Source organism: Ciconia boyciana, chromosome 10 (genome assembly GCF_034638445.1).
Source record: "Ciconia boyciana chromosome 10, ASM3463844v1, whole genome shotgun sequence".
Classification (NCBI taxonomy): Eukaryota; Metazoa; Chordata; class Aves; order Ciconiiformes; family Ciconiidae; genus Ciconia; species Ciconia boyciana.
The window spans coordinates 37,665,789-37,809,967 of record NC_132943.1 but is presented as its reverse complement, the minus strand read 5'-3'; positions in this window follow the sequence as shown (position 1 = coordinate 37,809,967).

Genomic DNA, 144,179 nt, shown 5'->3' with positions numbered 1-144,179 from the left:
AGCGGGAGTACCTTGTCAGGTTTGAAAATGTTAATGGACTAGCTGGCAAGCATGACTTGAATTAGAATTTGAAACTTCAATTTCGCTATGCTCATCTTTCCTTCCCCCCTGCCAAGTAACTTGCATAAATTGTCTGGTAAGCCGGACCAAGTGTTTCAGGATGCAGACTATGATACATAAACTAAGGTGAAGGCAATAAGTGAGAAAGGCAGGTAAACAACACGAAAAATACAGTGAATTCAAGTGGGCCTTAAATTTGTAATACCGTACATGCTTCTGTGCTGCTTTAGTGCTGCTTAATATTTATCAGCCTGGGGATTTTCCTTCAGACCTGTAGCAGTATTCATCCTCTCTGCCATGTAAGAGGGATGGCAAAATCAATGCATGTCTTAATACTCTGATACTGAAATGCTCAGTCTTGCTTTGATGTGCGCATTTTGGAAATAAAGGTAAAAAATCCAAGAACAAAAAAGACCCATGTTGACGTTTTCAAAGCTAAAGAACGTTCTTTATACGGATAAAATAAAGTAAGTCAATGTGTTTAATTTATCAAGACAACAACTGAGATGGAATTTGATTGCTGTTGTGTGAATAGTTTATCAAAACTATTCACAAGACAAAAAGGAGAGCTGGTGAAGGGGCCTCGAAGTTTTCAGGGAAGAGCATGACATATTTTGATTTACGGACAAATTCTGATGAGATACTCGGCCCAAATGTTTAATCTTTCAAAAATGATGAAACCACCAGAGCAGCCTGAAGAGGCAAAGGGCAAGTTTACTGTTTCTTGGTGCCTTCTTCTCATACCTAACTTCTGGAAACTATACTTTAGGGTATTGAAAGTGCAACTAAGTGCAAGAGAGGGTTCACTTCTTTATTTGTATTCCTCTCTGATAAATTTGACTGGAAAGTCTTTACCTTTAAAAAGAATAAAGGAACATGTAAACTTAAGGCGCCAGGCTACAAGTGTTTTTATTATCTGTAAATGTATACTAAGCTTGGCATGATGTTTAACTACAAACCAAAAGGTATTGCAACTGAATTTCTTGTTTCTTCCCGCTCTGTTGCAATTGGTTCTGGTGGCATTTAAAGTGACGCAATATTTGTATGTAAATGCAAAAGAACCTCAGTTATCAGAGAATCATCTAAAATTCATCAGAGATTTTTCAAATTTGGCTTCTACACAGAGAGTTCTTCTGTACAGAAGTCTTCAGAGCCATACAGATAGTGTTAAAAACTACAAAATATCTTTTTAATTTGGAAAATGAAAAATGTAAAGAAAAGCTTGGTAATGCGTTCAAACTTTAGAAAGTCACGAATATGCTTACTGTTAGGTCACTATTTACGTATATGGAAACCTGTTAGAGGGGAAAACCCTATTTATACACTCTGCTTGAGGGAAAAGTAAACTGCTGATAACTGTTGTTAAAATTTCATTAAAAGAAACTCTCACCAATTCATACTGTGGAGGAGAAAAATAATGAATTCTGAACAGCAGACAGCATTACTTTTTTTTTCCCTGAAGGTGTTAATTCATGCTCCCAAAGCCTACCAATACAAAACATGAATCACATTGTCACTTTTGGCTACTAGTTTTGACTCCCTGCCTTTGGAAAATTTATAGCCACTTTGTTCCTATTTTCCAGTCATGTCACTGAGAAACAAACCTTTTCCTTCATAGACGTTACCTCTTATTTGACTATCACAAAAGGCTCTTGCCAGATGAAATTTGTTACCATTGGATCAGCAATGTTTTACAACACAAGGAAAGAAAATACTGGAGGGGTTACCAAAAAAAACACCCAAACCCACCCAAACAAAAAATAAACAGAGCCTCTCAAAAAAAATCCAATGCCCCAAAACTCTAGAAATAAATGCAAACATACTAGGCTAGGAAGGCTATCGGTATCATATTTTTATGTATATATTTTTCAAACTTTTTGCATAAGTTTTGAAAAATTTTCTTGAAAAGGTTTATACACTGTGTCTCTTAGGGTCTAACCAGAACATCTTCCAAAATCACAAATAGGAGAAGAATACATGGGTGGTTCATCCCCATGGCTGTTTTTATTGGGTTGGATGGGAGAGGTGCTAATTTCTTGCCAATATTGTAGCCAAATCTCTTTTAATCTTACAGGAGCTTCTCCCAAGAAAAACTACCAACAGTACTATAGCGTCATAAATATCCCATCAACAGACATTCCCTGTTTCTCCAATTTACATTTTATGCTCAGCCTCCTTCTGAAGAGATTGCAGCCCATTGTAGTTCACTTAAAATTATCAAAAATGATTCGGTACATCATCTCTCCCCACTAACATAGCATTGACGCTTCACCACCAGTGGCATACGTCAACAGCTTTCCTGGATGCTTTCCTAGGAGGAGCTTTAAGTTCTTTGATTAGCATGCTATCGTAAAAAGGATTGTTCAGAAATGTATTTGCACTTTCGATTTTTGTGTGTGCGCCCGTTGACTATGCTTAGACTATGGCCAAATAAATAATTGTATTAATTTCAATGATATTTCCTATGAAGAAGCTCAGGTTTTACTAGAACACTGCACCCAAGTGGACTTATGCAAGCCACTTCTTTTCACATATCTTATCCCCTGATTATAGGAACTCAGTGACAGCACTATCTCAATAACCCTTCACCTGACTGTTCTGAGGAGGACTGCTTGTCTACAACATGCAGACTTCCTAAAATGAGTGGGCGGAAAAATTGTAAGGCTATCTGTTCTCTAAGGATAAGCTTTAAAGATGCCGAAATCATTCTCTTGTGGTGTTAACTGCAGAAAGTGTTTTGGAGACTGCGCCGAGGGTTCTTGGTTCCATAATAATTGGGGATCTTGTGACCTCATTCAGAAATGCCCAGTGACTGGAATAGTGCAGAGCCAGTTTTTAAAGTTTTTGGTGTGGTTTGGTTTTGGTTTGGTTTTTTGTTTTAGTGTTTCATCTGGAAATATTTATGCCTGGTGTTCTGCAAGGGCTTCATTTGGATTATCTTATTGCATGTTTCCTTAGTAAGGGAGTAGTATGCGTATCGGGAAAACATGCTTTTATTTAGATTAAGAATTGGTTTAATAAACAATACACAAAAATTGTTGTCAATTGGAGAATCACTACTTGAAGATGCTCTAATGAAGTCTTGAAACGGTCATCTTCTGCTTTCCTGAAATGGCATAAAAATCTCCCATATTTTAAAGAAAGGAGCGTAAGCATGCTAAAGAATACTTATATTTGTTATCCAAGCTTATATCCAAAACCTCTTACTTTTTTTTATTTCCCTTTTTTTTTTTTTTCCCCCTCCCCCTAAAGCAGCTTAAAACTTCCAATGAATGTAGAAAGCAGGTAAGCTGGTTGTGAGCTGGGACTGAAGGGGGCAGTCACTTTCTCTTTCCTTACTGAAGTCCGGGAAGTGGTTTTGTTTGGGGGTTTTTTTTGTTTTTTGAGTCTTCAGCTAAGTGAACTGGAAATGGGAAAAATATTGCCTGTTTCACCACTGCTGTATGTATTAAACCATTTTTTTTAATGTATGTCACTTAATTGCTAATGCTGAAAGGCTTCACAAAACTGCAGAAGACCTCTTGTTAACTGTAGTGAAAGCCATGGTGATAGTAATGCTGAGTAAAAAAAGATTCCTGATTTAATACCTCTTAAAGGAATTACTTTTACAAGTTGAATTAAAGAAACAGCAATGTCAAAAAAGCCTCTGTGCTTTGCAGCGTGGGAAATCAGAAATTCTGCTCTTGCTACCTAGCAGTGGTTGTCAAAAAGCAAAATACTTGCTTAGAATCATGAGTTCTGTTCAGAAATACAAAATGTTTTTCTTGACAGTCTCTTTGGTGGCTTCATGTCACCTTGAAATCAAAGCGTAGCTTTGCTCGATAGCTTGCTTTCATGTGTTCTCATAACCTAATGCTATCTATGCTGGCTGGGTGCAACATGTTCCAAAGTGCATGATAAAACTGGGGTGTTTATCAAACAGCTTCAGTTCTGGGTCTGCTAAATCAAATAAAACAACCTGGATGGGTACAAAACCTTTAATGGTTTTCCGTTAAAAGGGGCTATGCTATATCACTATGATTGCTGGGGACATAAAAGCAAACCAAAGGAACGCTTGCTGGTGTTCAAACGTCCGTCGTGGCAACACTTCTCAAAAATTAGCACAGAAAATTATGCGGCCGCAAAACTCACTTGCAGAGCATTCCAGCTCTGGCTCTGACATTGGCACTACTTTTCATTTCTGCTGAGGAATTTACTGTAATCCAGAGAGGATGGCCCGAAACCTGAATTCAGTCAGGAACCTCCCGCATGGTTTCCTTCTCTCTAAGGACATACCGTAACCTGACAGACGAGACCAGTGTTGTTGGTAACCGGTCTAGGCGTGACGGCACAGAACTCGGCGTGGCCCAATGTATTGAGCTTCGTTATGTTGCCATAACTTTTTAAACTGGTTTCATCTATTTTTGCACTACTCTGCCGATTAGATGCTGAAGACCTTTGCGAGAGGAAAGCCTCCCGGTTGGCGAACTGACGTGGCAGACCACCGTCTTCAGAGGAAGCTACGTGAAAAGGTCTGGGACTGCAAGTGCAGCCTGTCGCCTTGTTAAGCTGGTAAGTGGTGAAATGCTACGTTAACCTTCAGAAACTAGCAGGATGTTCCTGTTCACAAAGGAGAAAAGAATATTTTTTTTAAAAAAGATTTTTTTATTTAAGATTTTTTTTTTTTTTTAGGGGCTAAGTCGCAATCTCTTGAGGGAATTATAAGTTGGGCGTATGCTTTCAAACTAGATCTCCTTGGATCTTTCTTAGAACCAAATGGCATATATATGTCAGACAAATGCCCAAAATTTTATTACAGACCTCCCAGGGCAAGGTTTTTTAAAAATCTAAATTTTTGTCTGAAGTGATTTTTCTTGTAGCTGAACTAATTTTCCTACACTCAATTTTGTACAGAGAGGAAAGATAACCATTCCTTATGCTCGACAGTTCTGCTGGAGGGGCCATTTACAAAATTACTCGCCAAAAATCTGAACTCGCTTCCTCTAGGGCAGAAGGGAGCTCATGGCAATGGTCCCCAAGGAAGGCAGATCTCTGCCCCATACACTGTCAGGAGCGACAACGTGGCGTAGGAAAAACTAGGCACAAAGGCAGCTTGTTTCTTCCAGGCATCCTGTGCTTTAGTAGGGATCCCGGCACAGGATCAGAGCATCCTGCCTTCTCAGTGACGGGATCCACCGGAATCACGCACAGCAACACAGGCTGCAGAGGAATTTGGCATAAATAAACTCCTGCAATACATGTGACAGATCTCTAGTTGTATAGTGCAGGGGCATTTATAAATGCCTGGTAAACAAACAAAAGCATTTTACCAACATTTTAAAAAAGCAATTGAAATAACTCAGGGAGACGTTGGATGTTCAGACAATTAAAAAAAAAAAAGCCTCCTGGATGAAACAAAGTCTTGTAGTAGTGCCTGTAAAATCCCTGAGCACTACCAGGTTTTCAAGTGTTTCACTTCAATTTGCACTTACGCTAATGAACATTTGAATATTTCTGTTCTTTTGTTTTTATTTTTTTCAATCTGGCCCAATAGTATGCTTTTAAGATCTTATGCTCTGGGATAAAATCATGCTCTTTGCTTATGCTTAGAGCATGTTCCCCATGCTTCACTTTAAAGTGTCACTGGTGCCAAGCCCCCGTTTGCAACGAGGTGGGCTTTTCCCCACAGGTGGTGGGCGGCTGTTGTTCCAGACGTCTCTCAAATGTTCAGTAGCGTGATGAGACCAACACCTCTTTGTTTCCCCAGTCCGTATAATCTGTACCCTTTTCGCAGATGCTGCACGTTGAGGTACGTGCTAAATAGTCAAGAATGACTTGGAAGGAACGGTGGAAAAAATATAGAGATTAAAACTTCCGGCAGTTTCTGTTCCCATCAGATTTTTAAACCTGGTTGGGCAAGGGAGGGCACAGAAAGGGGAGGGGGAAAGGGAGGATTTCAAGACTGCAAATGTTCCTGGGCTGCTAACGTGCCATTTTTCAGCTATGGAAGAAGTCTTCTGTAATACAGAAATGAAGCGGTTTACCCAGCAGAAAATAAGTGTTGCCACTTTATTGTTTTTGGCAGGAGTTGGTGGTTCATCATTTGGACACATCGGGTACTTTCTTTGTGACTATTGTATAATTTAAGATGACAACGTTTCAAATGCTGACAAAATGATGAAGTACTGATCTGTGGTGGAAATCTAGCATGGTGAGAGAGATTCAGCCAGGCAACGCTGTCTTGAAAGGGAGTTGGAAGAGCATTTGGCTTTTAGTTTGCTTATTTACTGTGCTTTACCTTTGCTGATTCACTACAAGGGAATTAGGCACTGTGAGTGCTATCTTGAAATGTCTCTGGTTTGTGTTTGGGGTATTACGTTCATAGTGTTCTCTCTTCCAACATTTTGAGGACTTATTTATACAACGTTGTTCATCACTTTGGAAACGGAGCTAAAATCAAACCTAGCACATCTGCTGTGGTTGGAATATTTATGTCTGTCCACATAGTCAGGAAAAAAACCCTGCAGTTAAAACTCACTCGGCCAGATTAAATTGTCACAATTGCTTTTGTGACTCGCAAATAGCAGAGAATACAGCTTGCGTTCCAGAGATATGTGCTCCGCCGATCTTTCCCAGCCCCAGAAGCTCCTCGATGTGCACAGTAGTTGCACGATGACGGGAACGCAGGCCGAGCTGGTCGGCATTGATAGCTAATGGCAGGAAAGTGCCTACGGCTGGGGATTTACTGCTGCCCTGCCTGTGACGGGAGCCAGGGTGAAATCTCGACACAGCTCCAAAATCCCCTATGAATTTTCTCCTGAGGGATTGAGTGGGACTTCGAGGATGGGAGTGAAGACAGATTGTGTGGTAACAAAAAAGGATTTGTTTTCTGTAGGAAAATAGTGTATATTATTAATGTATTGATTAAATAAAGCCTAGCTAAAATGCCTTCTGTTCAGCAAGGACTAAAGTTAAATGAGCTTCTTGAAGTGTACAAACACACGTAGCAGACACGTGCTAGTGAATATTACTTACTATCTCAGAAACTGGCGTTATTTCTAAATGTAACACAGCTGTTTAGACTGAAATTAATAGTCAGGCATATTGTGACACTTTTTTTCTAAGTCATTTTTACTGCTGTTCCCATGAGAGGTTGTGAAAGCGGGATCGCTTTACAGGGAGGATGATGCCTGCAATCATCTTGCTCCCATCCTGCCAACAGGTTTCTTCTAGAAGGGTTTCCTATCCTCCTCCCCCCTTGCTTCCTCTTGGGTGGCAGGGGAGGCGCGCCGTTAGGGAAGCGGGGGGAAGGCATTCAAACCAGCCTCCCAGGGTTAGCTCAGCCAAGGAAATCCTGCACACGCCACCACTGTTAATCGCTATCGGAACCACAAATACACAGGTCCGGGAGGCCGTAGCTATCTCGAGTCAGCTAAGGAATGTGAATTCTGCGGCTGACTGGCTGGTCTATACTTTTGCCTTACAGGTTTGAACTATTCAGTGGCCATAACCAATTGTAAAATGCCATAAATGGAACAATAACTTGAATGAAGCTACATAGCGTCCTTCAGGTTAAGAACTGGTACTTTAAGTATGACTGTGTGAAATGGCAATTTTAAGAAGCTATGCTAACTCCTGGAGATGTTTATTTTGATGAGCAAATTACACGGTGTTAACAAAAGTGTTTCTCTGCCCAGGAGTTGTTCTATGGCTGTGTTCAGTTTGAACTTCTTTCGTTATTTTTCTGATTAACTTATATTTCTAAACAAACATAAACTAAAATGTCGGACCCCCAAACCTAAGGCGCATACATAATACTTTGAAACAAAGCATTAAAAAAAAAAAATCTGTGCTGCAAGAGACTCAGATTTTCCAACATTTCAAAGGCTGTTTCAAAAGTCAGGCTGGTGTGACTGGTTAGCGATGGACTTTTGAGATTTAAAGTCTGATTTCTTGCTTCTACCTTCCAGCCTATGGTTTTAATCTTCTGTGGCGGTGTGCTGAACAGAACAGCTGACCTATAATTGGGAGCGATTGCTGCAGACACTTATCTCTGTGGGTGTTACTCCTGTTCTTGGCATTATTGCAGTTAAAACGGTTATCATTTTCATCTAGTGTCTTTCTAAGACAAAAATAAGCATGTGCCACTTACTTTTTCAGTATTATTGAATCATTTCAGTGTATTGTACTGATTTACTCTTTTCTTTTCCTTCTTTTTTTTTTTTTTTTCCCTCTTTTCCCCTGCTGATCCTGGGTTTGGCTATAGCATAGTGGAAGTTGTACACTGTTATTGCTTACACGCTATTTAGCAGAAGCGAGCAGGATCTAAATGAGCTTAAAATTTGTGTTCTGCTGACCATGATTGGAGTGACAAAATCTTTTATCCTAACAATCAAGAAAAAATCCAAAGTATTTTATAACTGTGCTCCCAAATTCTACAGTAATTCCGCAGTTGATTCATCTCTTGTTACACTGGCTGCTTTTCATGCCGCACGTTACTGTTTTCTTATAACTCCGACTGCTCCTGGGCAGGTGCCCCGCTTGTCCAGTCAGTCATTTCCAAATTCTTACAAACTGGGAAGCCAAACTGGGGTGATCAGGCTTCACGTGAGTGTTGAAAGAGGGCTTGTACTAAGTAACAGATTGGGACTCTAGAAATCTGATTTCAGTTATTATCTTTAGCAAGTATTGCTAGTGTGATCACATTTAATCCATTAATCAGTCTGGGTGTGATCTGCATCCTACCAAGATTAATAAATGTATTTCTTTTGATTTCAGTGAACTCTAGTTTCCTCATCCACGAAGCATGGCCATCGCTTTCTTGTTTCTCATCTTTTTCTGTAAAACAGACAAAGCACAATGTAGATTTAGGCATCCGCAAAAAATAAAATACATGGCTCTGGTGGCATACAAGTAATGCTACTAATGATGGCAGAAAACAACCTTTTGAAGGTCAAATTACTGGACATCCAAAATCCAGAAAGCATTTGTCATGCCCTGAGAATTGATCCAAAATCTGATCAATCTTGGAGAATGAATCGCCACAGAAAGCACACATTAGAAGATCTCTTACTGAAATTCCCCGTGGAACTGATTTTCTGGAAGCAGACTTAAGTGTAGTATTAGTAATAGGACTAGCACGCTGGAAGGAGGCTTGCTATAATACAGGCGACTGAAAAACTGAAAAATTGCAGGCACGGCAGAAAGAGCGATAAACACACCAGTGCTTACAGATAGAGGGGCTAAAGCGCCTTTGTTCACCACTGTGGAAAGCTGGATCACTCTTTGGATGTGTAATTGTAAATATTAAATGTATGGACCTCATTTTGAAAGTTTTAATTTTACATTGGATAACTTGTAATAAACAAAAAAGACCAACTCCATGAAGACTTTAAAATAGGAAGGAAGGGGATGGCTAACTCCTGAGGGTTGCTACCATCTTGGAGCTCCTTGTATTGCAAACTCTACGTAAGTGAGACCATTTGACTGTTTCATAAAGCTAAGCACATTTGACAGTGCCATATCATAAAAACCCTGCCTCCTGAGAACCTGGGTGTAGTAGTTGTAAAAGTATTAGATTTATTCTAGGAACTTTCTGGGTCCATAATTTTTAATTGCTTTTATAACTTGTAGCTCAAGGCAAAGGGGCAAAGAAGCAATCAGTAATTTGTCCTCTAGCCCCATCATTTCATGCAATCAAGCCACTGTCCTATGTAAACAGAAAGAAAGCAAAACCCAAACATGAAAGCTTTGTCTGGTATTACCTAGGATTAACTAGTGAAAAGAAAAAAGCTATTAATAAAAAAAAATAATAGAGGGCTAGCACAGGTCTTCTCCCCTGAACAGAGAATAAGACGCAACCTTAAACCCTGGTGGGTCTGCTCTGTGCCTATTCAACCATTTTTGGCTTTCACAGTTTGTGCTAACATGGGCTGGAACAACTGTAATAGCTGTATGGGGAGGAAAAAAAAAATCCCCTGCTATAGTGTTCAGTTTGAAATTATTTTCAGACAGAAGAAAGCTGAATGTAACGCACAATAAAATTCCTGCTAAGGGAAGGGGCTGGCTTGGGAAAAAAGGGTGGCTGAAACTGAGAGCGACACAGCACAAGAGAAATCTGAAGTGCAGATTTATAAACCATGTATTTCTCCTGCTCCTTCAGTTTATCTATAATAGTCTGTCTTAAAAAAAAAACAACAAAAAGTGTCTGGATATTTTGTCCAGCTTTCTTTTGCTATTTGTCTACTTACCTTTATTCAAACTGACTGTTTTCAACAGCTCTTTGTCTTTCATCCATGGCAACAAAGAGCCGGCGCTCCTTTGCAAAATTCATACAGTCCGTTGCACAACATACTCTCCATGCCAAGGTGGGTACAAATCCACAGCAACTGTTACAAATGGGTATTTACCATGTGTCCAATAATGATGATGATGTGACAGTTCCTAGCAATGGGCTATTAAGATGGTGATGTTAGCCATGGCAAGAGGTGATCTGTAAGCTTTGTCACACCAAGGCAGCCTTAAAAATCTATACAGCTCTATCTCGCTTTCTCTCTTTTTTTAGTACCTATTATCTATCAGCCATTCTTCTTTTTCTTCCTCTTGCTTTCTCAGATGAGCAAAGATCTTTGATGCTTCCATTTGCGTGCTCTGTGACTGGATCAAACAAACCAAAACCCACAGGGCTTTGAAACAGGAGGAGCAGTGAAAGAGAAAGATAACAGTCAGATAGGAAAGACATACATCTGTCTGTCGGCTGATTGGTCTGGTTTTGATGTTGACATTTGCGAGTATAAAAGCATTAGGGAGAAGTAGCAGTGGCATTTTTAGCATTGTGCTGCAAAAAATAGCCAACCTGAACCTTCCTATTTGGCTTACGGCTATGCAATATTCCTTTTGACCCCTCGCTCTTTCACCTGTGCTCCCCTTCTGCTATCTGCTCAGTTACGGCCTCTGTGGTTCTCGCAGAAGCAATCACTGGAGCGGCAGAAAGCTGAACACTACTAGTGCTTCAGCTACTATTCGAGTACGTCGTGTTGCAGTTCATCGGGATTGTTGTTACATTTTTTTTGCTTATTTATTTTGAGCACGCTTTGGCTCTTCTTAGAGGAGATAACTTAGCCTTTTATGTACCATATCTTAATCTGCTAAAGTCCTATACAGCAATAAGAAAAATGCTAAGGTAACTTAGATGTAGCACTCCTTGTTCCTATTTAAAAATCAATTAACTGTTTGTTATGATTGCTTAGCTTACTGTGGCACAACTCTGCATATCGCTAGTTTGTTTAGCTTTGATGTACAGTAAAGCTAGCACAGTATCACAAGGAGAAGTACCTTAGAACACTTCTGCTAGACCATAACATACATGCGTACACATATATAAATGAAACTGTGACGCCTCTGAACACTTCTGCTCAGTTAGTAGATTTAAAATGTTATTTTTGTACTAAATATCATTGTAAGATACTGCCTTGCAGTAAATTTCTAGTTGTTATGAAGTGGTAATCAGTGCTGAGTAGGTTTCCTTGCCTTAAAAGGAGCCATAGTCTAAGGAGATTCTTGAGTGGCAGTCTAGATATGAGAAATGTTATTTGAATTAAGCACAGTTTATATTCGTATCCATTTTTATAGTACTTTCCAGAGGCTCTACTTAACTTTTAGGCTTTCTCTGTAAAAGCACATGCAATAAAAATGTTGCTGCCGCCAGCTTGTATGCCTGAAAGCTCCTTTTTTTTTTTTTTTTTGTCCTAACTTTATCAGTTTCTTTAATAAAAGGTATTAACTCTCTTCACAAACTTGTCTCGCAGAGAGAAGAAAAATATCCCCTGCTCCAAAGAAACTACCAGTTACTTATAATGATTAAAACAAATCAGCGTAAGAAAAGACATAAGGCAACTACAAGAAAATTCTAGGGAGTAGCAAGCTATAAAAGCCACAATTTTCTAGCCATTCCGAAAGTGGTCTTTGTTTTTCATAGTAGAATTGAGTTTTAAGGAAAAGAGGTAAGTGGCAAATGTATTGAATGTTAAACAGACTTCAGATCTTTTTCTACCAAATACCAAGTAACTACTAGACTCTGTGGTAAACAGTCCTCCGCTGAGGACTCTCGCGTCTTTCGGAGGCGCTGGTCACGGAAGCAAGGGGAGCTCAGCAAGCATCGGCAGCTTCTAGGCGGTCGTGAGATTGCAAGCGAAGTTACTGCATCCTGCTTGCTGCAGTGATCCTTCATTATCGTGGGTAAATGAGGACCACAAAATACAGCAAGAAATCTTCCAAGACAGTGGTTTTAAAAGTGCACGGGTAGGGCCACTTTTCAGTAAGTCAGGAAAATAAGATGGAGCGGTAGGAGATGTTGGCTTACCTTTACTGCAGAGCTCTGAAGCCAGTTCCTTCTGTACTTTGGGCTCTCCCATTAAAGAGAAGCTGCCACTCGTGTAACTTGTGCTCCTCAGGAAAAAAAGGGTTGTGTGTGTGTGACCAGGCCAAGATTCGGATTAGCTGTCCAGAGGATTAGTGCACTAGGCAAAAATAATACCCTTAAAGGTGGAAGGCTGTAAGGTTTTTAACCATACCTATTTATAAACTGGCTCAGAACAGTTTGGTTAACAAGATAAGCTGTCAGCAAGGGTCTCTTCCACCTAAGGTTATGTCTTTCCTAAAGAAAAAAAAATCTTACCAAAAAAAGCTGCACAGTCAAATTAAACTACACATTTTCAGCTTCAGTGATTGTATTTCACCATGTGTATGAAATAGGTTTTACTGGAGCATGTGAAAAATTCAAGTGGTCTTTTTTAATCATAAAAAAATAGTTACATTATTTTAAAATGTTTGGTCTAAATATACTAAATTATATTTAGTATAAATATATATATATATATATTTATATATATAAATAAAATAGGTATAAATAAAATAGGGTGAGAATGTATTTTTTTCTTGCAGCCCACACACCCATCTCCCCAGAAATACCTCTGCAACCTCCTGGCAGCCCAAGGTTTTAGCATCTAAAAACCTTTTCGCAGTGTCTGACTGGCTGAGGAGTGTCCAGAGAGGTCAGGTTTCCAACTCGGAGTTTCTCTGCCTTGCAAACAGAGGTAAGGATGTGAAAACCCGGGCCGCTTGCTCCCCAGGTACGAAGCTGTTGGGCGTCCCGCTGCCCAGGGCAGCCGGAGCTGTGCAGCCCCACCAAGTGCCACAGGGTGACGGGCCCAGGCTTCCCCTTTCAGGGAGAGTTTTGTGTATTTGACTGCGTTCTGGCTCAGAATCGCCCATTTTGAAACACTTGCTGTCCCAAGGGGCAGGGCAGGGGAAACGGAGGGAGCAAGGCGTTGCTCAACAGCCCGTGTTTGACTCGAGTTTTGTGAAAACTAACACACTCAAAACATTTCAGTTTTGACAAATCAGTATATTCTAATGAAAAGCTTTTCCTAGGAACTTCTGGATGGGCTGTTTTACACTTTCTTCTTGTTTGCAGCTGTAAATTGAAAAAAATTTAACCAGGTGGAACTCCTGCGATACCATGTCTTCCTTCTGCCCCACGTCCAGCCTGGCTGCCTTCCTCCTCCTCCAACTTCAACTGCTCCAAAGGCTGTTTGGAATGAAATCGACTTCAAGTGCTTTTACGGTAAACTGGTTTTTGGCAGACTGACAGAGCTGCTTCCTCTGGAAAACACAAGAGAGGTAGGAGATGAATTACACGGGACAACAAAAAGGCTCCTCCTTAACTGAAAAGGACTCGGTCTGGCATGTATCAAAGGTGACAATACCTTAATGAGAGCATTTCCAAGAAGAGCCATTTATAGCAGCATCTGTTAAGCAGCCAAACCATAATCACCACTCTCTCCTTTAACTAGTAGTGTATTTTGTGAAAATAATTTCACGTACATCCCATACAGCCATAACAACACTTGGGAATCTGCAGTTCAGGCAGTTTGGGTAGTAAATAAATTTTATGATCATACTGCAGAATAGAAATGCAAACATCAAGCATTTAGGACTAGAAAAATTAGCTTGCTGGTCAGCTATCGCTATGTCATTCAGCTTCCAGCTAGTGAAGTTTGAAATGAATATATTATTATTATTATTTTCCAAAGCAATTTAATATGTTCAAAATGACACTTTTATAGAAGTAATGATAGACATAACATCTTGCTGCATTATTAATAAGAAATATAATTACCATCAACAAAGCACAATTGTATAAAAAAACCCCTGCTGGCCCTACAGATTGGGCGCTCTGTCTTCTGTGTACTATTGACTGCCTAAATGAAAGAAACAGCTATGATGGGAAGGCTGCAGAATAAGCAGATACTCCGCTAATCCTGCATATGAAACTAGTAGCCATAGAGACGTGCCGCTCCAACCGTATGCAGCTCCTGTGCTTAGAGGGCATGTATAATGAGAAAGTTGTCAGTAAATTGAACGTGTTGTATCTGATCCGCGCAGAGGCCCACAAACCCTTAAAAACACAGTAATAGTTTAAAGTCTCCACTCGTGCCAGCTGGACTCCTTCTGGACTTTGCTCATTCGGTCCTTATATATTTGGCAGATGCTACCAATGGGACCTGCAGTAAGCACTGTATTTATCCACCCTGACTTCTGGATGCACTGATTCTATACACCGAGAAATACATAAACCAAACACATATCCCCATTTAGATTGTTGATAAACAGAATTTTGAACTGTATTTTTAATTCTTGGGATGACTGATTAGCACCACAACCAACAAAGAAATAGTAGCTCACCAAGGGAGTTCTAGCAAATAATAAAAAAACCCCAAACAACATATGGATTTATAAATCTGATTTGCATCAGCACAATTTCTGAACATGAAAAGAAGGTGTAAACGCAATGCCATCTTTACAATTAGGGCTCCTCTGAATATAGAAACCATGAAGGAGGATTACATCTGGTTTACTGCTACTGGTTTTCTGCAGGAGCCGAGGTAAATCCTGGACGCGTGCACGGACCAGCTGTGCCACGAGCGCGTGGTGGGGCTGGGGCGCCTCGGTCGAGCCCTTCCCAGGCAGCAGCTGCCCCGGGAGCTGTTTTCTGAACCGATCGCGTCCTCTGCGGGACCGCGTGGTGAGACCGACCGTTAGCTGTAGTCACTAGAGTTCAGCAATTATCCGGAGGTATTTCTCATCAATTTTTATGAACATTTTCTGTGAATGCTCCTTCTGCTTATATATTGTGAAAAGCTTAATGATGCGTTTTACTTCAGTTTCTCTTCTGCTGTCTGCCTCCATCTCTGCTCTCAACAGTTATAAAGGCGGGGTGGGGTTTTTTCCCTCCCTCACTTACTGTCAATAGCAATTTTTAGAGGAACAAGCTATTATACAAAGGTCAGGGAATTTTGTAAAGATCGTAATTGCCTAAAGGCTTCATTAACCTTTACAAAATAGTGGTTGCTGGATTACACAACGTACGATTAAATGACCATTAACATCCAGAGCAATTAATGAAAGTAACAACCTCAAGGTACCGCAAATCACATAGATGCTACCCAATATCATCTCCAAGCAGAAGTCTTATTCCAGCAAACAGACCTGAAATAAGATGTTCTACAAACGACAAAGACTAGTTTCTGTGGAGTGCACAAGCCAGGCAACATATCTACCTGTGTTTATTAGTGCTCGACAGAACAGTATGGTGAGATTGAGTGGACTATCCAGTGCCAATAGCGTTGTCCTCTTTCTGCAGGTATTCCAGAAATTAAGAGTCTCACAAATAATAACCACTTCAATTAAGGAGACCCTTTTGTGTGAAGAGATACCAGAGAATGGAAATCTCTATGTTCCCAAAAATCTTTTCAGGTGCTAAGCTGATGATCCATATTCTAGTAAACAGGGATACAGAAGTGAGGTTAAAACCTTTTTAATCTACCTCTACAAATAATCTGTTCAGCTTCAAAGAATGAAGCTTACCTTGTACTATTAACCTAAATGGAAAAGCTTATCCAGTCAGCATTGTTATTTCTGATGATGTTGAGTGTTTCTTTGTAACAAACCACCCGGCACTTTCCTAATAAAACTTAATAAAATAATGTCTTGAATTGGATAAATATATGCTTTATTAACTAGAATTGTGACACAGTTACAAACTAAAAAAAAAAATAATCAAACAACCCAACAACAAAAACCAACCAAAAACCACAAAACCTCCCAGATAAATATTGGTGCATATATTTACACAGAGGAAAACATAACCAAATAATGTTAAAGATAACAGATCATGAATTCAAGTTGGAAAAAAGCAGAATTATGGTTCTCTGTAATCTTAATTTAGTCCCTTCTTTCTTTGTACATAGGTATGGAAGGGTGCCAGCTGAGTGATTCCAGGCTTCATTTAGTGTACCCTATTCAAATTCTCACTCTGAAGGTGGAGCTATTAATTTTCTCATGCTTTCCCACTCTGTGGCACTCATTGCTGAAGTATCAAAGTACTTCTCAAACATGAATTAACTAACCTATGCGATACTATTTTATTGGTGTAGCGTTATACTCAGCTGAAGAACAGAGATAGTAACAGAGTAATGTAAGTGTTACCTACTAATTTTGGCTGTACCTTATGTCATGCCTTTTTTTTTTTTAAACAACTTAGAGTTTTAAATATGAATATTTAAAGATGTACATGCTGTTGCTTGTGACCTCATAAAAAGCTCTAAGTAGCAAGCACGGAAAGGGCGATTTTAGCTGGTGAAGTGTCTCAGCGCAACTGAAGAACAGTGCCTATAAGGAGCAGTGGGCATAAACTTTTTTTTCCATCCTGAGAGTATGCTGTAAGAAAGAAGAATCTGACCTAGTCTACATCCTTGTTCATTTGTATTAGACCTGAGTCAAGGTCAGTTATGGTGATCTGAACAGGAGGTGTGTAATCTGCGTTGCATTAAAAAAAATACAAATCTTTAGGATTTCATGGGCAATAATAATCTTTCATATTGCCTCATGGCCCTCCCCCTGCCAATCCTTCCTTTCCTGAGCGAAGGTGATAGTGCAAGAGGTGATGGAGAGGGCCCCGCAGCATGTCGCCTCAAAGACCTGGAGGCCGAGCTTACGAAACCAGTCAGAGATGGGAGCAGGCACAAGAAAGGTGAGGGTGAGGCAGAGAGCTAGAAAAGCATGGTACTGTGAAATGGATGAGTACTGATAATTAGTTACAGTTGTGGATTGCATTATTATTATTATTATGATGTACAAGGCAATGCAGCACCTGCTCTGTGTACACCATACAGTCTTGAAAAGAAAAAAGTCACATCCTAAACGGATACCATAGGATACTGCACATGAAGAACAAAGACTGTCCTTGCTCTGCAATACACTTCTGAAGTACAACAAAAGACTAGTGTGCGGGTTTTTTTGGTTGGGTTGGCATTTTTTTTGGTTGGTTCCCCCCCCCCCCCCCCAGTGCTTCAAATTGCAAGGCAAAACTAATAGAGGCAGCCTTGCTAAATACTCTCTATTACCATGACAGTAGAGCCAAAACCTGCATATGGATAGTTAACCATCGTCAAATACGTTTCTGCCATTTTATTAAATATAGGCATGTCTACCATCAGGTACTCTACCATTTGATATGGAAAAAAAATGCAGATCACACATCATATGGCCTTTCATTTATTGCCTTTATAATATATCCCTAATTTTTCTGTTGGGTTTTTTTTAATACTGTTATAATTGCATACATAGATGGTTTGCTGAAGAAAGATCTTTCAGTATCTCTCTCATAATGTCAGGTGGTGTATACATGTGAATGTGTTTTTCCTGGGATGAGCTCTTCTCTGTTCACCTTTGGGTTGGCTTCTCTGGGGTTTTTTTTGTAAAATTTTTACTTGGACTTCTTATTTTTTCATGGGGCTGTTCATCTAACAAAATGACACTTATCTGGAAAAAGGTTTAAAGTATTTAATGAGGACTTTATATTTTTAACAGGGCTTAAATTTAGCTGGAATATATTCATAACAATAAAAGCATTAGCAAAACAGCTTGCCTTTTTCTTTTTTTTTTTTTGGTTGTTTGCAAGTTTGGTTAAAAAATTTAGCAGGGAATTACTACCTGCTCATCTCTCAGAGCAAGACAGCAAGGTGAACTGGTTGCATAGCAACAGCACCTACAAATAAACAGCACTTGCAGATATTATACAACATTCTAAAGAAGACAGGAATGCAATTTGAGCCATGCTGAATATTTTATAGAAAACTTATTCTCGAGCCTACCACTAGAACAGCCGTTTCCCTAAGCATCTTCACAGCAAAGAAAGGAACCTCAAATTTGACTTCTCGATAGCTTTGAGATCCAAAATGTGGACTATATAGTGCTTTTTTTATTACCACAACTTGTTCTACAATGGGCCACCTGCAAACTTGCCTTCAGATGCGGTACTCTAGATTTCTATGAAAATCCCTGGAATGGAATCACTTCCAGAGAAAGCACATTTTATAACTTACTTTAACCTGTGTCTGGTTTTTATAGCTAACTAACAGCACCTAAGATTCAGACGGATCAGTAGTATCCTAAGTCCCTTGGATCAAGTTAGAATTAATATTTGATAAACCAAAAATGCCGTTTAGTCCTTTGTGTGCAGAACATCCAAAAATCTCCAGCAAGGTACACTGGTGCTAAGTCCAAGTATCATCAGACTCTTTCTGAAGTTAAACACTTAACAGTTGGTTTCTACATTGTATGTTTTTCTCTGTACTCTCCCATTTATCTCCCCCCTTCTCATTACTGTGGTGCTTACTGTATCTACTGGCATTTCAGATTTTTAGGGTGGCTGTTTCAGTTCCATTGTTAGTTGTCTTTTTCAGAGCAGCTACTTCTTTGTCTCTGCAGTTCTACAAGTTTGGGATGTCAGGAGTTAAATGACATGCTGTGTTTCTGATTTTTCATTGTCTTTCTGAAGAAGGTGGTCTCTAGTCCCACACTTTGAAACTGCACTCAGAAATTTTCAGTTAAGGTAAGGTTAATTCTGTATTTTCGCTGTTTCTGCTTCTTGTCTGCCAAGTCCTTAAATCCTCTGTCAAAATTCCTGGGCTGTTACAATATCCACTGTACTCATTTCAGACCATGGATGAACACGAGACAGTAATATTCATGCATTACTTTTATATGTTTGGATTTGAATTTCTAAGCTGCAAGCCATTCATGGTTTATTCCCTTCTTTCATTAAAGAAAATGAAGGTACCCAGAAATAATCAATGTTTTTATTCTGTTTTCTTTAATAAAAAGGATCACACTGCAAGTCAGACTTAAGCACTGAAGTTCAAGTAAGTATTATTACTTGTATTTATTTATTTTAAGGAGCCGTCATTTGGCATAGAGGGGACGATAGAAGCGTGAAAAAAAAAAGGAGAGAGAAAAAGACATTACTTTAGTACAAGAGTAAACGGTGTAACTCTGGCTTTTTTTTATGTTCCCTTCTGAGCTGTCCGTGAGGTTCACGTTAGCATGCTATGGTGACAAGCATTTTTAGTTTTCACAAAAGTTAATGTTGTCTTGAAGTAATTAATTGGCAAAGAAGCTACTTAGTGTTATCTGGGGTATTGTAGTTATATTGCAGTGATGTCTCTGATTTGATTTTGCTTAATATAATTTATTCCCATTTTCCTCTACCAATATAATGAGTCTTAACAAACAAATGCCCTCAACTTTCCTAGCATGAGACATTCTGATGGAAGGAGAGCGCTAAGCTAAAAATTAGTCTTTCCAAATTTCCAGAAATTCCCCTCTTCAAGCCAGTTTATCACCAGAGCTATCACAGTTCAGATTCTGAATTTCAACTCATCTTTAGCAGTAGCTTATAAAACAAGTTAAAGGCCATGACTATGTAACACAGAAAAAGTAGCTTCCAAGCTGCCTACAGGGATGGGAAGTGTCCAGCTCCCGCTGGCTGGTTCCTTTGCGGAGAGCCTGCAGTGAGCCCACATGTCCGGGCAGTGAGCCCACGTGTCTCCTGCTGACAAACCGGGTGGGCAGGGAGAGGAGGCAGGCTCCGAGGGCTGTCCCTCAGTCGCATCTCTGCAGGCTTGTGATCTGCCTAGCTATGAAGTCCACTCTTGGTGTGCATCCCAGATACCGTCAAAGAGACCGTTAATGGAGTAAGATACTGCTGATACCAACAGTGACTTGACTGTATCTTCTTAATCTCTACTGGTCCTGGTCTATTAGAAATACAGAGGTAAAAGGAAAGCACAGGGGTAAGTGTAGGAGTTCACACATAAAGGCTTGATAGGGTTTTTTTAAATCAGAACTCTTGAAAGCTTACTGTTTTTTCTAAACATCTGGGTGTTTAGACATCTAAACATCCCATCAACAAATTACAGGAAAATCTGTCATATTGAAATACTTTATTGGAAGCTCATTTTTTCCATAGTAAAAAAAAAAAATGGAAAAAAACCCCCACAAACCTTTATAAAAATTCTTATAAAAATCTGAGAAACAAATGTTTGTAGCCTACTGTAAAATACTGTTGCAATCATTATTGATATTTGCAGTCTAGGAGCTGTGACAGAGGATTAATTATGCCCCCAGTTTCTTGAGCTATAAATAAGCAAAGTAATTTAGCTGAACTTTCATTGACATCTTGCCAGTGTATGCGCTCGTTAAAGTGATTTGTCTGTTAGGCTCGTACTTTACTGGTTAATTTAATACTTAAATGCTAATAAAAATTACCTATATGGTAATCCTTAGAGTTAAGTTGCTATAGGAGGGAACATCTCAAAATTACATAATCCCTAAATGAAAGGGTCATAAGAAATACCTTCAATCAAAGGACGTCAGTCAATAGATACGATAATGTATTTCTAGAAAAGGCAGAGTCGGAAGTAGTTAAATCCATGGAGGACTAATGGAGGTTGAAATAGATGTGATTTACACGGCAAGGACCACATATATATCCACCTTTCCCAGTGTGAGGCTAGAATAAATAGACTGATGAAATTTTAAAAAAGGAAGCTTTTTAACTGCTCCAATAAGTGAATGTTCCTCAGTTACCCCCAGCTGCACAACAAATGCCTGAGGTAAGTTCCAGGTAAACTGTTCTGCAAATAATTTTATAAATTTGTATCTGTATCTTAAAAGACTTCAGCATAGAAACTTAGTGGCTGTAGGGTATTAGAGGTGGCTTTTGTCAATGTAACAATATAATATGAGATTGTAATATCTCAAAAAACAGCTCACATACATTCATTATATCAGTTGAAATTATTTTGGGGAGAATGTTTTGTAGAACTTTCTACTTTAAGATGAAATTTTCCCATGTTGGGTGTTTTAAAAAAATTGACTTTGCAAAGCAGAGTAGTCTATTTCTTTCATGCATCATGAAGAACCTCTTGGAGACGCTTAAAGCTGCATTTCTTTGGCCCCTTCTTCCCTCCCTCCATCATCAGGCTCTGCGTTCTCTAGAATAAGGAATCTGCAAACAGAAAGAAGGTTGAAATAAATAAATACAATAAGCTGCAGCAATAAATGCCAGCAAAACAACTTGAATGATGGCAATCCCTCTTTATAAAAGACAATGTTCAAAGTTTACAGTAGGCTACTTGTGGCCCCCGTCTTGCCAAAAGTCCCATGTTTCCTACAAAAGTACTCTATGATGAGTGACTAGAAACCAATCGGCATTAGGAATCTGTCCCTTTTTTCACAAAAATGTCTGCCTGTTAACCTATAAAGAGGGAAAAATCAGGCAGAGACTTAAAAAGATTACCTGAAGCTTCACACCATCCAGCTGACTTTTATCATGTTATGTATGTCCTGCATTGTTTAATTGCCTGTATTTATCCCTATGCAATCCACTTTTCTCTACCAAGTCCAAATGTTAATGCCCTCTCTCCTTCTAAGTTCACACTCGGATCATCTTATATTTGCAACCTGCCACTCAACAAACAGATTCCACAAGAAGTCTTTGTGCTTTTTGTTTTTATTTAATCAGCTGAAGGTCTGGAAAACAGGTCAGTTTCACAACTTAAAGATAAAAAAATTATTACAACACCACTAAAAAAAGTAACTATTGCACTAGAAACTGTTTTTCTTCTAATTATAGCACCCATGGTGCTTTCTATGCAGAGCACCCCATATAGCATGCATTTCAGTCCTCTATTCCTGCATAAAGGCACAGCATACCAACTGTTACAAAGCACTTGGAAACAGGTATCTTCCTATTTACTTCTTTGTAACACAAAATGCCTGTCCAATGGGATCAAGGGATTTAAAATTTGCCAGAAGCTGGGGCTCAGAAACACATATGTCAACCTAAACTCAGTTCTCTAGGCCGTTAGAACTGGTGAATCAAAAAGGTGCAGAGAAGGGGAAAAGTTCCTCTAATAACAGTGTGTAGACATTAGTCCCTCGGTCCCTACGGCGAGGGATACCTGTAAGACACATGACAGCAAACATGGGCTTATATCATGTTTGATAACATGTATATCATGTATATCATGTATATCATGATGTTATCACATCACCCCTGTTCCTAGATCAGCCCCTCGATCTGCTACTCGTACACAAGCTATTGTGCACAAGCCTGCATACAGTATTACCTGTTTTCCTTTTCAATTCCTAGGTTCTTTGCTTTCTCCTTAAGAGCTAGCAGTATCCACGTTGCCTAATTAAGTTACACAAAGTCCTTATGCTCGCTTTTAGAGAGAATCTTGGCGATAACGGTCACATGACAGGTTTGACAGTAGAAATAAACTAAATTCCCAACTTCTCGCACGGCTATGAGAGATGAGTATATTTGTAAGTCCGAGTGCAATTCCTGGCTCTTCAGTGTCACACTTTTGCAATGTAATCTACATCCAGGGTTTTTTTTCCAGAAGAGCCAGCTCACTTTCAGCTACACTTTTTATTGAATAAAATCAACACTTTCAGAATACTACTATTTTTCCTCTCCCAGAGGGTTCCCTGTTACATCTATGGGACCTGGTAAGTTATTTTTTTGGCTGACCACCCTTTAGTCAGGCTACAATAAAACCTGAAAGGAAAGAACATCTGTCAGTGTAGATACTCAACTGGCCAAATAAAGTGCTCTTTAGTGCTATGACACAGTCTTTCTGTTTTGTTCCCAATCCCTGACTGGCACATGAAGACCTGCAGAGGTACCTAAACTTGATTGTTTCAGACTACAGAAGACTATTAATTACTCCTTTCTGCTCACCCTAAAATGGTTTCATGATGTACATGTCTTAATTAATGTACATTTCTTTCTAAGAAGTGAGGAAAAAGAAAGAAACAGCAATTTAACAGAAGGCTGTGCTGAACTGATCTTCCTGGTATTCTCTTTCTGAAGGATATGATATTTAACAGTATCTTTTTTTACCAGAGGATAATTAATCTGCGTAGAAAAAAATGGAATAACAAACCAAATGAAGAAAAATAAGCAGCAGACAACTGAAAGGTCAAGCTACTATACCATGCGCCCATGACTGAAAAAAAAAGGCATTAAAATAACCATGCATCTTCTCTATGTGACCGTTTGTAAAGGGAGGAGAAAATGATACCACCTGTATCTATTATCATGATGACAGAAACAGTAATGAAAATGGAACGTATTACAAACTGTCCGATCTCATTTATGGCCTGTGTGCCTTAATTCAAATCATCACCCCTTCAGTTACACAACTGTACCTCAGTCTCTGCTCAGACAGGCAGAAAGGGACGCTGGGAACAGAATACTGTTCCACCAGAAACCCAGGAATATACAATGGTTTCAAAGCATCTGCACAGAATTTGGCTCGCCATCTACAGAATCACAGCTTTCAAATATTGGCTCGGGGAAGTCCTTAATTTTGACCAGGCTTAATGCATACTCAAAACCTTACACTTTATTTATCAACAGCGATGTGATCTCTACCATCAGTGCAGAGTAGAGAGAAACAGATTGGTTTCTTAGCACGCAAATAGCGTGGGAGGGCTCAACACGGTCTGCTCTGGCTGCTGCCAGTTCTCGCTGCTGCTGCCAGCTTCAATGGCTGCTGGCAGGCTGCGAGCACCCCACAGACTCTACTCCCCGCTCCTTCTAGCCATCAGCCTCACAGGACACATATGCTTGCTTCGTTACAACATTTTGACTTTTAGACGCTGTTAACGTGAAATAAACCACCATCAACCCTCCCCAAAAGATACGCGCGAGCATGAAGTGTACTACAGAGCAGCAAAACCCCCCCAAAGTATTACTGTGCTATCCTCTTGTCACTAAAAGCAGATAAAAGGGACTTCATTTTACATGAAAGGTTTATTCCAGCCCTTTGGAAATAAATGCAGTATACAGAATTTCTTTAAACCACCTCTATTTCAGTTATGAACCTCTAGGGCAAGACTGAAGAGCCCTGCAACACTCAGTTTATTCACCATTTGCCCACAGTGTCTGCTTTGTTTTGGGTTTTGTTTTGCCTTTTTTTTTTTAAACCTTCAGTGAACCTCACTTAGCATGAACTGTCAACATGAACAGTGTTTCTCTAGTAGCTTTATCATTTTTGTCATATCCTACTCAAGTAAAGTCAGAAAGTGTCAGTAACTTTGAAAGAACACAGTTCTGCCGGAAAAATTTTAAGATTTTTTTTTTTCTTTTACTATAATTAACCAAATGCCTATCTGGACACTGCACACTATATAGGAGAACAGTTAGTGTTGTGGTACAGTTAGGAATTGATAATTTTACGCTATTTTTTACTCACAATCATACGGCGTTTGTTTGTCCACGACAGAGCAGTACACTTTGCTTGTTTTTGCCAATTCCTTCTTCAGTTTGTGCAGCTGTTTCATCATACGTGTCCTGGGAGCTGTGGAAAAGACGGGTTTTGAGAGACAAGAAAGTTGGACACACACTGGACAATATTCACATGCATTTTTCATAAATCAGTTTTACAAGGTGCGTAGAGATCCATTCACTAGAGCTCCTAAATATGAAAGGCCAATCTGGGTAATGCAGTCAAAATTCTTAATAAAGTAATCAAATAGCAAGGAAAAAAAAAAAAAAGGCACTAAAACATACTGGCTGGTTTGTTTTGTTTTGTTTTTTTTTTAAGACCATTAGTCTCAGATACAGTACTAAATAGCTATCAAAGGAGATTGATCGTTACTTTGCTCAGAGCTAAAGGCTGGATGGAGAAATGCAGACTGACATCATAAAATCCAAGCATCACTCTGCACCATGTGGTGTGGAAGATGCTATCATGAGAATGTTATTTCTTGCCTATTTCTTCCTTTCTCTAACCACTAACAAAGAACAATGTGCATGTATGCATGAGTGAGAGACTCGTGTGAGGAAACAGCCACCTCAGAGGGCAGTCACGTGAAAGAGTCGAATGGAGATTGCTGAAAGCAGAGATCAGGCAGACAGGGGTCAAATTCTGAACTGTGTTAGCTAATAACTAGGTCTATGAATTTAGAAGAACTGTGTTGGAAAATACTAGCCACCTTACAGAAAGCAATGAGAATCTGGTCCACAAGTGGAAATACAGAGAAGAAAAAAACCCAACACCTTCAATTGACCTAAATTTTCTAGAGTTCTTCTGAGCTTTGTGAAGTTCCTTTGATTTATAATAGGAGAATAGTTGCCATTATATCAAGAGACCCATAAAGTTCTTTCTTCTAATCCTTTTCGGCATGGCAACATCCAGGGTGCAGAATTGATTCCTTGGATTAAGGGGATGCTGCTCTCCTAAGTAGTCCCACTGAAACCAATTGAGCTACATCGATAGGACAGCAAAGGACACTCACGGTACAGCCTTCAGATTTTACCGGACTTACTATTACTTGTAATGCTTCCCTCATTACATGACCTGGGATGACTGATTGACCTGTGCTATGAAGTACTACTGTATCAACGGGGGTGTGTGGCCTTCGGATACAGCCGCTTTCGCTCCCTGTTATCAGAACCAATTTCACTGACATTCAGATCAAAACGTAACTTAAGCAGACCCTTCCTCAATGCTTTTACATGTCCAGTCTGGATCCTATAAACATTTGAGGTGCTTCAATGTTTACAAATACCTGTATTTGCATAAGAACAAGTATATTAAGGCACGAACAAGAGCACTTCAGTTCATCGTGCACTAGCCTCTTGTTAAAAAAGCTGAAGATGTTCAGTCAGAGATGGGAAAGATCGCTTTGTGTCTTGAATCAGAGCTAACGGAGTCTGAGAGGAGTCCACTTAGAGATAAATCCATATACTGCAATTTCTGCAGGCAAATGATTTGAGGCACAGTTATGAATAACTAAGTAATTTAGAGAAGCTGAGAGTGGCCTGTAGACAAGAGGAAAAAAGCTACGCTTGATAACTACATTGCCCATTACGTAGCTCACAAAGCTCCATTATTTAATAATACAGTTGATATCAGTTTTTAAATGGTCAATGATACATGAGTTTTCTTGTATTACCGTGGTAAAATTTATAGAGTTCAAAGTAGAGCCAAGTATTCTCTTCTTTCTGTTCTGCTTCACTAAAGCAGAGGTATAGACACCTAGACGCTCGCAGAAGCACAGCAATTTCAATGTGGCTGTGATTTATCAGTACATCTATTTAACAATGAGGGAGTACCAGAGGGTACGAATAGACGATCCACTTGACAAAAAAAGTTTGTAAAGATCCTAACAGGATGAGTGTGAAGAAGTTTCAGTTTGATGTGTTTGCATATTTAAACTGGCAGAGGAAGATCTGGTAAGCAGGACTGAAGGTAATTCTTTCAGGTCACAAACTACATTCTCGGGCAGGGGGAAATAAGAGTTATCTATATGTGTAAACTAACAATAACTTCTTTGGACATCCTTCATAAAGGGAATACTTGATAGAGTACTTAACACAAGTGTTGCCCCAGAAGATGTAGCACCTACAGACATTAATAAGAACAGTGCTGTTCTCTAAAATCTGTGAAAATGCAGCATTTTGAAACCTTGGTAGCCTCTCTTGGGGGAGGCTTCCTTTGGGTTTGGTTTTTTTTTCCACATAGGAGGAAAAAAAATGTGCAAACTTCTGGGTACACACTTTTCTTGTGGTCTGCCAAACTATTCAATGACCTCAATACTACAATTCCTGGGTTACATTTAAAAGTGCATTTGCACTCTGAAATGCTTCCCCTGAAAGCTGGAAAATTAGAAGACATCCAGGAAACAAAGTGACACTTTTAACAGTGCAATTTTGAATCTCCATAATCTGTCAGTAATAAAAGTTCCGAGGGCTTGGGGTTGCCAGTTTCGTAATCTTCACAACATACTCTAAAGATAACTTTTCCACTTACCTGTCCTATTGCTGTCTTGCCCATACATTCCACCGAGGTCAGCATTGTCGTGGATGACTGGAATGCACCTCACTCAAAAGAGAGAAGCAGCAATATGTTTTACTGAGGTAAAATAATAATTTGACAGACTTCAGTAAGTTCAATGGAATTTTTAAAAGTTTAACAGTGGTTTGACGAGGTTCAATAAGTTTGATGGCAAGCTTCACCGTACTAATTACTGCATGGAAGAAACATACAAAGGAAAATTAAGTTAGAATGATTCGCACAGAGACCAGAGCCACACACAAAAAGTTAGGAAGACCCTCCTGTTGAGTCACGAGGTTCAGAGTGGACCCCCTTGCTTTCTAAACTCCTTTTTGGAGCCTAGGTGCAGCTGGGTCCAATCTTAGTCTCAGACTTGATCAACAGTTTATGTGTAATGGAATTATCCGTACAAAGTTTATAATAATATTCAGTAGCTACATGGATTAGTAATGTTTCATAGTATTAATTCAGCGTGCTATCACTCACTCACCAAGGATCTGTCGTGGGTAAGGGATCTCTCTGTCTTGGGTAAGGAAGGATCTCTTAGTCTCAGGTAAGGAGTCTCTAACCTTGAGCAGGCGTCCCTGCTCAAGGGGAGAGTCACCCAGCATGCAGTCCAGCTGCAATTCAGGGAGAGCTCAAACTGGGCCCATCCTGATGGTAATATTTAGAGAGGGAAGTAGTTGGCTGCTAGTCAATAGTATAGACAAGATAGATGTCTTCGGTTTAGCTCTAGTATCTTGTTCTGCACTTTGGTTATCTTGGGAGTTTTGGGTTTCAAAACCACCTTTCAAAATATTTTTCAAGGCACCTTCACTCCCTTGTACATGAGCCAGGGGCTTTCCAGCTCACAAGTTCACCACAAGGACGTGAGGACTCTGTCCCCTTAGTCAGCCTGAACCAAAGTATGGCTAGGAGTCAAGTGTATCCATCACAAGCATTCACACTTGTGATGTGTAGGCCATTTCAAACAACAAATCTATGAACTCGCCACAATTGCAAAAGTTGTAGAAAAAAAAGGGGACATGTACACAGGAAGGGCAGGTCAGTAAGAAATCCTGAAGAGCTGTGGGAGGACCCTTAGCTCTCTTCAACAAATGGAAATAACACATTATATCCCCACCACTGAGTTGTAGAGAAACATCTACACAGACAGTCGCAGAAGGTTTCCGCTGTTGTCCACAGTACTTGAAAAAAATCTAGCCAGGATTTTGTAATGAAAAAGCAGCGTTATGTAGGTGAAGCAAGATGTACGCTGGCTGCAATTACACCAGCTCAGACAATAGCTGGTGCCCATCATTAGGAGAGGAGGGTTAGGACATGCTGCTGACATCTTCAGTTTTCAGGTATGGCTAGATGGAGATGTTCACCGGGAGTCTAGACACAGAGAGGCTGTAGCCCCTGCCCTTCGTTTGTAGTAACTGATAATGACGCTATGAACAGCAGTTGCTTAAGCCTAAGCAAGACAAGCTTTGGTCTAGCTTGCCCGTGGACTCTGCCTCTCTGCCTACCACTACCACAGACAAAAGGTCCTGTCTGTGCACAATGCACAATCCAACAGTGTTTAAAAGAAAACATTATAGAACTTCAGAATCTCAGAGTTAAGCAGACGATAATTTTTGTGTCTTTGTCAGCATGGATATAATCATTCTGTGCAAGCAGCAAGTTATTATTTAAGTTCATATTTGTTCAATAACTTAATATTCAAACGTCTTCATATCGAGTTGAAAGTAATTTCTGACACAAGAGATTCCACCTAATTTGCTTATTGGTCACTCTAATACTGCAGAATTTTAAATTGCACGTATAGTTGCTCTCTCTAGTGGAATACATTTACCACAGTCCAACACACTAGGAATAGCATAAAAGCAAAATATTTCTAACGATTCATGAACATCAGGATACGCGAGCTGCAATCAAAAGGGGTTATAACAGATGGAAACCAGGATCTCTCAATTACAGAAGCACCACAGAATCCATCTCATTTTCCAAGCCATAAAAAGACATGACACCCTCGTACACAACAGCATCACTAGACATCAGTGCTGGGGAACAAGATTACATCAATTAGTACAAGTCATTAGTTTAACTGTACAACACTGCTTTTCATTTATGCAAGGGTAAGTAAACATAGAGTGTTGATAACAACTTTCAAACATATCACTTGCCTAAATCTGACTTACCAACGATCTCCTTCAGGTCAACTACACTGAGTTTTAGAATTAAATTAGAAAAAGCATTTTTAGGCTACAGAAAATGTCATCTACATTTTTTAGAAAACTGCCGAAAGTGAAAATTCAGCACAACCCTTGTTTCAGAGAGCCTGTTCACAGGAAAAAGGTAAGTTGGCGTAAGGGCCATGAACCCTTCTGTGATGCCAGTATTTTCCTCTACGAGTCCCCTGGGTGAGGAGGCCAGGGGAGAGGGCAGGTACACAGAGAGTTTGACTGTTCTCCTCCAGTGGCACAACTCGAGATGAGCTTCTTGCTTGGCAATCTGTGAATTAAACGGTTCATCTACAGGGGCTCATGTTAGAAGTAAAGCCTGCCAACATGTAGATTCATCTAATTCCAAGGAAATTACAGACTGTTTAATTTGGTTTATGTCCAAACTCAGGACAGGCGGTTCGGATATAAGTAGGAAAAAGGGAAGCCAGTGCAATCAAACACCTTCCTTCTATTGGTTACTGTGTGAAATAGCTTAAGCCAGCACATTGAGGACAGAGCCAAGCAAAAATGGTTTTCTACATAATCACACACACCTCGGATCACTAAGACAGCGTTCTTTGACTATAATACAAAAGGACACACTGCACATATTTCAAGTCCCTTTTTTTCCAAATAGACACTAGAAGAGAAAGCTTGGCCCAAGGAGATGATGCTCCACCCTAAATAGCCTTAGGCTATGCCTTGTTTGCCTATGAAGAGAGAAGCACTATTCTAAAGTAGTGACATGGGACTCCCTCCGTGACAATGGCTAGAGACGAGCTAGGGGTACAGCTGGAGTGGACCCACAATGACAGAAACCTCTTTCACAGCCAAGTAAGCTTTTCCCCCCCTCCGCTCAATTAAAAGTTCAGCAGGATTGCACAAAAGTAGTCCTCAGAGACCTAATGGGAAAAAGATTAGGAGCCAGTTTGCTCGGAGTAGCTTGCAGGGTTCTTGTTCGGTTTCATTATCATCTAAATCCACCCCAGGAAATGTATAACTTTCCTGCGCCACTGTCCTTTAACAGTGCGCACCAGGATCTTTCAGCGGAGTCAAAACATATTTTCCTGTGCGCAGATGATCTTGCAGCACAAGTTGCTATAAGCATAGCATCAACTTACATTTTGCTTCAGTACCACCTATTGACCGGTTTAGAAAAATATTCCTATTTAATAGTAGAACTTGGATACCTTAAAAACATCTAATACACGTGTTACTAGCTTTCCTCAAAGAAAAAGGCTCATTTATCTTTGTCTCTTGGAGCTATTCCTACTGTTCAAAACCTCTCTGCCTAGAATGAAGCAGTAAATTTTATGTACCAGCAACTCGTTTTTATGGAAGTTAGCAAGTTATGGCCAGCAAGGCATTCCTCTCTCTCATCTGCTAATAAACATATCCATTTCATATAAAATGTAAAATATTTTGAAAACTTCATTGTGACTTTGAATGCAAGCCCATCAAAGCATCAAACTGGGAGCAGGATTATTTTCCTGGTTTGTAACATAAACTTAACATATTTTAAACTCAGAGATTTTGTGATCTCGTCTGACTTTCTTACATGAGACAAAATGTAGAATTAGCCTAAGCAGTGCATCGGGTGCAAAACATCTGACAGAGCTACAGCCAGATATTCTAAACTGGTTTAAATACTTGAAAATATGATTTTCCTCCATATTTTTAAAAAGGTAAAAACAGAGTCAGAGAGATAGTTTATAGCCAGTCCAATTTAATCACCCTTCAGATTCCAGTCCTTGAGCCCTGTCCTCCCTCTAATGCTACAATCATGGACATCTGTCCCAGTTACGTGCGATCTCCGTGCTCAAATTGTGACTGACATTTCTGGTTTCTGCACCAAAGTTGTACCTCAGATTAGAGATTACAGATAATTTGTAATTAGGTTCGGGACTTATTCACATATTAATTGTTTCGTCCAAACGGGAGCATGGAGAAAAGTGATTTTGGTTCATCTTATCTCCACATTGCTGTGTACGTAACTGCTGTGTAATCTGGAGCATACCCAAAGACAAACATGCCTTTGAATACCTAGTTTTAGGTCCAGAAGGTGCTACAGCAATGGAAGCAGTTCCCTTTTGTGCTGGTTTTGGCTGGGATAGAGTTAATTTTCTTTATAGTAGCTAGTATGGGGCTATGTTTTGGATTTGTGCTGAAAAGAGTGTTGATAATACAGAAATATTTTAGTTGTTGCTAAGTAGTGCTCATACTAAATCAAGGACTTTTCAGCTTCCCATGCTCTGCCAGGTGCACAAGAAGCTGGGAGGGGACATGGGTGGGACAGCTGACCCCAGCTGACCAAGGGCTATTCCATACCATATGGCCTCATGCTCAGCATGTGAAGCTGGGAGAAGAAGAAGGAAGGGGGGGACATTCGGAGCGATGCCGTTTGTCTGCCCAAGTCACCGTTACGCGTGATGGAGCCCTGCTGTCCTGGAGATGGCTGAACGCCTGCCTGCCCCTGGGAAGGGGTGATTGAACTCCTTACTTTGCTTTGCTTGCGTGCGCAGCTTTTGCTTTACCTATGAAACTGTCTTTATCTCAACCCATGAGTTTTCTCACTTTCACTCTTACGCTTTTACTCCCACCGGGGGGGGAATGAGCAAGCGGCTGTGTGGGGCTTAGTTGCTGGCTGGGGTTAAACCACGACACCTTTCTTCAACCTGACTTCTAAACCAATCATATCTGTAATAGGGGAGCAACACAGAACAAATGGCTTTAATTTCTGCGAAAGACAGAGGTTACTTTTTTAAGGTATCATTTGATTTATCAGAGGAAGCTGGTGTGGGAGCACTTCATAAAACCTGTAATATGAACACATGTAAAAATGATGGGAGAAAAAAAAAATCCAGTAGGATGGTAGTCTACTGCAAGTAACCAAGACCTGTAGCATTTGTAAGAAGTAGAATACAAATCCCAGTTAGTATTTTTGCACAGTGCATTTTTTTCAAGTTCAGCATTTAAATTAAATCCATCTCCGGGTGTGAATAATGAGACAGGTATCATTGCAGAACTAGAAAGAGATAAGCCTGCGCACAGTTCATCATCAAGCTGTGTTCTGCATGGTCACTGACTGGTTATTCAAACATGTTCGCAGAAAATAAGTATAAAGTTCAACTTCGGTGGATGATCAGTCTTTATGCACCATTTAAGCATGTCATTTTATTTCAGAATGATACTGATTAAAACAATTCATGGGCAATTGTAGTCTTGTTCTGACTAGAAGGGCAGGAGAAACGTGACCCTATCATAAAACAAAGCACACGCTACAGCAAGCGGTGCTAACGTGGGCAAAAGCCTACGGGGGTGCCTATTTCCATGCCTGATTAAATGCATCTTATTGGTATAACGCCTTCAAATTGAAAAAGCTTAATTTTAAAATCACCAGATAATTGTGTAATTGTGGTATTTGCATTCCCTGTGATGAATCAGAGTGTATAACATCTAATGGTTCTGTGAAAATAAAATTGCCTGAAAGAGTCCATGACAACTCTGTTCTTTGATGTAACCGGGGCTCAGAGTTTGGCCCTAAAGCAGGTCAACAATGTTTGAATTGAAGATTCACTGACAAACAGACTACACATCCTATGTCCAGTAGACTTCTCATTCTAAGAAGTACATAAATCACCTTCCTTCTCAGAAGGACAAGATCCCCGAGGTGTTTCCACAGGCCAGTCAGGTGCTTCTGATTTCTCTTTATAGCAAGCTCCTTTGAAGGTAGTTCAGGACCACGAGCTGCACCGCTGCTGCGTTTTGTCTGCAAGCAGTGCTGTCGCTTTCAAAGAGAGATATATCCATAACGAATAGATTGGTTGGACTCTCATGAAAACAATATACCCAAAGCGTTTTGAGTAAGCGGGTGATTCTCAGTGCTCTTTTTAATCTTCCCATTTCACTAAAACACAAGCCACCTGATAAATACATGTATGACAGAAGTAATTACAGTCAAATTGCTGGAAATGCCTATCAAAGGTAACGACAACACCAAAAGATGCTAAGGAAAAAGCATCTAGATGCTACCGAATAAATACATCAGTAAATTTGGGAGAAACAGCTGGATTTGTACAAACGGGGTGTTTGTACATTGCTTCATACAGAGTCTCCACAGACAAACAAACCACAAGTAATTACAGGCAACTGAAGGTAATCTGTATTTCTTTAATTTCACCTGTATGCAGCTTGGCACACATTTTTCAAATGTAACTAAAGTTGACTGCAAGACTGCGTGCCTCCAGGCTATTAGTTCTTCTAAAGGCAAAGAAAAAGGGTGTAAGAAAAATGCAAATTCAGGCCAGCAAAATTTGTCATCACACACAGCAGCTATAGCAATTTTGGTACTAAGGTATGCAAATATCATAGCTCTCCATTTAGTCTGAGTAAAACAGTCTTACAGCAATACAGCTACAGGACCACTAAGTCCGGTGCTGTTCAGCATCATCACTCCCCCACACCAACCAGCAGCAGCCAGCCTGGGAGTCACACCATCAGTGAAAGGCCCCAGAAACACTCACGCCCAGTACTGATGAACAACCTTGGTAGACCAACACTCAAAAAGGGTACTCGCCACTTAGACATAAAACGTCAGTGGTGCTGTGCGGGTCTCCTGGATAGGCATGCCTCCCTTCGGCAAGGCTCGTCTGTCCATCCCCACTGTCCTGAGCTGTAATGCCACCCCTGCCTTTCCCATCTCATCTCCACCTCAGCCCACTGCCTGGGAAGGTTTAGACAACCTCGTTGGTACTCTTTTGCTGTAAGCAGGTTTTTCAGGGGTCTTTTACTGGCTCTAAGCTTTACACACAGCTGTCTAATCCCTTTTTTTCCAAAACCTGTACTGGCCTTCCTTCCCTTTACTCTTCTCAACAGAAGAATCTAGACCATCTCCTAGAATTGCTGCCAATAACCTTTCTCCAGATGTCCTTGTCCCAGAGTCCCTACGATGCCACACACAGCTTACGTACAGGTTACGTTTCATGCCCAAAGATGCTACAAAGCAACACACAGGGTACACGCAACAACGTGTGGTTTTCCAAGTAAAACGCTCTACCCTCCAAACCACTATCTAGACCAGGCTTGAGATGTAACACAACAAAGCACTGCAAATGAAACCATAGTATACAACAAAAAACCCACGCAGTACAGATCTAAAGGCACAGGTCTGTTTAGGGCTCATGACTTTTTTTGTTTGTTTGTTTGTTTGAAAGAAATTTACTCTTTGAGTAGTCAGAAACTTTCTCCCAATATCAAGTTTAAATTTATTCATGGTCAATCTATATCCGTTCAATTCTGTACCAGTATTTTAAACCAAATAATTATTGCCTAATCTTGAAATTTTCTCCACTGATGTAATCATAAGATGTTCTAGTTCCTCACCTTTCATTTTGCTAATCTAAACAAGCCTCGAAAAATTATTTCAAGATCTTTTCAACTTTTCAACCGATACACTGTCCTTTCTGTAAACAGAATAGTAGCTCTTTTGTGCATCCAGTCCAGTAAAGTGATATATATTTTTAAGGTGACTGCTTACATCTACATGAATCTACATGAATCTACATCTACATGAATTTACAGTAATCTACACGAAAGCTTACCAATGGCTTTTACAGTATTTCTCTGATTATGCCAGAAAACACCATGCCTGGTACACAAAAATGGCACTAGTTTTCTCTCAGCGGTGGCACATACGTGGGTCACAGCCATAATAAAGCTACAAATACACTGAGGCTCCTTCTGCTCTTCTGTAACATCCACATGATGAACTACAGAAGTTCTTGGTAGCAGTCCCTCAGGACATGACTTTATGCAGTACATCTTGTGATATTAGGATCCAAAGCACCTTTCCTTGGATAATTAAGTGTCCTGGTTTCAGCTGGGATAGAGTTAATTTTCTTCCTAGTAGCTGGTACAGTGCTGTGGTTTGGATTTAGGATGAGAATACTGTTGATAACGCACTGATGGTTTAGCTGTTGCTAAGCAGTGCTTACACCAGGCAAGGGCTTTTCAGCTTCCCAGGCTCTGCCGGGTGCACAAGAAGCTGGGAGGGGGCACAGCCCAACTGGCCAAAGGGCTATTCCATACCATATGGCGTCATGCGCCGTATAGAAACTGGGGGGCGGGGGGGGGAGTTGGCTGGGGTCAGCAATCGCTGCTTGAGGAGGGGCTGGGCATCGGTCGGTGGGTGGTGAGGAACTGCGTTGTGCATCACTTGTTTTGTACATTCTTTTATCATCATCATAATTATTATTATTATTTCTTCCTCTGCTGTCCTATTAAACTGTCTTTATCTTAACCCACGGGTTTTACTTTTTTTTCTGATTCTTTCCCCCATCCCAATGCGGCGGGGGAGGGTGAGCGAGCAGCTGTGTGGTGCTTAGTTGCCGACTGGGGTTAAACCACAACATTAAGTTAATCTTATTTTTGTTATATCAACTGAAAGGCATTTAGTTCCCCATTTATAAAGACAGCCATGACTTCTGCTTCACAGCATCAGCTGAAAATTTCAAACACATGGAGGATTTGCCCCTATCATTATCGAATATTTTAATCAGTATTAAACCCCAAATCTCCTTTTAATATCCCCTACTGTACTTCTGCCTTTGAGTTTTATACAAGAATTGTAAAGGGATAAAGTCAAAGAGTAGATGGACTTCAAAGTTTACATTGCAGAGATTTACCTTGAAAGGAAATCTTTGTGATTTCATTATATACATGTTGAGAAGAGCTATTAAAGTGCATGGTACTATAAGCCACTGCATTATCTTCATGTCATCTTGTGTTTCTACAACAGCAAACATACTCCGTATCTGCTCAGATATTTAAACTGTAAGCTCTCTGGTGCAAGAGTTATCCTTTTGCTGTGTGCTTTCACAGTTTTTAGCCCCAGGAAGACAATGAATGATCTTTGACTGGATACAAACACCACACATTATACAAATTATCCATTAAGAATTTAGGGAGTCTATCTTTGGCATCAAACAAATGCCCTGACCATTTACACATTTAAAGATCATCACCATGTTTGAGCCAATAAAAAAGTAAATTTGTCTCTTGCCCACAAAGAACTAACAATTACTTTTTGCATCAGAATTTTCATTAGTGATCATCCTCTATATTATTGTGTAAAACTACCTCAGTGATACTATTAAACACAGTTCGCCCACACTGAATATTTACATCTCCAGAATTAGGCAATTAGTTTAAAGTACTCACATAACACTTTACCTTACTTATGAGTATTTAAGCTTCTAACCTAATATGTATCTACTATACCTTCAAAATCAATGTTTTGTAATATTTTTAAGGAAAAATCAGTAACTTCAAAAGGAAAGAATGCTGTCCTGAGCAGCCACCTGACAATAAAATGTAGACTGCAAGACAACGATTCAAAAAAATTTTGTAACTTTATGTTCCCACATTACTGTATGATGTTAGACACTACCACTCCCATAACTTAGTTACTAAGCTGGAAACAGCTTGGAAGATGAAGGAAAACAATCTCTAAAAGCTAAAGAAACAGAATTACAAGTGTTGGCTGGCTCTGTGTTTTTAATGTTTTCAAAGACTGAAATATAGTACCTAAAAATACCGATTTGAGCTGTCAATAATGACAACAAATGTAGGTAAAACTATTTCTCATGTAACAGTATGTAATTCCTACACCTCTCTTGGTTTTGGACACAAAACTGAGTGACAGAATTCATGTTATATTAAAACATCACCTCCAAAAGCACAGATATTTCAAAGTTTTTTCTACTACATTTTTTGTAAAATAGACTTTTTAAAAGCTTCCAATTTTAAAAACTAGCACACACATGAAAAAAACAATAGTTTGAGATTATTACTTTTGCCAAGTTTAAAGCATGTATGATATAAAAGCATTAGCGACAGGTACTGCAGTATTTCATAAAGTCAGAAAAGCCTAAACACCTGCAAATTTAATGTCATTATATATAAGCAGTCCTATAGTATTGCCATCAACTACTACTGGAGACAATTAAACCAATCCAAAACCTTTACCTTAAAATAAGTAGCAATTTCTACTGAAAACAAACTGAACATGTATGGCAATCCTGTGTACTATTTGAATTAATCTGTTCAAACCATATTCCAAAAAAAAAACCCCAAAAAACAACATTCACAAATTTAAGAGGGAAAAATCCTTAAATAATCCCTGAGTATATATGGTGCTGCAATTAATAACATGCTTATGCTTTTAAGCAAGTGTTGGTTGGCCTTTTTTTTTTTTTTTACAGCATACACAGAAGAAAATGCAAGAGGGAAAAATTATCACAAGCTGAAATTCTAAGCTTGTGTAGTGTCCTCACTGCATTCTAGAAAATCACTACCATGCAAATAAAAATGGACAGGCTTGGATGCTGCCATCCTTTTTATTTCTCATAGTATCTCTTGGTGAGATCTTCTCAATTACACTCAAAATATTAATGTGCTGCTGAGTATAAAATGTTTTTAATGTTTTTTTTTCTATCACAGATGGTGCTAACATGTTTGAAGGATTCTCTCGCAGACTGTCTATTAAAGTCCACAGGCGAAACAACTTCAGACACTTGAGCTTCCCAATGTGAAATTGTTGATACTATCGAAATTCTTACTGTCATTGTACCTTACATCCCACACAAGTTAATTACTGTATTATCTAGAGTATAGTAACCATTCTAGATATAACATGGAAGGACTAAAAGGAAAGATCGTTACCTCTAGATTTCCAGAACTTACATAATGTCAACTATCCAGCTGACGAAATACTGAAAAATGTCACTGTTCACTGGAAAACAAGAGGGAAAGATAGACAAAGCAGGCTTTCAGCTTAATTCTAGTATGATTTTGAAAGTCAAAGACAAATAAGGCAAATGTCTGCAAGTACGATGCAGGTGGCATAACATACTTGGGGCTTTTAGATCATATTGGAGACTTTCGTTCTGTGTTAGAAATTGTCACGTTACAAGGCACTCAACATTACCTCAGCAGCTTCCTATAATTTATTTCTTTATTCAGACTGCGAAAACTTTCCACAATGGAAAAGTACAGAAAACTGGAGGGAAAAAAGCCCCACCCAAACATTACAAAATGGAATGAAATGTAGATGATGTAGACGAATGGCAGGGTTTTTTTTTCTTGATACTGTTTCTGACAGTCCTTACTGTGATTTCCTACATCAATAGGAATCACTAACATGACTAAGTATTTCCAAGGTTTGTTTTGCAGTTTTCACTGCTAGAGTTCGTTACCTGTTCTTTTCAGTTCTACTAAAGGGACAGATAATGTACAGGGTATGCAGGAAAAGTGGTCTTCGCTTCTTGCTGTTGGCTTCCCATCTGGTACAGGATGTCTGCAGGTAAGATGAGACAGTATTTACTAGGGCGGGAAAAAAGAGTTTGGTCAAATTTCTACTAGGAAGGGTTCCGAATGTAATTAAGATCAGTCTAGAATAGCTCAGAGTATCACTCTTAGTCTTACAGAGGGATGTATCTTGGAGATCCAGGTTCCTCTTATCCCTGTATCCATCAAGCTACTGGCAATTTTGAATTAATGTCAAAATGGAATTGCCAAGGCGTTTCTGCATTCTTAAATATTTTACCCCTTAGCGCTTCCATTATCAACATCTATAGCAAAGAGATGAGAACTATAGGTGGTCTTGTAAAGTATTTTGAGTAAGACTATAGCAACATATATTTCAGACTTAATTATTGATACATTTGAGAATGAAAAAGTATTACAGAGGTAGAAAACACTGATAAGGGGACAGTCCATGTATTTGAACTGAGTAGGCAATTTCACTGTGGAAATTTGATCCAAGTTCTAAGTGTGTTTGAGAAAAAAAGCCGAAATATAAAAATTACCCAAAGACTGGAAGATTAGCACAGCATTTACTGAACACGGTAAGAACACCAGCCTAGTGATGCCTGTTCACTTTCAGCCAGCATCGCAGCAAACCCTCAATCCGAACCCATCTGACACTCTGCGTTGCTGTTTGTGGCAATTTCTGCATCCAGTCTCTCTGCTGGTTTTTTTTTTTAATCAACTTACATTTTTTCATGAAATTATAGGTGTCATCAGATAATGGAATAAAAAAACCCAACACCAAAAATAATGGCAGGACCCATTCCAGTAACTGACAACGGAGGGCAGCAGAGGTTCCCTATCTTCCCCCCCATTACAGGCTCTATTCACAGAGCAGACCAGTCTGCCTTTTAGCCAAAATAGGCCATCAGCCCTGTACTTCCCATGTTCCCCCAACATATCGCACCCCTCGAATCAGGGCGGTGATGCTGTGCCCTGCCCCTGCAGCCTTTATGGAGCAGAGATGGGAGCTGCAAGCCAAGATCCCTTCTTTCCCTCAGGAGCATCTAAAGCTCTCTTCTGCTGTACAGGCGTGTATCTTGTGGCAGTTATAATATTATTTGAGGTTATCTCCCTATCTGTCTTATCTGCCTCCTTTTCACAGGAGAATTAAGCTGCTTTATGTGTGGGGCAAAAGGCTGCATATATTCAGCTAACTCACAGCAGCAAATATCAAGGTCTTTTTAGGACAGGCCATGTCATTTTAGAGCCCTGTGTATAAAAGGAACCAAGCAATTGCTTGGACTGCTTTTGCATTGTAGAGCACCTACTCATTTTCTGCAAATTTTAGGCTAGACCTGATGAGTAAAAGGGTTTCCAGTCTGTCCCCAAGATGTTAAATATAAATAGGCAGCCGTTCCAAACATTATGAAATTAAATACCCTCCTCTATTCTGCATAATAAAACCACATTGCTACAATTGTGTCATTGAACGCCCAGTGCAGCTAGTATGAAAAATTGGAGCAGCCTGGAGATTTTTCTCAGCTTCTGTCAGCAGCACACATCTGCCTGCAACAAGGAATACCTATATCCATATGCTTTCTGTCAGCCTCTATGACAAATGCAGCACAGTCTTTGTGCTTCCAGCAAACAGAGAGAGTAAATGATATATAAAGGCCCTCTTTGTTCTGATTCATGGATAGAAGGCATTACACAGACAAAGAAAAATGTAACGTCTGCATGCTGATCGGGGATATTCAACCACTGCAGCTGTGAGCTGATTTAGAAAAAACATAGTTTTATTTTATACTTACGGATTTGAATCCAAGCTACATGTATTTGTAAACGACTGGGGCTCCGTTGTCACTTGGCCTCCATCCACTACCGCAAGCAATACGGCCACTCAGTCTGGGCACGCCGGTGCCGTAAGCTCTCAAGCCTCACAGTAGCAGCGATTCCCCTCCTCGCACAGCTGAATCAGCGATGGAGGGTGAACAAAAGCATCCGAACTGTTTGCTGCCAGCAGCAAAGTGCAAATTCCCTGGAGTAACAGGGGGAAACTGGGAGGAGGCTGGTTCAGGAGGATTGCTCTTTCTTTCTAATGATCTTCCAGTGGTGTAGGACCTCCCTATCGCTATGTCCAAAAGGCAAAATTTGTCTTCCAAGTGACAATGCCAAAAAACTGTACGATTATAATTTTTGCAAGGCTCAGCGTCCTAAATTGCAATGAAGGAAAACAAAAGGCCACGCCAAAGTAAGGTCTCTCTTGCGCTCCTTCTTACTTGGTCTATTCCCTTCTACTTCCCACATTCTAGCAGAGAAAAATTCCAGGCTTCTATAGAAACACACATATGCTGATGTTAGAAAAACATTTTATACAAATAAATATATCAGAGGAAATTAATATTATTAGGCTCAGCATCAGACGAAAGGTAGAATTTATGTTCCTTGAGTCCTCTAGATAATTAGAGGAAGATAAGCAGCTCTTAAATGAAATTATGATCCATTAGATGTCTTATAGACCTATCTTACAGCAGTGTCCATAAAGTCCTTCTGGTGATACCTCACATATTCATTTGACTTGAGAGTCTAGGTGACTGAGGTTAGAGGTTTCACCTCACCCTTTTTAGATGGCTGAACTTGAGAGTTATTAAACCTAACAAAACATTAAGCTTTTAAACTCATACATCATGTTCATCACTGAACCGCTATTTGTTTGTCTATTGCAAAGCTGACTTTAGGTAATCTACAAAGTTGCAATTTCAGAAATAAAATTTCACAACTGTTAGGCAACTGTGGCCACAACGATCGTTCCAGAATAACACCACTGAAATAGGAGGTGCTATTGGCTATGTTATTACAGGGACTGTTTCCATAAAGCTCCTATAAAATCCATATGCACAGTAACCCATATTTGCAAGTGAAAACAGTTGCTGATGTGCGTAATTGTTTATTCTGAATACAGAACAGACATCTGCATGGGCAAATGGATGTGCATGCAAATTTCCTCCCAAACTTACAGAGACAGGTTTGATCCAAAGCCACAAAAGCTTTTTGGAACATTCCTGTTGATTTCAGGGATTTTGCCCACAGATGTTATTCCACGCCATTGACATTACTCCATTGCTCCTAAATATCAAGAGGCAGCTTAACTTTTCTTTTACTTACAGCACAGTTAAACTGATACTGAGTCAAATCAAGCCCAAATACTCTAAAGAAGGGATAATCTCAAGAAGCAAGCTTGATAGTCACTACATAATTAAGCATGAATCGTACTGTTACGTATCTTCCCCTGCAGTGGATATTTGCCAGCAAAAATCAGGGATTTCTCTTTTTTTTTCCCCTCCAGGAAATCTGTTTAATGAGAAAAACCTCCGAACTTTAAAAATCCATGTGTATATGTTAAAGCTTTCTACTAAAAGAAAAAAAAGAAACAAAAACCCTTCATAAAGCTCAAACACCTTTCACAGCTACATTTTGCTGCTGCTGATGATGATAAAGGATCAAAATAACTAAGAGTAAAAATAAAATCTTCTGAAAAGCTTTTGAATTCTGTAATTGTGTTCATGTTGCAGTGAGTTTTGTTTTGTTTCAGTCCAAAGGCTCTCAATAATCAGAAAGCTTCCAGGTTGCCCTCAGGCAGAAGAGTACCACACCAACTCTCTAATATTCAAATAACCAACGAACATTTGATGCATCTCTGTATTATAGATTTGCTTCTGCACAGGGCTTTTGGGGCCCCATCTACTGTTCTGTGGGCGCAAGGGCATCTTCTGCCTAAAATGCTCCCGGTCACCACAGGGCAGCCCATCTGTGTGAACCAGGCTCAAGTTAGCGGTCAGGTCTCAACCAGAACTGAAATGCGGCCAGACAAGCAGCAGTGACCTCCGGCACTTCACCGGGTGGCTGATCAGCGCAGGAACGGGCACTGGCCTGGTTTGCCAAATCCTCTCATGATATCTCTTGAAAAACTAAGGTTTCCGTTCTTTTGGCTTAAGCCACCGCACTTAATAAGATGAGTTGTTGCTCTTGGTTTGCTGATTGATAAGGTTTGAAGCATGTTTAATTTGCATTCAGTTACATGTAATCTGGCAAGGGGCCAGAAGGAATAATTTATAAAGGAGATAAATTTGTATAGATTAGCCAAGTGCCTACTGAGTGAGAATATAGCCATCTATAAATATTTAGAAGAATTAAACAGCAAGGAAAGATAAATATTGTTGAAAATAACACATTTAGTAGGCCATTGAAGTATAACTAGGAATAAATAAACACAAGCAAAGAAAAATGCTATCGACACAGAGGAAAGGCTTAGCAGTATAATCAGGTAAACAAAAAAAGCTCATATCTCTGTATCTATACCTCTGCCATCACTCAGTCTAAGTTTATAATCTCAAACATATTATGCATTAAATATAAGACGATAGCTAACTGGTTAGGTTTATGACCTTAGTTGGTCTATGTTTCTAATTTTCAACTGAGCAGACTGGGACATACATTGTATCTCTCTCCATTTATGCTACCCATGTTAAACTAACAATAAAACATACTTATTTCTCTTTCTTCATACTGTTTAATGTATTTATGTTTTGTCTTTGAGTTAACAAGTATTTAGCTACAGATTAAGACCATGATATACAAATGCCTGTTCTTCCTGTACGTTAGAAAGCTGTATCTGGTCAAAGTAGCACACCAGCTCGTATCTTACTAAAACGGATGTTGCTACACTTCAAAAATCATTTTATATTAACAGTGTGCTGAAGATGTCAATGCATCTATCTACTGGTTGCATTCCTATCGCTTCCTGTAGACAAACCGATATGTGCATTCATATACGCATATACGTATACATACGCACGTCATGAAAGGATTATGTAGTGTACTCACCACCTACCTTAGAAAAGAAAGCAAACAAGCTAGATTCATTATTGTTAAAATTTTGGTACAGATTCCAGCCTGCCTCCCGATTCCAACAATTTAAGTATTGCTCTCCTGCTGAATAAATCATCGTCATAAAGAACGGTTAAGCACAATTTTGCTAGTCTTTCCCATGCAATTTGCACTGCTTATGTGGTGAGCTTTTTCCCCTCGAGAGAGGATCACGAGACAACATGACACAGCAAGCGGACATTTATTTAGAGGACCAGGTGGGAGATGGGCTGCATCAGGGAAAGCTTTACACTCGCACACACGTACAGGTGCGGGTGACGGGGACTTGCCCCAAGCACTGCTCAGCTGGTCGGCGCAGCGGAGCTCTGGGGAAGCTCACGCTCCCTGCCCATGAGCGTTGGCACCAGCTCGACCCCAACACACAGCCTCCCACCGCACACGCTCTGCTCTACGCTGCGTCACACATCTCTGCACGGCGATGTCACGCACGCACGCTTGACTGTTGCTGGGGGGTTTTACAGCCAGATGTTGGCACAGATTGCCAGTCAAACCAGTCCTCGCTGATACCACACTGCATTTTTCACAAAGAACTTCTCTTGATATCGGACATGCCGAAAAGATCTACGGGCAACCCAGGCTTGCGTTCAAGCCTTTCCTGATATTGCAGGAGGAGCTCATCTTGCATGAGGAGATTGTCACAGCGTCTCTTAACAAGAGAAGTCTGCTGGTTTTTTAAATAAATTAAAATGGTATCCCTTCAAGAAGCAATCATGTAATCATTCAGCTGTATCATAGCCTTACTTCTTCCCAGACTGCAGAAAAGACTGTACAGAGACAATCTTTGTAGCATCTAAATACTTCCACCAGTACTACTTTCAAACTATTCTAAATAAAAAGATAAATCTAATTACTTGTCCATTTTCCACTTCTGGATGAAAGTAAGTTTGGAACAATAGGAAAGGGCTAAAAAAAAGAAACAAATATTAAGCACAAGTGAACAATGGCTATTTCTCCACTAATCATCTCATGAGATTTTTATAGAGAGATGTTAAAAGTATACTCAGGAAGTAAGAAGCATCTCTTCAGTCTTTCGGAAGAGTAGTACTTTCCTGACATGAGTTCTTGTCTCTGTTAATTATGGAGGCCTGGGTGGGGTAATTAATTTATATTAAAAAAATGGTTTGGGGTTGTTATTTTAATTATTTGAATAATGCATACCTTGTACAGTTTTCTTTTTAAAATATGAAGTCTAAAATCTCTGGAGTATAGACAAATAGCTCTGAATAATCCTAGAGAGAACTTGACTTTATATTAATTTATCTGCTAAATCATGAAGTGGTTATTGCCTGTATATATCTAAAAATAGATAGTAAGGTCTTAATCACTACTTTTAATCTTGAATTTTTGCTTTCTTAGGTAGTAAAGACTGTAAACATGGTTTATGCCTTATCTCTTACCTCTGAAAGTTATTAGATTTCCCATCACAGAAGTCTGGTTTGTTTTCTTTGTTTTGTGTAAGTATACCTAAAAACATACTACAATATCAAAGAGAATTTAGAGTTTCATATAATATCTTTAGAAAACTTCTGACTATTTAAAATAATGCTGTTGTCCTCATAAAATCATAATCATTTCCATCTTAGGTCCTCGTTATGTGGAACATGTCAACTCTACTTGATACAAAATACCTACTTCAATGTGAATGAGACCAAAACAAAATTCTAGCATAGGTAGCCAGCTAAACTTGAAAACATTTCAAGTAAAATGGTTCTCTCTCTACTGTGGGCACAGCCTGAAAAAAAATTCTAGATTCATTGCTGCTGCTGTTATTCCTTTGTCAGCATGTATTAAATTCATGAATACATGGCAGAAGTACTCCTGGCCCCAAATGAGTTCTAGAAAGCATGATTTTATCCTGCACATTTGCTCATAATGTCCAATCCTGTCTTTGGTTCACCCAGTATTTTGACCTTATCCAATGAATTCCCAGGTTATGATTTTACCAAAGTAATTTATTGACAGAAGTAGTTTCAAAAACAGTTATTTGACCTTTCCAGATTAAGTGAATCTAAATTAAAGTATGAGCTATTAATGTAGTATTTAAATTTTCCACCTTCCCTTATTGATTTGTCCCTTCAGTACTCTTATTAGTACTAGTTAATTTTTGCTTGTCTCAGAAGTTAATTTCTGAATTTCAAAAACCAACATAGAAGAATTTTCTGAGCTGATGCTGTGAGGTCAATTTTACAACCAAACATCATTATGATTTCAGTCTGATTTCAGGGAAAGACAGTTCTACAGACTGCAATGAAGAACAAATTTTTCCACAGATTAAAGACAAAGCCCAAAAGTATAAATGATGACAGCTGCAAATAAGCCAATATATTTTCAGTCTCTGCAAAACATTAGGTTTTCTCAGCTGAGTAATGGAGTAAGAAGGTATGGGATATGTGAGTGATTATGTGAGTATGTGTCCTGGTTTCAGCTGAGATAGAGTTAATTTTCTTTATAGTGGCTGGTGTGGGGCTATGTTTTGGATTTGTGCTGAAAACAGTATTGATAATACAGAGATGTTTTAGTTGTTGCTGCACTGGTCAAGGACTTTTCAGCTTCCCGTGCTCTGCCAGGTGCAGAAGAAGCTGGGAGGGGGCACAGCCGGGACAGCTGATCCAAACTGACCAAAGGGCTATTCCATACCATATGGCCTCATGCTCAGTACATAAAGCTGGGGAAGAAGAAGGAAGGGGGGGGGGGGACACACACATTCGGAGTGATGGCGTTTGTCTTCCCAAGTCACCGTTATGCGTGCTGGAGCCCTGCTTTCCTGGAGATGGCTGAACACCTGCCTGCCCATGGGAAGTGGTGAATGAATTCCTTACTCCGCTTTGCTTGCGTGCGTGGCTTTTGCTTTACCTGTTAAACTGTCTTTATCTCAACCCATGAGTTTTCTCACCTTTGCTCTTCCAATTCTCTCCCCCATCCCACTGGGGGGGGGAGTGAGCGAGCGGCTGGGTGGGGCTTAGTTCCCAGCTGGGGCTAAAACACAACAGTATTTCAAAGTCATAAAGAAAACATCCACGTTTCACATCACTAACACTACTGCAGTATACCAGAATACTTCCTATTCGGTATGGAGCCCATTCAATAAAAAAGGTAACAATATTTATCACGTTCAAACTAATTTATGGAATTTCATCTAAGTATTTTTAAGTGTTTGCAAAAGTGGCTTATATCCCAGCCTTTAATGGGCAAGACCACATTTTACACACTTGGAAGAGAAAAATCCTGGCTCTACTGAAGATGATGACAAAGCTACCCAGAATGCTAAGACTTTCAAAGGAAGTTGATATTATTGACCCAAAAAGACAGACACAGACAAGGAAATCACATCCGTCAATTCTTAGTCTCATCTAAAACCACTACAATACAAACAACTTACTGGCTGGTTTATCTGCGTGTCATCAGCCGAACCAAGAAGATGGCCATCGCTTTGTCCCACTGAAGTGCGTGCTTCCATAGAAGTTTTAAATTGTTAAAAAGATGGTGTTGCTACCACAGCTGCTCATTTAAAACAACAATCCATTTAAAGTTTTACTGACACCTAAAGTGCTGATAAACCTCCATCCCCCATCATCTCTTCATGAAAGGGCTGGGACAAATCAGACTGGAAACAACCTTTAAAGATATTAGCTCAAAATCAAAATGGAAGGGAATTTTTTCCTGACTTGTTTATTATCACTCTTTGACCCTTTTACATTAAAATAAATTGCACATTTCCTTTCTTATATAGTACCTGGTGGATTAACACTTTTTGAAAACTACAGCTAATCACAAAACCAGCTAATTTGGAACTAGTCCTTTTTTAAATCAGCAACTTAATTTGATCCTTTATGGGCAATGAACCGTTATCATCTTACTGGAACTACATCCATCTAAGTAATCTAACTATCTCAGAGTAAACCAAAATATTATTTTCATTGTTTTTTACCGCATGCTTCATGTTTTAGTAAGGAATGTGATTTTTCTTTAAAAAGAGCTGTACTCTGCTTCTGTAAAATCCATTAGCTCAGAGTAGCGTTATGTTGTACGAAAACTCCTTTGTCCTGAAATTAAGACTCAAAATCTACTATGCATTACACAGTATAGGAAGTCAGTATTATTTCTAAGATGAGTAACAGAACAAAATCTTTTCCAGATTCCATAAATAACTGGACAGTCAATGGTTGGGCTTATGAACACGCTACTTAAGGTAAACTGAAGGGTGGCCTTGCTGGCATCTACTGTATTACAGAGTCTGCTCTTATAAAGATGAGGCAGCTGCACACTTTTAGCAAATTCACTTCCCATTTTACATGCAATAACATACCGAAACACAAACCTCTCATTAAAATACTGTATGTTGGACTTTGTTGTAGGATAAGGAAAACAATTCTCCTTTGCATTTTCTTAACAAAATATGGTACATTCTGTAAAACTAACTGCCTATTGAATTTTTGGTCTTCACCTTTAGAAAACGCTAAATATTTCTAATATTTTCATGAGTTACAGTACTTGTGGTAAGAAATACAAAGACACATGATCCAGATCCTTCCTTAACTAGAAAGTGACTTGACCTTCAGAGTCCTACTTTAGTCTCAGACACAGAAAGCAGCAGTGGGGCAACTAAGTCCCTAGCCTCTTTGCAACTTTTTGTTTAGAAATTTAGATTCCATTGATTTTTCTATGATTTTTAGGTTATGTAGGACATTTGAAAGGTGGAGCTCTTGTACTCTTGGAAGGAATTTTCTGAAGCATCATTCATATTGCCACCATGTGTTTGCTCTGGTGACACCTTTAGTAAAGCAACTAGTTTTTTAAGAAAAGGAACCCAGAGACAAAACCAACGCATGTCACTGGCTGGAGCTGCACTCAAAGGGAATTGCTAATTTATCTCAGTTGATTGTTTTGTTTAGTCTGTGTTTTCCTATTAAAGTGGTATGACATAGACTCCTGTATTTAGAAACCTCCTTCTCCTAGAAATTAATTTTACATAATTGGTGATATTTATCAATAAATTCTTAAAGAATCAGCTGGTTTTTAAGTTACTGTTGCAACTAATAGCAAGCTGTTGGCAAAGCCAACTAGGTATAATAGAAGTGATGCTTTGTAAGTGAAGATAAAAGCACACTCATTTATTCAAAACCAATGGAGAGGAAATAAAATGCAATACTACAACATACCAAGTGTCATCACCATTAAGTTAACATTACACACAATATCTGTGATGCTGAAATGCCTGAGTGTGGAGAGCACATTTTCTCCTAAGTATTTAGAGGTATTTTCTGTCCGCTCATGTACAAAATTCTACTTCAAGTTAAGTTCTTTACATGGTATGTAAAAGAAAATTTCCCCTAGACAATATACGCTACTCTGCTTTGAATTAGTATAAATTTTTCAAGTAATTGGCTTGTTTCCCTGTTCGGGGAATGTACAGCTACCTTTTCATTGCATGGTCATTTTCACCAACCATTGTTTGTTACACCCATCCTACCAAGAACTCACTTTTGATTCACATCAAGCTTTAGGTAAATTCCTGGGGTGATTTTTCTTCCTGAATTCACCAAGTTTCAGCCAAAAAGCATCACTTGCTATGTTTAAGTGGTAACTCTTGCTCTCTTTAGGTCACTTAAACTGCTAGGAGGCAGGGGAGATTTCTGAAGCTACTATAATCCTTGAAATTTTTTTTGTGCATCTGCATGTGTCACAAAACAAAAAAAATGCTGCAAGATTCAGAAATCAGCCTTTACAGAAGTAGGGATCCCATCACAAAAAAAAATAATACAGGAAACAATCTTCTATTACTGATACATTTGGCAATTCAAAAGCAGCAGGAAATTACCTCAGTTGATGAGTAAACAGATATCTTTCATGGGGGGAAAGTCACAACTAGCAGAGAGCTCCAAAAGTCTTCCTTCCTGTCCTCATCTGCTTTACTTTCATATCTTGCTCAGCAGCTATTTTCACTTTTGCGTCTCTCCGTTCAGTTTTCTCACGCCAGCTACATTCAGTAGGATAGCATCATACACAGCAGCTTCTGATCAGAGTCAAAACCCTTCCATTTACTGCTCCAGTCATTTTTGTGTCAGACATATCCACCCTGCTACTTATTCCAAATCAGCTGGACTCCCTCCCCCTCACTAAAATCCCCTCATTTCTTAGGCCTTGCTTTAGAGGAAGAAGCTCTGAAACCTCTGAACCTGTGCAATTTCTCTGCTTCTACAGTTCTCTCACATTCTAGCTCCCTGAATAGTTTGGATGCTAGTAGGTCAAATTTCTCTTGCCCTGTCAGAAGACCTGCTAATTTACCTGAAGGAAAGGAAAGGAAAGAGGAAGATAAAAACAATTCTCTAAACAAATATTTTATAGTCTTACCAAAAAATGGTGAGAATGGATCTGAACTGCCAAACTTCAGACGCTCTACTGCTTTTAATACCACAGTCAACCTTCTTGGAACTTGACTTCAAAATGCAGATTTGTACATCTGGAAAGTGAGTGCCAAAAGGGGTAACATGGGAGCCTGTCTACTGTTTTTCTGCTTATTAGTTTCGGGTTCTTAAGGAGCTTATGCCTATCTAAACAAGTAGACAGTAACTCAAGTGCTCTCTAACTCACTGTGGAAGATCAGACAAATAATTTACTGTAACCTTTCATTTCCCAGCTGTCCTGGTTTCAGCTGGGATAGAGTTAATTTTCTTCCTAGTAGCTGGTACGGTACTGTGTTTTGGATTTAGGATGAGAACAACGTTGATAACACACTGATGGTTTAGTTGTTGCTAAGTAGCGCTTACACTAAATCAAGACTTTCAGCTTCTCAAGCTCTACCCACTGAGAAGGCTGGAGATGCACAAGAAGCTGGGAGGGGGCAGAGCCAGGACAGCTGACCCCAACTGGCCAAAGGGCTATTCCATACCATATGGCGTCATGCTCCATATAGAAACTGGGGAAAAGCTGGCTGGGGGGCTGCTGCTTGGGGACTGGCTGGGCATGGGTCGGTGGGTGGTGAGAAATCGCATTGTGCATCACTTGCTTTGTATATTCTTTTTTATTATTATTATTTAGTAGTAGTACTATTTTATTTTATTTAAATTATTAAACTGTTCTTATCTCAACCCACGAGTTTTCTCACTTGTACTCTTCCAACTCTCTCCCCCATCCCACTGGGGGGAGTGAGCGAGCGGCTGGGTGGTGCTCAGTCGCCGGCTGGGGTTACACCACGACACCAGCTTTCCAAATCTGTAAAGCATGTCATAAAACTACTGCATGAAGGTGTCACAAGGGTAGTTGCACAAACAAAAGATTTGTGGAATGTGTAATAAAGCCTATTTTCATCTGTAGTAACGCTTCTCTTCCCTATTGTTTTGTAACCATGGTCTTGAAAACAGTAACTTAGCTAAGAATTTGCTTTCCAGGATGGGAAAACATGGACTTAAAATAAGACAAGAAACCGATTTTGGTCCATAACTTCAGCTATTAAAAGCTGCAGATTTTGTGGTACCCTTCAACTGCTCTTGCCTGAGGGCCTTTCAGTGACCTATCTGAATGGCTGGGCTGCGTACATCAAGATGACTTTGCACATTATCCACATCCCAGAGGAGAACTGCCTTTGCTCTGGAAATAGCATGCTCGTTTTTCCTTCCAGTGCACTTTTCACTACATAATTACTCATATTCCAAAAATCATGAATACATGGCCAACAAGATTGGACTTGTCCTCCAGCATGCACACAAGTTCTTCGTGTGACCTAAGAACCTGATAAAGAAAGTCACATTTCATGGTTAGTCTCACATTGGATGGGCCAGGGAGGTTGATGAGGCTGGGTTCTGTGGCCAGGTCAGAAGACACTGACAGCCAATGCAATGAGTCGTAAGACCAAGAAAATGAGCGACACAAATGCCAATACAATCATATTTTTTCTCTGTAATTAGACACCTTTATGAAAAAATCCTGTAGAGGTTAACGGATTACAACCTTTTCACGGAACAGCAAAACCACCTCTAAAAAAATCTGCTGGTTAAATGCAGATTAGTTATAGATATGTATGTATCTTACGCTTATATCGTATTTTATATGTACATATTTATAAAGTAAACTAACTAAAGGTATATAACTTATGAAAGCCATCATTTTATAGTCCACAACATCTTAAAACAACTTCCACTTTAGAGCTGGGTTTGAAAAGAAAAACAAGAGGATGGCAAGTCTTTTTGCCCATTTGCCCTCCTCAGAAGATAAAGCACCAAGTATTATTCTTAACAGCCTGTTCTGTTATTTCACATGCAGCCACTGCTCTAATTGTGGGCAGGAATAAAGCACTGAGCTGTCGAGCTTAAATGTATTCAGGAATCTTATCTTTAAAAAGTCACACAGAAAAATGTAATCTGTCCTTTGCCTGCCGGTTTTGTAAAATCACAGTCATAATGCTGAATAACAGTATTAAGCAGTCCCCATGAGATCATGGAATAATGATCTTAGGAAATCTGAATATTATGGTTACATTTGACTTTCACATCCATCCTGTCAGACTTTCACAACAAGCAATGTGACCAGGAATTAGCATGAAATTCAGAGCAGTTCTCACCCCTAGAGTGCTTCTTTCGTGGTACGTGCCACGAACGAGTAATTTACAGCTCTGAGCCTCTCCAGCTCCTAAGCACATCAGCCAGGAGACCCCAGCAGATATGGTCTGACAGATTGACTGCTTGAGCTCAGCACACACCGCAGCGGTCACGTCTGCAGTATTATCATTCAGCTTGGTTGCTAAGCATCACTATTACAACAGTATCAAGAGCAAAGTTATTTTTCCTCAAGTCATAGGAGAACAGCAATTCCCAAGTTCGTCTTGAAGCATGTGCTTTCACCTGTATTCAATGCCTGTCATGTTAATAACAGACTAGTACTGCTTGTGAATGAGGCTAATAGAAAAAACAGAAGTAGAGAGGCACATAGGGCAGCCTGCATTTATTGCTTAGGAAGACTTTCAGTCTGGCCCTACCTCAGTGTCACCACTTGGCAACTTATAACAGGTGAACATCATCTTACAGGACAATTGCCCTTAAACATTTAAGATGTTCTGAGTGTCCCAGGACTTTCTCTGATTCCTTGCTCCCTCCAAGACAAATGCTGGATGTCTGAAGAGGCAAGCAAGCCAAGAAGCACACAACAGCCGTAAGGCCAATGATCATTATGCAGCCGACAGACAAATGCAAGGGTGGCACAGGGTGGGCACGACTATTGTCCCCAGTGAGCAAGTTTTCAATTATATTCTTGGACACACTATGGAGTAGAAACTTCCAAAAGTTCTTTTAAGTGTTGATTACAACAATCAAGCCTTATTTCAAGCCTCTAAAGCATGTTCCACCAGCAAAAGAATAAGTACACAAACCAAAATTATTTAGCAAGTGGAAAAGATATCCTGTCCCAAATTTTTGGTGCTCCCTGTTACTATGGTGAATACCAGTACCTACTGACAGAAACAAGGGAAAACATGCCCTTTTTTCCCAAAAAAACTACAGTTAATATTTTAAAATATTGTTTAAAAAGACTAGTCAATCTCTTTATAGGTCTTGTGCTGTGACTGAGCTTTTGATAAAAGGTTATAGAAATCCTGTAAGAATTGTATTTTATTTTCCCAAGCCACCTGTATTTATCAAAGAAGTGAAGAGAAGTTGGTTACAGAATAGCCGGAAGCACCAACCAAAGCTTCACTATTATTTTTCCCTCTGTCTCTTTTGCAGACAGACTCGGTAGAGGTCAGTTTCTGACAAAACTGTAGAAGACAGGAGAGTTAATGGCTCACATCTGCAATTTTAAATTATTCAGTTAGCACTTGAGTACTAACCACAGGCGCAATAAACAGCAGCTAATACAAGTCATGCATGTTTCATAAAGGGAAACTGTACCCTCTGGAGTATATTACATTTATCTCTGAAAAGAGTGACAGTGTTTTCAAAATCATTTCAGACCAGTTTTTCCTGCTATTGCTTTAACTTTCTGCAGTAAAACCTCCCATTGATCTGAATAGGAGTTTTATTCATGTACAGGAGACAGATTGCAATCTATTAAAAAAATATTTACTTTTAAAGTCATAAGTACAGGGGAAAACTTTTTACAAATGAGTTGGCTCGGCTTCCCTGTGGCTTATGCAACTCTCCTTTACATGGGCTGCAGATCAACAGCTGTAACCTCGTGTGCTTCATATTCTGCTGGGACCTCCAAAAGACTGAGCACTATCCAAAAGCCAGACACGTTCATGAACAGGGTAGTGCTCACCAGTATCACAGCGACTTTCCACACTGCAGTGAACGTCTTTTCTTGTTGGATGCCTAGGAGCAGTCAGACACTCATCAAATGTTTGCACCCTTCAGCAGTGAGCTTCTCGTGTTGCCTGCAGAGATTGAACACGACCAAAGTACCTTTTCCCGCTGTTTGGAAAGGAGTCTATCATAGAAATACTGAACAGAAACCCAGAAAAGAGAAGAAAATAGGAAGTCCTGAAAGGTGCAAAACTAAGTACAAGTTTAGGCAACTTGCTGGCAGCTAGCAACCTCAGGAGAGCCTGGGTCCTTAATATACCATAGTCAGTCATTACCTTCTTTAAATCAGTTATGACTGAGAAAACCTGAACAAACCTCACTACAATTGTTACTTACTTATCCAGGAGAACTTTCTGGTGAGCTACCTGCAGTGAAGTCTCTGCTGTTACTGTTGGCAGTATTATGAATAGCAAAGCTTGTGAGAAAGAGAATAGCAAAGCAAACAAACAGCATTAAAAGATAAACCCCAAACATCCACAGAAGTGCTCGGCATGAAATAAGTCTGCTAAAGCATAATTTAAGGAGAAAAGAAAATTTCACTTTAAATAAGCACATCGTGAACACCTCTGATAGATGGAGAGAGGCACCGTTAGAGTATAGCCACAGGCTGCTAACTCCAGACCTGTTTTTATCCGGGCCTGGCAAAGTCAATATTTTCATAACTCTGCTACACTGAGACTGCAGCTCACTGAGCTGCTAGCCATTTCCTCACACTTCTCATCTTTTTCTTCTATAATTGGTTCCCTATCCTTGACTTGGGAAGACAGTACCACGTAACATCATTCTGCCAGCAGAATATTTGTTCCTCTAAGGAATTAATGGTACTACTCTATATAAAAACGTCTCTATTGAACCAACACAGCTGCTCTTTTAACTCAATTACAGAGCAGTCATCCAGGAACAGAAGATGACTTCTGAGGCAGGAGAACTCATGTCCCTCCAGAAATGCTACCTTTTCTCCAGCTGTGGAGCCGTGACCCCTCAGGATCCAAGCCATTAAAAAGTGCCCGACTATCACAGGATCTGTCATCCGATTACTGCACTCTGTCTTCAAAAGAGCTCTTTCATTCACAAAGATATTAGCAGGGAGTAAAGTGCCATCAATTTTTCTCTGCTATCTCTTGGATAGTGGTTTTGTCTCTTCCAGTTAATAAGGTTAAAGAAGTAGAGATTGTCAGTGAAGTCACAGTAAATTAAAAGTGGAACTTCTCCATTGTTGCTTTTCCAGAGTTTCTGCCAAATTCACCATCTTCTTGAGATTTCACTTCAAATGAGTGACACTGAATTTTTAGAGAAACAGCAGTGTTTCACGAACACTTAGAACCCTCATCCTAACCTTTCCCTCAAACAAATGTGTACAAATTCCCGTGAAAGAGCCCATAATAATCTTGATAAAGAAATGTGCTGCTTTTATAGTAAGATCTTCAAAGACTCCAGCAAGTGACGTTATTCTGCAAGCCCCTCTCACTAGTTTCTCTACCTGTTACTTCTTCATGGAAGAATGCGTGTCACCTTTCAACATTGCCATTTCTAACTTTGGCAGGTTTTCAGAGAAACACCAACGAGGTCCCTATTTTTAGCCTATTCATGTGATGATCCATGCATCTGTCCAAAACTAAGGTCCCTATAACAGCAATACCACAGGACTGGGAGATGTGAAATACCCATCTGCCAGTACCTTTCATCTCTTCACTTTCCCAGCTCTTCTCACCAGGTTCTCGAGTAAACGAGAGGTTCACGGGGGACAACATTACAGAAGCAGCAAATTGCCTTTTCCCTTACTCCAACCACAAAGACAGGAATCTACATGGAAACCAACACGTGGATTTAGAGTTGATAATTAAGTTCACAACTGAACTCCTCCTCTCCTCAAAAGGTACGTATCTCTCTTCAAAGCTTCATGAAACTCCAGCTGGTTTTAAATTCTTTACATGTAAATAAAATGTACACTTGTCCCACGTTTCAGTTGGAAGTGGTGAGTCTACACAATGAAACAATGACTGAATGGATTTTATTCATATGTGGCTTGTTTTGCTGTTCTGAAGAGCTGAAAAACCTGTTTACTAGTTTTGAACTTTGGAATCCTGCTGCTTCCTTCCCAAGTACATATAACAGAATTTTCTGCAAGATTTCTTTCCTGAGCTTAGAACTCAGCAGAAAAGTCTTTGCTACCTCTAAAGAGGTTAAAAAACAACAACAACAACAAAAGAACCACAACAACAACAATCCCCCAAACCACCGAGAAACTACAAACTGCTTTACTCCATTAAGCAAACAATTTAGGAACACAGGCAAAGGAGAAATGTCCTTTAGTGCTGGAAACGTTGCTTATGTAAATAACAACAGATATGGTAGACCAGAACTTTCCTGAATCTAGTTTTATTCATTCCTTCACAACACCTAGTATAGTAAACCATTATTTACTATAGTGACCAGTCAACTTAGGTTACTGCCTAAAGAGGTGAAATAGTACTGTTCTCACTATGCCCACAAAAAATCTAAGTGGTTTTTGACACACATTCTGACAACTCAGCATTTTTTTTAAAGGTAGAGATAACTATCAAGTCAGCATTAAAAGACATTTTTGTGATCATTATGCTATCACAGTATTGTGCAGAAATAAAACCTGGCATAAGCAAAGATGTGATTAATATTCTTATTAGCAGAACAGGACTGACACACTACTACTGCCGTAACAATGAAAAGAAAAATCAAAATTGCCATAGGTTAAATGTGTGAAAGAAATTCATGAAACTAGGAAAATGCTTTAATGCTATAAGCAGTAAAATCAGAAAAATGTGCACAGCTAGAAATGGAGATTAAAGATAATGTAAACAGAGCTCAAATTAAATTAAAATATCATATTTTAAAATAACGATAAGGTGGAATACAAGTGCAAAGGTAGACAGGAGTGGGAAACCAGGGAACGAAGGTACCACAACCAAATTTGAAACAATGTGCAAAGAGGTATTATGCAACACTTTAAGGCAAAATAATCTGAGTCCATGAACCTGGAAGAACTGATACATGCTTTTGCATATGCAGTAATAAGTACTGTAACAAATGTTTTAAAAAGGAGGAATTTTTTTTTTAATCTAAGTAGCAAATTTAAAAGATCTAGAAAGGGTTTGGGTAATTAGTTTTATCTCAAATGTATGGAAGACTACAGTGGGAATTTTGGATTATAAAATAATTAAAGATATAGATATAAAAGGAATGTTTTATAAAATGCAACACTAGGTAAGCAAAAATACATCAGTTTGGACTAACTAAGCATCTCTCAAAGAAAAATTTCCCCAATTAAAGAACAGAAGGCAGATATTACCCATGGCTTGATACCACCACTTTCTGTCTTTTTGGCAGTCAGTTCCATGCCCTTGAAGAGAGCAAGATCTCAGCTACACAGATTAATCGGTGGCAAACCATGACCCAGCGGTGTCATAAAATATGACTCAATGGTGTCATACGTTATAGTTATAAATGCTGCCCTAGGATTCCTCAATTAATGCATTTCCAATAAACACTGGGAAACAGCAGTTATTTGGAGCTATTTTAATGTTTTCATTTATTGTTAAAACCTTATCCAGAATTCTCTATGAAATTCTAGACATTTAACTTCAAGGAAAAAAAATAATTTAAAATAAAAGCTTGTGCCAAGAAGGATCGCTACAACAATAAAGAATTTGACTGTGGAGAAACCAAATAATTTCTAATTAATTTGATCTACAATTTGTCCATACTTCAAAATGTTTTAATGGACATGAAATTAAATCAGCCCCTAAACAGTAAAAATAGCACCTTCTTTTTGTTAAGTACAAAATTCTCGTCTCTAACTTCATTCCTTCCGAGTGGGCAGCACACACCACCAACTCATAGTGCTCATTGCAAAAAATCTGCTACAACCATTTTCTTAATTTCAAAGTCAGACCTCCTCATAAAAAGTGTAAACAAAACCCTGTCCTTTATTCTCCAGGTATCCCTACATCAAAAGCAAGTAGGCTGCTAAGACCACAATTAAACATTAAGAGTTCTTACCACCTATTTTACAATTCACATACCTTAAAAAAAAAATAATAACCATGTATCAAGTCTACTGCTAATTATGACCCATAGCCATAATTTTTTTCCCTTCTGTCCAACATAAACCTTGCAATATCCATTATCATTGTAAATTATTTACAGCAGAGCTGCTAAATGCAAAAGCTAGGCTTATTGGAAATTCTGTTGGTACACAAAATAACTTTACAATATATTACACCTTCCTACTTCTATTGGACTTATTACTTCATATTTCAAGCAGAAGTAAATATTCCCCTTGTGGGAAAATACTGTCTATCTGTGTAAGACTTAATGACATAAGGTAAATTGTGCTGTTGGTTCAAGTTAGACATGCAATACACTTCAATAATGTGCTATTTCCTTTTGTACATGATGCAATCTTAAAGAAAACACGATTAGAAAACCCATTTGTGTTTGAAATTTCCTCTGAATGTTTTAAAGGTTGTTACTCACATCAACATTGTACTATTTTTCCCCTCATCAATTTCCATTATCAGTTTGATTCAGAGTAATGCTGTCCCAGTAGGTTTCCCAGATTTTAAGTGAATATAGTGCTCTGATTAAAAAAGCAAAGCAAACAAAAGCCTACTGATTCAATACATTCTGAAAGACAGTCAACAAGAATAATAAGAATTAAGTATTGCACTCAAAGATCCTTGTTTCACATTTTCATTACAATACAAAGTCTTTCCTCAGAAAAGAAGAAAAATGTCACGACATGTAAAGACTTCTCAAATCTTTACGTTAAATTAATTTTTCCTAAGAATTTTCCTTTTTATTACAAAACTCTACAAACAGGAAGACATATCCAATCTCATCCAGTCTTTCCTTTCTGCTGCTCATTTACCAACATTTATAGCAAAGAACGTTTGCTTCTCTAATGTTCTCTTGTTATAAAAAGAAAGTGCGATACCAGAAAAACAGACAAATGAGGACAAATATGGACAAGTCAGTTTTTCAAGAAACCTGTGGGAGAACCACAAAGCGACTATCCCTGCATGTATTACTGGTTGTTCGCCTAAAAGCTGGTGGAACGAGACAGGAGAAGCAGAAACTCCAGAAAGCAAACACTGGCAATGAATCCTTGAGGCTGGTCCCTGATCTAAGCGCAGTCAATTAGCTCGATGAACTGAGGGCTCTCTGAAGAGAAATTATTTTCCCGCCAGCATCTCCACTAGCTATTTAACCCACAAAGGTTAACAGAGTCTGTGCTGCTTTTAAAAAGTCAGTTCCGAAATAGCTCTTCATTTTTTCTTCTTTTTTTTCCCTTAAGTACTAATTACTATTCAAGACAAGATTTCATGATAACAATATGTTAACAAGAGATGTTTACTATTTTTCATACTCTCTCTCCAGTGCTGAATTTTGCCTAGCAGATTTTCTTCCAGTTTATTCTGACCAGAATTAATTTCTTTCTCTGTTTATTCATGCATTTTTCACTCCAGGTCACAAAGCAGAAAGGAATACGGAATTTAAACATTACAGAATGCCTTAATACACAGACAAGCAAAACGTGTTGTTGGCATATCACTGCCTATTACTCATGACTCGAAGAGCTAACAGTATAAAGGCAAGACTATAACGCAGATGCTCTCCAAAGCATATCCAGGCAAAGTTCATTACCGAAGTCATAATAAAAGAAACCAACTCTGACAAACAGTTGTCAGAAATGCTGTAGACAGGGTTGATCCATCTCTGGGCAAGGTTTACAGTCTCCTGTCAACATCAGAAGAAACACCTGTCCTGGGCCAGAACAAGGGGCTGTCTAATACTGTGCCCTGTTCCTGTTACTAGCCAGATGATGCCTAGGAAAGTTATAAACATATGGCAAGTACTTACGATACCTCCCCAAATCCTGTACCAAATACCAGCCATTTTCAGCTAAGTAACTGTATTTTCAGCTAAGTAACTATTAGCCATTTTCAGCTAAGTAACTATTTATCAGTTATCCACTAGAGGAGGGAAGAAAAAATTAAAATTACTATTTTTTTTTCAATCATGACAACTGAAAACACAAGTTGTGCATGTGTGCAGAATTAGAACAAACTCTTAAGAGTCTCCTAGGAAATGACTTTAGAACACTTAATGCCAGCTTGGCCACTTTGGGGCAGAGGGAGGCCAGTTTGAACTTCCCAAGAGCCATAGCTCTCTGGGAACCAACCATTCTCAGATTTCCACAGTACAACGTACTGCAGCCAACTTAACAGTACTCGCTTATGATGTATATCACGTTAGAATCTTATGCAGAGTCTCCTACTGCCTGTTCAGCGTTGCTTTCTACCCGTTTGATATTAGCAGAGAATCACGATTTCCATACAAGTTTGACCTTGAAAAAGTACCATTTGTAGATGGTTAAGGTCAACAGAAAAATAATAATTTACTCTGAAACTACTTCATGCACTGCTTTGTTGGGATATGTAGCTCACTTCTGCATCATCAAGGGACTTCAACAGTTTGATTATAGTTTTGGTAAGCATCTTTCAAACCTACTAAACTGACAAGATTGCTCTGGACTGCTTCATGTTTACCTGCTCCTAGTGAGAGTTTTCTGTATCTGGCTGCTACAGGGTGAGTTCCACTTTACGCTGCAGAAGCAGTTAATCAAGTCACGTACATACTTTGAAGAACTAATGCTTCTTCCTGGAGGAGAGTTAACATGTGGAAGGGAAAAAACAAACTGATATGCTAATAGTGTGAAAGTAGCACATCCCTAATTATATCGTCAAGAAGAATTTAGTCACTTACATGACTGCAAGTCAAAGTGACGTAGTCCTTTATCACACGCAGATGCGCTTCTGAGTTTCAGTAGAATAGTTTCCTATTAGAAGTCAATTTAACCTAAATTCCTTTTTCCAACTTTATCCTTTGCTAACTGGAAACACACAAGAGTAAATACACCCTCGAAGCCTAATAAAATATTCTGAAAGGATTAAATAAAATCTGTCTGAGCAAACATAATATTGTTACATATTTCTCAAGAAGGCTGAAGGATTATTAAGTGCTCTATGATTTTTCTGACTAGAGAAGCAAGCTGCTTTGGGACATGTCTCAGCCTACATTAGTGGGATTTTTATACATTTTCCTCATCAACTGGATTATCAGAAAGAGTAAAGTCATTTCGAGAGACAGATTTTTTTTTTTTAAGTTACTGCAACAGCAAAACCAACGAAATCTAAAGAAAATTTAATTTATAAAAGCTGAAAAGATTTTACACACAAGAACAATTGGCAATATGCAGTAATCCATAATTACTGGAGGAGTTCCAGACCCATCTATTTTTCCTAAGATTAAGCGAAAAAGACAGCAAAAGTTTGCTTTTGTTGTTGTTGTTGTTTTAAATGGAAGATAACATTTCTGCCTTAGAAAAAAATGACCCCAATATATCAAAATCACAAAAATGTCACTGAATGTGGCTCATCCATTGATTTATAAAATACTAATAATTAAGAATAAAGATAATTAAAATTACCTACTCTTGAACTCTGTTTTCCATATTCAGATACTTCCTATGCTTGATGCAATTTGAGGTATAACCCAAAACATGAGCTTTGGGAACCAACAAGTGAACTATTTCATAGGACAAGAGGAAACTCATTTCCTTTAAGGAACACTGAATGGGCAGCCATTGGAGAAAATCCTCTAACCACTTTTTTAAAGAATAAATCCACTTTGTGAGTACGACACGTAAATACGAACTGTTAACTGGTAAATGTTCACCAACTCATTTATAATGGATTCTTCTATTCTATTATCTATTTTTATTTTCTTGTGTCTTTAAAATGAAAATGGGGTTGGGGAGAGGAGAACACAGGCAGGAATCTCAGCCTTCCTTTATGCTTTTAATGGTCTGTGCAGAAGTAAAAGCAAACCCATACCCTTACAGTACAAGAGAACAGGAGGGTACTCGGGCTACATTAGAGATGTTTCTGGTCATGGCAGTGTCAGACCAGTTAAAAAGATGATGATGGTAATGATAGCCCAGCATCAGTGCAGGCAGGAGGGCAACAGGGAGCTGGAAGACAGCTAACCAACACAGGCATCTCCCAGAAGTTGTGCACAAGCAACGGACACCTCTCGACTGGAGCAGTTTTGGGGCCACTGATAACACAGCTGGCCACTGATAACAACAGCTGCTAAATATACTGAATTTCCAGGAAGCCCTGTGGTCATAAAATGTCGTGTAGCTGTATAATTTTACTGCAAGAATCTTTTTTGCAGACCCCCATTCCGTTTGTTCACTTACCCATCTGCACCCTATCACATCCTGAGATCTAAACGATGGGTAACACCTGCCAGTGCTTGGTTTCTCCATTGGCTGCCTACCGCAAGGAACTGCAGCAAGTCTGAAGTGGCAGAGAACAATAATGAAGATGCAACTAAGACATCTGCAGTGGATGAGTATATTCTGCTTCTGTATTTTAAAGGGAAGGGCACTAACCCAACCAGTCTGGCATGAGTCGTTCGTCACTATGAGAGGAGTCACCAGTAATGATTCAATATCTTTATCATTAGTTTTACAGGAAGGGGTACTAGTGAAGTCTCAAAGACAACAGTATACCTTACTCTTACAAAAAGACATTCAAAATTAAATTTCATTTTGACAATATTTTTTAAAGATAACATGCATTTTGGTTTCATACATCATTTCAGTTAAATTTTAGTTGAGATACAGTTAAGAGAACATCTGTTCTGGTGAAAAAAGTTATCTTTTTTGTCCAAAGATTTCATGCAACTTTAATTCTTACTCAAATCAACCCACTAAACTAAATTAAATGTAGTTCTGCTGTGGCAGAAGTATTCTCAGAACAAAAACTGACACCAGAATGGTTTATGGTAAAGATTATTCCTCGGTCTGTATCAACATTTCAGATTGCATCTGTAAAAATGAATATATTATATTCCACTATAATAATACTAATCAGAATTTTTTAAAGTATAAACAATAGCACAAGACCAAATCAATACAAATTGCTCTCTAATAATTTAAAAAAGAAATTACATTTCTAGCCATATGAGAAGTGAATTTCTGAAACAGCCTTTCAAAGCAGGGCAGCAGAGACATTATCACCTAAAACTAAAGTTATGAAAGGGACTCTGTGTATATGAATTGCTACAAAGAAAATTAAAGTGTGCAATCATTAATTTTACGATCTGTGCTCCTCCAAAGTCTTTTGAGAGGAAAATAATTAACTTTATCTTTGCACCATATGTATATTACGTTAATCCAAATCACCAAGGACTTTCACTGCATGGGTGCAGGATCCAGGCAGAATTACATCTCTACCACCCATAGCCACTAATGTCCATGACAGATCATTTGATTTGTTGATTTTTCATCCTTGAAAAAAAACCTATTCTGACCACTGACTTTCTACCAGGCATTTAAGCTTACTGTAGGAGACTGGAAAGTAATCGCATAGGGGTGGGGGCAGCACAGATCAGTGGATACTTCTGGTCACCCTTCATTACCCACAGTTTTACAAGATCAGAGCTGATTGCTCCTACATAGGTTTTTTTAGTTTTTTTTCCAACGTTTTGTTTATTAGGAAGTTCTTCAGCTTAGCTTTTCTGCAAGTTCCTTTAGGATTTTGTTCTTTCCCCTTTTATAGCAGGTACCAGAAAAAAAAGATAACTGCTCTTTTCTTTGGTGTTTTGTTGTATGCTTATTCTCACCTCTTTTTAATATGTTTAAAATTTATGACTGTTAGGTAACTTTCCCCTGATATGAAGAAAACTTTTAGTGACCCATAGAATTTGGAATTTAAATTCATTTATTTTTGTTACCATTAATTCCTAGTGTGACCATCATTGCTCACTGCAATTTAACACATACTGCACACTTTAATATAGCTGAAGCAATGGGCTCTAGGATCCTTTGAACAACCAACCCTGTTGAATGGTCTGTTCAAGTGACTGACTTATCCTATTTTTTCTTAGTCACACAGGGTACCACATGTGAAAAGACTGACTGAAGACTGTCCTTGGACTCCTGAAGCTTACAAGATGCAGCATTAAAGTACATGATGCTTGGAACTCATCCGTTTGTTTTCAAACCCATATCCAAGCTATAAAGGCTGAAGTATAAACAGTTGTGTTAAGCGGTTTTTGACTTTTTAAAAACAGAAACGTTATTATGTGCACATTCACCAAATGTAATGAAAGATTCCTCAGTGCCGCAGGGAAAAACTGCTCGGTTCTCGGGGTTTAAAGTCCAATCAGAATTGGAGCGGTCTATTGATTCATTAAATGGCAAAATTAACTGGAGTCGGTGAACTATACCTTCAGGATCAATATCTGCAACAAAACAGCTAAACCACAGTGTTCAACATTTACGAAACGTTAATACCTACAATTTTCTAAATACTCATCTCTAATCCCAAGAAGTCCTCATCACGCTCACAGAGCCACATGCACAAACCCCCCAACATGAAGCGTGAGCTACAAGCTTACACCTCCCCCTCTTCTGGAGTGTGACACCCACCGCTCCAGCATTTGGGGGTGATCCATTTACAGGTGGTGGTTACACCCACACTCAGCAGAGATTCTCATCCAGCCACTGTACTTTGCCAAGGCTGGAGGGGAGCGGGAGAGGGGCCCTAAAATTCCTGTTGAGTTCAGGTAGGTAATATCTTATCCCTCATATTTTTCATTCCTGTATGAAATGAGAAAGGTAAATAAGAACTGGCATTGCCTCAACCAACCATTATTGTCCATTTATTTCATTTGGAATTGCTATATACAGTTGTTATCTTTGCCCCATACCAGACACTATAAAGAAAATTAACTCTATCTCAGCTGAAACCAGGACAGCAACTTAAAATTATTTACCCAGATTTGAAGATCTTAGTATCAACACAAACTTGATTAGTATTAGATAATGAAATAAGTGCTGGTTTTATTTCCAAAAGCAATTAAGGTAAATTAATCTTCAAAATAAATGCAATGCTTTTAAAGAAAAAAAAACATCAATGTGTATACCAAAGAAGTTTCAGTCAGCCTCAGTCAACTTTTTCTCCTTTTAAACTTTTTCAGATAGGCTACATTAAAAAGGACTGCATTTTAAGTTGTTTGCCACAAGTATGAACAGCATTTCATATAAAAATATATCACTGCAGGGAAAACATGTGCCATCTATATATGAGGTTCCAGCACAGCCTGCATTGAATGATAATAAAGAAGAACTTGTCTGACTTCCTACGCTGGACTGCTTTTGCTGCCAGCATCCTTGAAAACAAGAACGGCATTGCTCACTTTGCTGCAAACAATTCTTCAGTTCTTAGGAAATCTGCACGTTAGTTTCTATTACATTAAACAACCTGACTACCGTATTTGCAAACTTTTGACCTCCAACAAAAACAGAACCAAACACCAGAGGGTTTGTGCTATACCATTTCAGGGTCCAAAAAACCATGTATTCTTTCATTTCTGTTAAATAATAAATCATTATGTAAGGCATCAACAGGATGTTATTAAACAACTGGCATAGCTTTATTGATCTTATTGCTTGGAAATCAATTATCCTCACAGATGTCCTGTCTTAAGCCTGCTTAGATAACAAGATCTGAAATGACCGCTAACAGAAGTCACATCTGTGTACCACAGCTACCTGTATACCCGGACACATACGCATCCATCCGTGGACTACGCATTGCATAATACAGTCTTATGTTTATGCAGCGAAGTAGTACTGAACAAGGGAATAGGACATGGATTAGTTTATCAACTCATAAATAGCAGCCATCTTGTACTATTCTGGTGACAAGGACGATTGAAATGTGTGCTAGAGTAAGACTGATCATAAGGAATGCAGCCAAGAACAAGCTGACTGTGGCCATTTACCTTCCCACCCTACGCACATTACTGGAGAAACCATACAAGCCTGGGAGGTGGTGGAGATGCCACAAAAGTTCGTAGTCACATGAAGGATCTTTAGCGGTCGCTGGATTTTTTGCCTGACAGTCCCTTTCTGCTGCCGACGCAGCCCATGGGACCTGCAGTGTGACACCTGGCCCCGAAGTTTTATTTCGGATGGAATGGCTACCATGAACCATGCCTTGTGTAAAAACTACATCACCCTGCTCTTGCCTGCCTTTCCAAATGCAAGATACTGTCTTTCACAGTGCAAGAAGTGTTTCTGTTTTAATCGGGGGTGGGAGGGATGCAGCTTTTAATTTACTCCCCATCTCCCATCCCAGGAGTAGTTTGACATTTCCCACATTTCCACAGAGCTGACCTGGCTGACAGCACAAACACACAAAGCACCCACCACAGATCAACTTAATCCCAGTCAAAGAAATGGCAGATTTCCATCTACCTCTGCCACAACTTAAATTACATTTGACTGGAAGTTAATGAGTAGTTAGAAGTAAAATACGCCTGTCCGAAGGGGTAGCCTTTACTATGACTAACTTGTCTGCTACAAAGAATCAGGCATAAAATGACTGTCTATGGCTTCCCTGCAAAAAATGTTTCTATGTATTTTTGTACTACAGTGGACTTCAGAACAGCCCGAGACTTACAGATGCTGGCAGTCAAGAGCTGACTTCAATGCAAGAAGAGTTTGAAGATCTCAAAAATTATTACAATTCCCAGGATGGGAGGGGATGTAAAAAGTAGCCCTCATGTCTGATTTCTGACACCTGTCCTAAACCTTAACTTGATCCATTTCTTGGTCTTGATCTTTTGTGTTGCTAGGGTGCAGAAGACTGCAATAATCAATTACACACAATAAAAGACTTAATCAATGACTGAAAGTGTCTAGCCTATGTTCCTATATAACCAGTTCAGAAGTTCGCAAAATTATTAGCTATTTGGTAAACTACAAGTAATTAATTCATAGTCTCAGACAAGTTCACATCACAGAGTTAACTTCACTGAATCAAATATGACAGTCTTCCAGTTAACTTCCAAAAGCTTTAAATCAGATCCCCATGCGGCAGGAGAGCTATAGACTGAATTAGGTTTTTCCTTACCCATTTCCATCATCCCACTGGAATGAAATTTCAAACACAGAAAATAGTTTGGCTGTGTGGGACAATTTTCTGTGTTATTTAAATGGTATTTAAGCATTTGATATTTGAGAAGTTATTTTATTAACATAAATTCATTATTATGTTCTGGAAAAACAACTTTGAATTAAATTGGAAGTTCCATGTCTACTAACATGCAATAGACCAGCTGAGGTTTTTTTGCAAACCTGTCTCTATATAACGCAGATTAAAGTCAAAATACCATAGAGACAAATCATACCTCTTGGTCAATTCTTAAAGAATGTAAAAATCAAACACAATAAAGAAAAAAAAAAAGAACCCACAAATACAGTAAGTAGAGCTCCGATAGAGTCTAGTTAGACTTCAAACTTGTTTATCTTTTTTTCCATTCTTGTACAAATTTTCAGGTGCCTACCTTAGACACTAAGGTTTCTGGGCTACTAAGTATGAATCTATGGTAATCTATAAAGACTATGATCTTCCACTGTTTAATTTTCTTTCACAGAAATTTTAAGTATCTCCTTAGCCTATACTGTATTCTAATGTAATAACCTGATGCAGTATGTAGGTATCAGAACACTCATCAGTCCTAGCATTTCAGAGTAAGGTACAACAGCTATTCTGCATTTGCAATCAGCTCCACCTTTGATAAGCAGGAAAGGTAAAGATGGCCAAGCCTACCTAGATATGTTCTAGCCCATTAAGCATGAAATGGGGATTAGGGTGGTGGGAGTCTACGCCTAACTCAACAGTTGCTAGGCATTCTGCTGTCCAGACGTCTAGAAACATGATTTTCTTTCCATTTCATTAAAACAGATTTTTAACCAAGTTTAATTAGAGTGTTTGCAGCTGATGCGCCTATTTTTCTTCCGAAAAGTCAGTTTTTATGCATTTGCATTGATGGTACTTCTGAAAAGAAACTGGGTGATCTTTTGAAACTTTGAACCTTTTAATGGGGTTGGGAGAAAGTCTTTGGACTGAGCCAGCTAGACCACTCAAACTCTTAAATTGGCTGGAAATAACAACACATTTCAGCTATACTTCTCAGCAATGTCCTGCCATTTGTTCATACAGACTTCTTTTTCAAAAGGCAAGTTGGAAAGTATCAAGAAGTACCTCCACTGATCTGAATATACAGAATTCTTCTATTATTAGTACCTAATCCACGTATAGAAACAAAACAGCAACCACATGGAAAGTTACTAAAATGAAAAGAGGGATTAGAGTGACTTCTTTTAAAAGAAAATATAACAGAAGACTATATTTATTATATTGATGTGGATTAAAAATAGTAGCTACATCAAAACACAAATACTGTTAGAGAATATAAATTCAAGGACAGTTTTTACTGAGAAATTAGGACAAAAACCAAAGCTACTACAGCAGTCAAATCTACATAAAGGAAGACCTCAAAACTGTTTGACATATTATACTAAATTAAAACATCTGTGGCCATGAGCCTGCAATTTCATACATTTGGACAGATTACTGTACTTGTGTGAAATGCAATCAACTTACTTTTAAAGACTTCGCCATGGTTCACAGATGCTAAAGCAATCATAATTAACATCTGAGTTATCATTCCTTACACACCAAGTTTGTATCAAAATCAGTGATTTTAAAATTCAAGGTCAGGCCTTCAAACACTGAAATCTCTTGTCACTGAATATCTAGCAATGATTAAACTACAATGATTAAACATCTGGTTAGACTAAAACAGTTGTTCGAGGAGTCTAAGAAAAAACAGCTACTAGAGGAGCGGAAAAAAATAGAACTGATTACAGGTTTGTTAACCTGAGGCAGTAATTTGACTGCTTATCACTGCTTCATCAGCGCATCTTTATATGTTGAATAAAGCAGACACTAGATTACTGCTTTAATCAGCATCATTAAACATCATGTTTCTCTCTGCTTCCTAACAGCTGGTTTAAGAGAAAGAAAAGGTTTATTTGATGGGTAAGTTGGAAGATCTCCAAGGGCCCTCTAAGCTGCTACATTTCTACAGTTGGACCTTCAAAGCAAGTTGAGTCTTTACAAATACTGTTAGCTTAGTTTTGTAGAGCATGAAGTTTTCTACAAAAAAAAGTCAAGATAAAGTTCCTACCTCCGACACAAGGATCTACTCACTCATCCTTTAAAATAGTAATGTCAATTATATCTTGCTGTGCCATCAATAAGGAAAACACATTACTTCCTTTAGATACATCAACTTAAAATCTAATTCCATAAAACAGAAGTAATATTTCACTACCTATGAATCATGCTGCTAAATTGTGAGGTTTCACAATTATACTTCCATATTAAATAATTTTCATTAAAAAATCCCTCTACCTCTCATTTTTCTTTCCCCCTGCTGTGGAAGAGACCCATACAAGCAGAGCAAACTGACCAAGCCCGTACGTAAGGGAATCTCTATGACGGGGATGTGAAGGGATGTGAACAAACACCTCCTTGTAGAGCACTGATTACAGTATAGGACCCAAGAAACTTCATGCTAGACAGAAAATAAGATTTTTAGAAGCTCTTTATGTCAACCTATTGCTACTCCTACTGAAATCTGTGTTACCGTAATGTTCAGCACCTCTAAAAATCGCAGAGTACACAGCAACCCCCCCAAAACAAAACAAAACCAAACCAAAACCAAACCAAACACACACAAAGAGTGTAAACAAACATAAGTTCTGTCTGGTATTTTTTTTATAGTATACCCAGAATGACCTCAAATTATTAAAATAATAATAATGAGGTAATTCAGCTGAGGGGGTCTCTAAGGTTTGCTCTACTTTTCTTATTGAAGTTTGAAACAGAACAAACAAGCAGCGCCACTAGTTCCCTACCAATTCTGGGAATTTTCTAGTGATAGTTACTAGAAAACTGAGCAGATCTTCTAATGTCACATTATTTTATGTCATGCAAATTTCACTGTGACACGCATCTTTTAACGCGGCTGTGTAAAATAGTTCTAAAAGTCGTATTTACAGTTGTGGTGGGGCTTCCCTCTAGTGTAAATGCTCCGCACAGTCACAGATTTGCTTCCTGATGCCCTCAAGTTTGAAGATTCAGGTCCCCTTTGGTGAAAAGCTTTGCCCTTGTACTACCAGAGTTAATTCGCCTCTTGGGGAAACTGAATTATCATTACTCTACACGTTATCTTCACTTAGTTATTGAACAAACACAACAGACAAATTAAAAAACCCCTCAGTCATCTGGTCATTACAGCTTGAGTTACATAGTCACATATGTAGAGGGAAAGGTAAAGTACAACCCACCAAATTCTGATATTTAAAATGTGCAATTTGCAAAATGGTCATTTGATACATTGGTAAGTGTTTTCATTACAGTAAGAAAATAACTTTCAAGTAGAATCACAACCTTCAAGGGTACATTAGACTTGGGCATGTGCGCCATGCAATACTGCAAAGATTCTGCTGCAGAAGTTAACAAGACAGTCATAATTAAATTAAATTAGAACGGCCTCACAGAAATCCCTAAATTATGCCTGGGAGCTCTCCAGTCCCACCAGGATTAGGCAAGCACAAAACTGTTTTACAGATATCTCTATTCCACCCCTGCTATTAAAGGTACAGCACAGCACCTCCAGCAATATTGATTTTGAGGACATGATTTATTTGAAAAAATAAGCGGCACACAATACAATATATTGTTCAATAATCCCATACTTATTTATCAGAACATTTAGCACAGATATGCGGGAACCCAGGACTTCAATTCTGTACACACACACCTCCCTCCCCAAGATCAAGGCTGCCATCTGACAAGGACAGCAGTTATTGTTTTTGTCTTTGTTTTGTTTGCTCCCCTCCCACCAGTTTTTGTCTTATTTTAGAAGTTCACATAGAGATCATTTATGGTATATCTACAAAATCACTGAGAAGTCTCTGGACTGACATCCAGGCAAGAATTGCTACAGATGGCTTATCCAGTGTAACAGTGAAGCCACAGGTATGCATTTCGGGATGGCGTAGGGAACAAGAGCGTAGATAACTATGCGCCCTCCAGACTTCTAAAGCTTATGTTATTGCTCCACATCTTCAGTCAGTTAGCTGAAGTTAATACTAATTCAGTATGGCTCCATGTATCAAAATTTCATTTCCAGATACAGCAGGGAATACATTCAGGTACGTGAGTATGTTGAAAAGCCAGCACACAAAAGCAATTTCTTTGCTTTAATGAAAAGGAACAGCAAACTGAAGACAGATCATTCTCAATGCAGAGCTTTTACTAGGCAGACAGAAAAGAAATCAAGGCATCCACAACAATGAAATAATACAGCAAGACTTGGAGAAGAGGAAAATCCTTTTGAACTCTCAACTCAAGAAGCTTCAGCCAGAGACACTTCAAGATAAGCGGTAATGCTTCCTTCAGGACAGCAAGCACAGGGAAATTAAGAAAGCAATTAGCCCTTTTTCTTATGGAGGTGCTCTATACTTTGTCTCATCAAAATCTTGTGAGTAGGTTTTATCCATTAAGGTAAGTACCCTACGTTGAAGGACTGCCTGAAACAGTAGTCTTAGTTTTCATATGCACAACTCCGAGGCAAAAAAAAAACCAAACCAAAACCAACCAACCAAAAAAGCCAAGCAGCATACAAAAATGAAGAGAAATAGCATTGCACGTCCAGGAACTACACATAGTAGTTTTATTTAAACTCCAAGAGAAATCTCTTGTCACCTGACCTCCAGCACCAAATTGCTTCAGCGGGTCCACAAGGGGACAGTGGGCCTCTGTCCTCCTGAAGTGGAGGAGAAGTGTCCTCCTGAGCAGAGCCCAGGCTAGTTCTTTGTTTCCAAGACCAAAAAAAATTAAAAAACGGGGGGGGGGGATCAACCCCAGACTCCACCAGAAAAAGACTACAGACAGAAACAGAGGACAAAAGTTGACAGGACAGGATGGTGTCTTACACACCATCCTTTCATTCCACAGTCGTTCACTCACACCAGATGTAATGTTCCTTCTTTAGGCAGCAGGAACCCCTGCCACAAAGACCAAGATGGAAATGACGGAAGATTTCTTCCCACCAGCTCCAACTGCTTGGGGAAATTTAACCTCTTAAAGAGGATTTGTACTGTAGATGGTATTTGAAAACCAGCTAGCTACTGAACATCTCTTCTGTTTACTGGCTGTGACAGCTACTGCTGCATCACCAAATCCAGGCAGGGTACAGTCTCTCCATCACTATAATGCTTTCTTTTATTTGGTATTCTTTTAAAAAAGGCAACGTTTTGGAGGAGAAAATGCACCAACCAGGTGCCCACAGTTTGGGGGAACACCAACATTTTTGGTTTAATGAACTACATACAAACACATACTTCTGTATGGAACTGCTTATGCTATTATCAACATGAACTGTGTTGACCTGGCCTTGCATTCTGCCAGACCAAACACAAACCAAAAAAGATTTCTAAAAAGAAAAAAACAACTCCAAAGTCCTTTCTAGAAGAGAAAAAAAAAAAAATCATTTCTAGAAGACAAAGTACAACTCCTTTTACCTTTCATTTAATATCTCCTCCTTCCTATTGGTACATTAACAAATTTACCTTTTCACTTAAGAATAATGTGTCATATAACCGTACCTACCTATACCTACAGTATACACCCTGTAAAGGTATACAGGTATATACAGTATAACAGCATATACCTAACCTATATAGTACATATTTGTAATTATACCCTGAGAAAAGGTGAGAAGCTGTGTATTCTTTCAGCAGTGACTTATATATGCCGAGAAGACAGATAAGATGGCAACAGAGAGGTTACATTGGGAATTGTTCAATTTTACTGCTGGGGACTAGGAATAGATGTTGTGCTCCTGTTTATATGAGCCAACAGTTTCTATTCACCAGCAACACGACAGAAAATCTTCTTGGTTTGATGGATAGCCAGGTGAGTTTTACAAACATTTTTTAGATTATAATAAGCAAGGTGGGTTTCGTTTGTTCTTTTTTAATATTAGAGTGCACTCAGGAAACAAACTGCCCCAAAGCTAACACCATTCAGTTATTACCTTACTACCTAAGAAATCATTGAAATTTCAAGAGCTAGAGACCTATGGCTTTTATTCTGCCTGACATAAAAATCTGACAAACACACAATCATTTGGAAACAGATATATTACATTCTGATTAATCCTGCTATATCGTTTGCTATTTTCATCTGCAAGTAGGCACATTCTATTAAGCGAAAACAAGAAGGCCAGCTATTTGTGTGCGGAAAGAAAGAATGAGGGGGAAAAAGGTATATCACAGAACTGTTTTCTGCATCACATTATCTACTTCAGCCCCAAGAAAAGAAATAGCACCAGAATAAAGTAGTCCTTCTACAGATGAGGGCCCATGACTATGCTCAAGGGGAGAATTTTGCACCAAAACCAGGAATGACAGTTTCAAGTAAAAAGAATTAATATACAGATTGGGATGTGGAAAGCTCAAGATATTATTAAGTGTCAAACAGCTGTTGCAGACAGGTCTTCAGAGCAATGCCTGCAATTACCTCTGAAGGTCCACACACGGTTTTGCTTTTCATGGGAAGCACAAAAAGGACAGCGACTCTTCAGTCGCTTATAGCTCCAGCCCAAGCTGTGCATGTCCCCTCCTTTTCAGTGTGACCTCAGTTGTCACATGGAGTGTTCTCAACCTGTGACAGCCATCCAGGAGTCCGCGCCCTTGCTTCCAATTTATATGATCCAATATTTACTTCCAAAAAGTAATTCCAGATTACAGCTGAAAGTGCCATCAAAAGCTAAGAAAATATTTGGATTTGTGCAACTTGAATTCTACTCCTTGCTTGTACAATTGTGATACAATTATTAAAATATTGAATTTCCTCCCCCCAAAACCTTGGGTCTAAGCACCCACAACAGAAGATTTCCATACACTAAGAAGCTAATGACCAGTCCAGTTCCTTATGTCCACATCCATATCCTGCACTGAATATATAACCCAATTACTTTTCTAATTCCCCCCCCCCAATGCTGCCATTAGTATTCTTTACAAACAAGTATCTGTCTCTGGTACCTTAGCATGCCACAAGCTGTAGCATCTCGAATGAGAGTTTTGCATGAAATCTACCTCCAGTCTGACAGCCAGAGGATGCCAACCACGGTAGGAACAGAGTAAGCCCAACAGATTCATAGCCTTGCCTTGAGAAAGCCAAATGTTTAAAATCTGGTGTTCAATGCGATTCATTTTTTAAAAGAGAAACTCTCTGCATAATTTCTAAGAAATGTACTGTGTCAGCCAAATAAACTGTTTTTCACTTGAAGGCAGAAGTTAGAGCCAATCGTATTAGCGATATTGTGAAAACTGTACATTTATCATAAGTGATAAATCTCAAGGTACCAAACTCAACCTTTTACACTTGTTTGCTTTTTAATAACCCCTATGTACCAATACAGACAGTCACTAGCAAGGGAAGAGGCCTAATGCTCTGTATAGTCAATTGTTCCTCATAATTAACTGTTCTGTGTAATATCTAAAGTAAATCCATCTTTGGAGAGGGAGGAGAAACTGAAATGATGTTGGCAAATAAAGCTAAAATAAACCAACATAAAAACCCCAAATAAATGGCAGTGTATTCAATTACACAAAATTAGTAAATATGCCCCCACACATACGGGGAAAAATGAACATATGATCAAACTAATAGGATTATGCAAAGGAAGCTTCTAATAATAGGCCTGTGATTAATCTTTTCTAGTCTTGGGGCTTGCCTATAATCATTCTTCATGTGCATAATTTAATTTGGGCAAAAACTAATTCTATTCAAAGGACATCTTACAACAACCCTCCAATCATGAGGACTACTTTTCCTAATCTAGTTACAGTTCAGCAGATGGTACAGAGTCCACTCCTGTGCCACGCTTAGCTTTGTTCCACGCTTTGTTTTACTGACAAAAAAAAAAAAGGGAGAGTTTTATTGGGACCATCAAAACACAGTTCCCTTGGGATACTAAACAGATAAAATAGAAGTGAGGAGAATTTCTCAGAAAACCTTATGACTTCTAAAAGTTATAATGATAATTACTTTGCTGGCTTAGTCTAGTAAGACTTCCCTCTAGTCCTTAACCATCTTATTTTCCCGGGGTTATTGCATGGTTTTTGCAAAAATAAATGCTCTGTTATTGAATCAAATAGCATCTGTAGCATAGAATCATAGAATATCTCAAGTTGGAAGGGACCCTTAAGTCCAACTCCCTGCTCCTCGCAGAACTACCTAAAATGAAACCATATGACTAAGAGCGTCGTCCAGATGCTCCTTGGACTCTGACAGGCTTGGTGCCGTGACCACTTCCCTGGGGAGCCTGTTCCAGTGACCGACCACCCTCTCAGGGAAGAACCTTTTCCTGACGTCCAGTCTGAACTTCCCCTGATGCAGCTTCATTCCGTTTCCTCGTGTCCTATCGCTGGTCACCAGCATGAAACATATTATCTGGCATTTTATGCTGTGTGCGTGCGTGCACATATGTATCTGTTTCTCCATATAAAGCAACATATATTTTGTTACAAAGTTTTCCTAGGTTTAAGAAAGAGATGATGTTTACAGCAAAAATGTATTAAAATATCCCAATATTTTAATTTGCTTTACAAGTTTCATGGAAGAATGAAGGATAAAAGAGGGAAAAACAGGAAATAAGAAAGGAAGTTCTACAGAAATTCTACTTCCCCCAATAATTTTTTTTTAAAAAACATGAAATGTAGTGAAAATATTTTCCAGTTACAGAGAAGTTTTCAGCTCCTAAAACTAATTAAAATCTTCATATAGGAATAAGAAAACATTCAAGAAAGTGGTTCTCTCTTTCTTTCACAAAGTGATTTTATCCAGTTATTTAATTAGGGAACCCCACTGCTGAAAGTTGAGACATTCTCTAGCATATATTCATTTTCCAGCTTCCTAAAATGCAATGTACTACAGGTGATAACCGAGGCCAACACTCATTTCCTGTTCTCATAAGGGTAATTATGGTCTTTTGGTTATGAACCACACATGAAACAAGTTACACCCTTCAGCAAGCTACCAGGAAGACCTCAAGCACCGTCACTTTAACCCCTCAAATCACACCTTTGCTCCTCATTCTCTCTCATTCCCAAGCTGAGTACATACAAAAATTTACCTGCTTGCTCTGAACAAATGGAGTTCATTTTTTGATGTATATGGTGTTAGACCAGCCCTCCGTAAAACAAATGCTGCAGGTTCCATATTCACTTATTACCAATGTATATAAAAAGCAGACTAATAAGGCATTGCAGAAACCCCAAATACAGGTTAATTAAAAGTTAATTTCCATGCTATGGGCTACCAAGCTCTTACTAATATTAGAAATAAGAGGAAAAAAGGCTTAAAATTTTAATGAGAGAACACAACAGATTCTAGAATGAAATCTCAATATATTCTGAGCAAAATCAGTGAAGTTGCTCTAAGTGTGATTTAGACCATGAAGAGATGGGTTCCTTGGTATTGATTTCTTTCTTTTCATTTATATTACTGCTACTACTACTACAAGCCTCAACTGTAGTGTTGAGAGGTATGAATTAACATTAATATACCCAGGGATCTGTTGGCTAACACAGTAAAAGCATTGGAGTCCAAACCTGCTGCAGAGCAGCATACCAAAACCTTGGCGGAAAGGGAATGCAGCTAACTGCCTAAGTTGAGTGAAAGCTAAAAGCTGCAGTAGTAAATGCATGTAGCTATATACAAACTGTCCCAAGTAACAACAGAAAGGAGAATTAATCCCTGGCCAAACTGCAGGGAGGTAGCAGAGATGCAAGATGCTTCTGCAGCTACCAGGGTTTAAAAAGAAAAAAAACTATCAACCAGAAGAAAACTAAAGACGACTTTGAAAAATGAAGGGGGAAAGTAGCATTCTTGAGGGTAAAGGAGTAGTTTAACAACTGTTTTGCATGTGGAAGAATTAAAAGAAAGCATCCTTCCTACAGCACAGCACATGCAAATCCAGAAACAAAAGAGCAGTCATCAGCAACGCAAGAGATAAGGATGCATATTTCACTTTAACAACAAAACAGTCATGTTGTCATTATAAAAAAAATGCAGTCAAGGGAAAACTGCATCTTAAACCCAAAGACAGTGCCCATAGAGCTGCAAAGGCACCATTTAAAAGAAAGTTCTGTTTGTCCCAGAAATCTTCCTGAGGAGATGTGCTCTATGATGAGGCAAGACCCCGTGCCTGGCAGCAAGCCTGCTAAATGGGTTCGTAACTCTATACATCTTGCTCTGTCCCTAAGCTGCACTGGAGGCCGCTGAGGTGCAAATTCTGTTTGCACTCTATTAATCTCAAATACACTAAGTCAGGCACAGTAATACAATTCAAGTTTTTTATACTACACATACGTATATGTGCATAATCTGACCTCAAGACAACATACAGATACGGTTCAAAAGCATCTCTGTTTCATCCCGTATTATTTCAATTCTCCCTGTTACTCACTTCTCTTTACAGACATATCATTGCCCTTGCAGACTGTTATCTGCTTGCACAGTCTGGCAAAGCAAAATCAGACAAGTTCTGCAGATTTAATAAGAATGCTTATAATGTGTCACAAGCTTCAGTGACTCTGGGGATTAGATGTATTTAGAAATGCTATGTAATCGGCAATGTTCTGCAAGTAACCATGGTTTGGGATTAAAATATATAAAAACTCGTCAAGACTGATATACTTAATATCTGCTTAGTGACATCTCATTTAGAGAAAGGATTCATTAACCTCAAAATGCTATTGTTTTTTCGTAGCAGCAGTACGAGGTGTAAGGTTGAGCTGGTGCTTGCTTTATAAACAGATCTTCGGAGTCACTGTCTGAATGGATTTAGGTATCAGCGGTCTAAAATTTAGTACAACAAGGTCTCAGAAAAACATTTAAATCCATTAAATGGGTTTGCATACTGGAACCTCACAAAACATGACTGTAACCTGAGTTGAAGCTGTTTCTGGTCCCTAAATAAGAGAGGCCCTAAATTAAAATGACTAGAAATTGTCTACCAAGCGTCCTCAGAACAGGACTTTGGGTGTTGTGGGGAAAATATTTGAAATGAGCCAGATATTTTTATGCAAGAATGAATATTAAGTACTGAGCAGGTGCAGGAGTTAATTTTCATCATGTTCTCGGTTATGCAGCAAATACAGCATTGCAAGTTTCATTACAAGGTAAAATAGATTCTAACAAATTTTGTTTTGACACTAACTGCCATTCAAATGAGTAAAAGTACCCTCATTTATTTTAATGATAGCTGGCTTTAAAAAACACACGCAAATAAGACAATATTACATAAAGGAAAAAAGTCAATCAAATAATGAAACATAAATAAAATGCTAAATATAGGGATGCTATGGTCTTCACCACGCTTAAACATCAAAGAACAGAGAATGAATAAACACAGAAAAGAAACAGAGACAACGTGCACAGGGGTGTGTGTGTTGGATTTACACAGAATGGATTTGTAGTTCCATCCAAAGAGCACCCAAGTAGCTGAAGAAGGGAAAGTAGCAAACTTCGGGTAACCAAAGCAAGCCCAGCCCGTCTGGGATTTTTGCTCAAGCAGGTACCTCTGAACAACTGGAGGTTCTGAAATAAGTTTTTCATCTTGCCCACTTCTTCATTCATCAACCTCACTATCAAAAACGCTGATCTTTACATACAACAAAAAGCAGTATGCCATTGCTCTGGTCAGGAGCTGGACTGAATCACATTTTGTCTTCTATGCTCTTACTCTTCCTTCCTCAAACATCCTCACTCTTCAAATGTTGACTGAATCCCAAGCAAAGACTCCAGGAGAAGGGAAATTTTCTTGCTTTTTTCTATCAATATATTTCCAAGCATTTTTACAATGTCATGTAAATAACAGCATCGTTGTATAAAACAGTGTAACTGAAATGTTATAATTAATTTTGATACCTGTAATCATAACCTGTAATTATCATGTAACTGGAGAACTATAATCAAGGAGCAAAGCCCAATTCCATATTTGATACATTTCGCAGCAAGAGCTCTGTGATTATGCATCTAAATAGGAGAAAAGCCTACAAGCTAGAAGATTAGCTGTACCAGTACACTTTTAAAAGTCATTGTAACTAGAGATGCTCAACAAATAGCTTAACTGAATAAAAAGGGGAAGGAGGGGAAAAAAAGTGTTTCGCTGGTCTTCAGAGAAATAGCATGCTTTTGACTCTTTCACACCTTTTAATTGTAATTGTGATACAACTACATAAAATGCACTACAGACATTACAGAGAAGTCATTCACAAATCTGCTTCAGGTGCATTCAGCTGTCTATACTACACTGATTCCCCAACAGTAAAGAAGAATTTGTAATTATTTAGAAATCAACCAGGGCAATTTTTGAGGCTATAACAATATTTCCTTGGAATATCATAGCGATATTGTGACAATGAAGCTAAATGAATGTAGGAAAGCCTCTGTAAGAGAGGAAGATGATCATACTTAATAATGAATTAAATAAAATCACTTGTACTCATTTTCTCACACCCACACATTTGCAAGCACAGAAACACATGTGTTGAAGTAGTCTGTCCATCACCACCTATACTGTCACAGAGCAAAAGAGACACAGGCTATCAACGTTTCATGTCTCAAAGGCTGTTCTTACAAAGGAGAGAATACGGTCGCGCTTTTCATACCCTTTCGGAGTTGACAGGGATTCTGACCTTTAGACTCTCCATTCTGTCCTATCCCTAAGGCAATAAGACAATGTCAGTTATTTACCCACTGTCTTTTGTCTCTTTATTTGGATGTCCGATGGTTGCAGTCCTGTTCTTTATCTTCCCTTCATCATTTCCTAACAGCTTCTGTCTGTCCATTATTTCACTCTGTCCTTTGTTTTCCCAGTCTTGAGATCTCAAAAACCTTCATGTAACTGTGCTGCGATCTTGCTGCTCTAGGTGCCATCAAACCTTGCCTCATTGATCCTTCTTGCATTATTTCTTCTGGTGCTTCCACAGCCTTAACTTTCTATTCATATTTCATTCATACAAATCTTGTAATTTGTATTACAGATCTCTACAATGTCTTTTCACAAGGGTCCAAAACTCAAACTCTGGACTACACTTTCCTTCTAGATTAAGTAGTTCCTATCTGCAGTCAGATCAAAGGAAAACTGATCTCTCTCAATCCATCCACGGGATTTGAGCCTACAAAATCATCAGCATACTTTTAATTACACATGTTACAGGGTAGTTTGACTGTTTTTTTTTTAAAGTTCACATGACAGAACAACAGTGAAAGAAAATCTGCAGGTGTAATCAAGTTCACAAACAAGAACTCAATTTCTTCTAGCACTTGGGTGGTTTGTGCTATAATGAACTTTTCCATTATTCTCCTGTTCTGTGATGGTATAATTATCTTTAGGGATATTCACGTAAAACTGGCATTTTATCTGGTGAATAATTTACAGGTTGGCAAAGTTTAAATACGTACAAATGACATGCTTATCATTAACGTCAGTTAGACAAAAGAGAACAAGTAGGAACCCGAGGAGATTACATGCTGTTGTTTCACCACCTTGTGCAAGCAAGATTAACAGGGACTCCCAATTTACTCACCTACATTTTCCAAACAGCTGATCTCGTACAAGTCAGGCATAGATTGATTTTAAAAAGACCAGCAAGGAAATTCCATGGATACCACATACAGTGCCCTGTGCAATGCCCTGACAGCAAGCGTGAAAGAAGCAGATCAAAGCTGACATGTTGATACTGATCAAAATGGAAAAGATCAAGTATTAGATGATCTTGTTCACAATGATGAGTTGACTGAAAATAATTTGTACAAGCTCCAGCTATTACAATTGTACTTAAAATAATAAAACTTACATAAAAATACAAAATATGCTTTAGCTGCGTTACAGCCTACTAAAAAAACCCCTCAATCTAAAATGTGAGAATGCCATGGATTTGATCTATGCTATACATCAGTCATGGACAATCTAATACCTCTACGCTTGTCTTCAAAACACTTAACACTCTAGTGTACACTGTCAACCTCAAAAAACATAAAAAGTTTTTTTAAATCACAGGCAACAGAACTTCTCCCTTAGTAAAAACCAAGCAAGTGGATTAAGGGCAAAGAAATCTTTACAGCAATCCTACTTCATACATGTCCTGGGAGCCTGATGGATGGATAGAGGAAACAGCTAATGATTATGAGAGCTACAGACTGAAGGTAAAATGGATCTTTTTAAGAATTCCCTCTATATAACTGTTTCTCCCAGTGAATCCAGCCCAAAACATAATGAAAAGATTCCTATTACAGCTAAAGGAGGGATTAAACAGTCACGAATTTTTAATAACACACTGCCTGGAATGCTAATTATGACGTTCGTTTTATGAATATTTAACTTTCTATTGGGTCTTACGTCCTTGAGCTAAAGCCTGTAACTTCTATCAATATTAATGACAATTATGCATTCAGATCCATAGAGATCAGAGAAATTACCCAGAGATCTTAATATGCCCAGTCTTGCTTAACTATATTGATTTTCAACTTCATTTTTAGCTGGTGCTGTATGACAGGGATACTGAAAACATACACAAGTTTTCAGTCCTTTTTAAAGGGCACAAATGACGATGATGACGACGGCAGCTCTTATTAGCATCTAACATGAATTAAAAGGTTAATCAATTTGAAAACAGTTATTAACTACTGTTCTTAAAAGATATCAAACTTACAAACTTGCGAGAAAGAGGTGCTGCAGAAACTGCAGACCTCTAAGGTAATGACGGCCCGTGATGGGAACCAAGAGTGTTGACAAAAACTATTCCAGGGCAGGGAGACACGGTGCGAGCACAAAATGGTTTATACTGTTGCTCTGGTTTACAAGCTGCCTGTGCACAAGATAAGAAATTGCAAGTGCATAATTAGAACTAGGTAGGGGAGTTGAGGCTAAAGCAAGATAATTATGTCCAAAGAGCAAATAACAGATGAAATGCGGCTATTATGAACCATAGGGTGAGGAAGGAGCCCTGGGATGCAAGGTCACCTTCATTTGGATAGCTGTAGCTGCTGCTTAGCTTGGCTGCCTAAGTTAGCATCAGGAACACCGAGTTTGGGTATCAATAACAGAATTGAGGCCCGTGATGAAAAGCTAGACAACCCTCCATCAGGCCCACGTCTGAAAGACTGTGTGGGCAGGTGAAGTAAAAGGGCACATATCTGCTAGGAGGAATAGACTTGTACCTTAATACTCAGTGCAGGCAGAAAGGAAACAGAATAGCAACTTAGAAGTGCTCATGTCATTTATAAGATTTCTTTATTGAAATATAGTTCTATATCAATACTACTACTAATAGCAGTTTGTTTATTAGTCAATTCAGTTATTAATTTCTTACAAATGTGTTGCTTAATCCATAAACATCATAACTATCCTGCTCAGTTTCATCTTGAGTCTCCAATCTAACAGGAGAGAGTCAGACTTGTAGAGCAACAAAACTATAGCGAGTTTGCGCCAAAGTTTTAAATAAGTCCATCAGCTACACTACATTACGTTGTGCAACAGAGTCAGGAAGGAAACACGGAAACGTAAAACATGCTTTTGCTGAGAAATAGGCTTTTGAAGACACAATTATGGAAAGATATTCTGCCACTAAGTAACTCAACCTATGTGTCTGAAAGTTTAAAATGAAAAAAGGGAAAGAAAATTAGAGAAGAGAGAAGCAGTGGAAAAAAGATTAACTAAAAAAAATGAGTCATACTTTATTATCTGTCAAAGTTTAAGGAGAAAGATTTATGACTTAGGTCTACTACTCACTCCTACATTGGTACAGACTAACAAATATATCCAGTAAAAAAAAAAAAACCGCTCCATTGAAGTCAATGGGAAAAAATGCTGTCAGGTACTAGGTGAAGCAGGATTTCATCCAGTGGGTGGTTTTTGTACAGAAGTTTCTGGATCTGGGTAAATTTGAACCTATGGTAAACAGTTTTAATGTATGTTAGCAAAGGGAGAAAACATGCACTATAAAGTTGGTTAGTAAAAATGCTATTTCATCAAGTGAGCACACTTCTACTTCACCTGCAGGTTTCTCCTCTCCTCCCATTTCAAATTAAACTAGCGTATTTTTTTGTGTGGTAGATCCCATCATCCCCTCAAATCTGTTAGCATGGACTCTCCAGGTTCACCCACAGATTTCAGCAGACTACAATGCGATTACTTAACAATCACATCAGTCTGAAGCAGCTTTTTTTAGCCACTGTAATTCCAAAGACAGACATCCTGTAAACATACAAACACCATCCAGAAAGCCCAGTTCTTTGTCCGGAAACGCAGTCTGAGCCCTTCAGCCCAGGCTCTCCCCATTCGCTTGCTCTGGCACCTGAGCAATGACTTTCACTAGCCACCTCCTCTGCCAGTTCTCCCTTCCCTGCCAGATGCCAAGCTCTCCAGAAGTTCCCTGGAGTATTTCAGTTTGTGAGAAATACCGGCTCTGGATACAATTACATGCATTAAATTTAGCAATTTGTCAGTTTCTCTCTGATTATGTCAGTATCGGATGCTTTCCTCATAAAATGCATTAGGAAAGCTTTGAGGAAAAACGCCGTCCATTCCAGTATGTTTGTTGGCAAGATGGACAAAAAGAAAATTTTTCTCCTTTGTTTTCATATCAAAAATTTCCTTACTGGCTCACTTAGTTTAGATTTTCAAAGCAATAAGAAAACAAAACAAGGGGTAGGGTTTCCTTTTTTTGGAAAAAAGTATCTTTTTTCCCCCCAAGTTGCTTTTCAGGATTTCGTTTCTACAGAAACACACACAAACCCACAATCTTTATGAATTCTCAAAAGCTTTAGTTTGGTCAAAAAAAATTAAATTCAAACTGAAATAATACATTTGCAGACCTCTAGTACTGGGACTTCCTAGTCTGAATAAGTTATTAGAAGATATCACACTGTGTTATATCTAGCTCTTTATATTTCTCTCTACAGTTCGAAGGTTTTTTTACTTGTGTGCAGCACAAAAATCAGTGCTTTTCCAAGTGAAATTATCTCAGAATGACATACCATGAGCATAAAGAGCAGCTTAAAATTCAGAGACTAGAATTCTATCAACATAGTTTTTACGCCTCTCCATCAAAAATATCTATTTTCTCTGGAAAATTACCATGGATACCTATTTTTACCTTATGTGAAATACAAATATATTTCAAAGACCACCACTTATCAACAATTTTCTTTTGCATGTGGAAGATCTTGAGGGCCACATTCTTCCATTTTGTAAAAGGATTGCAGCTCAACTACTCAAGTCAAGCTCAGTTTGCCTGATGTTAAATGGAACTACAGCTTTTTATGCTACTTAAAAGAAAGGGAATGGCAAAAATCCATCTTTCTTCAGTAACCTCCCAAATGTCAAGACAGTTTGATGCATCATCACAACAACTTAGAAGATAAGCCCAAGAAACATATACACAAGATAATGTTTAAGAGATGCCACACAATTCATGTGCCCCTCTGCAGGCAGAGCAAATACCTTCTCCAGCCTCCCAGACTCATGTTTTCTGGTTTGGGTTTTGGTTTTTTGGGGGTTTTTTTTGTTGTTGTTGTTTTTGGTTTGGGTTTGTGTTTTTGTTTGGTTTTTTTTTTGGGGGGGGTTGTTAGTTTGTTTTGGGTTTTTTTATTATTATTTTTTTTAAAACCCACAAAAACAAAAAACCAGAGAATTACTTTATTGCTGACAGTTACTTTTCAGCAGAAACTGATGTGCCACTGCTGGGGAGAAGCACAGAACATAGGTTTGAATCAAAGGTTCAAATCAAAGAATCAAACATCAAAAGGTTTGAATGAGCACTATAGTCTATTAAAACATTTCAGAAGAGCTCTGGGAAATATCTGTCTTAGTATTAATTAAGATTTACTGATGTACAAAGCAAAGCACTGGCAAGAACGGTACAAAACATTGTTATAGTACAACATAAAGCAACAGTTCCAGATCAGTGCAGTTACATTGCACAGTGAAGTCTCACATCCACATTTTTCCATTGTTACTACTATTTAACTTTTCACATATTAAATATTTGCAGTTTAATCTTAAACTCTCACTCTTTTTTTAAACTCAAAATCAGACTGTCTCTTACTTCAGAAAAATGCAGTCCTTCCTATTATGAAGCTAGGTTGTAACCAAACACTCCAAAGAGCAAACAAGATCATATTCTCAGCAAATAAAATAATCGTGGCATCATTAGCCTGTGCTATTTCAAATGTATGAAAAACAGGGCTTTTTCAAAAGGAAAAAAAAGTTATGTTTTTTAAATACCACATTTTGACATTAACTTCAGAAGGTCAGGGCTTAACCTTGAAATTTGCAAGTTTCACAAAAAAAAAAAAATCCATAAAAAATTATAACAGTAATCATCCCCACCTTTTCATTAAACCAACAAGCAAAACCAATCAAACCAAAACCAAATAAACAAAGAAGCAAAAAACTCTACCTGATCCCTAAATCTGCCATCAGTGCTTTCCTTCTCCTGGAGTGGACTATGTTATTCTTCAGAGATGTTGAAAATTGGATTTGCAATGGAAAATTTACCTCACCTACCAAAGTCTGGAAAGCACATAATAGCAACAACAGCATGAAATTCACCTTTTACTCTGGCTTGAGGTGCTATTTGCCTTGCCGGTTTATAGTGTTTGTGCTCAAAGCTCCTTCTTTACATACACAAATGCTTCAACGTTTACACTAAAAACATCACAGCAAGTAATTAAATCTCAGGTTAAGAAGAGTAGGGAAGCTGAAAAACAAATTTTTAACTGTTGATTTCTTTTTTTTTTTTTTTTTTACAAATTATTTCAACCCTGACGGTGTCAATGATAAAACTAACTGAGAAGAGAGCGTTAACTCAGAGAAGTTCAACTCTACGTGCAGAACTGCTGAGGCTGCACAAGCCTGCCAGCACACAAGGACTCAGGGTTACCAGCCCCAGAGAGGGAAGGAGATTGCAGCAACTTTCAAGATGGCCTCATTACCTCCAGGGAGGGGAAAAAAAAAACCAAACCAACAAAAAGAGTCTGCATATAGCTAGCTGCAAACCCTGTATCTTGTCTACTACATGTGTCTTTTTGTATAAAGAATTTCATATTCCAATGGAACAGAAACAAACCATGGATGTGAAGTGGGGAGATCCAGGTCAGAAAACAGAGTGAAAGAGCACATCCAGTTGCTCTTCACCTGTCTCTTGATCCAACACCCCCCACACAAAGGGCTATAAAAGATCTTGATTTTGCACCACAACATGCTCCATTAACATCCTCGTCACCACAGCTGAGCCAATCTGGACATAATTTTGTTCCTTCTGCTGCCAAAAGGGCTCTTGTACTCTGCAGAGAGGATTTTTTCTAATTAGTTTATCTCTGCCTTCTTAACATACATAAAGCATTATGGGATATGTTTGCCAGCCCAGAAGAAATGCAGTGATAAAACTAAGATCTTGACGTCACAGCGTATCATCGCACATTATAATACACAAAGGATTTTATGTATGTACGTATGTGTGTACATTGTAAAAAGCAGAGGAAGAGAGGGAACGTGTATGCACAAATGAGAAAGAACAGAGAAATTAAATACCTGCTAACTATACTATACCAACACCATTTCTGCTAAAGCATTTGTTAAATTAGAAAGTGGCCTATTTGTCTGAACATCAGAGTGACGACCATATATAAGAAAAAGCTTTCAGAGATACAAGGGCGAGAACAACTCTTATTTATGTTTAGACAAAGGCCTGTCTGATCCACCTAATAGCGACAGAAACTTGGCCAGGAAGACAGAAACTAAAATGAAGTAGGGCCTCTGAGAAAATGGATGACTAACTTTCTATTGATTTCCTTCCACTTCCTTAGGAATCAAATTGTTATAAGACTCAGTTTGGAGCTCCCAGGTTTTTGCTCAGTAGGTTTAACTTCAACTCAGTAACCTCTGTAACACATCTGTTTCTATTTATTATATTCAAGTCTAAAATGGAATTTGTGCTTCCTTCGCGTCCTCGTATTGATTTGATTTTCTCTGGCTACAAGAAGGGTTATTAGGTTTAATGTAGGTCATCAGGATGCACACTGATTTGTAAGCGAATGTAATGCAAAGTGATACTAGGTGTTAAAAAAAACACAGCTGGAGCATAGGGGACTGTAGAGAAAGTAAAAAAATAGAGCTGAATATTCTTCTAAGAGAGAAAATAACAGCAGGGCACAAAGAGTGCAACACTAGTTATGTTCTGCTTTCCAAAAATAAAACCTCTCCATATAGCAATAAATAAATAAAATAGAGGTTATAGTTGAGAACAGTGGTTTTGGGTGAATGCATGGGAAGTCTACTTACCAAGACTGAGAGGAAGAAGGCTTGGCCCAAAGGGGATACTGAAGCCATTCATCAATGGGATCTCTGTTTATACTCACTGTGGACCCAATTTGGCTGCTACGCAGTGTTAAATAAGCATATTCATATGAATCTGGATCTCTGCAGTCTTGCAGTTACTGATCTAGTCTGTTACTGCCTTGAAGTGTTTGAGCATTACAAAAACAATGTCTGTTTAGACTGTGAATTTTCTGAAGTATTATTCTAATCTGTTATTTTAGCAGAGGTTGTGCAGCAAATTTCAGTAAGTAGTGAGTTTTATACCATTTTCCTAGCCAAAGCCCAGCTAACTACCTGTTCTACCTAAATCCTTCTTGTACTTTTAGATGTAAAAGGCTCTGTTTTGAGTTGTCACGAAAAACAAGCATGCTCCTATACCAGGTTGGGGGCAGCCTTCTTCGGCATCTCAGCTGACTGCATTATATTATGGAGCTAAGTCATCCTAAATGCATGCTTTGCAGTCATTTTGCACGATCTCCTATACATTTTAATACCTTTAGATGAGTTCTGTGTACATTAGTGACGCTAACTATTTTGTTGGTGATCGTTTTGCCTACTACGGGAACAATAAAATCATGCCAAGTCAGGCAAAATCTAAGAAACACGTCAGAAGAGAACAACAACAACAACAAAGTCAGTGTGTGTATACTCATGGAAGAACTTGCTCCAGTACAGATACACCATTAAGGAGTCCTCTCCGGTGGAGTTAGTAACCTATAGTCATATCCAACAGAAGGATTAGAAAGGAGGTAAAACCAACTCAGACTATATAATTGAACAAGTTCATAATAATGGGAGATTAGACCACATTCCATAACTTTTTCTGTCACTCCTTCTGACAGTGTGAAGAGTCCGTCACAACCTTCTAATGTGTTAGTAGAGCATTTCCAGAAACAGGGAACAGAGAACTTTTCACATGTAGAAAAGATTATATAGTTAAGATACTGAAATGATACTCAGTAATTCTGATTTTTTAGTACTGACTCTGTCACAGACTTACAAATGATTTCAGGAGTCCTTAATGCTTCTGTTTCTCACTTCTTTACCTGTAAAATAGGAGTAATTTTTTTTTCAACCACAATGTGGTGATACGGTAAATTATTGCTTATCACATATGCACCCACTATGTAGGTGTAAACATAAAATATTAAAGCTAGGAAGGGGGAACTTAGTGCAGTGGTTCTGTAATCTCTTTGTGCCAGAACAGTTTTCTGGGGCCAAACACAGCTGGATTGCAACCTTAAAAAAAAAACCAACCATATACGTGTGTGTGTGTGATCCCATATGTACATCTGTACACATAAATATATGTGCATGAACAGATCCCCTGCACTAAAGCACAAATGACAAAGACTCCAGTTTTGCACTCTGGCCCAGATTAGAAAATTCAGGTCAAATTCTCTATTATCAGATCATCTCTACAGCTGCAGAAATACTGGGAAATACGTTCTCAGAAAACTCCAAATTACACTATATGAGACATGTAATTATTAGATCATACAGATAATTGTATTGGGAGGAGGAGACACCACATTATTTTTGGTATGTCACTCAAAGTTCATGGCCACAGAATAGGCAGCTGTCTCTCATGTTCTGCTTACCTTAACCAGTCTCATCTATGCAACTGAACTTACTTAAAACACGTCATCAACTCAGGAGCTTTTTCAAACTATTTCAAGAATTAAACCTTTGTGGTTTTCCCTCCATCCTTGTCACGTGTACCTTTTTACAAACAAAATTATCCTATCCGCTGTTAATAACGAAAAGGCAAATCTCATGAAGATGATGAGTACTCAGCACATCTTAATGCCGATTCCAAAATTAAAAGCTGGAGGGACTTCTTTTCCCTCGCTCTGAGGTCTTCCAGCAAATTATTGATTCTTGCCGATCTCCTTCCGTTAATAAATTTCTTTCTTATGGCCCGAGTGATTGCGTTAAAGTGCTTAGTAACTCTCTAATCATGTACATCTCCTGGGGCTGAAAAGAGCTTTGGTTTTAAAAGTAATTTGTTTCAAACGAAGCCGTATGCATCCTAATGTGAGGGTCAAGGGCTCAGGGAAAAAAGAAAAAGTAAGTTTTCAGGGATCATATTTGGGAGACCCAGAAATTTAAGCCAGTTAAGGTTTGACAGAATAATAACCCAAGTCCATACCTTCTGAAAATCACCTACCATTAATAACCTCCTATGAAAATCTACTACTGTAAAATTGAGTGGTTTTGAACCTTCCTGTTCACAAAATATATACTACTAGAAAAAAAAGTGTTAAGAGACTCCAGCCTTCGGTAATCTTAAAGTCAGACTCACTGTCAACATGAAGTATAAAAAAAATTGAGCCGTAACGCTTACGATTTTTTCCATAAATACTGCAGTGGCAGTTTAGGCTCATCCTAGAAGTCCACCTAAGTTGCGCGATGACCAGGATTTTCCCTTCACCCGAGACACCCTTCCAGGCAGAAGCCTCACATTGCTGCCAGCACGTTAAAGGAGCACCTGCTATCAGCACAACTTGTTTCAGCTCCATTATGTTATGGATCAAGCCCAGATCCTTTGTAGTTAAAATTCAGTCATGATAACAAAACATAATAGCATACGAGTCCCACAGAATACTCCAGCACAACACAGTTGCATCTACTGAGAAGACACTGGGGCTGCACATTTTGGCCACGCAGGCTGACAAGTATGTATTCCACAAGTATCCTACTACACACAATGTTTTGTGCCTTCTGAGCTAAAGTGAAATATTAAGCCTTTTTTTTTTTTTTAAAGAGCAACTCCCTTCAGAATTTTTAAAGGGCTTTAAGACAGGTAAAGGAAGCACAGAAAAACATATACATTGAATTTCTGATTTGCTTTAGTGCAAAGCCTTTCATACCAGTTAAACTGCAATTAAGGTACCGATTAAACCTCAAAGAGATGGTGAGCTCAATATCCCAATGGGACAAGCAATTGCTTTCACTTCCTGTAATAAGATCTTTATGTTGCTTGGCATTAATTTGTTTAAAAGCCATCAGTGGAAACTCCTGGTACGCTCATTCGCAACCGCAAGCAGCCACAAAATCCTGTGCAGCAAGGTCAGAGGACCCACAGCAGGAGCAACTAATACTGAAGGAAGGGGGCTTAAGAACAGTCATACTGTTCCCTAGAGCTGGGTCAGACACACTTTCCCGCTCCAGAATTGCATTACGATCCATCCACATAAAGCCAGACAGGTAGCCTATGTATACAAATACAGAAGATCTTCTGTATGTTGCTCAAACTCTTGCAATAAGGTCATATGTATGAGTGGTAGTGTTAACAGCTTTATATCTGCTGGACTGGGATTGTAGTTAATATTCTGCACTGAACAGTGGATTACAAAGCAGAACTCAGCTCAGATATTCACTTCTATAGAGCACATTTATTTATTTATTTTTAAAAGCCTCTTCTTCTCCAGGAACAAAAACAAACACTGACCAACTGTAGAGATCCTGACAGTGTTATAACTGTCTGGTTATGAGCAATTTCCTTGGTATATTTTCTTTTTTGTTTGCTTTCTGTCTGTCTCCTATGTCAAATTTCGACTTAATTCAGCATTATCCAAATAAATAGAGCTACATTATTCGAATTTTCACTTTAAATGAAAACTTACTGTAGATCATTATTTTACGCCACGACTCCCATCATGTAATTTCATTAACAACTACTGGCCTTCAGTCACTATAGCTGATTTTAATGAACTATAGTGGTAGTTCTAGGACTGCTTCACTTTCTACCATCTTTACCAGTAGTCATGTGCACAGCTTATACACCCAAGCCTTCTACAAGAATCAAGATTTATACTTGTAAAACCTTACGATACACTATTGTGTGCTCAACTCCAAAATCCTCTTATCTATTTTATTGTTAATTTTTCAGTTTTTGCTAGTATAGTCAAAGAGCTGTTAGCCTACAAGATGCTTGTGAAAATCTATGTATGCCCAAGAGCCATGAATAATGCAGCCTGTGCTGTGTAAAGTTTGGGGCCCACTTGGGGATGCCTTTGTTCTTAATGTCTAAAGAGGAAAAAAAGTGGCCACTAACCATGCAGAAGTTGGTCACTACTGGTTTAAACAGAGTCCCCTCTCATGACCATATACTTTCTTAAATCATGGCTCAAAACAGCTACCATGAACACCGCTTTGTGAAAGAGAAGTAGGCAAAGCTATCTGCTGGTATGTATTGAATTAGTCCGGCAGAAAAAAGCAGTTAAGACTAAAATAACAATTTATTAGCTAAACTTGGCAGCTTTTCCACTCTTTCTGCAGTCCCCAGCACCATCCAGGTAACAGACAGGTTCTGGCCTTTTATCAGCAAAACAAAGTGGAGCAGGTGATTCATCTCTCATGTTAAAAAAACTGCACCTCTTTCAACTTTGCAGAAGTTTGAAAGGAAGCAAAATATTTCCTTTTGCTATATACACGGGTCAGATTATCTTTGCTACAAATGGTATGATTCAGCCTGAGATTTCTGGAGTTTTGTCTCTTCCTCCACTTCATCTGCCACATCTGTTCAGCAGCATTGAGTGATTTGTAGGTGCAGGCAGAAAAGGGGGCAGCCAGAGATCTCCACAACAGTGACTGTAGATAAAAGAAGTTTATACCAGTACTTTGATGGAGTCGGTCTCTCAGAGAAACTGTATTTCCCCTCCTAAGAGGAACTGGTTCCCTGAATATATAGCAAAGTACACAACTGTTTTTGCTTATCCAGGGGATATGCTGCAACTTCCAACGTGCAAAATTTGATAGGTAGGTAAAATTTCCAGCTGTCCACCCCCTATAATTTATTAAGCTATAGAGTTTGCTGGATCTGAGGTCCAATGTCTACAACATTAGCGAGCCAGGACAAAACTGCGGCTGAGCACAGGTTTCTTCGCAGGGATGTTAAGCTTTTCCAGATAGACTTCACTTTGAATCCAAAAACCAAAGCAAAACTGAGGACATTCAACTGTTTGAACCCCAGATTAAAAAATGAGGAAGCGGGAGTCACTGACAATCAAAAGTGTTTACTTTCAGAAAGCTCTAATCTTCTGGACTTGAATGTTTTTGATTTAGTTCTCTCCACTCAGATAGTCAACATCTGAAAGAGACAAGAAATTATACGACACCCACTATCTTTTGCCAATAACTGTTAATTTTGTTTATGAGACCATGCTTATCCTAAATCACACAATAAAGTGAAACCCATCCCTGTCTTTTTTCTTCATATGTCATCACTGGCTTCAGGGAATTTGCTCTATTGTAACCTTATGTACTTCCCAAGTAATAGAAAATAGGACTGTAACACTTCAGTTGTTGCAAAATAAAACTTCTAGTTCAACATAAAAGTAATTAACTGGAGCATATTGAATCTACAAGCAGTAGGTTAAGTGCATAGCTTAATGTATTCATGTTATTTATATGACAGTTCTGTATCTTCCCCACACACTCACTGAGGCACAAACATGCCTACCCATCGCAAGAGCATCCCCAGCCTACCAGCTTGATCTAATCAACATAATTCTCATCTGCCACCACAAACATGAGATCACTGAAAATGAAATGTTCCACTTTAGTTGACCTTTTCTGATAGAATTATATTAAACAAGTATAAAAATTATACATTTCCTTCCATTGATTTCAGAATGTATTCAACCTGAAAGCAACAGAACATGGACTTCAAGAGCTATCACACACTCAGTTTACTGCTGTTCTGGGTACTGAAATGCACAGGGCTGGGAGAACATAAAAAACAAAACTAGTTACATGCTCAGAATATAGAAGATCCAAAAGAGAATTCAAATATTTGCCAGCAGGTTTCCCAAGCCTGATTTTTTGTTTATTTGCACATTTGATATGCAGACTACTTAGAGACAGTATGTTTTCTGCTCTCGCTCTCATTTTAATATTAATTGTTAAGTATTAGTATATTCCATAGTTATATCTGCATAAAAGCTTATATGTGTATGTGCATTAACATGAGTATATAAATATTTATGCACACACCTACCCAATAATTAAGGCTTTTCTTCTACACATTTACATAAAGGCTTAAATGCAGAAGTGATCTTATCGACTTCCAACCAGACTACTCCCACATTTAAAATCCCGTATTTTTACTACATAACCTGACATTACCGTGTACATGTTATAAGCACATTTTCAGGCTTTGCAGATCACCTTCTTACAGAAAGGGATATCAGTAGCAAAGGGCATGGAAATATTCTACATGCAACTTGTTCTTATTTGCATAATAAATACCAGTCTTGGGAGAGAGAGAGTCAAGCGACATGTCTTTCACCTCCCTGGGAGCCTAGCTCTGTGCTTAACTTTGCTGACTACATTAATTCAGATCAGAGAATAGGGCAGACAACTAATATTCCTGCCACTAAAAAAAAAAAAAGAAAAAAAAAGAAAAAGCAAACACAGAACAAAAATAAAGAAATAACTATCTTCCTTAAAACTTGAAACACACCACATAGTACAGTGGTAAACAAGAGCAGTGCTGAACTCCCCCTGCCAATAGTAGCACAGAAGCCTCCATAGCCATGCCGCCTGCTGACATGCTGTAACTGGTGCCCCAGGACAGCACATTAACAAAAAGAATTTATCACAAGATTTGAACAGTAGGTTCACAGTAGGTTCAGGAACTTACCAATACTATTTTCATTTCAGCTGCACGTGGTGGTCCCATCAGGATTTAAATAAGACTCTCACCATCACATTACCTGTGATTCATGTTCTAAAACTCTCACATGCTTCTGCAATAGTGCAAAGGACTTTATTTAGGTTATTTTCGTATTCTGAAAAGAACTGTTCACGTCTTTCCAACGAGGTACCAGCTCTATTAACAGGCATGGAACTTGAGTTTCTTACATCTGAGACTCTGGGCTTACTGCCTGTGGTGTTCATTCTGCAAGATAAGCTTTTACTCAGCAGGTCTTTGGTCTCCAACAGGAGTATGCCCTGAAGAAGTTCCTAGTAAGGGCTGCACAATGTAGGAAAAGGCAGTAAGTATGGCAACCTCTTCTTGTAAAAAAGCCATAGCTGTTCAGGTTTTTTTTTTTTTCTTTCTTCAAATATAAACCAGTGGTATTTTAAACATTATCAAATGACAACTAGTAAAACGCCCTCCCAGAAGTCCGTAATTATTCCAACTTGGATTTGCAGTGAATGCTTTATTCTGGAACTGCAAGTAGCTGGAGTTCCGTGGAATGCTGAAAGGCACTTACTTCCTCCCACAGGGGCCCAGAAGCAGGTCTTTAGGGATCTTAAAGCTTGGGGCTACAAATCCCCCGTTTTTCCAGGTTTCTGATTGATTCCCGATTCATTAATTGTGTGATAAGGAGTTGCTAGTCTGGTTTGGAGAACCATCAGTATCTGGGTATCTTCACTCTACATCGTTTTTCACATGACAGAAGTACATTAAAAGTCCAATTTCTTCTAAAAATGTAACTAGCATGTTTAATTGCACAAACACCTGCTTTAGTCCAGATGAGGCTATCAAATGGTTTCAATAATGACATCGCACAGGGACTACTTAAGGTCACTAGATACCCTTCTTTCAAACCATTCTCTACAATCAATACTATTTTTCTTGGTCATATTGGTCAATTACTGGATGGTTTGGATAGAACTACAAGTAAAATGAATAGTTTAAGAACTTTGGCTCTCTTTCATCTAATTTTTATAATTGGTCCCAGTATTTAAATTTTTTATGAAGAAAAAAGTCTATTATCTCATTCAAATCAGTATTTACCATTAAGTTTACCATTAACTTAATTTGTAAAGACAAGCCTCAGATAAAATTAGAAATCCTGAATTATTCATGATGAGGTCTACTAATTTTACACTGTTATTTCTTATGTGAAACTTCAATGTGTCAGACCAGAAGTTTTTCTTTCTGGCAGGGAGTAAATGCTTCAAAACACTCCCTAGAGAACAAAATGTAGCTGTCACATTGAAGATAATGCATTTAATCTCTTTGTTACATTACAGCAACTTTAATAAGCTTTATTGTACTGCATTTCTGTATAGCAACCCTGCAAAAAAATTCATTTACTAAGTAAGCAGCATGATGGTCTGTACATTTCTACCCACTTAACAATTAGATTAGTGCTTTCAAAATAGTCAAAAGCAGCAGTGAATTCCTTTCATAAAAGCTGGCAAACATTGTAAGCATGTCAGTCATTCCTCAAAGCAACGATGACAGTTACTTTCTAATCTTCACTGATTTAGTTGAATTTGGATCCAAATTACATGATTTCTAGCTTCCTATAGTAAACTTTGATCCACTCAAGACCCATTGTGCAGGTATTTCATCTTAATTTATTTTAAAGCCCATATTGAAACATATTCTATTACCAGTATTAAGTCCTTAAAAATGCTGACTATGCATAAAAGTCTTCCAATTTTCAAATAATTCTTTAAAAATTTGCATCTGGAGCCCAGAAATTAATTATATGTATAAATCTAGCTGTAACATGTAAGTCAAAAAAACAACCCTGAACATCACTTTCCCCTCATGTTTAAGTGACTACTGCAAACTCAGCCTCCATTTACTACATGCTCATAATGAACAGCAGTGTCTTATGAGCATACTACTGTAACAAGATTAAAGTGCCAATCCCATGCAGCCTGTGTAAGGATCCGGCCTCCATTTATCTAGAACAAGCATTCAGATTTGTATCACTAAACATTTCACTGTTAGAAGTACAAAATACTCTTTAAACAGCCCAAACAACAATCCCTCAATATACATTAAAGCCTAGGGAATATCAGTACTTTGGCGTTTTATTTAACTTGCTTTCTTTCGTCCTTTACAAAAATAGCACAATTTTAACAAATACTTAATTCACGGACTGCAACAGCCTATACAACACTGAGTAATTGCTACAGAATACTTTCTGTATTAGAAGCACAACAGTAGCTACCATGATAGTATCATCGAGCCAAAGCAGTGCACTTCTGCTTTGTGTAGAGCAGTGCAAAGTTACACTGACTTTTCTGCTATTTCTATTTTTTGGTAATGTGAACTGCTAAAATTCTCCATTCTCATTTAAGCAGGGCAGAAACAATCTCGTATACGATCTGAAACTGCAGTAATAGTAAACAGAGTCATTCAGGATTTTATTAACTGCAACCTAGTTAATGCTAGAGATTATTATCTGGTCTAATATGTTACAGTATAAGAGGAGACTGACCAGATGAAATGGAGCCACTTGTTGTCATGACCGTAATATCTAAAAGTGACACATCCATGACAAACCAGCATCAACTCAATCAGTAGTTAAAAACCAACAAAGAATTAACAAATAGAATTAATGAAGGGAATTATATGGATGCAATCTGAAAAAAAAAAAGCCACAATATAATAAACAGTATAGGACTATTTTTCTAGTTCAGAGGAAGAAAGAAAACTAGCAAATTAACTGTAAGCAGTTAAATACATTCACAAACTGGTTTTGCTAATAAAACTTTCAGACAGTGCACACTGCTCATCTTGGAGAAGACTGCTTAGAAAGATAAGCTTTGAAATATTCCCCTGAGGATGAGCAAACATGAATTTTGGTGTGCATTGGAAAGAAGCAAATTTAGAATTCGGAGACCTCGAAATGCTTCATGGCTTCTTCTCCATCTATAGGTCCCCAATTAAAGACAGATGTTAAACATATGCTTCAGTCTATTTCAATTTAGGAAGTCAGTGAAGCATGTGCTCAAGGCTTACATTCTGCACAGGGATCATTGTAGAAGTGGGGAATTTAGTAACAAGTAATACTTAACTCTTAAGTAGCAGCTTGCATTAGTGATCTGAAGGTGTTTAATGTAGGAAATCACTATCATTAGCTTCATTTTAACAGATGAAAGAGCTGGGACACAGAAGTGAGTGATTTGTCTCCAGACACACAGAAGGCCAATTAAAAAAAATCTAGGGAAAAAGCCTGTATTATCTGATTCTCAGTTCAGACTTACAGTCTCTCCAGCCATCTAATACAACTACCCCAAATGTTATATGTAACAGAAAAAAAACCAGCACTAGATCAATATAGCTATTGTAAACCATCAGATAGTGCTCTGAAAACAAGAGGGTAAGGACCACCAGATCTTCACATATTCTGTAATACAGATCTGCAGTAAATCTAGTCCAACACAGTGAACAGATGCAATCATTGATCACTTTTCCTAAGGAATTAGAACCTGAATCCGTCAAAAAGTTGGTGGTCCATATCAACTTGAGATATCTTCCTCCATTATACTCATGATTTTGGAACAGTTTCTGAATAATCTACATACATATTTTTCTAGCCAGAAATATTTTCCCCAAGGACAGTAAACCAAATATTTGCACAACATGTTTGACAAAATACATTTCCAAGAATTTCCTCTGCTTTCACTGAATTCTTGCCCAACTTCAAAAAAACATGCAGACGTATTTGAGTTATTACAGATACACGAATGAAAGACTGCCAGTCAACTGCAGCGATTCCCGGGACTTGTCATACAACACAGAATTATCATCAGTATCTTCTGAAAAATGGCCAGGACTGATGACAACTTCATTTCAGCCTTCCTCAGAGACTCATAAGCATTGTTACACTCATCCTCACATGCCATTTCCATTGTCTGTGCCTTTAGGTCCAAGCCAACTCTTAAACAAGCTGAATGAAATAATCTCCTGTTTTGGCAGTAGTATGTACACAAGGCACGCATCTGTTACCAAAACACTGATGCTCCCTCATTGCTTAATCAGCTGTCAAAACTTATCACTGCCTCCACTACTTCACTAATGCAAGATTTATTTAACATTCAAAAAGATGCGGCACAGGATTCTCAGTAACCAGTAAAACAGGTGAAACAATACCAGCATTTGATCACTATCCCCAGCAATGAAAGTCATACAGAGAATTTCAGACATCAATAGAGCAAGGCGGTTTTAACAGACATAGTCGATCACTAGACAGATTACTTATATTCTGTATTCGTGCATGTTTTAAGGCAAGGGACACTATTTTTCCAACTGCTATTCTACTATATTCCTGAAAACAGCATGTTAACAAGACTATGCTAATGTTCATATTTGGAAAAAATCAGATCCTCAGAGTTTCATTACTTATTTTGCAATTATTTTAACTATTCCCTCAACAAGAGTATTTTTGCTTACTTCTTTAGATTTCACAGTTTATGTACAGAATTGCCTTTTAACAGCCTCTCTCTGGGCTCCAACAACCTTAAGTCATCTGAAAACTATATAAACCTCTGTGCCATCTGGTAACTTTTTGCAAAGTAATTATGCTGATAAATGTATGCATGATATTAGACATTTTCCATTACACAGGTGACTAATGTTGCTTCTATATTTACAAATCTGTCTGCAGACTTCTGTTACAGGTCCATTTGAGGAGGCTAACAGCCTTGTTCATTTAAACTTGTATCTTACTGAAACTTGACGCCAAGGATTTTTGCCAAATGTTATTTAAATTATGTACTACTGTTTATTCAAATCAGTTTCCTGTCTTGTAAGTTAGGTATACAAAGTAACAGAAATGCCACAGAATTTGTCTTGCACATTTTTTGTATGCTGCCAAATGAAGTTTTGAATAAAATCATTGTTGCACTGTGAGAGGAAAAATAATGATTGAAGCAGCAGTTTTTCCCCTCATTTTGGAATTTCAGGAAGGCAGATGTATGTCTTAATGAAAGTTTAGGAAAGACAGCTGACTTTGAAGTTCACATCAAAGTATTGTATGTGATCTGTCACCCAAGACTACTTAAAAATACTATGAAACCACATGCAGCCCAGTGCTTCCTACCCAAACATTCAGCCTAACAATACATGATGTGTTACATCATACTTTTGTTCATCCCAAAGAGCAGTGACATCGTTGACCTGATGAGCACTATCGTGACTAAAAACACCCCAGGGCAGCAGACACACTTTGCTTCTATCTGTATGTGTACAAGTAACACACATTCAGTACTGTCTGATACCCTGGTATGCTGAAGGGAGGCATGGCAGCCCTTCCCTGGGGGAACTTGTGTTTGCTGCTGCTCAAGACATTTAAAAATACAGCCTGCACTTGCTGAGTTGAGAGCTGAGAGCAGCCTGCCTTATTTTCCTCATCAGTCCTCCCATTTCTTCCCCCTTCCACATCAGCAGCCACGCTATGCTCTCCCACCTCGGGTTTTCTCCCTGCTTTCACGGTCATTTTTGGCATTTACTCTGCTGAGTAAAATTCAAGCCCTGCCTCCAGGAAGTACTAATTTATACAAATTAGAAGTTTTTCCACCTGAAATACCCCACAGCTTCACAAACAGAGGATTTACTAGGGATCTGCAGACTGAAATGACAAGACTAACGTCTTTAAAAGGCAGCTCAAAACACACAGGGAGTCAGCCTCAGCTATGGCCCAGTCATTCACTCAGTCAGCAAACGTCAGTGTCTATAGTCCATAGAAACTTGGCATAGAACAGTTGATCCAACATAAAAAAAATCTTGTGGTCTCAGACTAGCCACTGCCAAATTTTCGTAGCACCTACAGAGAATACACAATTTGTGAAATTACAAAAAAAGCGAGACTGATAGAAGGAAGAGAGCTACAATTTATCTCCATTTAGAGAGTAACAATATTTTGTGTACTCAGCTTACTTAATATTTGCAAAACTGAGCAAGAGGGAACTGGAGAAATGGTTTCTGCACATTTTACAGCCACATAGCTAGTCACGATATTAACTAAAGTTAGTAAATTCCCTTAACGTTTGTCTTTTTTGGTAAGTTGATGTTATAAGGCTCACAGAGCAACATACTTTGCTTTCAAAAGTGCCTTAAAGCAGCCACTCAATGTACTTATGAATCATATCTCTTAAAAATATCTAGGCTTTTTTAAACCTTTGAAATATGATCACTTATGTAAATATATCTACTTATTTCCCAATATATGACACTTCATTGTGCTGAAGATATTACTTTTTATATTACATATACCTAAACTATATTGTGAATTACTCTACCTGTGCTCCTCATTAGCAGCAAATTATGAAGGCAGGAGGGAAAGGGTTTTTCAGAGAGGTGCAGAATCACCAGCTGCGTGAGTCCTGTCAACAAGCCCCAATTTCTCAGCTTTGGCTCTATTTCATCTAGCACAGTGGCACATAACATCCTTCGGTTTGGGTACCTGGGTTGGGGTTCCCCCAGGAAAGCTGTCTTCCAGCATTTTTCTTTTCAGATACTGCTACGGATTGGTAAAATGCAGGAGGAGATGATGCCAGCAAATTCTATATCACCAAGCTTTTTATTTAAAACTCAACATTTTCATTTGAGGTGCTGACAAATAACTGGGTATCAGTGGGCAGACCACCAAACTTCACGATTAGATGTGCCAGTACAGAAGTACACTAATTACGCAGTTAAAGATTTTTTTACTCTGAGCTGTACTGGAAAGGTAGCAGTTGGCTAAATTAGACAAAATTAATGGAAAAAGCAACACTTAATATTAGACAGGCACATTTATCCTTCTTCAATTCAACCATTAGTAGTCTGTTTTGCTGCTGAGTAGCAACAGGCTGGCTCAGCACTAATTAAGCCAGTCGTTATCACAGCTAGGTGTTTACAGCCTTTAAACTTCTCACTCATTGCTTCTCCCATTGGTTCCTAGGAAAGGCATTTGTCCTTTTTAATCCAGATAGCAAATAGGCCAAAATAAAAAATTATCCTATTTAGGGCTGTTAGCCAAGAGGTTAAAAAGAAAAAAGCCTTCCACCTCAAGGCATCCCAAAGGATGCGCTGGAGCATCTGGGCCAGGGTGATGGAAGGGGGCAGTTGGTTCAGGGGCTGCCGACATCTGCTGACATTGCAAAGGTACACGATCCCAGAGAGGATTCCCCCAGACCCGCAGAGACCTCCTGTCATCCTCCCAGTGCTCATGTCAATCTTCCCAGTGGCTGCAGGTGATGTTCAGACAGTTGTTGATACCAGACTGATGCATTGCGACTGAAGGGGCGGCAGGGGAAACGTGGTTTTCCCTTGTTGCAGTGTGAAGATAAGCTTTTACACGTCGTGATAATGCAGCAAGGCGTGGAACGTCTGCATTTCATTAAATAACATTATTAAACAGCCTGGCTCACAGCCTCGGTGACAGTACAGGGATGCAAAGCTTCATTTTAAATGAGTACTGTTCTGAAAGTAATTTGAGGAACAAAACAGAGCAAGGGAGAACCGTAACATCCAGTGCTTCTAATTAAGACTAAGCTCCTATACATGGCTACTGCAAGTTACATCTGCATTTCCTGACACATCCAAAAGCTGTACTTGAATGCCCCAAACTCTGAAGACATGTCAGGAAAGTCCCTAGGATATCCAGAGAATTTCCTGAAAATCAGGGTCAATAATGGAAAGTGGCTGAAAGGGTTTGTAGGACTGAATCTTGCGACCAGGCCTTCTATATGATATGAAGAGAGAAAAAAAGCCTAATGAAATCTAATAATAACAATTCAGGAAAAAAATGCAACTATCAAAAAAGCCTTCTTTCTTCCTAAATTATGCACGAATAGTACATAAGTCTCAGTATGGATGACTTCTCCGTATGAAGAAATTAACCCACAAGTATTCCATGGGTACGACTTAAACCCCGTCTCATTGAATTAATGATTCTATTACGGTGATGCACAGAATATCATTCCTCAAAAACAAGGAATCCCCCAAATAAGTTTCTATCCATCAATACAAATTAACATAATTTACCATGCAGGCTCCCCCCTTATTTTTCAGTTCAGAAACATCTTCCCATTTCCAAGCTGACCACCCGAGATATTATAAACATAACAAGCACAGAATTCTTAGAGTACATCTTAACTGGGCAAGCATTACTGTAATAGGAAGTTAGCAGTTACCAGTATCCACACGGTCCAGCTTTGCCTTGTGACAGTTGTTGTGAAAGGACAAAAACGTTTTCTAAGAACACAGAAACACAGTAGTCCGGATAATAAAGCAATGGATGTTTTATAAACATCTCCACAGGCAGGCAAATCAGGACATCCCATTAGGAAAAAACAGAAGCTTCCTCTATGCTTTTAAAAGATTTCAGCAAATATCTTGAATTATCTTTCTAATCATAAAAAGCTTATTTAAGGCATGTTTTTGAACTGTAAATCCGTTTTGTTTACCTGCCTCCTAACTATACCTCATTAAGAATCACAAAGTAAAACCAGACATGCTCCGCACAGCAACTGATGCCATGCCAACTGAATCATCACATCTGAACGATTAGCAATCAAAGTGGACACAAGTTTTTAAAGATGACTACAGAGAGATTTCAAAAGGAAAGCTACCTGGCTTCAGAAAGCAAAAATCTGCCCCAAACTTTGAAGCAATGATTACAACCATTTAACAGGGCAGCTGTGTTTCATGGCGTGCCTTGCAGTCTGGGTTCTCCTAACACAAACCTCAAGTGGCTTCTGGAGCACACCGCACTTCCTCTCCCTTCCAAGCACCTTGGGTCCCATCACTCGACTGCTGATCACGCCAAGGAAAAGAGTGTATCACCAGCTCTGGTCTAACAGTGTCGGCAGTCAGCCGAAGAACAGCGTTAAGTCATACAATGTAAAGACAAACAGAGAATCTGAGTATTTGACAATACAGAACAAGTCTGGGAGGAACAACTGGAAGTTCACTTGAAGCTTTACACAAGCCTGGCACCAAGCAGCTCAATACTATGCTGTTGTGTTAACAGGCATTTATCTAAAAGTTGAAATGCTGTGTATCACAAGGCCCAACTTCTACTTCTGAGCTCAATTTTCCTTTAAAAGTATCTAATCTTTACTTCTGAATGTACAAAAAGCATGCAATATAATAGTCCCAATTTAAGAATCCCCAAAACACGTGGGCTATAAGGTCTTATTTTTCAAACCTTCAAAAACTACACAAATACCAGTGAAAATAAACACGTGGCTCATCTGCTGTATAGGTGCTCCACTGATATAGACTATGTCAAGCTACTTAATCACAAAAGAAATCAGTAAGTTGTTTTTTCCTTGCTGGAATATTTTCTTTATTCTCTTTCAGCCACTAACAAAATCACTGATTATTTATTGCTGATTCTTGTGAAGGTTTTAAAAATAAAAATTATCCACAGAAGTATCATATAAAATGAACTATTTTGAATAGTCAAACCATGCAAGTAATTAAGTCAGATGAAATTATTTTTCCTCATTTCAGTAAGTTTTGCAAGATTTTAAAATAAATTTCCTAAAGAAAATAACATTATTAACGAAGGAGGAATGCTTTTTAAAATAAGTAAAACAGCTCAATTGTTTTCTTTGCTGTCTTAAAAAACTGACATGAATTTTTAAACATCTCATGTAACGTTGAATGTACTGGTTCTGCCTTGTTTTTTTTTTTTTAACCTTGACACTTAATGTCAGTAAAAGTCCTCCAACAGGTACCATCATGTGAGTATAAAAATTCTTTTTACCAGAATTCTTATTTCCCCTTCCATTTCAGGGCTGTACTGTGCTATAAAGGCATTCTCTAACTGCATCCAAAGCAGTACCTGGGGGAAGGAAGCATGGGGAGACATAATGGGCAAAAGAGACATTTCGTATTACACAGAGGCAGTTACAGTAATGATTAAAAAAATGCACTGGGTGTGCTGCAAGTAAGTTCTAAGGACACCCAATGCATAAAAACATCTCTTACTATCAGGTATGCAAATATTTGAATATTTAAAAAGCACGGCGTTCTGGTGCAATTGGGAAACAATGGGACCATTTCTAGACGGTTTGTACATTAGGAATGGTACATCTTCCTCATTAGATTAATTAAGAACTAGGCAAGATAGCAATTGTGCAGATGTCACCGAATGCTGCACTGATATGCACAGCTGTCAGCATCAGGTATGGTGCCATTGCGTTTAATGCTTACCTTGCCTGCATGTGACAGTCTCAGTAATGAAATGCTAGTTAGGAACAGAGCAGAAATATAACTGCTTTCTCCAAAGAAATTACATGGCCCCAAATCACCTAGAAACAGCTACGAGAAAATTGTTTGAGTTATACAACTTGAGATTTTCAGAGCAGCAGGAATAGATAATTTGCCAGAGTTCAGCAAACACAGTAAAAAGGTGCCAGAGGGACCTGAGCTAGGTTTACTTAATGCTCCAAGGGGATACAGACTAGACTGCTTTCACAACTGAAATGTATTCATTTGCAGTTTCAATGAAATACGATTAGCCATGGGAAATCGAGGTTGATTCATGGAAAAGGACAAGTTTTTGGAAATATAATGGAAAACCTCAGAGCCACTCTTTTTGCAAGACCAGAACAACAAAGCAAGTCTGATTTCTGATTAGATTTTTCAGTAACGAGACAGGTAGAAGTTCTACCAGAAATGATGCAAATCGTGGATTGAAAATTATACAGCTTCCTCAGGAGGTTATTATAAACTATGTGAGCAGTATCAGATCTACTTATGCAAGGGAAAAAGCCACACTGATTTATGTCAGATGTCACAGTCATGAGTTATCATAATTTGTATAACTCATTTCCATAGAAGAGTCTCCTGTGTGTGTAGCCATCTTTTTTAAACTGCTGTGCAAATGTCTTAACATCTAAACTGCACCCAATGTGCAAAGCCATAGCACTGAGTAAGTAATGATGCTCAGCATTTCAGGTCCATCATGCTCATGTCACAGTGAGAAACTTATAAATTGACTATGACCCTCAACAGCATAAAAAATGAATCTATTAAAATATACATTAAGCCCATAGTAAGAGATAAAAAAAATAGAGGAGTCTAGCCCTAAATTCCTCCTAAATTATATACAGCAACATTCATATTTCAGCATTGCCCACACATACCAGACACCTGCCATTCAATAAGATCAAATAACCTCTAGCATCTGTCAGCATACAAGTCCCTTCACCCTCATGTTATGAAAGCTCTGCTAGAATAGTCTTATACTTAGAATTTACTGGGCACAGGTAGAAGTCATTTTTTATGGAAAAGCTAGGAGTTAAAAAGTGAGGAAGGGGATATTTTTATACTAATCCAATTGTATTCAGCCACAGAGATCGCTACCACAGTATTTTAGGGCTCCTCCTGAACTCTTGTATATTCCAGGACAATGGAGAAGTTATTCCTCTAAGCCTTCATGGTGATGCTGCCCTTTTCTGTGTATATAGCTTCAAATACTTCTCCAAAGATGGATCCAACTTTATCATTTTTTCACCAATGATCAATTTCTCATGATATGTCTCTTGAGGAAAGCAGTTTACTTATCAAGTCACAAATCATTCTTCTCATTTTGACGACTTCTGATTTAAAAAACACACATGTTCAGCACTGATTCCCCAGTATTCATCTACTAATTATTTCATTATCAGCCTAAGAGCAAATATTGAGAAAGCTTAGCTTGGTTTATTGTCAAGCTAATTACTTTTCCTATGCCACTGTTTAAATTACGTAGAAATGCGTTGACAATATTGTACTCTTTCAGTGATTTGTTATTTGATGTTGCTTCCAGTATTAATTGCGCATTATTGAAAATTCTAATAAAATGGTGACACTTGAGTACTAGTATATCCATACAGACTTACATTAATTGACTTGCAGTAAAGGAAAAAAAAAAAGAATAACCATAGGCAGTAAATACAATTCCTTCAATCAAATTAGTTAGAATACTCTATTTAGTTTGCTGCCTTGGTGAATTTGCTTAAAAGCTTCCTTTAAATTTTATTGACAGTATAATGCTGGTTCTAACAGTCAGCTCTTCACTATATTAATAGAATGCATAAATGAATATAAAATATTAAAGAAGGTTGGCATTCATTACTGCTAAAAACAACTGTATCCACCGAATTCTAAAGCAATGGTTAGCAACCCTTCCATGGCCAATGGAGACCTCCATAAGAAAAGTGTATTATGGCCTGTATCTGCATAAACACTTTCAGATCTTTTTCATAACTGTAGACATAGAATATATTTAAATCTCTTATCTAACTATCCAAAATCGATTCGTTTTCGAGTAGTATTTCAAACGAACTGTTTCATCCTGCTCCTCAGCCTAATATAGTTCCACACCATCAGTTCCATAATCATGGCTGAGAATTTGGTTGTCAAGTCCTGATTTTAAAAGGACATTCATACGCAAACAAACACATCCTATCGATTACTTCAACACATTAGAAAGGCCTGAGATAGCTATACAAAAGATTGTATCAGTTACATTAATGATTTAAGCTAATATTATACGCAAAAGCACAAGGGTTTACAGTTTCAAAAGGAAAGTGTAGTTTTGATTGTTTTATTGTCAGACAAAAAGAGCATTAGGATTACTGAATCTAGGGGGAGATGCCTTTAAACATTTCACTGTGCCATTTTAGACACCTTATTTCTTTAAAATTTCACTTTGCTCTCAGTATTTTTTTTTAATCTCCAGATAAAAACCAGAGACTACGCAACAAAAGAACCATGCAAAAAAATGTATTCTTAAATTTAGATTGTTAATTCATACATTCAAGTGAGGTCTTCTCTCTACTGTTTTTGAGTATTTTTACATGTAATTCTATACAAGCTAATGCTACTAAGTTTTCACGATAGTTCCTGGCGGCAAATTTCATAGATTGTCATGCACCACTTAAGAAGTGGGGGGGAAAAAAAAAAAAAAGGTTAATTATACAACTGTTGTCAAACAGCAACATTTTTTTCATCTTCGCTATTGTATAATTATTTTCATGTGGAAATAAACTTACTAAACTACTGACTTAAAAAGTAGTATTTCACCTCCTTCAGAAAACTTACAGTTAGGGGGTGAGGGGATCCAAACCCATTACTTTTCAGCCTTATTACTGTAGAAATACATTTCAGCATGGAGCCCCTTACTCCTTCAGGAAACCTACATCATAGTTACCTCTTTGTCAGGTTATTTTCAAATAAGTAAATTTTTCTAGTTTATACTTCTGAAATGCAGACTATTTCTGAGGTAATCATTCAGTAGTTCACATACTTGTAACTTCGTACGTACCCCTCTCTCTATTGCTCCATGATGCAAATAAAATGATAGTGATTACTTTGCCACACAGTAGTCAAGGTTACACACCCTAAAATGCCTAACAAAAACAGGAAATAAATAGCCCTCAAGGGTATTTGCTGCTGTTTGGGGTAAAGAAAATAAAAGGAATCACAACACTGTTCTTTGCAATGAGCATCACAAACAAAACCATGTAAGAAAAAGTGACTGGGCATGATATTCTGAGGCAAGTATGAAAGTGAACAAGTGAAAACTTTATACAGTTTTGGCTTTAGCTTTTGATATGTTCTTTTCACCCAGGTTCTTTAAGAGAAGTCAACAAGCAGAATTCATTGACAGCAATGAAATGACAAGACACATTTTTGTCATGAAAGAAAGAAGAAGCTATTAAGACAAAATTTGAGAATCGAAGTGCAGAAAGCCATGCAGAAGACTGGTCCGACAAGTCAAGGTCCACTTCAGATTTAAAGAAGTTAAGACAAGTAGTAAGGTAAAGCAACACAGGGAGAGTATTTAAACTTGTTCTTAATGTAACTTCTTTCGCTAAGCATATATAAAAGTAGCACAGGGGAAAACAAGGTTATTGACTGAAGTTAAGCCCGAATCCAACCTATGGCATCAGAAGATTTATTTTCAGCAGCTTCCCAGTCCTTCTGCAGTGTGCTACAAACCTACTACCCTATCCAGTCGCTCAGTTCACAGCAAAGCATCATCAGAACCCCTCCATAAGGATGTGACTATCCCTACTGCTACTTCACCCTTTCTATCCCTGCCAGCTATCACAAGTGGTGCTGGATATTTGATGTGGGCCTGTTATGTCTGCCAGGGATCATGAAAGAATTTTCCAAGCAAAGGTGTTCTAAAATAATTAAAATTTATCTTGAATTGCTTTGCTGGCCAGAAAAGTAGCAAAGGGGTAAATAGGCCTGTGGGCAGGATGACCGTACAAAAAACCCCAAACAATATTTTGTGGGGAGCATCACAGTTCATCATGGGTCAAGAATCTCCAAGCAGGAAAGATGAGAACACGTTTTGCAGGTTTGGGGCAATACTGACATATACTTTCTCCTTGTAATGCCCCAGAGAGAGGAAAAGATCCTGAGCTGTGTTATTTTGCAGAGTTTCTCTTTGGTTTCTGATTTAGTATAGGTAAATACAATCCGTAGATCATGCTTTATGCCCATGTCTTTGTAACATTTGGGAGTGCAAACCTCACAGGGTTCTGGGACCACAGCTGCATTCTAGATATATGTTTTAGCATTCCAACCCTTCCGAGTTGGTTTTTCAATGGAAAAATTCCTTGGTTGAAAAAGAAATTAAAAACCCAGCGTATTTCTACTGATTTCTATGTAATAATAGTCCAAATAAGAGTGACAGAAGCTGGACACTACTATTGTTCATGTACCAGTTAAAGATAATAAAACAAAAGCTAGTACTACAGTACCCCATAACTTTGTTACTTGTTTTGCCTTACTGAAGCATAAATTAAGTCAAGCCACAAAAAAACCAAACAAAAAACCACAAGCCATGCTAAGCAGTGATTTGTTTATCTGCTTTCTTTCCCAACATTCTTCTTATCTACAGTTGAGCAAAACAGTTAAATACCCAATGGTCTCATTTTGAATAAAGTCAGGCTATTGCCTGACTTTATTTTTTGACCTGTTCTTTTCTTGAAAGCAAACTGACTTCAGTATTGATTTCTCCAATGGGATACAGAGTGCATACTACTGAAAATCATGAAGTGGTTCCATTCTGATCTTCAACATTGACCATCAAGTGCCTGGTACTATAAAAAGACTTTCACACTGTTACTTAAATTTGGGGATATTGGACCTGTCCTATGACTTCAATGACTACTTGGCTATTTGCACACTGCAAGTGTATGAGTAACCTCTGCAAGGCCAGAGCGGAGAACAGATGCTTTTATTGAAGGGTTTTTTCCTGCAAAGCATAGGAGAGCAATTTAAACTGTCCCGGCTATTGTCACAAAGAAGCTAGTGGCATCAAAACTAGAAGCCAACTGGGCTGGGTAAAAGTGTGAGGACTCGATGAGAAAGCAAGAAGTATGCTGTGAAGTACGAAACTCCATTCTTTCAGTATGCGCCAGGAAAACTAACACATACAAAAACGTGCACACAATCTACATGACACTACAGGGCATCTGGCATTCTTGATAATCTTCTTTTATATGACAGAGGTACTTCTAGTGTTTTCAAAGAACTTCAGTAGTGCCTCTATTAACCTATTAAGGTGCATAGCTGGGGGGGGGGGGGGGGAGATATTTTCCTCCTATTAAAAAAAAATCCAGGTTAATTCTATCAGCTAAGCAAAAGCTGCACAAAGTTAAGCTTGATACAAGCTCTTAGTATTTTCAGAAATCGTTCTGAATGGCACTGTCATGAAAGAGATTTGGGGAAGGCAACTCCTCTTTTTTAAGTGTTGTTTCAATTAAGTGTCTAGCATTTGCAGCTAGGGAGTTTTGAGAAGCTGAAGCAACAACATGTTCTCATTAATTTATACAGCAATAACATTTTGGCATAAGGTTAGAATCGCAGGCCAATAAAACAGATGAGCAGGCAAAACTGTCTCTCACTGAAAAGACAATAGGCCTCAGTAGGCTTTCTTGCAAAGTCCATAGCTAATAAGTATTTACACAGAGCGAGCGACTGGAAGACTTTCACCAACCTTTTGGGATATGTGTGCGTGGGAGGGAGGCAGGCGTCCAGCAAGAGGACAAGAAAATAATTCGATGCGATTACACACACACACCCCCCCTTCTGCTTTTACTACAGTTAATGAGACACAGGTAAAGTGATGAAAAATTGACACTAGTGTATAAGATAATACTAAGTCCGTATTTACCTCATGTTGGACTTTTATATTTGTCTTCCAAATTTCAAAATATTTTACGAATATTATGACTAAGCTTGCAAAACTTTCTTACAAAGTACCCTGGTATAGTAAATTTGACCACTTTTTATAAAATTCTGAAGAAAGATTAACGGGTTTCTGCAAACCATTTTTTAAGTGCTTCTCAAGAGTTCCTCAAAGAAGTATGTTCCCAATGCAGTCTGCCAGAAAAATATAGTATCACCATCTGAGAAAAGAAACCTGTCTGGGGGCTTTGATGACATAAAAAGATTATTTATTCATCTTTCACAGGTTTAACTTAGACAACAAATAATCCCTGTGGTGACTGGCATCATCGTTATTTCAGTTGGTACAGTTACACTTTAGTAAGTAAAATTTAACTAATGCTATAGTAAAATTTAGCTAATGCTATATGAAATATGGTATCTCTCTAGTTTCTGATAAGTGTGGGGAGAAGATTTTTAGAAACAGTGGTATACTTTCGTATTTCTTTAAAAACAAGATTTATTGCATGTTAATTAGTTGAAATTATTATCAAATTAATATTGATTTTCATCCACTCCTAGACCTGACACAATGCACATCAAAGTATCTTGGCTTAAAGTCTTAAAGTTGCTAATTAAAAAATACAGGCAATGTGGTTTGTGCAGGCACCATTTGCTTGGATTTAACATGGCAATAGGTATAAGCAAGCACAAATATGCCATTTTCTGCCACTCTAAACGATGAGATATTGTTCATTCCTTTTTCAATGAAGCCTGACCCTCTTTAATAGAGAAATGCAATACCTACCTGTATGAATTTGTCAAACTTCTACTTTGTCTTAGAGGCAAACAACTACGTAAAACCACCTGCATACAAGCATGTCCAAAACCACATGCACACCCCCCCTACATCCTGAACACAACATTTAGAATGTTCTGTTACAAAGATCTAATTAGATTTTATTAAACCTCTGAATAATCTATTAGTGTTTTTAAGGGAAGGTAATGATGCCTATATGGGGGAAGATTTCAAGATCAGATCTTTGAAAAACTGAAATACGCATTAGCTTCTTATATTCAACTTTTTGTTCCACACTTCAATTTCCTGCCAACTCTTTTGATGCTTTATTTCTCTACACATTACCTTCTTAAATAAAAGAAATGCAGTGACAAATAATTAAGTGGAAATAAAGTATAGTGAAGAAATAATACATGGATTCCTCAGGACTTCAATATGAGAAAGTACAGCCTTTACTCTTTCACCGCTTTGCTCCGTAACTCCTTCTGAGACCAAAATTTCCATCACCAGTAGGCAAAATTCCCCTCTGCAGGACACTGTAATTCCCCACTACCCACTCTGCTGCCAAACGCTGCCCAACTCTCATTACACCACAGCTACAGGTCTGGACCACGGGCTTATTAATCAGATCATGCGGGTGCTGCTGTCATTTGAGCCAGAGTTCACTTCTGATGTCAGAACAGGCCACGGCCAGAAAGGGCATGGGAACACTCTGTTTGCACTTGTTTGCCTCCTGGCAGTGAAGGATTTCAGCTACTATCTAGATTTATGTAGAGTTACCACAGCAGACCATTTAAATCCAAAGTAATTAGTGTCATTACCCTTACCATTCAATTAACAAGTATTTTTCATTGAATAACCACAGATACTGAGACACATTTCTAAATTTATTTTGCATGGATCACTCCTACAGATATCCATGAAGGTTTATTCTGCATACATAGAGAGCATGCAACTCAGCTGTGAACAACAGGGTTCTGCAGTGTGGACCAAGGTGGTAAATTTTACTCCTGGTTCTCCCACTGCTTCTCAGAAGATGCCATTGACATGGCAGAAGAACCTACGGTGGTGGTGTAGGGGCTTCAGAATGAATATTCATTTACTGCTAATGCTAATGAATATTCATTAATTGCTACACATACAAGTCTTTATACACTAACGACCACAGGGTCAAATTAACACAGAAGTTTTTGTGTATGTATACTGACATCCTAATGTGTTGCCTCCTCTCGGAAGGAATGTGTGAGAAAGGAGATGATTAAGGAGGAGGGAAAAAAAATTCTTATTCTTTGGATTTTCCAAAATGCTCTAAAACAAAACTTGTTCAAGTCAATGGAAATTTGACTGCTTATTTTCCTGTTAGCAATTAGACCAAGGTGACAGGTTGTGGAAAAAAAACCTCTTATGATGACATGTTCATTTTGGCAAGCTAATTGTTGTCTGCAGGATGGATGGCTGAACACAAGGAACAGTAAAGTGCCCGACAGGCTAAGGATACCAGGTTATGGTTTGCTACAAGCCACCAACATATAAACTGTCCACTTACAGTGAATCTTTTTTCATAACTTTTCCAGAATGTCTTCTCACTGATTGTATCACAAATAGCAAGGTCCTTCTGCTCTACCTTGAGCTCAAGTGCCATATGTTTTTCACAGGGTTAATTAATCAAAGGGTACTTGCTAATTAGGTGACTTCAACATGTCTAGATAGCTATGGGAAGCTGCATTCATATCTCTGTCCTGTTAGTTCTTGTAATTGCTTTAAAGAGGTAAAGCCTATGCAATGTAGCCACATGCTGCATGACGGAGTCAGCAAGAACCCACTCCGATGATGCTTAGCCCATCTGTCACACAAAGCACTTCAGCGAGCATTTTTTTTACAAGCAGTTTTTCCATTGCCAATTGAATTTTCTTCCCCTCCTCAAGTATTTTCCACATTTTGTCAGTACTTAAAATACAGGTTACAAACCAACCCCTCAATAACAGATTAGGGAAAAATTCACATTAAGAAGAGATGGTTATTTTCTTTTTATTGAGATAGTTTAAGATTCTTTTCCAATGTACTGATACTGCTCTCCTTCATCAGGGATAAAGTTTCAAGCAGTGAATAACTAACAGGGATGAATAATTAAGAGAGAAAAATACTCTATCAAGCTTTTCAGAATAGGTATGTGGGTTATGACAAAACTGAGCTAATATAATAGGATGCTCCCAACAGCCATATAATATCTTCCAGCCAGATGTTATGCAGAAGAACAGAGTATGAATTCAGTCAAAGAAGAAATCATCACATGCAGGGAAGGCGCTTAATTCCTGAAGGATATTATTCCATCAGTCAGTGCTACAATATTTAAGATGTTATTTTGGAAATTAACATCTACATTTTTTTCATAAAAGCATAAACAAAAAATCATCTATAACTTCACCTGTGATCACCTGGGCAGTTCTTAACCTTAGGACAATCTTACGACGGAAAGGACCTTCAAAGGGCATCTCGTCCTTTACTATGCCTCAGCCATACCAGAACTATTCCTAGAGACAGTCACACCACTCACCACACAACAGATATTGCCTCTTCTTCCTAAGAAACCCTAGTTCTAAAATGATTAATAGTAAGTTCTGTTTCTTATTTGCTTCATGTTTTTTAGTTTTGACTTTCAGCATTCATTCTGGGTTTGAGTCACACAGATCAGCTGTTGTATCTACAACCCAGAGCATCTCCCTGATCCTTCCATGGGGACCAGACTTGGCACATGCCCTCTTCCCCCAGCCGCAGCTTCTCTGCAGAGCAAACCCAGAGCACACCTCAGCTGGTGGCCACTGTCCATCCGAACAGGAGCCCAGAGGGGAGAGGTTCAGGGTGCAGAGGACACAGTGGTGCACAAATAAAACACGCTTGTATTCAGTGCTTTCTATGGCTTTTTCAAACACAGTTCAACAACCATCGTATGTATCAAAGATCTCAACTTCCTTCTACTCCCATGTCTCCATTACTGGAAGTGCTGGCTACCGGTACATTCAAGGAGCTAACAACTGCCTTATACTAATCTCATTGCATATGTTCTTTCTCAAGTCATCTGGACTTACAACTTTGATAGGAGAGGAGAAAAATGTGACCTCATAAATGAAATCTGAATGATATTTCTCCCCTCGTTGAAGGCTAGATTTCACTATTATCATTAAAAAAAAATAATGACAAACAATCTGCCCATCATATTTATGTCCTGCCAGTAGCCACACTACATAAGAACACAAATGAAAAATGAGAAAATATTGCAGAAACAGAATGAGTTTTGGCTTCTCAAAATAAAATAGAGAATAGCGGTGGTCACTTACTATAAATGCTTCAGGAAGATAAACATCAGACAGTGGAAAAGGCACTATCAAGACAAGAAGAAATAACTATTAGAGGGGCATCAATACATTTAGGCTGTAAATTATAAGACTGCCAGCCAGTAGAGTACTGAAGCTCTGGAATAGCCTCTGAATTGGAAAGGCAAGACAAATAATCTAATGTTATGTGACACAACTGTTGTTGATGATGGCGAGTCAAGAGATTTCTTTTAATTCTGTGTTCTCATCTCTTTAGGACTTGCTGTCTTATGCTTACTGAAATGCCGGCACACAATGTAACTGCAGTATTAAAGAGATAATGCAGCACATGAGTCTTTCTATTTGGGACTACGCAAATGGATATGAATACCCCATCATTTCACTTTTAAGCTGGAATTCACTCACATTATTCAGAGTAGTTCACACAAGTGTACAAGTATCTATTTTTACCTCGTATATACACAAAAAATATAAACAGACCTTTAAAGTCTTGCTTTTACAGCAAGATCTGCCTGCGAATATTTCAGTTTTTCTTTCTGAACTAACTTCTGTTTCTGAACGTATATAAATGATACCGTGGCTTAATTTGGGACAATTCAGTTCTCAGGTGACAAAACCACAAACCACAGCAGCCAGGCACGCAACACTGTCAGAACCTCATATTCCAGGGAAGGTGGTAAAAGGTTATTTCGGACACTTGCTGTTATTTGATCCTCTAATAGCTGTTGGGAATGTAGCCAAAACCCTACAACATTGGTGACAACAGGCTGACAAACACCTTCTATCAAAGTGACTGATAAACTCTTTGCCATATTTAGTAATTGTTTTCCACAGCCTCTGAGCTCTATTTCTATCCTGCCTACACAGCCCCAATAGCTGTCCACTGGACAGCTTCTGAGCATTAAACAATCAATTTCTTCAGCAGGTCTGGAAGTAGTAGATGTATAGAGCTCACTGTCACCCAACACCCAGCATCTCCGTCCTCATTTCTTCTTAACACAATGGCTGGGCCTGAAGAGTGATATAAAAAACCAAAACAGAAGCACCCCAGAGAAGGACAGAAGCAGGGACTCCAGGAGAAAATCCACACACTGGATATAGAAAGATTTATGGATTCACTGTCTTTCTCTTCACTAAACCACTGAAAATTTCAGACTTACTAAACATGCCTCCCAGGATTTATTCTGCGTGCTATCACAGGAACTAACATGTTTCACAAGAATTTCTGTTGAAAACCAGTGAAGGGACCAAACACATCAGCATTAGGGCTCCTAACAAAGTCCTCGTGGCAACTCATGTACCTTGAAAATTCCTTTCTCACAGATAATGCATATTTTGCAGTACTAAGATCAGGCATATCTCTCTTTCTACCCAAATACAGAGTTTCATCTAAATTAAGAATTCAGAACTGTTATGATACGGCTTTGCCTCAATGAAAAAGTACCTTATTGCCAATATTACCACCATATAAAAATAATTATACCCCAGCTGAAATGTCTATTAATAATTGGCAAATCAAGTCTTTTCATTATTTTTCATCAAGGACCATACCATGATACAGCAGTTACTATATTCCTTAGGGTCGCTCCCCTTTTATTTAACTCCTGACTTGCAGAACAGTGTCTAAATCATGACAACTATTTTCAGAAAGGAAGTATTTAAGAACTACAGTAACTGTAAAAAGTCAGACTACTCAGGTGCAGTAAAACAATTACAGCTTGCATTTTACTTTTTGGCAATACTGTCCTATTAATTCAATGGAACAAAAGCCTCTGTATAGGTTCCAAACTTTTTAAAAAGATGATACTTGGCGCAGTTCTGGCCATGATGTGAACACTAAGCCTTTGAGAACTGTTTTAAAAGTTTCAACTACCTTTGAAGACCAGAGTGTTGGTTTTAGGGGTTTTTTTTTTTTCCCCTTTGAGGCTTTTCAAAACCAACCTATAAGATCAGTGTTTCTAGCTGAAACTCCCAGTTAAAATGCTTAAGGGAAATGCAGTATATCTTCATGAAATTTCCTTTTCTCACAGTTCAAAACAGTTAATGTTATTTTACACCAACAACTCTCAACTTTCCCCCAATAATCTTAGATGTGCACAGACCACAGTGCTGTTAAAAAATTATAAATAATTTATGTTTCTTTCCTTGCCAGAACATTACCTTTCCTAAAATCTGTCTCCAAATTGTATTATAAAAGAAGAAAAATATATTTGGAGATTATAACAATGAGATAAGCAAATACACTCAATTCTATAACTGAAACTTTGTTAAAAAATATAATTAAAAAACATTAAAGATTACCATTACTCAAAAAACCCAAAAGGTTTGTAGAAGGTAAATAAGTAATCTTTTTTAAAGAAAAATTTTTCTATGCCACCTCAATTCAAATTGTTTTTTATTTCTCTGCAAGAAATGCGATGATCTCTTAATCAAATTTAAAACAAGCATTTAGGACCTACACGGAAACAAACACTGTGCAAGATGGTAATAAGATTATGTTTATGGGCCATCAGTAAGTCAGTTCCTGCTTGTGAAGAAATCTTCACACAGACTGCCTTAAGAAGCCAACCTGATCTTCCTAGGTATCAAACTACTAGTTACCAGGTACAGTCTGTCTGACTGAAGACAAACTTTTCAGCTTCCATTTAAATTTTAAATGGAAGCTTTTAAATTAATGACATTTCAGGTAATTGTTAAGATAAAAAAGAAGGAGCTACCTTATTTTTTACTTTCTCCCAGTTCTGGATATGATAGTTTTATTTCTGGTACTCATCCTCAATATGAAGCTTTTGTTCATATTTATGATCAAATTATAAGGCAGAAAGACGACAATGAAATTTCAGAATGCATTTTTCCTCACACTGTTTACATCTAAAACAAGCTATACTGACACTGGTTGGCACAACTGTTGAGTTTGTTGACAGTTATAGTGCTATACTAACTCCAGAGTCGGTCTCCTCATTTTACATTCTGAAAAGACGACATTTTGCACTGAATTTACTAGTTATGAATAATATGCTGCCTGTTAACACAAAGTGACAAAAAGCTACTTTTACAGGGAATTGTGTGTATTTTGTTGTATTTTCCAAATATACACAGCATCTAGAGCTGTCACTTTATGTCTGCATGTGCAAGAAAGCAACAGAAGAGTACAACAGAACAAATGCCTGGTTGCAGGACCGCTTATACTTCTAGACAGAGACAAAGCTCAGCAACTCTTTACTGTACCCTGCAACGCTGAAGCAACACAAATACATGAAACAGTCCTTCAATAGGCCAATCACAGGTATCATCAGAAGAGGAAGATGCCAAAGAGAGGGCTTCATCTTCTCCTCAGTTCTGCCATATATGCCAAAGATGACAATACAGAACTCCAACGCTACTTCTGTAAACTAATTGCATTATTTCAAAATAAAATTGAGGAATGGCATACACGTACAATTAAATCTCGTCAATGCCGAATACCTGTGGCAATAATGTCTCAAAAAAAAGGAATTAAACAGGAAATAAAAGTGAACAGTGCAACCAGTTCAAGGCCAAGACAAACATAATCATCAAAACTATAACAATTAACATAAGGGGAAAAAAAAAAAACAAATGAGACTGTATCAGTGGGGGTGAACAAAAAGCCAAAAGGATTTTGGGACACTCCATGTTGCCTAGGACATGAAGTCAGTCATATTTCTCCCTGAATGCTCACGACAGTCCCCATAAGTGTTGTGGGAATTCCAGTTCCTCTTGGGTAAACAGGATCAGAAACTTTTCTTCTTTTTTTTTTTGTCTAAGATACATGGTCACAAAAAAAAAAAGACAAGTCATACATTAATTTTTTGATACTGCTAGCTTTCCAACTTTCTTGGGAGCTAAAGATTTTATCTATACGTAGCTATTGTTTCAAGTTACAAGAGGATGTATGTAAGTTGCGAACAGCTTACTTCAACAGTAGTTTCTTTAAAGCCTAAATTTACTTCATTTCACAGTTCCTTAAGATGCTACCTCTTTATCCATCTTGTGAGCATGCCATTTGAACAATGCTCTGCAATGGTCCCCAATATCTTGCAATAATAGAACCCTTAAAAGGACAGTGGCAACATAAATATGGTATCTTGGTCAACCCAGTAGTATTTTTATAACGGATAGAGTACAGTGCAACCTTCTGAACAAAAAAGACTGCAAGATGTTTGACTCTCCAGTGTTATCTGCATTGCCACATACAACCTAAAAGACAATCTGAATAACAAGAATGGCTAATAAGTCTTGCAGTCACACAAAAGCTGACTATACTGCTCAGTAAGATTGCATCTTGCTTGAGCGAAGGGTAACGTTTCACTGGCACATGGCAGTTCATGTATCCTAAAATCTCCTATTTAGACTGCAATCTCTCCAACGCCACCTACCAAAGGAGTAGTTCTGTAAACATATGGATTTCCTACACATTTGTGTTTTGTAGCTTAAAGGCTCATGCAACCTCTCCACATCAAGCTTACTGGTCCCTCTGTGGTCCCTCTTCCCACCCTTTGTTGATCTGTAGTTTGAAAACCTGAGCTCATGCAGTCTGTCAGAGACAGGACACACACAGCCTTTCTTTTATTTGCCCATCAAATCCTCCTTTTCAGAGTTTTCATTTTCTGTCAATCTTGTCTGAATGGGGCAAAAAATTCAAAAGTTGAAAGGCTTGAAGTGTTTGGCAAGCAGACACCAGACACAGGTGTTTCCACAGGAAACTTTTTTTTGCTTACATATGAGCCATCACACTGATGCTGGCAATCACTTCCAGGTCCTGACCTTCATTTTCAGAGGCCAGCAAAAACCAAGCCTGCAGTATGAATTCTCAGCCCCCTTCCACTCTCCCCCTGCTTGGCTTTTAAGTGGAAGAGAAGGGTTGAGGAAGGAAGTTCTTCAGACAACACTATCACAATTTAATCTATACTGTACTTCCCACTTGGCAGAACGTGGAATAAGCCTATCAAGGCTTTTACCGCTAAACAAAATCTGCGAGGGGAAAAAAAAAAAACCAGCTGAAGAGCAATCACCTTGTACTTAACACATTGCAAGTCTCTTACAGAATCTGATCACTGGTGAGAAAAACCTGAAAGCCACTTGAAAACAAATTAAGAGTCACTGGACACAACAATTTGCATATGAAACGTATTTGCGTGTGAAAGAAATGTCAACCTAGCTGAGAATGTGTTCACACGCCTTAAAAAAAAAAACAACATGCCATCAGTGTAAAGCTTCACTACATTGCATTACAAGTTAAATGGCAAGGTGGGAGAAAATGGTACATGACTATTTTAGGAATGGTCTTTAAACACAACATTCAACTGACCATTTTATTGATAAATAATTATGATGCTTTCTGATGAGAAAGTAAGGAAGACGACTAGAATCACTGGGCAAAAAAGGGAGCACCACTGGACAGACACACCTGCAGGAAATGGCTAATTCCTAAGCAAATCGTATGAAATACAAAACCTAAAGGGAATTAGTACCAGGCCCATGTCATGTCTCCTGCTATTAGTGCACTGGCCAGGCAGAGCTCTTTAAGGATGACTATTTGATAAAACTGTCAAAAGCAGCAAGAGTGTGACTACTCTGAAATCAGTTCAACCACTTCCACGTGAAACCAACGTGTCAAATTGAGATCACATATGCTGTTCACATGGGTGACTTCAAAATACAAAAAAAAGAAAAAAGCCACAGACCTGCTTATGAAGTTTCCTATATACCTTTATTCTAGATTTCTGGTTAGTAGAATTTTCCATTGTTCCTCGCTGTTTTGTGAATCTTGCCTGATTCCAAATAAAAAATTTCAGTTTGAATTTGTGATTCACAAGTTAAGGGCTGGCTCATTCTCTTACGACAACTTCACTTACCTCTATTTTCCTGGAAAATACACAGCAGAGTATTTTCGCTCCTCTCCCATTTACATCTGTCCTTCCATGGAACCATATAGGCAGATTGCCATCTTTAAATGAAGGAATTGGTGAAAAAGGTGAGAACTTGCCAGTATACTCGATAGTCTTTACTCTTGCCACCTCCTAAAACAAGCTGTGCCTTTAAAACAAACAACAAAGTGTAAGATACAACACAACAAGTTGCCAGAAACCAATTATCTCCAAGATAACCTTGGTCAAATGTAGCCAATGGACTGAAATAGTATTCAGGAAGGGGATGACGAATAACATACAGAACAAAAGACTACATAAAAATTGTTTCCATAGAAATCTTGTCCCCTGAAACAGTGATAGAAATCACCATGGCAACTAACCTGAAGAATCATGATGCAGATTTAAAATCCATCCTGGCTTAAGGATTAGAGGACAGATCAGATCACTGCACTGGCAGCTGCACCCCTTTTGCGGAAAGTTCAAGTTGTATGCTTGCTTAATTACAAATTATTGGGTTTTTGCCGTTACATAAGATTTATTACTAATTTTCTCTCCCAAAGGATAGAGCTGCACATGGATTTTGATGGTTTTTATAACTTATGTTTCAGCTGACTGCATAAATTGCCAGAAGAACCCCCAAAAGCACCAGGGTATACTGGATATTGTTTGAGAGCTCTCTATAAAATAAAAATCAATAACATGGTAGAAGAGAAAGGGATTTAAGTCATTTTATCCTAATTCTACACAAAAGCCATAAAATTTCTTGGTGCATCCATGTCTTTTAAAGGAATCTGTGTGACCACAGTAGTAGGGAAACTATTTTTTCCTATTCTTATGAACCAAATATTCAAATGAACCAAATTCTTATGAACCAAATTCTTTGCTATGTACAATTTATATTTTGAGTCTCAGCTGCCTTTAAACCCTAACTCTAAACGTTTTAGGTCTGTTCATGCTCATACCATTTTCGGAAAAAAAAGACCCCAAACAATCAGTGACCTCTGGCTGCTGACCACACATGGGAAAAAAATGGGTAGCTGCTAGGAATAATTGAGTCATTCTTTTATCTGAATATTTACTTTACATACTTAATGACAATTACTCACAGGAGATTGTGAAGCCATGCCTTAAAGTCTAAACAAACAGTTCTTCACCCTCCCCCCCCCCCCCCCCCAGTAGTAATTTGGGTGCTGCCATCAGTTTCAAGCTATGACATATACTCAAAAATCTTATTCTGAGGAAATTCGGAGTGAAAGTTAATTTAGATTGCTGAAAATGATCTCACTGAAGAGCTCTCTTGGTCCCCTTTAACTCCATCCTAGCTGTTTTATTTAGGAAACAGACAGGTGAATAACTCCCTATCAACTAACCTGTTCAAAACATGAATTCTTTTCAGATATAAAGGTTATGCCCAGAGAACAACTAACCTAACATTATGAGGTTTTACTGTCTTCTTCCTGCCTTTTTTAATGCTGTACATAGTGTGCTTAAGACTCTAAATAAGAATTCTGGCTCTAAGTGTAATCTTGGAACAGAAGATATTTGTGAACTATTAGCTACGGTGGAACTTAGCATAATGCATACGGCTGATCCAATTCCCTCCCTTAATTAAAGGGTAGCCACAGAGTCTGTATTTGGAAGCTCTAACTAATAAGCTAAGGGGATCTTTATGGTTTTCAATTTTCAAACAGCTGGCTTGTATGGAAACAAGATGTCTTGGCACAGAGAATTATTTATGCCTATGTAGATTCAGTGTGACTGATTATTTGCCATACGACAACAGAAATCTGCAAAATAAGTAATTTGAGAAAGAAACAGCTATCCCAATTCTGGCAAAAATTCTTCTCCATCATTAACTCAATCAAAATTGTTTTTATGCAGAGGTAGTATTTCAACAGCTCAAGAAAACCACCATACTTGGCATATGCTCAGCAATGAAAAAAACAAACAAAAACAAACCAACCCACCCCACAAACACTGTTACCATATTTATTCTCTGAAGTAGATAAATTAATTTTAATTGCATGTGGTTGTATTCTTCTGTACTACTTTACATGACATTTTATATGCACCTGTTCGAGGCAGCAGCTGGAAATTTTCCTTCACGTCACTGTGATTTTTAAATTTTATCCTGTTGTTAAGTGTGACAATTAATTGCTAAGATGCTACATAGGTACCTACACAATGGAGCTAAATTTCTCTTGCCACCCTGTGTATTTATCACAATCAAGAAGAGGAGAAAGAGAAAATGAGATTAGACTATTTTTGCTTCTACTGAAAATAGTTATTTTGCCTTTCAGTTAAGAATGTTTTTCCTCTGCTTTATCCACCCATTCAAGCTTTCAGGAAATACTTGTGCAAATTAATACTAAGAGGACAAGCACTTTCAATACCTCTGAAAATGCTTCTGACTCCTACCGCTCTAGATCAGGTCAAGAGCAGAAAAATTCTTATAGCATGCTTTACGCCAGACAGGTGTACACAGAAGAAAAGAATTCCTTACCAGTCAGCATGAGTTAAAAATATTGAAATGCTTGATTTAAAAAAGTAAATAAAAACAACTAAAAATTTTAAATAAACTTTCCCAGACAAAGCAGATTATTTCTTTTGTTTTGTCCCTTTTGTTGAACACCTTATACCTTTACTGTAGTGGAGACTTTTTCATGATTAACGTCAAACATGATGGTAGCTAATTACCAGTTGAGCTATCAAAATGTTTACAAATTGTTACAAATTGCAAAAATGGTACCTTATCTGCTGGATGTCTACATTACTCTGCGCCTGCCTCTAGCTCACAAGGTTTGAGAGCAGAAGTCTTGACTTAAATCTGAAGCACTTCGCAGAAGCACTGATGAAATCCTCACCAGAAAGCTTTCCAGGTGTAGCTATGCTATTCATCTTCTCTTAGGGACTTGCAGCTTGGTGGAAGTCAGCAGTCAGCACCCACCAGTCAGCTTCTTTCTCATTAATACATCCTGAATTTTTTCCTCAGCAAAGCTGACCATTTACCTGTGCAGACCTGTGCAGCCAGTGTCACATGCTTCCTCCTGCTGCAGTTCTCATTTTGGCCTTGGCAACTTGCTGGTACACATTACATTAATGATCATACGCTTGGTTTTCAATGCAGAGTTTACACCTTTATTTAGAAGCAAATGGATGATGATCCAGGCTCTTGACTACAAAAGAAAGGAAACCACCGCCTTTGGATATAAAAAAAGGAGAAAAAAGCTTATTCATTGTTCCATCTCATCTGAAGGTGGAGATTATTGCACTGATGTGGAAGGGAACATCAGAGATACGCATGTGCTGCATGAAGCAGAAGCTGCCACTTTGGGAACCATGAAGACTGACATACGGAAGAGACCCTCCTAAGTAGGACTTACAATAGGCAATGCAACTTTTCTTCCAGGGATGTGCCACTTTCATAAACAATGACCTTTCCAGAGAGGTTTGTCATCCAGCTAACGTCACTCAGTAACCTACACAGACCACACCAGCCCTTACAGCCCAGGACCTACACATGGCTTCATAAAATTCCAACCACTGTCTGTCACCCCAAGATCAACAAACGAGCAGAGAGGGAGAACAAACTCTCTTAACCTCCATAAAGATGGTCTCTTCTGGTGAAGTGTTTGAGGAAGCAAATCCACCAGCTATGTCGCATCCAAGAGAAACACACATCCATAAGGATCTATTAAGCCAAATGCCATCTATCCAGTAAGCTACATGAACCAAATAAAGCACAACGCACATCACTACTAAGGGAAAAAAACAAAAACAAAGACAAACAAAACCCCAAAAGATCCGCACACCTACAGGTAGTTACATAATACTAATCCAATAAGAGATGTCAGCAGTGAAAAAAGGACTGGAGTCTATGAAACTAGGCTAAAATATATTGGCTGAATATCTGAAATAATATATACAAGAGTGTTTTCCTGCTGCAATAAATTTGTGATTGAATAACATTTAGGCCTATCTTCTGAATTTGTTATCAGCTTCTCAGGGAGCTTTTCAGCGAGTAAAGGTTAATATGTACTTGGAATTACCCAGCTGATTTGTCATCTCACCTTCATGTGGTTAAGTCCATCACAGGAACCAATACATATTTAACACCATTTAAGGAAAGGCTTAACAATATCCTATGTCATCATTTAGAGGAGGTCACATAAGTTCTGAAGTCAGCCTTTCACATCCACTGTATGACACTATTAAATCCAAGTATTTAAAATAAGATCTTATTAACATTGCACAGCATGACTGGGGATACGTAGTATTTTACCTACAAAGCACTGTAAAGCATCTTGAACAGTTGGCTTCACACTGATGCCGATTTCAAAGATTCGCTACTTGAGTCTTGATTAGGCAGCTGTATTCTAATAGACTATTTAGCCTCCTCTGAACTAAAATTTCCTGAGCAGCTTGCCAACTCACAATACTTCATTCTTCATATGTTGTCGGTTTAGGCTATTTTGCTCTACTAAATCACCCTCAAATTATTTCTGTCAGCAGTATGTCAGTCTAGTAGACTCTTAAGCTTAATCTCCCGGTCATGTGAAAGACACCCAGGAAGTCTTGTATTTTATGACTATCAAAAATAAAGAAAAAAGGATTATGTGTCATAGAAAACACAACCATTAAATGGTTGTAACAGGCAGCTGCTTTACTACCTGTAGCGGTCTGAAGTTTCCCCATCATCTCTAATCATTAGAGTCCTACAAGCAAGATTCATCATCTCACTGTATGTAGAGTAAGTAGACAAGGAGTTTCCTTCACTACCACTTCTCCTAATTTGTTTATTTTTTTTTTTTTAGTGTTGCAATCAAACTGTTGAGACAGTTCTGGGAAAAAGACTAAACCCCATTTTCCTTAGGCTGATCCATTGAGGGTCTAAGCAGAAGCAAACCAACATTTTCTGTGTGAATCAGACTTCTGGATCGTGGATGAAATAAAACCCAAAATGAATCAAAACAATATGCAACACAAACACAAAAGCCTTCTGATTTTACCTATATAGCCAAGGGGTACGTGCAGCATTGATATTTGAAATGAAATTCCTGGTGATGTATAGCTCAATGAATTCAGAGGCATGGGAAACACTTTTTCCACTTGCATTATTATTTGGAGTTCATTCTACCAGCATTTGCTGCAAGATTTACAAGAGAGTTTACTCACAGATATACGTTTGCAAATACATAACTCACTACAACAGTAGTTTCTAACTGTGCCTTGTTGTTCACTCTAGTACATAACATGTTCATTTTAAAAGATTTTGCTAAGATACTTGCTACTAAACATTTTTGTTGACTTGCAAATTTTTGTGACTTGAGCCCCAAAAACCCAACATGCAAAATTCATGAAGTGAGTGTTCCTATTTTAATCAATAACCCTGTGGTTAAGTACTTTGTCTTGAGATGCAATTCCCAAAACTTTCACATCCTCTGAGGGTTTCCATCTCCAAGGGTAAGGCTCTGATTTCCATACCTTACAATATTCTGGTGAGAAGTATTCTCGGTTACATGTTTAGGTTTTTCCCCTCTGGATATGTATTAAACACCCACTGGAACACAGACTGGATCTCAAGGTCCCACTTGCTAGAGACCCACTTCTAGGGCTCCATTTCCCTCATCAGTGCATCATATTAATATAATTCTGTCCAAATGAGTGGATATTTACATTTCTTATGGAAACCCATGGGGTTAGCACAGCTTCATTAGGAGAGATTAAAAAATGCATTTCTCCCTAGTCTGAAGTAGATCAACTCTGAAAAGGTGCATTAAGCATCTTTAGATATGGAACATCTCACTTTTTTCAAAGTAGGAATTTAATTGTTCACTTATACCCCATGTTAGTACCATAATTACTTAGTTATTGGAGAAAAGAGTGGAAGGCAGCATAAACCTCTGCTTCCGTGGAAGTTCTTTAAGTTTAATCTTCCACTGTCTCACTTCTGTTAAAAAAAACCAAACCAAAACAAAAAAAACCCCCACCACACCACTGTTTCAAGAGGAAGACTTTGGCTCACAAAAATAAAATTTCTAATTTTGTACTTTACACAAAAAAGCCCACCCAACTATTACTAAGCATAACTCTGTTTCGAACAACCAGTCCTTGCCCCTGCATTTATTCCCAGTCAGAGGTGGGGAAGGAATCTAATACAAATCCCTCAAAATAAATCAACACTCGAAAGAAAAACCATATTCCTACAAATGCTACATACACACAGTACAACCAGGGTGACTATCCAAATCAGACACGACACTTTGAAACCAAGCAGAAGTCAGTTATACACACCTAAAAGCCATCAAATTTCTCTTTCATCAAGCTACACTGAATATCTAACTTTATAGAAAAATTACTACTGATTCTGTTAAAGGGGAAAAAGAAAATCAATCCAGGCTCACAATTAAGTGTTTCTCTCAGGAGTCAATGTGGCAGCTATGTCAGCTGTACCCCATAGTCTTATGTAATGCCAGGCTACTTTACCCGAGCAGTTTAAGATGGTTCCTTTCATTAAATGAAAGCATTAGAGCACCTATGAAAGCACTATACGGCAAAGCTTAAAAAAACCACAGTACCTTACCTCTTCTCAATTTGAACTAGTCTGCGAAGTCTGATCGTCCTTCTGAAAACACTCTTCGTATGGAGATTTGATCTCAGAAGGCTAACTTAACACAGATGCTTCTTGACCTTTTTCAAGAAGGGTAGGTACATTTTTGGTCTACCAGCTCTACAATTAGCAGACCAGCATCCAGAGAAGAGTTTTGAAACAGTATTTTCTGTATGGCCTCAAGGCAAAAATGTCCTTCTTTACCCAACTGTGATGAAACTTAAAAAAAAAAACAAGAAAAAAAAAACAAACAACTTTCTCACAAGAGTAAAGGAAGCAGTGCTGCCAAAAGATGTCTTGATGAACCATTAGTCCTTCACCACAATTTTTGGTTAGAAATTCCATAGTGAAAGGGGAGAAGGTTCTAATAGATTTCATTAATTATTTCTATAAATACTGTATACCATGAGCAGGTAAAGTGACACAAGAAAAAAATTCCATAGCAAAGTTAAGCAAAGATTCATGCACATTAATACTACACTCTATGTAGCAGTATTAATGTGCATGAATCTTTGCTTAACTAGAATGTAGTACTAATGTGCATGAATCTTTGCATAACTTCTTGATATCCACAGCACACAGCAATCAAGATACTAACATGATCTGCTGTGTTTGCATGTTGCTATACACCATTATCAGTAAGAAACAATTCAAAAAAATAAAAACACAGTTGCATAACTGACAAAAGTTTTCACACAGACTGTAACAAGCCATGAAGCTTCTCTCAGAGGGCAAGTCATTTGTGCCCTGTACTGGACAATTAATGCCATTAGAGAACACAGAATTAATAGCCCTCATTAAAAGCATCTGGAGAATTTCACTGCTACAATAACTGCGACCAATCCAGAATGCCCAAGTACAAGTCAAGGTTGTATCCTTCACTCCTGCCTTGAAATGCTGATGAATAATCTTTTATTTATTATACATATGGTCTCTCTACATCAGACTCTATATATTTATTTTCATTGAATAAACATTGCTTTACCATGTTGTAACAGCCTCTGTAGGCTGCTAATACAAGATTTCTGTGTTAGTACTGAACAAGAGCAGGTATTCTATTCTGAAGGGCTTGAAATCTAAGGAGCAACTTAAGGGGGCTGGTAAGATTTACATAAAAAGAATCTGCAATATTAAAAAAAGATAAGTTTTCCAAGCCTGGTCAGACATTCTATCAAATAAAAAAAAAAAAAAAAATCAGTAAGCTATTTTTCCCTCAAGTCATTTGTAATCCAGCTTGATACTGGAACTCAAAAATGGCTCTAAGTAACATACACAGATTATATATTCAGCTTGCCATGTCTACATGTGTGCTGTATGCAATTAACATGAACAAATTAAACAGATTTGCTTGATAACTGAATTCAGAGAGGTTGTAATAGACAAAGAAAATTATCAGAAGACAAAAAATCATGTGTTATACAGTGAACTATTAATGTCACATGCAGCAACGTATTATTCACAGGTATAAAATAATCACATATAACATGCCAATTCATGATCTCTCTTAAATGGAGCATCCAGATAAATTTAGAGGAACTGAAATGATTGAGTCTTCAGATTCATAAGGATGTTTTACCTCAGTTTCGTATGGGTTTAAAAAGTTCTATGCAAATCATAGCTCATGTACCTTGATACCTACTTTTTTTTTTTAAACTTTCCATTTTCAAGGAAGAATTTCTAGGGGGTGGGAGGTGGGGAACAGTCATAGAAATGTTGGCGTAGAACAAACCACTGAGAATAAAGATTGATCAAAGTGCATGACTGATCCCAATGAGTTCTAGTTTACAAACCATTCCCATTCTTAAGAACTCTTCCATGATAGGCAACACACAAAAACTTCGGAGAAAGCACTGACTTAAACTTCTTAACCAAAATAGTGTCTTGGGCAGGAGAATTTGTTCAAAGCTACAGGTTTTAAAGAGAAGACTCACAAAAGTACTCGCCTATGGAGAAATCCTGCATCAGGAAGGGAAGGAGCAGCAGTTAGGATCTTCCATATTTGAAAATAAGTATTCCAGCTCTCCCTACCTCATCTCTATCAGAACTTTTTGTAAACCTCCTCCCAGGGGCAAAGGTGTCTGTGAGCCAAGGGTTAGTTTTGATACAGCTCAGCAATGCAACCTTGTCTCAGATGCCTGAGAAGACTGCTAAGTTGTGAGAAAGATCTGTGAAAAACTAGAGAGAACTAAGCAAGTTAACAAGGTAAAAATCACAGGCAGAGGTGAGGCTGCTGAGACAGTGATAATACCTCCTGAATTCAAGAGGAAAAACACCAGCATGAGAAGGTATAAAGCCATACAGAGGAAAAAAAAACCCACTAAACTGGAAGATAGCAACTCAGCAACAATGAGATTCAGCCTGTTTCAAGAAACACTGAAGCTGAGTTCACCTGACTCATGATATGTTGTCTGGCAAAAGCTGACGAAGAGTCTCATTGGGATGGTTAGCATAGCATCAAGTTAGTTCTAGCTATCTACTGCACGTTTAGCCAATAAATAATTGCTTTAGACTTGCAAATATATCCTGTTTGTGGAACCTCTCTGCACACAGTAGAAGCTGCTTGAGCAAAGCAACCCCACAGAGAAAGGACATGCTGTGGGCATGAAGCGAGAAAAAGCTTGCCTTGAAAGGTTTTTAGGAAAAAAAAAGGGGGGGGGGGAGCATAACAAGAAAAAAATACAGCTGCTCTTCTTATGTACATATGTATGACACTGCTGCAACAGTCCCACATCCTGGAAATTTCCTCTCTATACCCAGAAGAATGGATTAAGTCATATTACACCTATTTTGGAAATAAAATTTCTGGTGGTAAACTGCCAAGAGTGCCAGTTTTGAATTAAAAACAAAATTCGATGCCATTATTTAAAAGTAAGAGAGTACGACTATAGCTTAACATCTATTATAGCAAAAAGACAAATATCCATTTAATTTCTGGTACGCAGGATGACTATTTAAAACCAGTACAAGACACCATTTAGGAAAATTGTATTAATAATTATTTTCTTCTTCTTTAGTTTCTTGGAAAACAATACCAAACTAGTAGAAGGATTTGAGCACTGACACAATAGTAAAATGGTCAAAGAAGTGGTCTCTTATAGAAAAATGATTCCTATAAAACTCTGTATGTTACCAAAATCCCCAGAGGCATACTAATTCTATCTTTTGTATGCCCATTAACTCTTTCATGGTGACATATGGCATTTAAGTAGTTCAGAGGCATAAAAGCTCCAAAGAGACTGGAAAGACAGTCTTGTGAAAAATCTCAGAAGTAGCTGTAAAACAGACAATGCATCTACTACAGAAAAATTCTTTTGGGTGGTGGGGGAAAGGGGTCAGGAAGATATCTTGATGAATACTGAAAAGGAATCATGCTTTAGAAAGTTTTGTTTTTCAAGGTCATTTAAAAAGTTAGTCATTTTCGTGTCACTGATCAAGCACTCTTGAACTGCAATCTACAGAAAACTGCAAGAATAAGATCAGTCAAATTATCTTCTCTAGACCAGACATTATTGGACGTAAAATAGTCTAAATGGTACAAAACGGTATGAGCTTTTCAAGTATGATTTCCCAATAGTTAAGGGGGGGAGGATGGGGCAAAAACCATAAAACATTGGGGTAAAACTTAAACCAACAGCCTGATACAATAGCAGAAATAGTGTTCCTAGAGTACAGAATGCCTTCTAGACAGCTTTCACCTATAAAGACATAATAACATCTCCCATTCACAGGCAAAAGAACAAGCCATGACTATCAATTTTTATAAGCAACTTTGAGAAGCTCAAGCCTAAATTAAAGAGCATTTCATGTCTCCTTTAGTATATTCAGAAGAACAGTTCAACAGTCCAAGAGAAACATGGCAGAACTTTGTAGTTCTGAAAGTCAACCTTAAGTCTCAATTTCTTTACCCACAAAAGTGAAGCTATCGATGTGCTTCTCATCAGCTGGGGGGGAGAAAGGGAGAGAGGAGAGGACAACAAAGTGCAAGAAACTTTCCCATCAATACACATATAAGCAAGGAAGAGCTGAAGCATTTGTCCATGACAGAAGTTCAGCTCTTCAAATGAAACCATCCCCTTTCCTCACCATTCACAGCATTATACTCATCACATCCCCTAACCTCTAAGGCTCATATCAGGGCACACCACTGGATCACCACCAGACAACCACTCGTCCTCTGCAGAGCAGCAAGCAAGAGAGTCCGTGGAAGGAGTGACATATGCACGCCTAACAACCATAACATACCTGTGCACCACCTTCCATCTGTTACCATGACAGATAAGTAGTAATAAACACTAGAAGGAAAATAAGTTGATGCTTCTAACAGCTTTCATTACTATTTACTAGATAAAGGAACACAAATCTGAACTCCTAAGTTTCATTTCCCACCCCTAGGGAAGTGTCTGGCTTTCCTGCCACTCTTCTTGCTTTGTTTCTCCTTGCTGCCTGTTTTCTCCAGGCCAGCAACCACAAAGACAATTTCCACACCTAAAACCAACCAACAAGCACATGTTGAAGAAAGCAAGGGGAAGGGAACCACCATGGGAAGTACACAGGAAAAAAGCTACTGACTTTTAAGAAAAGTATGTTTTCGCTTCAGGCTTTAATGGCATTTAGATGGGGCCTGCAGTTTATAGCCATTAATTCAGTTTTAGCATTTAACTTAGGCCATGGCTAACAAAGTTAAAGAAAAGGTGAGAGGTTATAATAATTTAGCTTGCTCATTCAGGAATTATCTTTGCAATATAGGTCTTAGAATTTGAAGAAATTAGCCACAAGTCACTTAGTTCTTCATGAGAAGGGTGGCAGCTGACATGCCACAAACTCAAGTGCTGTACTCCCATAACCCCCACTGCGCGTTCATGAACAACTCTTAGTCTATCGTTTCCAGATTAAGTCAATAGTACACGGCGAGTTTAAATCTAAGGCTGCTGGTAACTCCAGTTAATACATTATGCAAGTTGATCAAAGGGAAGCGCTTGTGAACAGCTGTAACTTTTAGTCACATTTCACTTAAAATGTGGTAATTAGGATCTGTAGGAAAGTGTGTCTTTTTCTTCACTGTACCATCTAATCTATGCCAATATCACATTTTGTTAGGCTTCAAAAAAACGTTCCAAATTACTGATATTAAACCAGTTGCTCTCCAATTTTAATTTAACTTGCTTCCTGTCCTGTCAATAAATTCAACAGAAAGTTACATATATTGAAGTTAGAGTTGTGTTGAAAACAAAGCTGCAGCCTGCTTTCCTGGATGTGTTTACATGCATTATTATAGTTTAATCTGCTTCCTAATTTCTAAAGCCATGCATTTTTCCTGCTCTGTCATTTATTTTGAATGCATCATGTTCACAAATGCTGCTTACTTTTCTGCTAGGGATTTTAGCCATCTGTGCTAACACAGTTGCTGAGAGAGTCATATACAATAGGAAAAAGAGATAATAGTCATTAACATGAAACAACAATAAAAGACCTAAATTTGTAAGCTCCAACTTTGCCTAGAGTTTATGATTAATGAAAACTAGTGCTTACTGAAAGCTGATTATGTGTTTCATTCTGTGTGAAGCCTGAGGGGCTGAGGCTTAGAACACTAAAATCCTTCAAATTCCACCCAATTTAACATCTCTCTCCAATTAACTTTGCAGATTGAATCACTGAGTCAGCACAATCAGTGCAGCAAAAGCCATTAGAATAGATTTTCCTCTGTCTTGCTAAAAAAGCATCAGTTGGTGATCAAAGCTGATGAAGCAATGCAAGACAGCACAGCACCCCTAGAAAACTACGTTTTCTTTCAACTCCCAAATTCACAAGTTTCAAAGTATTGCTTGCATACTTACCTAAGGTTAGCTTAGAGTTTAGGCAAAGGCAATGTTTCAGCTCAGGGGTAACAAAACAACCATAAAATTGTGTGCGCTCTAGCCATTACTCCTAGAAGAGTTGGGGTGCAAGCAAAGGGCTGCTGGGGAGCAAGGAGCCTAAGAGTTAAGGAAAGAAAAAAACCAACCAACCAAACCACACTTCACCTTCCTTTATCTTTTTTCTCAATGGTTTCCTCAATATTGTTTTTCCTTGAATTATTGGTGAGCCAAGATTAATGGCAAGTAAATTACCAGATTAAACTGAAACACTGCTTGTTATTCTATTGAGGCCACAACTGAGGAAGCATTCTGTTTAAAAACATCCAGCATAATGTTCTCATTGTTACCAGTGACATGAACTCGCAGGTCCTACAAGCTCTTTTAGGTCAGCAGTCAAAGCCAAATTGGAGGCTGGCTACCTACATACATTTGGTGCAGGTTGTGCAGAGTAAAGGGCTGCTAGATCAGCAGCATATTGGCTGTACAGTCACAAACAAGGTGGATATGGCATTTAAACAGACAGTACTGGGGAGGAATAGAGCGCTTCCATGAAAGAGGCAGAGTTAAGCAACTAAGCAACGTATACACTAACTATACATTCTTTCATAACTATGAAAGAGGCAGAGATAAGCAACTGTAAGACTAAAAAAAAGGCCATCTCTCCCACCTCAGCTTCGTTCCCAGTCTTGCTGTTTTCTCTGCTGTTCCATGGTGCTTCCTGACCTTATTAAAGTCATTGCAATGAGCCAGAAGATAAAAAAAGTAAATAGTTTCCTGCTTGTGCAGTGAGTGCCAACACACAGGAAGAAGAAGAGAAGGTGGCACTAAAAAGATGAGCAACCAGCCTAGCCAGAATCCTGACACCTCACCCTTTGCCTAAAAGGCTATGTTTGGGTTCGGGGGGGGTGGTTCTTCTTCAAACAAAGTAAAAATGTGTGTTTATTAAATTCCTATTCATCTACCAGGTCCTTAAGAAAGGAGTAATGACAAGTGCGTGACTGGCAACCCCCCAAAAGCTCCATTTCTCAATAATTTACTCTAATACATGTTTTTCCCCCCTCCAGTATTTCACTGAACAGAAGAAAGTACTTTTGAGAAGATACCTATCCTAAAGAAAAAATTAATAATCTTAAAAAAATGTTTCTTTGCTGATACTCTGAAAGAAATGACAGGTTATAATCCCAACATAAAGGAATCTAAATTGGAGTTAAAATAAAGCCTTTAATTTATTTAGTGATTAGGGTATTTAATTTACTTATTTTCAAATTGCAGAAAGAATCAGAACATTCAAAATTATCTATATAATTATATCACATTTAATTAAATTATTAAACACATTAATTCTATCACATAAAATTAATTATCACATTATAGTCTCAGTTTTGCAACAACTATGTTTGGAGACAACAGAAAAAGGCAAAGATTCTGTTTTCAAGTCCCATCCACCCCACCTTTAAACCAAATCAATTCATCGTCTGTTTCTAATTAAATATAATAGACATAAAGCAAGTACACTATGAAAGAAAAAAGTTTTATCTCCAGTACATCTTGCTTTATGGTGTTGTTAAAGGCATGTTCAACCCCAGGCTCCCCTTCAAAAAAATCAGCTGAGGTTCCTCAGAACAAAAAACATCATTTATTTGACCTATGGTACATAACTCCTGACAGCTCGAGCTGGGTGCCTCTAAGGAGACCCCCCAGTTCCTCTCTTCCTGTGCTCTATAGCCTCACAATCTAATCCCATGAGCACCACGCGCTATCCATGCGACCTGCCATGCAATCCTCGCTGTCTCTGTTGACAAGTCTTCGTTCTTGTAGGTCGCTCACTCTTGGTTCACGCGCATCATCTAGTCCAATCCCGCTCAAGGTTGACTCGTTTCTTCTAGTTATACCCCCAGGTTATGTAACTTGGATTTTTTGCTTATCTTACAAGTAGCTCAGGGTTAACTGCACATGCTCACACAGCTCAGCCCTGCCACCTCCTACAGTCCTTTGTTTTTCTTTAGCATACCTGCTAATGCATCCAGACGACTGTCTGGAGATTGTCTATCTGCTGAATCATCCTTTGACTTTTTATATACAATATCAGAACTAGAAACAAGCATAATATGGTTAACAGCAACAAAATTATTACAGGATATAACATTCGGTTCAAGATCCCGGTTGCAGTTGGCAACCATCTGAAAAATGTTTCCCACCATTTATGTTCCCCATCACTTCTTACTCTTTCCAAAACTCGGTGTACCTCTTCAGCATCATGGTGTACAGTGATCAGGACTCTATGACCATTTTCCTGATTTCTTTGTAGAATATTTTTCAAGTCCTCGTGTTGTAATAATTTCTTTATAATTGTGAGGTTCATTCCTATTGGGGTGGGGGTTAGGTCATGATATATATTATAGTTTGATTTTATTGTTTTATGTGTAATGATGGGGGCGCTATAATTGAAGTCACACCCTATTATTTTCATGAAGTTACATACACAAATATTCAAGTGGTCTCTTAAGTCAATCATTTCACTATCAATAATCAACTCCTGACACTGAGTTCTTAGGCAGGCACAGCCTTGGCCTGTGTATACTACTATTGTTCTTAGATCTTCACCTGATCGTACTTCGAAGTGGCAGATTTTCTGGTCTGTGTCTAAGCAGATATCCTGTGCTCTTAAAGTATTACCTTCACAAATATATCCATTTTGACCTTGAGCTGTGCATGCTTCTAGATCTATAGTTTGCCATTTTCCCTTATTTTGTTGAGCCCAATTTCTATGTTCAATTGGATAAAGCACAGCCTTATCATGATTGAGGCCTAAGGCTATTATGGGGTAAATGGTATATACTGAGGCACTTTCTATTGTGAGGACGTATGATATTGATTTTTGCTGTAATGAGTCATAGGTAAAATTGATTAACTTCCACCATGCTTGAAAGTCCTTTTCAAATTTGGTGGCATTGTCCCATACAACTTTTCGAATTTCAGCTGGCAATGTGCCTGCTTCTCCCTCCCTAATAATTGCTGCTACTCTATCCTGTACCCACAGTTGCGCCCAAATACAGCTCAGTGCTAGTGATACGTTACTTTGAGTTTCTTCTAAGGCATCTATTATGAGTGAATTATCCTTTTCTTCAGTTGCTTCCCAATATGGTAAGACTTTAGATGCCAGCCATTGACCCATTCCTAATGCTTCTAAAGATGATCGAAGTGGATGTTCTAATTTCTGTAAATCTATGGTAGCTGTACTGAGTCTATTAGCTAACACCTCTGCATCTATGCTGTTTAGTATTCCTAAACCAGTCCCTAAAATCCCCAAGGTATCCCTTTTTATCTTTTTAGAAAGTGGGGAAATCCGACCACGTAGCCAAGCCAACCACCCTGTATAGGCTGTATTGAGAAATGGTGAACAGGTGGGTTTGATAGCCGACATGTTGATCTGCATACCTAATTCTATGCGTTTTAGGGACCAGGATGGATTTAGTAAGAGTTGCTGTCCTACCTTTTTAACCACGTATGGCCCAATTTTAGTTATCTGGGGGGTTAAAATTATTTTCACTCCCAAGTCAGTCGGCTGACTCCTTTGTCTAGCAGAGGTTTGTATCGTTGTTATGTGGGTTATAATCTCTAATTTAAACTTAAATGACAGTGCAACTTTACCCATTTTTTTATCAACCCACAAACATACTACATTCACTGGCTGTGCTAGGGTGAAGTTATACCAACACTCGTTCTCTTGATTTTGATTTAAGCATATCATCTTTGTTGTACTTGATTCATTATATACATCTCTAACAGTGATTTGGGAGGCCTTCTTATAATTTGTTCTATTTGTCATCCGGCATCCTACCTGGATCCTTTCCCCTTGTCTTGCTCTGAGTTGGGGAATTTTGGCAGGGGTCTTTCCCTGGTCCCAACTCCACTCATTATTTAGGTATACCTCATTTCCGTGCATAACCACTATGGATAGGTTTAGCCCCTCTATCTCCAATTTTTGTCCCATGCTACCTGTATATCCAACACGCGCTTGGGTCCACGGCCATTGTAACGTATCCACGTAGGTACTCAGAAGCACCAACACTGACAGCTTCAAGCTAATTTTTGCCAGTCTCTTCATGGTCATTCTCTATCTGTTTCACATGCAAGCGTGCATCCAATGGTCTTCTCCTGCAACTTTAACAGCAAAATAAGAGCACAGAAGTACAAGGTAAGGTCCTTCCCATTTAGGTTCTGGTTTAGGTTTTCTTGTAAATACTTTAAGAATATCTTGTAAATACATGGTTCCCTGGCTGTATTTTGTGCACTTGGATTTCTATGGGGACTGGTTGACTCCACATTGCCATTTTGTGATTTTGTTTAAAGTATTGTTGCATATTGATCACATATTGTGTCAATCATTCATATCCCAGCAAAGACCAGCCTGTGGGAGGGAGATAAGTCCCAAGTATGGCCAAATGTCTCCGAACAACACCTCTGCAGGAGTCAGCCCTGTAAGCTGGGGTGTATCTAATGTCCCATAGTACCAAATTTAATGCCTCAGGCCACTTGAGGCCTGTATGTTTGCATGTTTTTGCTATCCTATCCTTTAATGTTCTGTTCATCCTTTCTACCTGTCCTGATGATTGTGGATGGTAGGGATTATGTAGTTTTCTTTCTATGCCTAAGGATCTATATAATTAGCCTATTATGCTTGCTATAAAATGGCTACCCCGATCTGACTCTATTAATTCTGGGACCCCATAGCTCAGTATTATTTCTCTTAATAAAGCTTTATCACGCCTCTGACATCTGCTTTCCAGGTTGGGATTGCCTCTACCCATCCCAATAGCTGGTCCACCATGACCAAAAGATGTTTATATCCATTTGTCAGGGGTGTATCAGCATAATCTATCTGGAGTCTTTGGAATGGGTAATATGCCCCCAGTCACCCTCCAAGCTCTTTATGAAGTGGTGTATTTGAGACTTTTAGACACATTGGGCAGCTGCTGACAATCCTCTTCACTGCCCTGTAGATTCCTGGAGCGAACCATTCTTTTCGTATTTGTTCTGCTATGGCCTCTGCTCCTCCATGGGTTTTATCATGGAACCATCTGGCCACTGGGATGACCTATTTCTTTGGTAAGACTGGCTTTCCTCCTATCGCGCAAATTCCACTCTCTTCCTGCTTGGCTTCCCATTTTCCCCACTGTTGTCTCTCTTCCTCCGTGCAATCTCTGTGGTACATTGCTTGCAGATCAGTGAGATCAGGCTATTCACTTTGGCATTGCGCGAGTATTCCAGTCATACATTCCTTCCACGGTTGTAATGCTGCAGGTTTTGCAGCAGCATCAGCTAGTTCATTACCCTGGCTGATCTCTGTTGTATCTTTAGTGTGGGCAGGGCGATGTATTCCAGCGATTTCTTTGGGCAGTTGTAGTGCTTCCATTAGGTTTTGTATTTCTTTTCCATTTGCAATCCTTCTTCCTGATGATGTCAGGAAACCTCATTCCTTCCACAGCATTCCAGTAGCATAGCACCCCCCAAAAGCATACCATGAATCTGTGCAGACGTTAACTCGTTTTCCATTCCCCAGATGCACTGCGTGTGTTAATGCCACCAATTCCGCTCCTTGCACACTTGTTCTTACAGGGAGTGATCCCACTTCTATTATTTGTTCATGACTAACTATGGCATACCCAGTTCTTTGGCCGCTTTGATAATAGGATAAGCCATCCACAAGTAAGTTCAGATCAGGGTTTGGTATTCGTTCATCTGTTAAGTCTATTCAGGGTTTACCTACACTGTGGACTGCTTGTTCACACTGATGGTAGAGTTCTCCATCATTTGGTAGAGGTGTTAGGGTTGCTGGATTTAATGTGTTACATCTTTTGATGATTATCCACCATCACATATTTCATAATGGTGTGCCTGTTGCGGTGATAATGCTTGGGTTACGTATCATTTCAGTAGTACCTCTACTTCATGTGGGACACAGACAGTTACTGGGTGTCCCAGAATAGGGGGATGACTCCTCTCCACTAGCGTTGCTGCAGCTGCTACCAATCTGATGCACACAGGGGCTCCTGTTGCCACAGGATCTAGCCGGACAGAGTAATAAGCTACTGACCTTTGGTGGAGTCCCAGTCTCTGTGCCACTACTCCGCTTGCTATTCCTTTCCGCTCATGAATATATCGATTGAAGGGCTTCTTATAATCCGGTAACCCCAGTGCAGGAGCTGAAGCTAAGACTCCCCTTAATGGCCCGAAAAGCTTTTTCTCTCTGGTCCCCACATGATGGGCTCTACCTCCACTTTTAGTAGCATCTGTCAGGGGTTTGGTCAATTCTCCTAGCCCTGGTATCCATGGTCTATAAAAACCTACTGCTCCTAAAAACCCCCTCACTTGCTTCTCCCACATATACCAATAGTCCATCTGCCCCAGGAACCGGTCCTCGAGCCAGAGTCGCAAGAAGGTCAATCAGTGTTGGTCAAAACTCCCTTGTGATGGCCATCGATCCTCACTACCTCCATCTCAGGTGCCAAGAGGCCACCCTTCTTGACACAGGACTATTGTGTGCTTCTTGGACAATATGCACCATAGATCCTCTCCCAGTTTTGCAGTACCTCAGCCAAGGGCACCCCGTTTTTTACGCCAGGTACATTACTCATAGTTTCCACAACTCTCAATCGTACATACGCCTTACGCTGATCAGGCTGTGTACAAAACTTGTGAGTGATTTACGCTGATCAGGCCAAGCACCTATTTTTCTGTAACTCAATCACTCCCCTTTCCCTTTCCAATTTAGGGGATTTAACACTCACCACTCTGGTGATTCGGCACCTCCCATATCCAAAGTCCGTGGGTGAACTCACCCACTGCCGGCAGTCAGAGGTTTGGATCCGAGAGGTTCCGAGATTGACCTAGGGTCCCATCTGGGTCGCCAAGCTGTTAAAAGCATGTTTGACCCCAGGCTCCCCTTCAAAAATCAGCTGAGGTTCCTCAGAACATAAAACATCAATTTAATTGGTCTATGGTGCATAACTCCTGACAGCTCGAGCTGGGTGCCTCTAAGGAGACCCCCCCAGTTCCTCTCTTCCTGTGCTCTATAGCCTCACAATCCAATCCCGTGAGCACCACGCGCTATCCATGCGACCTGCCATGCAATCCTCGCTGTCTCTGTTGACAAGTCTTTCTTCTCATAGGTTGCCCACTCCTGGCTCATGCACATCATCTAGTCCAATCCCGCTTGAGGTTGACTTGCTTCCTCTGGTTATAACCCCAGGTTATATAACTCAGGGTTTTTTGCTTATCTTATAGGTCAGGGTTAAATGTGCATGCTCACATAGCTCAGCCTTGCTGCCTCCTACAGGCATTCAGTTAAAAGTTTTGGTTTTTTTAAAATCATTCCACTGTATCCCACTCATACACAGCCAGTCCATTCACATGGTTCTTTTCAACAAGTCATCTGTATTCTAAGAAAATACTAACCATTTACTATGTATTCAAATTCCCTGCTTTTCACACTTTTAAAAAAGAAATCACTATCTATTGGCTTAAGTTACACTACCAGAAGCTGCAATTTTAGTGAAGTTTTGGAAAACACATTAGAGTTCTTGGTAAACATAAGCATTGCAGAGGAGACCGACAGTCCTCTACTGCCTGTCAAAAGAAAACCTACACTATTAAAATCAATATACGTTCTATTTTATAGATATGTTACCTGAAATATATCCTCAGATCAATTCAGACAGTTTTGTAGGCAAGGTTAATTCCATCAGTTCCTTCACACTGAGAGAATTTTTACTGCCTTTAAGGAAAAAAAAAAAATATATACGACAGACTTTTTTAGCTTCCCTATAGAAATCTCCAGGGCAGCTTTGCCATTATGTGCCTGTTTTATACAAGAATACCAAAGCAAATATTCCTGTTTGAAAGATTCTGATGCAAGTCAGCTGAGAGTTCTACAGTTCTTGGACTGCTCTGAGACAATTTGTACAATTTCACATCAAGTATGTGAAATTCTGTATTACTTCAGTGCAGGACGAAGTTTTGCACTGACTCTCAAGGAATGACACAAATTTGAACTATTAAAATGCGGTTGCACAATTTCTAACACTTCATTTAAAAAAATGCACCTGGGGGGAAAGGCCTTCAAAGTTTGAGATACACAAAGCCCATTTAACTCTGTCAGGAAACACCAAATGAAGCATTGTGGATTTTTTTTTTTTTTTGTAAGAAAAGTTAACGTTGTGAGAGAATTAAATTTGTAATAGAATCATCTTAAAAGTATCTATACAGGTATCTATTTTTAAGTCTTCTTTAGTTAAAAGAAGTAATCGCACAGATCAAACAACTTTATTTGTTTGGTTTTAGTGCCATACAAACAACACATACAGCCTACCAGCTAATTTAAAAGTCAATCAGTCCTCAGAGCAAGACAAGATCAGATCTGTTTTGTTATTTGGGGTTTTTTTGTTTATTTAAATAGTTCATTCACTGTTGCACAGCACTACTTGCAAGAGCTCGTGACTAATTAAACCAAGACATGTGGGACAAAAGGATAATTTAATATATATACTGTCCATCACAATGCCTCCAATTTTGTTATTCTATTCCCTTTTTGCCACTATCACTATTTGCTATATAGTATATTGCTAGATTAATGCAATTTTATTAAAAACAAATGCAGTTGCGAGACTGCAAAGACATCACTAGAAATGGAGCATTGTTTTGCTGATAATTTTTTATTCTAGAAATGAAATACAATCCTCTTTCAGAATAACTACCTTCATTAAACCCTAGTATTCTAACAGAGTATAGTATCTTCTCATTTATTTATATCAACTGGAAAATAATTTTATAACTTGACTTTCAAATGTGCCCCTCTGTCAGAGCAGCACATGCACAGCACTCAGGGGACAGGAAGAGGAAGGGGTGTTTCTGCACCAGTTATCACCTTCAGCTTGCTGTCCCCTGCATCTTTCCACAGTAACTGCAATCCACTAATTTACAGAAATGGTATCAACCAAACTTCCAGCTGGAAGGTATAAACATGCCAGCTTACCCAAAAAGCTTTTGAAGCAGATCCAGCAGCAGACAGACTGCTGAGGCTCTGGTGCTCCCAGCACAGTGCAGGCAACACCCGCACAGTGGCAGAGAAGGAAGGATAAGTGCTCTCCCCTTCAGCTAAGGAACTGTTTTGCTCACAAGTTACTTGAGAACACGTAGTGAATTTGTGAACTAACGAAGTAATGAATTGGAGAACTCGCATGTTAGACTAGCCTGTATGAAGGGGACAGAGTTCCTCATTTGGTTTGCATGGTTTTGGGGTGTGTTTTTTAAAACCCAATGAGTTCATGAAATAAAGTTTACAGAGTACATTATCCTGTAAATCTTGGGAGATCCAAACTGACTGTAACAGCAGTCTATGTAAAAAGTAGGTTTTGATGATACGCTAACTAATAGCAAGCAAGCCTGAGAGAACCAAATTTGCTGCTTGCCTACTAAGTTGTTCAAAAGCTTCTAACTTCCAGGATGTGCAGTATGCTCAGGACTCAAGATTCAGGTCCACCCTGGAAAGCTTTACCAGGCAGAGACCCCCAGTGCAGCCACAGCTTCCAGGACTCTCTAGAAGTAGTTTAAAATCTCAAGGCCACAATTTTGAATATGACTTGTTTTATTTAAAAAGTTTCCTTCTATAAAAAGGAGTTGAGATTTTGAACTTGCAAAATCGAAGCACTTAATTTTTATAGTTTGCTTGGCTCCCACTTAAACACAGATTTTTATGAAGTGAGGGAAGAAATGAAAATCTCAGTCAGGCAAGAGTCAGAAATACGAGATCCAAAAAGATATCCCATACTGAACACTGGTATAAGAGTCTTGTCAAACAACAGTAAGAAGGAGAATACTAATAATACTACATTAGTAAGCGTCAACAGTCTTATTATGAGGACCTAACAGCCACAAATGCTCCTAGTTTATGTTTGGAAAAAAAAACAAAAAAGACTAGACTAATCATACCACAAGACTGATGCAATCCTTCCCCTCTCCTATCATGACTTAGAAAGCTCTTGATTAAAACAAAATCTTTAGAGTACAAATTAAGAGAGTCATCTGAAGATACAGAATTGATTTTCAGTAATTCCTCTAAGCCTGGAGGGACTCCAAAAGCTGTGGCTATATTTAAAACCTGTAAGAAAGATGTCCCATCAGGCTAAGTTCCAAATAAGGTAACCGGACTCTGCCATTCAGAACTATTAATAAAGCTTTTAGCAAGATTGTATAACATAAAACAGGCATGTTTAGGGCAGCTAGACTTTGTTTGATGAGAATTAGTTTTAGGCAATAAAGGCTTTGAGGTACACAGGTGAGACCCTTGGCACTTCATCTCACTCTCTCATACAGGTTGAGTCACTTGGCCAGGCTCCATTTCCTATTAATTACTACAATAAGAGGATCCCCAATGAGTTGTTAATGGTGCCCTGACTGCCTGCCATTATAGGAAACAAAATACAGCTGGCAGGCCTACCTCACTTCCACTGCCTTTCTGGTACCATTTTAAGGATTACATTCTCATACACACAGGAGCACTAACACAATGGCAACATGCATGGCTTATTTCAGAACTCACCTGAAAGCCAGGGCCCAATGATACAGTGGGGAACTTAGCTGTTCAGTTCAGTGGGACTAGTTTTACCTTGCCAACATCTTAGACATACACTCCATATTTATGTTAGCCTGAGAATGAAAAAAAAAAATTGTGGGCTACAGCAACAGTTTATAATTTACAACTAGTAATCCTAGAGTCAGATATGGATTCCAAGGGGCTGCACGGAAAGGGACAGAGCTACACTAATTAGAAGTACAGCAGAAAGCAACACTAAAGGAGTTTCAGGTAAGATAACTGTAATTACTTTTCAGGTGGACCAATCTGGTCTAAGCCATCCCCAACACCTTCAGCTGTGATTGCAGCTATAGGAACTGAAGATGCTCAGCAGGTCATTAACATCTCTTAGGATGCGGCTCAAATAATTTACACAACATCACTTCAGCAACAGCTAAGAAACTTTAAATTTGTCATTTGAGACAGTTTCAACTTTATTTCCCACAGTTCCTCATTTTTAAGTTCATTATTTTACTAGAAATTCTGCACAAAAGGTAATTACAACAGGAAGCAAAGGTTGATGTGTTCTTCTGTTATGTCTCAAAGTCTTAGGTAGTCATAAACAAAAAATAAAGTCAGTCTAGGAGCTACTCCGTTGAAAATTAGCCAAGAAATAAGAAAAACAGCTGTTGTAAGATTTAAGTGCTATTTTCCAGCTTCTCTTTCTGTGTCTTAGTCAAAAATACTGACAAGTACTTCTAAA